The sequence below is a fragment of the Podarcis raffonei genome, chromosome 3, assembly GCF_027172205.1.
Source record: "Podarcis raffonei isolate rPodRaf1 chromosome 3, rPodRaf1.pri, whole genome shotgun sequence".
NCBI lineage: Eukaryota > Metazoa > Chordata > Lepidosauria > Squamata > Lacertidae > Podarcis > Podarcis raffonei.
The window spans coordinates 106,350,549-106,493,582 of record NC_070604.1 but is presented as its reverse complement, the minus strand read 5'-3'; the positions used below and the strand labels follow the sequence as shown (position 1 = coordinate 106,493,582).

At 45.2% G+C, this 143,034-nt stretch overlaps 3 protein-coding genes across 6 annotated transcripts; all 3 read left to right on the top strand.

Annotated features, from left to right (window-relative positions):
• Positions 1-3,179: 3,179 nt before the first annotated feature.
• KLHDC3 (kelch domain containing 3) lies at positions 3,180-57,896 on the top strand. 3 transcript variants are annotated; one of them, XM_053383440.1, is made up of 12 exons: positions 3,180-3,323; positions 4,896-4,997; positions 27,943-28,196; positions 31,181-31,357; positions 33,104-33,219; positions 35,715-35,786; positions 35,985-36,198; positions 36,773-36,859; positions 40,057-40,165; positions 55,659-55,732; positions 55,973-56,051; positions 56,908-57,896. In XM_053383440.1, exons 3-12 carry the CDS (start codon positions 28,043-28,045, stop codon positions 56,972-56,974), a joined length of 1,149 nt encoding a protein of 382 aa, XP_053239415.1. In that variant the 5' UTR covers positions 3,180-3,323; positions 4,896-4,997; positions 27,943-28,042; the 3' UTR covers positions 56,975-57,896. The 3 variants fall into 3 exon arrangements, with proteins under 3 accessions (XP_053239415.1, XP_053239414.1, XP_053239416.1); XM_053383439.1 differs by lacking the exon at positions 4,896-4,997; XM_053383441.1 differs by lacking the exons at positions 3,180-3,323; positions 4,896-4,997 and adding an exon at positions 21,145-21,237.
• Positions 57,897-70,173: 12,277 nt separating this feature from the next.
• Positions 70,174-110,987, top strand: LOC128411257 (neuronal PAS domain-containing protein 4-like). Its single transcript, XM_053383435.1, has 10 exons — positions 70,174-70,233; positions 73,552-73,668; positions 82,380-82,546; positions 99,188-99,351; positions 99,925-100,030; positions 101,465-101,717; positions 102,664-102,773; positions 103,961-104,108; positions 107,891-108,861; positions 110,549-110,987. Exons 1-10 carry the CDS (start codon positions 70,190-70,192, stop codon positions 110,578-110,580), a joined length of 2,112 nt encoding a protein of 703 aa, XP_053239410.1. The 5' UTR covers positions 70,174-70,189; the 3' UTR covers positions 110,581-110,987.
• A 206-nt stretch (positions 110,988-111,193) lies between these two features.
• On the top strand, positions 111,194-142,636 carry RRP36 (ribosomal RNA processing 36). 2 transcript variants are annotated; one of them, XM_053383444.1, is made up of 8 exons: positions 111,194-111,469; positions 115,400-115,881; positions 132,849-132,987; positions 139,179-139,245; positions 139,694-139,798; positions 139,954-140,028; positions 140,215-140,332; positions 141,259-142,636. In XM_053383444.1, exons 2-8 carry the CDS (start codon positions 115,443-115,445, stop codon positions 141,396-141,398), a joined length of 1,083 nt encoding a protein of 360 aa, XP_053239419.1. In that variant the 5' UTR covers positions 111,194-111,469; positions 115,400-115,442; the 3' UTR covers positions 141,399-142,636. The 2 variants fall into 2 exon arrangements, with proteins under 2 accessions (XP_053239419.1, XP_053239420.1); XM_053383445.1 differs by lacking the exon at positions 111,194-111,469 and adding an exon at positions 111,751-111,885.
• The last annotated feature ends 398 nt before the right edge of the window (positions 142,637-143,034 follow it).

Below are 143,034 nucleotides of genomic sequence, written 5' to 3'. Positions count from 1 at the left end.
CTGAGCTATGTAATGTGATGGGTTTCAGGGTGCCTTTCAGGGAACACCAGGATTCTATGGAAGCTTATCAGGAGCTTCCCAGAAATACAACTTTACCATCACTGCTTTAGTTTTTCCTGCAATACACAAGAAAGTGTTGAGTGGTTTTATGCGACTCAATTCTAGTTTGTCCAGTTACGGCAAAGCTCAATAGCCATGGCCAATGTCAAACCTGCATATGTCACTGTTTCCCTAAGCCAGAGATGGAAAACCTGCAGCCCTCCAGATGTTGGCACACCCACTCATATCAGCCCCAGCCAGCATGACCAATGGTCAGAGATTATGGAAGTTGGTAGTTCAACAACACTTGGGAGGGCTGTGGGTTCCCCATCCTTCCCCTAAACAAGGACACTTCTTCAGGGTAAATTAGCTTCCAAGTCCTATATCCCATTTGCCTCTCACCCACATCAGGTGAGGGCCAGGTTTCTTTAACTAGAGGTAGCTAGCTACTCAGTATCTCATATTGCCTTCTATGGGACAAATTAATAAGCTGTGATGTGGGTTAGGAAACAAAGAGTTAGGTTTAGGCCCGCTCCATTATCTTCTATATAACCCAGTGACTGCCACTCCCATAGAAGAGACTTTAAGAAAGCACTTTAAGACAATGCAGTTTAGACCAAACTCACCTAGAACCCGTAACAGCGATTCAGTTCTCCAAAGTATTTCTAAAATAATAATAATACAATAACTTACAATTACTGTATTAAAACAAGTGTTCTATTACGTCAAGCTTAGACACATGCAATATAAAAGCATGGTGATTAATCACAGAATCGGCAACAATCCTGGCTCCCCCTTCCCTTTGAGGTGGGGTCATGGCTCTGACTCGCACCTCCGTAAAGTTACTTGGATTCAAGATGCCTTTTCGCTTTTGCTGCTACAGAGTAACATGGCTACCCCTCTGGAAAATAAACAAACTAGCCTTAGGCAGCCGAGGTTCAGGCTCCCTCCTACCCACCCCACTGGGAGGATGGACGAAAACGTGTCTTTCTGGGTTTCAGAAGGGTTTCTATATGCGCCCGTCGTTATGGACCTTTCAATACGCCCTATAAATGCTGATCCTTGTTGTCCTCGCCCCCACCACAAAGACCTCCATTTCCAACACCGCCTGCTCTCGCCGTTTCGCCTATTGCCCTCCATCGCTGCCTGACGCCCAGCAAACCACAGCCGCGCCCGCCACCCAGAGCAACAAGAAGACCCCCTGCCTTCACCCAGAAGGGAGTTCCGCCTTCCCGATCGGAGGCCGATCCCAGCCAGCCGCTCAGCCTCCGGAAAGGACAAGGCGCGCAGGGCCACTGGGAATGACGTCATAGCCGTGCGCGGCGGGCGGAGCCGTAACTATGGCAACCTGCTCCCCATCTTGGGCGAGATACAATATACAGGTCTCCCCCACCAGCCCTCGCCTCTCAGTTGGCCCCTGGCAGTTCTAAAGTCGACAAGCGGCTGTGTTCATTGATACGGTCGCAAAGCACGTTGGAAGGACTGGCCAATAGCTGCCGCCTTGCGCTTCGTGAAAGCATAAGGCTCGTGCAACAAAAGACATTCGCCGGGAATCGGGATTGCGGGGCGGGGTCTCAAGTTACGGTGATGGGCACCCCAAATGCATATAGGTTAGCAGTTCGGTAAAACTGTATGTCCAAACCACTTCTTCGTCACCAGGACAGTTTTTATCCTTTTTAACACCACGCGGAGGCTTTTTGTTGTTGCTGCTGCTGCCGCTGGTGGCAAAAAAATAAAATAAACAATGTTTCTCTTTTGCACCGTGGAGAATTACGGAAATGCCTTTCCAACTGTGCATGCACGTGCACTAGAATTGCCCGACTTCCAGCAACCTCTGGGGCTCTAGAAGTCAAATCTCTTTTGAGGTTGGAGATTGTATCTTAAAGACGCTCCCACCCACATGGACACCCTGGGCAAGAAATTCGCTCACCGATTTTGTGACATGCCTTTTATTATTGCACTTCGTGCAAAGCAAGCTGGCTAGATTTTTGGGTTGGGTTGCAAGTCGCTCTGAGTTGCCTTGGGCAAGATAAAGAACCTAACAAATGCAATTAATAATAATACAGTAATAATAATAATAATAATAATAATAATAATGGAGTGAGGGACGGACCTGGCGGTCATCCTCTGTGAGAGAGGTACAGTAACATTGTTCCTGTTTTTATCTGCGGAAATCTGAAGGTCAGGGTATACAGGCTGTGTAGAAGATGTAAGGGGTATGTGTTAAATGGCACTGTATACCATATTGGCATAAAGTCACCAAGTAGGGTTGCCACCTGTCCTTTATCATAAGGAATTGTTCCTTTCTTCAAGGAAAAATATGGGACTTCTCCCATATTTTGCTTGACCTGTCCCATATTTTGCCCGACCAAAGGTGGCAACTCGACCACCAAGTGCCCTACTGTAGGAAGGATCCAGGTGAATTCCTACTACCTACTGGTGTTTATTGTGAGGTTTTTAAAATATATATATAATTCAATGTTGCCTGTAAGACACGTTGGAAGGGTTTGTATCCTGAAAGACGGGGATATAAATCCTTGAAATAAATAATTACAGTTGCCCCCCGCAGAGCTACAATTCCCAGCACCTTTAACTACAGTTCCCAGGGTTCTTCTGGGGGGCGGGGAGTGTGCTTTAAATGGTGCATACGCAGCCGTAGTTAAATCTTCTTTCTCTGCCAGTTCTCCCAGGTTCCTTTTCTCCCTCCGGGCTTATTTCTGGAGCCTGGCTTCTGGAGCACGCACCACCCACCTACCAACCTAGTCCAGAGTCCAAAATTACCTGCACCCGCCGCGTGTGCACAGAATCGCTTTACCAAATCCGTATCAAGTGATCTGGACCCGTTATGTAAATAAGGTAACCTTCATCCAGCGCGAAGCTGTGGTGGAAAGAGCTACAGCGCCCAGGGGCTTCTTAAAATCCCCTTGGCGAGCGTGGGTATGTGAAGACGCTGCCCGCCCCATTTCGTGGCCATTTTTTTTGAAACCGGCGTGCTGGGGTCCAGGGTGACGGGGTACAGAAGAACACTATATCTCGCTATAGCCGCGGGCCCTCCCAAGACTACATTTCCCAGACTCCCCTCGGTGGGCGTGGCGCGTCATCCTCAGCCGTTGTGCGCCGAAGCTGGGCCTGTGGGTGGGAGGGAGGGAAGGAGCGGCTGAGGCGCCTGAGGAGAAAGCTCGGGGCTTGACTGGGCCGTTAACGAGCGCCGGGAGAGCGGGTTCGCGCGACCCTTCGGGGCCGCGGGCCGGCCCCGCGTCCCTCTCCCCGCCCGTGGGGGGCAGGTAATGCAGCTGAGGCGCCGGGGCGTGGAGGGAGCCCCTGTGGAGGAGGGCCGGGGGGCGGTTCTGCCGCGGGCGCGCGGCGTTGGCGGCGCTGACCGTTGGGGCGGCCGGGATCCGAGAGCCGGGATGCGTCTGTCAAGGTTGGGGGTGGGGCACGGGGGTTGTTCTGAGGGACTCGTCGGTTATGGGGGCCGGGGAGAAGTCCCTGCAGGGAGAGAGAAAATATACATATATATAGAGAGAGAGAGACTCAGCTGAGGGGTGTGACAGGCTAGGCTCGCATTGTGAGCGCTGAGGAGCCCAGGGGCTTAAGAGGAGCTTGGTGCATTTGTTTCTTCTGTCGGGGGTCAATGTGTCTGCCAGGGCCGACCCGAGTCGTTTTGCTGCCTGAGGCGGAGCGGCAGATTTCATACCCCGCCGCCCTCACCACACGCACGCACGCACGCGCGCTTCTCCCCCCAGCCCCCCGGTGTCAAGAGTGCAAAGTCCTCAAGCCATGCCAAGTTCTTTTGGCGCATGAGGCAGAAGATCCTGCAAAGGCCTGTCCTCCTTCCTCTGCACCCCCTCCCTGGCAGTCAGAATACGACAATAGCTTTTAAACGGATTGCCGTTTGCTGCCCCGCCCCCTCCAAAAAAACCCCATTGATCTGCCCAAGGGTGACGTTTAACGCACCCTGCCCAAGGGTAGTGCCAGCGTTCCTAAATAAATACCTGTGGCAGTCTTAAAGCAGGGCAACCATCTCCTTCCCTGGGCAGTGTGTAAAGTTGCATTTTGTGGTATTTTCTAGGCATGTGGTTTTTCTGCACTGGGGTGCTAGTTCTGTTTTGGGGAGGTGGGGATTCTATGAGTGTTCATTAGGATGGTATATGAGAAAAATCATATAATAAACGCCTGTTATCCCTAAAGTTTTATGGAGTTTGGTTTTCTGCTTTTTCCTTTTCTCATTGGGATGTTGTTCTGTGTTATTATCATTGTATAATGCAGCACCATCTGTGTACATGGAACTGAGATGCATGGGCAAAATTGACAGTGTCCCCAATATAGAACAGTATAGAACAGATAATGGTTAAAACAAGAGAAAGTGGGGCATGGAAGGATGAATGTAGTAAAATGCTACAGAAAGGTAGCCGTGTTGGTCTGCCATAGTCAAAACAAAAATTTTTTTTCCCTTCCAGTAGCACCTTAAAGACCAACGAAGTTAGTTCTTGGTATGAGCTTTCGTGTGCATGGTATCTGAAGAAGTGTGCATGCACACGAAAGCTCGTACCAAGAACTAACTTAGTTGGTCTTTAAGGTGCTACTGGAAGGGGGAAAAAATTTTGTAGTAAAATGCTGTTGCTGTACTTAGTTGGAAATAAAGGCTTAAACCAAGGGCTTAATCTGGAATACTTCTGGCACCATGGGTCAGACTGGAACCTCCATTTCACCTACTGATATGTGCTGAAAATGTGGATTTTTTCCTCTTTCTGCTACATTTAACACAACTCTTGGTACTTTTATATATTTAAGAACCCCATTGTTTTCTTCTTTATTCCCAAGAAACGCTGGAATAACTCTTAATTCTAAGGTAGATTAGAACTACCATCAACATTCTCAGAAGAATGGAGAAAATATTCCACCTGTCATGTCCAAAGCATCCAGATACATTGTACATTGAGCAGGACAAAATTCAGGTCAGCAAATCCTGGGGATGGCAACTGAAATTCAAGGGCCAGCATGTTACAGGCTTTCTTATTGTCTGTATCCCTGGAAGCCACAGACTTGCTTAAGCATGCATGTTCATCATTTGGTGACTGCAGCTTCAAGTATACATTGGATGTTGTGAATTGACCACCACAGATACAGCCCCCCAAATAGGACTTTCATATCACATATCAAAACAACAGAATTGGTGCACACAGTGGCTTGTTATAAAGTTTAGAAAAACTAAGTGGTAAACAAGCATGTGTGAATCAATTCTGTTTGTTCCCAGTTGAGGCCAGATTACTTTTCAAATCTTCCAGATAAGCAAGATCCTGTTGTCTGGGTGTGATACTTTTTCTTATAATAGCTTATCCATAATAAACTCAAATTTTAGTCCTGCACGCAACTCAAAAACAATGGTTCCTGGGTCTTTTAAACCTGTTCATCCCTTTGTAAACAAGCCTCATGTGCCACATATGCACATAAAACTAGTCATCTACTGCTCACCTTAGCTTTTCCTAGTTGCTTCTACTCCCAGTGCGACTTAGCATGGTGTATGCTCATGGTAACATGGATAAGTTATACCAATGTGCTTATGCCCTTTTGGCTGATAGCTGAGAAGCACATATAGTGGTACCTCTGGTTGTGAATAGGATCCGTTCTGGAGGCCCATTCGTAACATGAAAAGCCTGCAACCCGAAGTGCCGTATCTGCGCAGGTGCGCGGCGCAATTTGGCACTTATGCGCATGCGCAAGAGGCAAAATCCGGAAGTAACCCTTTCCGGTACTTCCGGGTCACCGTGGGACACAGCCTGAAAATACGTAACATGAAGCAAACGTAACATGTGGTATGACTGTACTCAAAATCACTTAGGCTTTGGTCCTAACCACAATTTGAAACAAGTTACTCAGTAACTTAGGAGAAAAAAGATATGAGATCAGGATTTTAGCGTGTATTAGTTACACATCACATACTTTAACCACCCTGCCAAGCTCAATAATTTATTATTTGTACCCTGCCCATATGACTGAGTTGTCCCAGGTGGGTGACATAATAATGCCCCAGATGGGTGGCATGCTAAAGCATCAAACATTAAAAACTTCCTTATACAGGGCTGTCTTCAGATGTCTTCTAAAAGGTGTATAGTTATTTATCTCCTTGACATCTGATGGGAGGGTGTTCCACAGGGCAGGCACTCCATTGAGTGGCTAAAGGCAGAGTGGAGGGAGTACTTTTATTTATTTATTTTTTATGAAAAAGAGAATGTGCAACATTGAAGTAATAGTAGTAATTAAAGATTTTAATAACTAAACCCAATTTAGCTCCTGAGTTCAGTAGCACCATTAAGACTCTTTCTGCACTGCAACTTAGAATTCACTTTAATTTCATGCTGTGTCAGTTTGCTGTATTTAGTTTGTTTCTATTTAGCGTAGATGTTGATTAAAGCACATTAGTATCTGGTTCTTCATACTTTGCAGCGCTACAGTGAATTTATGTGATGGGTTTTTGATGGAAGGAAAAAAACCCACCTTTTGACATTAACCACCAGAGTGCTTTAAGGAATCACATTTGAGTGCTGTAATTATAGGCAAATGAAAATAATGTATCCTTAATGACAAACCAGACCCACATACTTTTGGAAAAGTTAGAAGTGTTCACATTTTCTTTTTTCCAAGTTAAAATTACCATACAAAGGATCCGTATCCGTGATTTCACATTTAGAGCTTTGTTCAGAGTTTCTGTATCCTGTAGAAGTTGCAGCTGCTTCAGTCCAAATATGTAATAATGTAACTTTGATGGTAACTAAATCATTGACAATATTAGTGCTGTTTTCATTGAAGTGGGCATGCAGCTAGGTTTAAAATATATTTGTCTTTATATTTTGACTGCAGAATCATTCTGCTTCACTAAGAACGGCATCACTTATTTGGATCTGTCATCATTTTGTCTATAGCTTGATTTTAAAATGGTTAGTTCTGGGTATTTAGGCTGACTTCACTTTTTGAGCAGTTGTCTAATCTCAGAAGGTGCAGCTGTGTGTCTTGTTTAAGCTAGAAGGCAAAGTGTTGGGTTGCTTGCCCTTTCCAAGACTGCAAATGAAGTAGCTTTACAAGGTGCATATTCCCTCATTTAGGTTGTTTGGTAAGCCCTTATTTATTTATCCTGAAGTTGTTATTGCTGTCAGAATGGATTCTAAGATGTCTTTCTCACTATTTTTCAAGCACTCTATAAAATCACATGTTCCTGTATCACATGTTTGTTTTGATATGTCAGCGGTTGAGCTTTCAGCCAAACAAGACTATTTTAATTTTCTACTTTTGTATAGATTATTATCTATTATCTGCATTAAAAGGTTTTGAGGATTCAGTATTGTACACTTGTTATGTGATAAATGCACACCTTTATTCTTCCCCTGGTAGACATGGTAGGCAGTCGCCCCTGCCAATCAGAATTTGTCACTTCTACATGTAACACAAATCAATGAACACACAGAGTTTCACACAGTACCTTAATAAAGCACAGTCATACATCGGGTTGCGAACGCTGTGGGTTGCGCGTTTTCGGTTTATGGACCGCGCCGAACCCTGAAGTACCGGAACAGGTTACTTCTAGGTTTCGGTGCTTGTGCATGCGCAGAAGCGCTAAATCACACTTTGTACATGTGCAGAAGCACCAAATTGCGTCGCACGTGCGCAGATGCGGTGCTGCAGATTGCAAATGTGCCTCCTGCATGAATCACGTTCGCAACCCGAGGTTCCACTGTATTTCTGATAATGTGCGGAGCATTAGATACTTTCCCTTGTGCTTATTATGATTGTACTTGGCATGTTTACTGACTGCATTCAGTCACTTAGCTTTCTTGCCCATAAAGAGACCTTGTACATACCGTAAATAGCATGTTAGACTCTTGGCAGGATTGAAGCATATTGTAAGAATATTGATTTTTTAAATAATTTCTATGCTGTTTTATCGTTTTTCATGTGTGCATATGCAGGAGTTAGCTGCAGTAAAATGGAAGGAGAAATTTTTGGAAAGATGCAGACAGGGAACTGAATTTGTAAAACAAGCTCCTGAAGGAAATTGTTGTAGTTCTCTTTTGCATAAAGTTAGGTGAGAGCTACTTCTGAAATGTGTATAGGCAAATTGTGTGGACTGAAACTTAGGGTTGTATTCAGCTTAACACTAAGGAGAACATTCTCCTCCTTTCCCTGCACACTCCCTAAGTCTGTTTTGGGGGTCCCCCCCCCAATCTTCCAGAGCAAATCTGGGGTCATCACAAATACCACCTACTAGCAGCGCCTGTTTTTTATCAGGATTCACCCTCAGTTAACTGGCAATCATCCAACTCATTATCACCTCAAGGCATATTGTTCTAAGCTAGTTAGCTAGATAAAAATAAATTCATTACATTGTGATATAAAGGTTTTTTAGTCTCTGTTATAGTTAATGTGTTTGAGTTTCTTCCAGGATAACTAGAACAGAATTTCCATAGATAATTTTCATGGAAAGTCTCTTTAGAGCAGGAGTGAAGAACCTCTGGCCTTCCAGATGTTGCTAGATTCCACCTCCCATAATCTATTACCATTGTCCATGGTGGCTGGGGCTGATTGTTGGAAGTCCAACAACAGCTGGAGAGCCACAGTTCATTCCCCCCGCCCCCCGCATTAGAGAAGTCCAAAATACTCAGGCTTTGTTTTTTTGTCCACACCCTTCTATGCCCGGAGTCTGAACCTTTCCTGTGGCTCCCCCTTACTCAAGTTATTGCTTGAAGTCTATGCAACCCTATAACCTGGTTGATTTTTTCTATGTTGCAAGATCATTGTGGTAGAGATGGGGTGGGATCAAGTTGAAAAGGTAAAGGGTGCATTGAGATTGAACAGGTGCTTCTGTCATTGGCGAACAAGAGCTGCCCTTCTGTTTGAATATAGCAGTTTCTTCTCTCTGCTGTTCAGATGACTAATGGTGTTTATGGAATTTCTGGCTTGCTTCATGACTTCTGTTTATAGCAAGTTTCTCCTGGAGACGTGCATCTAACGCACATCTAAGATTCCTGGGATCTTTCCTTGAGGAATCGAATGACTGTCAAATTGGGCCTCTTGGGGTTTTGGGGATGGAATCTTGACATTGTGGTCTTCTGATTAGTAATTTAATAGGAGGGATCTATAAATCAGCATAATGTCATGGAGTGGGAGGCTAATCTCTGTAGGCTATGGAGAAGGCATCATTTGTGTGTCTAAATGAGCTCTGTCACATCTCAGCTGAAGCATCTAATACAGTAATTTACAATATAATACAAAAAAATTAAAATCCAGCCGTTGACATCAGAAGCCAATTAAAACTCACACCAGTAGTAAAAATAATAGCTAAGACTGCAAGGAACAGCAAAACCAAAATGATCTCCAAAGTTCTGCAAGTATTGTTGCCTTCACCTGATGTCCAAATTTTGTATGTGCCAATAAAGTGGCACTGGAAGGAGAGCATTCCACACTTAGGGTACTACCAATGAAAACCCCTATCTCTAGTAGTTACCTACCTCACTTTTAAAGTTGACACACAGATTCTGTCACAGGTATTAATGAGTGAGCAGGTCTGTGTAGGAGTAGACAGCCCTTCAGATAACTTGATGCCAAGCTGAGTAGGTCATTATAGGTCAAAATCACTACAATACGTTGAATTGTACCTGGTGTTAACGGAACGCAGAATGTCCCCCTCCTCCCTTACTAGTGAATCACCTGTGGAAAACAAAGGGAAGGGGCGCCGCTTCCTGCCCCCTGGAGGGAATCCGGTCATAGTCCTTTTGTTTTGGCCGAAGCTGAATACACGATCGTATGCAGGCTATTGTGTCTTCAGCCGGTTAGTCGTCTAAGCCCATCAAGCCGGCTATCAGGGTGGTCAGGTCATCCGGGTGGAGCACTGTGTACGTGCCTGCTCGGTTGAGGGATTATGGCTGGTTGGTACCAAGTCACCCCCCTTTGATAGTCTTTGTGATTTGGAGCCGAATAAAAGTGGTCCGATGAAAATCCGAGGTACGGTTGATTTTTGGTGAATTTCCGAAGAAGAAGGTTGTTGAAGTTCAAAGTACTCTCAAGTTTAGATACAATGTAGCAACATTTGATTAGATCAGTCACGGTCAATTGAGTCCGGAAACATTGTATTAGTGAGCTGTCAAAGTGGGGAAGCGGTAGATGCCGGCTGCAGTACCAGCGTAGCCGCCACTAGGGGCGCTGTTCGCTAATGCTGATTGGTCGAGACGGCAGCCGGCTGACCCAGAGTTCGGCCGCCCGGTCTACTGAGGGGAATTACATGGAGGGAATAGGGATTCTATAGACCTTGTCAAAATAGCGCTTCCTTATTTACGGAAGGCTTTCTTTAAGGAAACAACCCTCTAAAGGGACGTCTCCCGGATGGGGATAGGTGTGTGTGTGTGTGTGTGTGTGTGTGTGTGTGTGGTGCTTGTGCATTACAAGTGAGTGTGTGGAAGAGACAGGGGGGGGTTCTCCGGCCACAGTTCCCCCCTTCGGAGATAAGATTGCGAAGGTGCAAGACCGCGCAATCCTTCTCTCCGCACAAATCAATAAAAGTCTGACAAGTCATACCTAGGACTCAGTCTCTGCGTGTTCTTCAGGGGTCCCATCTCGATGAGGGTTGATGAGGTCCTTGGGGCAGGCATGGATGTTCGCGGACGGAGAGTTGAAGCACAAGAGCCGCAGGTTTGACAGCACATCGGGAAGCAGTGGATGGCGCAGCAGAAAACAGCAATGCAGATGGTGACAGTGATCAAAATCAGGAGTCCGTTTCCCATGAGTTGTTTTATCCATCTGGACCCTGGTAGCCAATTCCAGAACTGAGCATCCGACAGTCCCTCATGCTGAATGTCCTTAAGTTCATCCGTCAGTTTGTGGATATTGTTGAGATGTCCAGTAATATTTAGGGTTTGATCGGAGACGTATGTGCAGCATTCGGTTCCCACAAGGGCACATACTCCTCCGGTCGAAGCGAGAACATAGTCCAAAGCCAGGCGGTTCTGAATCGCCGTTTGCCTGACCTCTGTTAATTCCGTTAGGATAGATTGGGTAGCAGCATTGGACTCTTCCATAAAATTTAGGAGAATGTCCGTTAGCTTGAGAATGTCAACATGGTTGGAACCCGCTCCGTAGGCGGGAAAAAGGGCCCGGCCATAAGTTTCTCCATTGGCTGTCACATCGGAGAGCTTTGACAAGTCCTTAGCCCTTTTATTTCGTCTTCTTCCGGGGGGGAGATCGCGGGTGACTCGGATCCCGGGCAAGATCAGTCCGAGGTAGCAGGTTCCTCGGGAATGGGGGCTGGCCCATACATAGCCACGGTGGCCACATACCCAGAACAACCCTTGCAGACACGAATCTATGCGACCGGTAAGGAAGGTGCGAAAGAAGCATTGGGAGACGGGGGAAGGGTCCCAGGAGTCAGGCAAACTCATAACGCGTCTCCACGCAGACAGCAGGCTGGGATGGGTGGAGGGGTTGCCCTGTTGCCATAGGGTAATTCTGCCAGTTAAAGTGATATCAATGGTGTACTTACAGGTGCTCTCGCCAATGACTTTGTCCTCGCCGCTGAACTTCCGGCAGAGGTCGCCTTTAGTGGGTCCGTTCAGGTAGATGTACTGGTGGGTCAGATTTACAGCGGTCAGGTTCCAAGACCGTACGTCCGCGGAGAGATGTTGTTGTAGAGTAAGGGGTACTCCGAGGAATGGTATGCCACTGTGGAGGTGTGCGGGGGCATTGGCACAGATCCAGCAATTGTCCGTGGTTGTTTGTTTGGCAATTTGGGAGATCAGTTTCACGTAGGTATTTGAGTGCCAGGTGGACAAAAGGTCATTATTGGTGGTGGGGTTTTCAGATATTGACAGTTCCCCCCTTTGTCGAGGTGCGGTCCCAGCGGGGTGAAGTGGATCTTGTCGGAGCAAGTAGGTGAGGTTCGTGGTCAAACCTCCGCATCTTTGTGGTCCGGTAGTGTCCCATTCAGCTGGTGGTACAGTGGAGTGATGCCAGCCTTCAAGGTATGCCTTGCCGTCCCAGGTGGTAGCGGCGCCAATATCCCAAATGCAACAATATCGTCGGAGACAGACTCCTTGTAGGGTGGTGTGGCGGGGGGCAGTGTCGACTCTTTGGCAATAAAACCCGTAGATTAGGTGGTCTGTGGGGTGATTTTGGTCAGTGTAGACCGACTCACCACCACCATTGTCTAGAAGTGTCCAGTTAATCATTTGTTGGGGTGTGCCGTCGGAAAAGGTTGTATAAGAGCCATTGATGCAGTGGGCGCGGTACCAAGGGCCATCTCGGGTGAGGATGAGTTTTCCAAGTGGCGTGTAGGAGGTAGAGCGAATAAAGAGTTCCCAGGATTGGTGTGTAGTAAGAGTCGGTAGTACGGAGTGTCGGAGAAGGATGCGGGTCTCGGGTAGACAGAAGTCGAAGTCCCCCAAGCGATCCAATGTTCCGGCTTTCACCATGTCAATAATCCCAAAATGTAGATATTTGTATTGAGTTTGTAATCCAGGGCATGATGCATGTGAGGTGGTGGTGGGGTGAGAAAGGGTGGTTGCGATGAGGATGGAGAAGAGGAGGAGTTTGGGTACGTTGGTGTCCATGGCGAGTAGTTGCGTTGTTTGTATCCGTAATGTGAACGGAGCTGTCAGATGAAGCTGTCAAACGGAGCTGTCAGATGAAGCTGTCAAACGGAGCTGTCAGATGAAGCTGTCAAACGGAGCTGTCAGATGAAGCTGTCAAACGGAGCTGTCAGATGAATCTTTGGGGATTTTACGGAGTCGGAGGCGGATTGGTGGTTGCTCTGCGTTTTCTGTAGTCGTGATGAGTTCGGAAGACCAATGGGCGGGTGAAGTTGGTGGTTCGGGTCCGGTCTGTTGGGCCCGATTCGTGCCCCGATCAGGTCCGGTCTGTTGGGCTCGATTCGTGCCCCGGTCAGGTCCGGTCTGTTGGGCTCGATTCGTGCCCCGATCAGGTCCGGTCTGTTGGGCTCGATTCGTGCCCCGATCAGGTCCGGTCTGTTGTTCCTCTGAGTCGGTATCGCCGTCTCTCGGTGTAGCTGGGGTACAGTAGGGTGAGTCGTCCGTGGGAGGCTCGGGTGGCGATGCGGGCTTGCAGCGGGTGTGGTGTAACCAAGCTGTCTTTTCCGCTACCTTAACAGAAGTTGGGGTGGTTAAAAGTACTTGGTAGGGGCCCTCCCAGGTGGGCTGTAGGGGTACCTTTTGATAGGTTTTGGCTAGTATCCAGTCACCTGGCTGGTATGGGTGAACGTTCTCATCTAGTGGGATGTTCTGGCTTGCTGCTGCATATTTGTGAAGAAGGGTTAGTTGCTTCTGGAGTTGCGTTACATATTTAGTCAGTTCAGATTCCCCGACCTCCAATTCTGAGGTAGGGAATTGAGTGTTGTATACGGGGGAGGGTCTGCCAAACAGTAATTCATATGGTGATAGTTTAAGGCTACCGCGGGGGCATGCCCTTAAATTATGTAGGACTAAGGGAAGAGCATTTAACCATTTAATCCCTGTGTCTCTACAGAGTTTTCCTAATTGGGACTTTAGTTGCTGGTTCATTCTCTCGACCTGGCCGGAAGAAGGAGGGTGGTATGGGGTATGTAGCTTCCACTTGACCCCTAGAGCGTTGGCTACATGTTGGATTATATCAGATGTGAAATGTGAACCCCTGTCGCTGTCTATATGTCTGGGGACACCGAACCTTGGTATTATTTCTTGTAATAGGATCTTTGCGACTATCTGGGCCGTTGTTCTGCGAGTAGGGAAGCACTCTACCCACCCGGTTAATTGATCAATGATGACCAGAGCATGTTTGTAGCCTTGGCAGGGGGGTAGGTCTATGAAATCTACTTGGAGACTTTCGAAAGGGATGAAAGCCCATGGCCTGGCTCCCGGAGGGCACCTAGCGGTGTGTTTTGGGTTAAAAGCCTGGCAAGTATGGCAATTTTTGACAGCAGCTTTAGCGGCCAGGGTGAGACCAGGGGCATACCAACAGCGCTGCATTGTATCAATAAGTTTGTCTCTTCCCCAATGTGTGCGTTGGTGTAATATTCTCAAATGCTTGGGTACCCATAATCTGGGCATTATGAGCCTCTTGTCTGGGAAATACCAAACGCTGTTTTGTAAGTGGGCTCCTTGCTCTTCCCAACCTTTAATCTCTTCTGGGGTTGCTGTTTCGTACATCTCAGTAAAGTCTATATCTGATGGGACCTGGGGTCCCTGGAATTCGTTGTCTGTAGTGAGGGGTAGGAGGGCTGCTTTCTGCGCCGCACGGTCGGCACATCGATTTCCTATGGAGACCTGGTCCCTCCCCTTAGTATGTGCTTTACAGTGGACCACTGCGATGGCTTCGGGTAGGTGTATAGAGTTCATAAGTCGCTGCACTAAGGCAGCGTGTGCAATTTGGGTACCAGCTGCCGTCAAGAAGCCTCTCTGTAGCCAGATTTGCCCGGTGGCGTGCACTAATCCAAAGCAGTACTTTGAGTCTGTGTAAATAGTGATTCGTTGCCCTGCACCTAATTCACAAGCTCTGATTAGAGCGATAAGTTCGGCGGCCTGTGCGCTGTACTTTGGGTGCACAGGTCGTGCCTCTAGGGTCTCACTCTCGGTCACTACAGCATATCCAGTTTTCCGCTCGCCCTCTACAATCTTGGAGCTTCCGTCAGTGTATAAAATGAGGTCGGGGTTCGTTAAGGGGAGGTAATCGAGGTCTTCTCGTGGTTTCTCCACATGGCGGACTATTTGTGAGCAGTCGTGATGCGGAGTGCCATCGTCGGGAAGGGGTAAGAGGGTTGCGGGGTTAAGCGTGTTCACTCTCCTTATGGTTACGTTAGACGGGCTGAGGAGGATGGCCTCGTACCTGTTTAAGCGTTGTATGGTGAAGCGCTGACACCCTTGTAAGCTGAGGAGGGTAGCGACAGCATGGGGGACGTTGACGGTTAAGTTGTGCCCCAGGACAGTCTCCTGTGCTTTCTCTAGGAGCAGTGCCGCTGCCGCCACCGCTCTAAGGCAGCCCACATGCCCTAGTACAGTGGTGTCTAGCTGAAGGCTGTAGTAAGCGACGGGTCTGTTTTTTCCTTGAAAGGGTTGGGTAAGGACCCCGGAGGCTACCCCTTTGTTTTCGTGTACATACAAGGAAAAGGGTAGTCTATAGTCTGGGAGTCCGAGGGCAGGCGAGGTCCTCAGTTCCCTTTTAATGGACTCAAAAGCTTCGAGTGCCTCTGCCGACCATTGTAGTTGGTCGGGGGAATCTTCGTGTGTCATTGCTGTAAGTGGCCGGGTGAATTCTCCATAGCGGGGAATCCATGCGCGGCAAAACCCACTCATTCCGATGAAGCCCCGAAGCTGTCTTTTAGTCTTTGGCAGGGGTAATTTGGTTATTGTCTCGATTCTGTCTGTGGTTAGAGCGCGAGTGCCCTCTCCCAGGATGTGGCCAAGATATCTGACTTCCTTCTTGCAAAACTGTATCTTTTTTGGGGATACTTTGTGTCCCTTCTGTGCCAGTATGTTTAGGAGAGTTATAGTGTCGGTTTTGCAGGATTCCAAGTCTTGTGCACAGAGTAAGATGTCGTCTACATAAAGCCTGAGAGCGGAGCCTCCTGGCAGTGTCACGTCAGCTAAATCTTGATGAAGTATAGATGAGAAAATTGCTGGGGACTCTACATATCCTTGGGGTAATCGGGTCCACGTTAGTTGTCCTGTCTGCCATGTAAAGGCAAATAGGAATTGGCTGTCTGGGTCTACGGGGATGCTGAAGAAAGCTGAACATAGATCTATGACGGAGTATACCACAGTTCTCTCCGGGATCGTGCTCAAGAGATGGTGTGGGTTAGCTACCACAGAGTGCCTGGGGATGACGAAGGCATTCACGAGCCTGAGGTCTTGTACTAAACGCCATTTGGTGGGATTGGTATTAGGTTTCTTGACGGGGAGAAGGGGAGTGTTGCAGGGGGAAGCGCATGGGACTAAAACCCCCATTTTGAGGAATTCGTCGATCATCGGGGTCAACCCATCTATGGCCTCTTGAGGAAGGGGATATTGCTTGGTGCACGGGAAGGGTAGATCTTTCCTGTAGTTTACTTTTACCGGGGTTGCAGATTTTAAAAGTCCTACGGAGGTTGACTCTGTTCCCCATAGAGAGGGAGAGACGCTATTTAAGAGTTCAGGCGGAAGGTCTATGGTAGTATTGTGGGCTTCTTGTAACATTCCTTGGAAGCTGAAGATGGATTCATTAGGCATGTGCAAATAGATTCCTTCTTGTCCGCATTGTATGGTAGCGTTTAATTTACAGAGCAGATCCCTCCCCAAAAGGTTGACGGGGCTAGATGTGAGCAAGAAAGTATGTTTGACAGATAGGGGACCGACGGAGACTTTTGCAGGTTTGGAAAGAGGGCAGTTCCTGGGAATTCCATCCAGTCCCATTACGGTTCTGGTTTGTTCCCCGGGGGTCAAATGACTATTTGTGAGGGTGGAATAGGTAGCTCCAGTGTCCAAGAGGCAATCATAGGGTTGCCCGTCTATTTGCATGGTGCAAATAGGATCGGAGGAGGATAGTTGTAAAACGGGACAAAGAAAGGGGAAAGAGGCGGGATCTGCTTTTAATTGTCAATGCTCCTGATATTCTTGTATTGCCATTTCGCGGGCTGGGCTGACGGGGTTGGCGGCCGGTTTGAAGGGGTTGAGAGGATCTTGAGCGTGATTCCTGGGCCTTGGTTGTGGGGGAGCGAAGTTAGTTCGATGTTGCGTTTGGACTGTTGGTGGTATATGCCCGTATGGGGGGTATGATTCCCTAGATTTAGGGTGTGAGGGTTCGCGGTAGTCTGGTCTGTATGGCCTCGGATCTGTGTACTCGGGTCTCGTAATTTCTGGCAGGAGGGGGCAAAATCTCCTGATGTGCCCTACTTCTTCGCAATTGTAGCAAATACGTTGGTCTCGGTATTCCGGTCCCTTTGATTTGTTTTTATCCTTGTATGGTGGGACCCCTCCCGCATAGGCTAGTACCCTCGGGGAGTCGGGTTTTAAATCCTTTCTCCTCCGCTCGTCCCTCGAATTAAAGACTGATTTGGCGATGGAAAGGATTTCGTTAATGGTCTTTCCATCGTACCCAAGGTGTGCGTTTAGGGCTTTTCTTATATCCGCCGTTGCTTGGTCTTTGAAGAAACCTTTAACTATAACTTCATTTTGGGGGCTTTCTGGGTCTATACCACCCCAGGTTTTAATTGCAGAGACCAAACGAGAATAATAGTCGGATGGATGTTCTTCTGGTCCTTGAAGGACGGCTTGGACTTTAGTCCAATTTACGGTTCGCTGGCCAGCAGCTTTAATTCCATCTAAGATGGCCTTTTTGAAAATTTTTAGGGCCCATATGCCATTGGTGGTGTTGTAGTCCCAGTCTGGGTCGTTAAGTAACGCCTGGGTGGTCAAGGGGGCCATGGAGGCAGGTCTATTTAATTGATAGTTTTCGCGGTTTAGAGCCTCCCCCGCCTTCGCTAATATTTCTCTCTTCTCGGCCTCGTTGAAGAGGGCTCCGAGTAACATATGGACGTCTGCCCATGTGGGGTTGTGTGTCGAGAAGATGGTGGCCACCTGGCGGTGGCACTTATCGGGGTCGTCTCTCAGGGAGGGCATTTTGTCGGACCAATTCATCAGATCCGACGTAAGGAAGGGTTGATGTGTGAAGACCATGCGAGGTGGGTCTCCCTCCTTCACCGGGGGTATGGGCAGTGCCCTTAAGGGAAATGCGCCCTCTACATCTCCGTTGAGTAATGTCTCCCTAGTCCGCGTTCGGCTGGAAACTGGTCCATCTGAACCCCCATTAGTGTGTTGTCCGTTTGGAAGGGCCAATACATCTAAAGTAGGGTGGTCCTCTCCTGTCCTAGAGGTGGCAGAGGAAGAGTCAGGCCGTGATACGGTCGCTTCCACTCTGGGAGTGGTAGTGGCTGGGGAAGTGGTCGTATCTTCTCCCGGTCTGGTGCTCCCTCCACCGGGTCTTGCCCTGGCCTCCGGTAACTGAGGAGCTCTAGGTTCAGGGTAGTAGAAGGGGACAAGAGTCCTATCCAGTTGTTCTTCTTGGGCCCTGATTTCATCATATGGGGGAGGTCGGGCTGTTTTTAAAACGGCCATTTGGCGGACGATATGCGTTTGCTGGTCCCGAAACAATTCGCGAGCCTCGACAAAGAGATTGAGGTAATAGATTTGGCGAGGCTTCTCGTCGGCCAGATAGGATTTAAGTGCTTGCATCTTCACAAGGTTGAAGGAACCATGGGGTGGCCATTGGGATGGCGGTTCCAAATGGTGGGTAAAAGCGACCCACGAGATGTTGCAGAGATCCCTCAGTTTGGATTTTGAGAGTCCCTTTCTCCCTCTCAATTCCTTCCAGTTCAAAAGAACGAAATTTAGAGGGGTATCGGGATCTTCTTCAGGGCGGAAAGGCTTCATGGAAGCCTTGTCGCCCGGAGAAGCCCAATCAGAGTGTTGGGAAGCGTGAGCTCCCATCTCTCTGATACACAAGGATGGGGTATTTCGCTAGCGGTGAGCACTATAACAAAACAAAGGACAGACAAGGGGGGACGAAGAAGGGAGGAAAGATAGGGAGGGATAGAAAAAAGAATAGTATTCGGTCAGGGAAATAGTTATCTCGTAGCATAAGGGATTTCTTTCGTCAAACGGCTCTATTTATTCCTACTTAAACTTGATCCTGTCTACCATTTATCTGTACTCAACTTATTACTCTTGAACCTCAAACATCTGCCTTAAAGTCACGGGTCTCTCTTTCTACCCGATACACAGTCACGATTCCTAAATTCTGCCTCAGTACCATGCGCGCAACTAGTCCTAGTGTGGGGCCCCAATTAGTGAACCACCCCTCTACCTCCACGACAGCCTCCTGCCTAGCCTTTTGGACTAAGTTCGGAATTCCCTACTGAACGCTTGCGCAATGCAATGCCAGATCGGGGTCCGAGAAACAGATCAAGTTCTGAAGAGAAGCAAATGACCTTGCGTTCTCACATGCCCGGGTCATCCTCAACAAGAGTCGCCAGGCAGGAGGGGCGGCTTCATTTGCATATTTAGGACAGGGAGAGTGAGAGAGTACTTTGAAGGACGCCTCCGGACGACTCCGAGGGAGGGACGTCAGGGAAGACAGTAAAGAGCCACGCTTTCCCGGACTCAATTCCAAGACGGAAAACGGGGGAGAAAAGGAGAGAGAGAGATCGGAAGGACGCCTCCGGACGACTCCGAGGGAGGGACGTCAGAGAAACAGTAAAGAGCCACGCTTTCCCGGACTCAATTCCAAGACGGAAAACGGGGGAGAACAGGAAAGAGTGAGAGAATTAGCGTTCCCGGGCGACTCCGAGGGGTAACGCTGGAAGCAAAGTTCCACAATTTCCCCGGCCACGTTCCGAAAAGGAAATTGGGGGAGAAAAAGGAAAAGTGATAGGCGCACCCGGACGACTCCGAGGGGTAACGCCGGAAAACAGTAAAGGGGTTACAATTTCCCCGGCCACACTCCGAAAGGGAAATTGGGAGAAAAGGGAAAGTTTTTAGACGCACCCGGACGACTCCGAGGGGTAATCGTCTGACAGTAAAGTTCCGCGATCTCCCTGGCCACACTCCGAGGGGGAGAATCGGGGGAGGAAAGGAGAGTATCTTAGGCGTTCCCGGCCGACTCCGAGGGGTAACGCTAGAAATGAAAGAAGGAAAGTCTGGCTGTCGTGGAGACGTTACTTTACCTCCCCCCTCCCAGTGTATTTACTTCAAACCATACTCAAGGGCTCTCTTGGACGAAATGAAGACACCAACCAGAGCAATTCAGAGCAAAACAGCAGCCAGTAGGCTTGGTCTTTATTCGCAAAGACTGTCGCGACAGGGCCCCCACCGCCCACAAGGTGAAGCAAGATGGAAGCCCCGAACAAAGGGAGACCCTCACTTTTATTACTTGCTAATCCCCTTGGTTACACCCTCAAATTACATCATATTTACATCATGATTACATTAAGAACAGGAGGAGTTAGGGGAGGAGTCGGGCAGGTAACTCGAGCATCTTCACACCTGGCGAATGTCCCCCTCCTCCCTTACTAGTGAATCACCTGTGGAAAACAAAGGGAAGGGGCGCCGCTTCCTGCCCCCTGGAGGGAATCCGGTCATAGTCCTTTTGTTTTGGCCGAAGCTGAATACACGATCGTATGCAGGCTATTGTGTCTTCAGCCGGTTAGTCGTCTAAGCCCATCAAGCCGGCTATCAGGGTGGTCAGGTCATCCGGGTGGAGCACTGTGTACGTGCCTGCTCGGTTGAGGGATTATGGCTGGTTGGTACCAAGTCACCCCCCTTTGATAGTCTTTGTGATTTGGAGCCGAATAAAAGTGGTCCGATGAAAATCCGAGGTACGGTTGATTTTTGGTGAATTTCCGAAGAAGAAGGTTGTTGAAGTTCAAAGTACTCTCAAGTTTAGATACAATGTAGCAACATTTGATTAGATCAGTCACGGTCAATTGAGTCCGGAAACATTGTATTAGTGAGCTGTCAAAGTGGGGAAGCGGTAGATGCCGGCTGCAGTACCAGCGTAGCCGCCACTAGGGGCGCTGTTCGCTAATGCTGATTGGTCGAGACGGCAGCCGGCTGACCCAGAGTTCGGCCGCCCGGTCTACTGAGGGGAATTACATGGAGGGAATAGGGATTCTATAGACCTTGTCAAAATAGCGCTTCCTTATTTACGGAAGGCTTTCTTTAAGGAAACAACCCTCTAAAGGGACGTCTCCCGGATGGGGATAGGTGTGTGTGTGTGTGTGTGTGTGTGTGTGTGGTGCTTGTGCATTACAAGTGAGTGTGTGGAAGAGACGGGGGGGGGGGTCTCCGGCCACACTGGAAACAAACTGGAAGCCGGTGAAGATATTTTTAAGCTGATGAGTTCTTCTGAATGGCCAATATTAGTAATCTGGCTGTTATATTCTGAAACAATTGAAATTTCAAAAAAATAATAATCAAGGACAACCACATGTACAACATACTGTATTGCAGCAATCAAGTCTGGATGTTAATCTGGAAATTTTTGAAATTCTATAGTGTTTGCTTATCTCTGATGTCAGAATGGCCATACAGCATAACGGAAGGAGGCCAAGGAAAAGAGAGAGAGAAAAAATCCAAGGTTCCAAGGCACCTGCGGGTGCTCAGCCGAGGAGGAGGATGAGCACTTGACTGGCAGGTGCTGCTTGAGATGGGAAGCTAGATTAAATTCATGAGGTGGAAAGAGGTTGGGACTGGGTAGACTTGGTGTGGGTGGTGTGTAAATGTAGCTTGCTGTAGAGGTTGGTTCCTTTTGATTTTAGCGTGGACTGTATCTTAAGTCAGCTTACATAAGTGATCAGATGTATGACCTTTTCTATGTCAGTCTTTTCACAGCTGGTATTCCTACTAATGGGTATGGACAGTTTCCCTTTCTTGTGGCATGTCACTTCACTCTTGCTAAAAAGGAGATACTGAATCAGAAAGGATTAAAACACCTGCAGTGTGTTGTCAGACATAAGGAAATCTGTTGCTCCTTGGCCAATAGCAAAGAGAAAATGAGGTTGAGGGGCTTACAAGGGTAGCAGGTTCAGTAGTTACAGCTGAGGCTACATGACAGCAGCTCAGCTGTCGCCCCGACCCCTATATGATATGCGTAAAGGTTTTGCTAGAAATAACTTGGGTTTTGCTCTGGCAGTTCAGTGGTTTAACAGTGCAATATTCTCTCTGCAAGGGACGCGGGTGGCGCTGTGGGTTAAACCACAGAGCCTAGGGCTTACCAATCAGAAGGTTGGCAGTTCGAATCCCCGCAACGGGGTGAGCTCCCGTTGCTCGGTCCCTGCTCCTGCCAACCTAGCAGTTCGAAAGCACGTCAAAGCACAAGTAGATAAATAGGTACAGATAAATAGGTACTGCTCTGGCGAGAAGGTAAATGTGTGCTGCTCTGGCCACATGACCTGGAAGATGTACGCCGGCTCCGTTGGCCAATAAAGTGAGATGAGCGCCGCAACCCCAGAGTCGGCCACGACTGGACCTAATGGTCAGGGGTCCCTTTATCCTCTCTGCAGTTATCACCCCCTCACTTTCACTCCAATTTCCATTTCCATTAAAAATGGGAAATGGTTCACTACTTGAGACATGGAATGAGCTTGATTAGTACATTCAGCCTTGGGAAAATCTGTTTTCAGCAAGCCCTTTTTAGGCTTGTGGTTGCTCTGCATTTTTCTGGCATACCATACCTTACCCTGTTATTATGCTATTGATAGGAAACTTCTATTGTGTTTTACTTTGAGAAACTAACCATGAAGTGGCTTCACATCTGTGGACACATTCTACTACTTTGTATGTCTCATTTGTCTTCTGGGTGCTATTCCATGGTGGTTCTTCTTGTCCCTTATGTACTATGCTGTCTCCCAAAAGCGAATAAGGGCAAACTAGATTCTAGAAGTTTGCTTTTGCAGCAATTAATTTGACTGTGTACAGTCCATATTGCCCTTGTTTAAACTTTAAGATGTTGGATCACTCTTTGAGAGGCTGACTGCTCTCAGATTTTTGCTGTACATGGACAAAATTATTGTTCTTTCACATTTGAGAACATGTGGCAGCATACCAGTGACTTTCAGAAGGCATCCTCAGTCCGAAAGCAGTGACATGAGAATGATCCCTGGGTTTCCGACTGTTTCTCAAGTTGTGTGTCTTGGAGATCTTAGAAGTTTGCAAGTTTCTTGTCTTATTTTAGCAGCAGCATGAGTAACTCAGTCTCCCTAGTAATTAGGCAAGTGTCAGCATTGGTGCTCCTCATTATGAAAGGCCACTAACCATGCCTGTGTTGACACTGGCTTTCATTTCCTGCTGTCTTGGAATGAATAGCCAATGGAGTGCATAAATGTCAGGAGTGAGAAAAGTTGCTGGATTGTTATTCTGCTGGATGTAACAGTGAGTTGGGATGTGCCTGAAATAGAACAGTCTATATGGCCGGCCTCAAGCTGACTGGATCTATTTTTAAGTGCTACTAAACCACGTAGCTGGAAACACAGCTTTTCAGGTTACATATTCTCAAGGACTGAGACAACAGCATGGTAAGGACACGTCCTTTGCGTGCACTTGAGAAATAGTGGGTGCAGGATTGCTTTGGTGTTTGGGGGAAGAGATGAATGAAGATTTTGTTTGCTTCTTGCTAGGCTCATTTGTTCTGGAACATAAGAGATTTTGACCCATATATTTCTTAAAATTTAAAACTGCTTTACTTATAGAGCTAACTTTTGTCTGCTTCTTTTAGGACTGGTGTTTCTGCTCTTTTTGGAGCTATACCTTAGTACATAATCTTCCTCTGTTTACCTTGCCTCAGTTGCCCTCTCCCTTTCTCAGTTGTCTCCCTCTTAGTAGATTTTTCATTGTAAGCTCCTTGGGGCAAGGATTTGTCTTCTTATACTTTCTAGTTTACCATATGTATGAGTTTGGGGCAGGGTTTGGTGGTGGTGTGTTCCTTTCCTGGTTGTAGATTTCTGGGACATCCACTCACTGGTCAAGACTGTTTTTAAAATATTGAAAACAGTGCTACCTTTATCATTATTTTATTTTATTTTTTTGCTGAAGGCACAAAAAGCAATAATTTATATTAACACTATTTGTTTTATTCTTAGTACAGTACAAACTGATATATTACATTTGGCCACAATTATTTATTGTTTCTATAGACAACAAACTATCTGACTGCTATCATATTTTTGTCTTTTGATGTAAATCTGAGATAATGGGTTAGTTTGCCCATAGCAGCAAATTCCCGAAGTTTCTCCACACATTCTTTACTGGATAGTGTGTTAACTGATCTCATGTCTTACCAAAAATATTATTGGTGTGGCTAACATGAAAGAAACAAATTTGTTAAATTCTGGTGCCCCCAGCTTTCTGCATAATTCAGTTTTTTAAAAAAACCTGGATGGAGAGGAATTTTATCATCTAAGATCTTTTAAATACAATTTTAAATTTTATTCTAGCAGTTTTTTTGACAAATCTCATTTCCACCACATATGGGGATGGGAATCACCTCTCTGTTTTTGGCATTTCTAACATATAATAGGATAATCTTTGTTAATATTTGTATCTGGGCTTTTCCCTTGAATATAAGCAGATTTTTAACCATTTAAAAATATTGAATACAATGAATACTAGGTTAGAGGTTGTGCCATCACTTGCATTCGGTTCCTTTGTCTTCTGGCTGAGATTCAAGATGCTGACTTCAGTTTAATCTAAATGGATAGGTTCCTACTTACCCTGGAGCGGGAGTGGGGAACCTATGACTCTCCAGATCTTGCTGGACTATTGGGAGGAATTCAGTGTCGTGGTAAAGTGATTGTTTTATAAGGGAAGCATTTGGGATTGACAGACAGAACAGTGCCCCCTCTCCTCTCCCCAGGCACTGTTCCAAGGGTTCTCCCTACCTCCTTGAGCCAATTTTTTTGGGGGGGCATGTTGGGGGGAAGTCCTGCTGCACAAGAGGAAGTTCTTTTGCAGGCCTTCTATTGATGGGATTCATTAGCTGAATCCCACCCATTATTATTTTTATTTATTACCTGTCCTATACCCTAAGGTCCCTGGGCAGACCTTAAAATGTAGTTTTAAACAGTTTACCGCAACTCTCTTAACCCCGACTAATGAGCATTCTGGCTGGTGCTGTTGAGAGTTGGAAAATATCTGGAGAGCCGCATAATACCTTCGCTGCCTTAGGTTTCCTTCTGTCCTACCTCTAGTTGCAGTCAGTCACAATCACTTAACCTATCAGAAAGTAACCTCTTAACAATAACAGCATTGCTCCAAATCACACTATCAAGTCTACAGGGAGCATTCCTAAGTACCAGTAAAAATATATAAGGTAGTCACACTCACTCATTTCACAGTAATTGTTTAGAAGGTACCTGAATGCTTTGCCCCATGACTTTCTAGGTGGGCTAGAGACTTACTTAAAAAAGAAAAAAGAAAACTCAGTCTTTGATCCCTGGCCACAGGCACATATACCTTAAAATTTGACATGTACCTAAAACTTTTGGGATAATTCTTTATCAGTACCTCTCCCTACCTGCAGAAATCCCAAATTGCATTTCTTAATTGCATTCATGTTAAAAGATGTTCATGTGATGTGCTCAGTGCTTGAAAGGCTTTTGAAATGGCTTTTGTATGCATTAGGATAAACTAGCTTTTCCTCTTAGGGTTCTGATTTTATATAGCCATTGTTGTGTTCCTAACTTTATACATTCAGCCAATATTTTTCTCTCTTGAAATAAAAATATATATTGTAGGCACCTTCATCCCTCATACTTTTTTCTTTCCTGTTACGTTTTGTCAGTGTTTTTAACATAAAAAGGTAAAGGTAAAGGACCCCTGACAGTTAAGTCCAGTCGCAAACGACTGGGGTTGCTGCGCTCATCTCGCTTTACTGGCCGAGTGAGCCGACATTTGTCCGCAGACAGTTTTCCTGGGTCATGTGGCCAGCATGACTAAGCCACTTCTGGCAAAACCAGAGCAGCACACGTAAACGCTGTTTACCTTCCTGCCGGAGCGGTACCTATCTATCTACTTGCACTTTGGCGTGCTTTTGAACTGCTAGGTTGGCAGGAGCTGGGACCGAGCAATGGGAGCTCATCCCGTCATGGGGATTCAAACCGCCGACCTTCTGTTCGGCAAGCCCTAGGCTCAGTGGTTTAGACCACAGCGCCACCCGTGTCCCATATAATATATATAACATAAAATCATAGAATCACATGTTGGATCTCTGCCTGTTTCTTAACCATGTTACCTTCTTTCATCGTGCATTTTATACTAGAATTTTCACCTCTTTTCTTTTATGAATTTATATATTTTAGTACACAAGACAAAGGGAAAATTTTCAAGTGTTAACATCTGGTCTGTTTGTTTGGGGTGGAATGCTACTCTAATCTAAACTATATTGGGCTAATGCTAATTGATTTCAGTTTTTTTGGAAAATTGATTTCAGTTGCTTTATTGGCCTTCATTGCAGGCCCTCTGCTTAAAGAAAACATTTTGTTTTCCTATGGATATTTCCAGTTGCCACAGACAGGAGATGAACAGTTAAACAAGTAGAGAATATTATGTTCCTTGGTTTTAAAACTCCTACATAGTTCAAACACCTGATGAGAAAAGCTCTCTCTAAGTACTCTAAGATTCCAACTTCACGAAGTCTTTTGACAAGGTTTCAAGAACTCCCACTACAGTCATCACACAGCAGAAGACAGGTCTTCATTTTCCTTCTATTTTGGACATGTAGCTGGAGAGACGTGTGTGGGTTTAAATCTCTAACCACTGATTTTCTCCAAGGGATTGACTTTTGAAAATGCTTCTTTAATAAGCAGCCTGCTTTTTTCTTGCTTGTGTGTGATGAAAAGCCAGACACAAAGCTCTAAAGCATTAAAGAGGATCTTTACCCTTCAAGTAAAACTATATATATATTGTCTCGACTCCTATTACATAAGAGCCTTGCTGGATCGGATCAAAGGCACATCAAGTCTACCATTCTTTTCTCACAGTGACCAACCCAGTACTTCTGGGGAGTCCTCAAGCAGGACATGTGTGCAACAGCAGTCTCCCCATTTGTGCTTACTGGTACAGTGGTACCCCGGGTTAAGTACTTAATTCATTCCGGAGGTCCGATCTTAGCCTGAAACTGTTCTTAACCTGAAGCACCACTTTAGCTAATGGGGCCTCCTGCTGCCGCTGTGCCACCAGAGCACGATTTCTGTTCTCATCCTGAAGCAAAGTTCTTAACCTGAAGCACTATTTCTGGGTTAGCGGAGTCTGTAACCTGAAGCGTATGTAACCTGAAGCGTATGTAACCTGAGGTACCACTGTATTCAAAGGCATACCGCCTCCAATACTGGAAGTAGCACACAACCATCATAACTTGTAGCTTTTGTTAACTATATCCTCCATGAATTTTTCTAATTCCATTTTAAAGCCGTCCAAGTGCTGGCCATCACTACATCTTGTGGTAGCCTATTTCATAGTTTAACTATGTGCTGTGTGAAACTGCACTTCCTTTTGTTTGTTTTGAATCTTTCAATTTCATTGGGTGATGCCAGGTTCTAGAACTCTCTTTAGTTAGGCATATTATAAGTGGGGTACCGCAGGGTTCTGTCCTGGGCCCAGTGTTTTTCAACATCTTTATAAATGACTTGTATGAAGAAATAGAGGGGGTGCTCATCAAACCTGTAGATGTTACCAAATTGGGAGGGGTATTAACTATCAGAGGATAGAATCAGTATTCAATATTACCTTTACAGATTGGAGAACTGGGCCAAAACTAGCAAAATGAATTTCAATATGGACATATGTAAGGTTCTATATTTGGGAATAATCAGATGCACAAATATAGGATAGGGCATTGTAGGGACTTGACTGGGAACTGCCCCACATAGAGAAAAAAGACTTGAATTGTTAATTCATTTAATGCGATTAATTAGCCATGAACATTCTCTTTGCCTTCTGTTAGAATTGCTGTACAACCTGATGGGAACATCTTTTCTCTTTACCATTACTTTGTTGAGTATGCATTCTGTGAAATGATGACTAGAGGGAAATGCTTATTCTTGCTGCCCTCCTGAATTGCTGAGACATAGTTAACACTCCTGTTTTGCCATTTTTTGAATGATTACATATTTCATCTTTTCTGATTCAATAAATACTATTCCCTATCTTAGATATGTAGCAGGCTAACAAGAAAAAACTAATTGCTTTCTCCCACCCAAGAGGAACAATGTAATGCAATATTCAAAGAGGCAGTTAAAACCGTGTCCAGTGGGAAAGCTGTTGCATAGAGGAAGACTCATATTCATTTTACAGTGGGCATAATCAGTTGCATTTTGAAGATTTGTAAATTTGTTGTCTTTTTCAGAGCTCTGTGGCTACATACCAACATGGTTGGTAGCCCTGTTGGTATGAAACTCTGATGCCCCAACCCCCTTCTTGGAGGGACTGAGCACTTGCAAAAGGGAATGTTACGGTGGACAGTGCATTTAGAAGGTGGGCCCCGGAGAGTAAACCACGCTGCTGTGGCTGTTGGACACAAAGTCTACTCTTTTGGTGGTTACTGTTCTGGGGAAGACTATGAGACACTGCGACAGATCGACGTTCATGTATTCAATGCAGGTAAAATGAGTGTGGCTGCAAAGGACCTGAACAAGTAGCACTTTCATACGATTGAATGTTGTGATTTTGAGATCTTTAAATCCAAGGTCCACGTGCTGTTGCAAACAAACCCAGCTGCCTTATTTATTCAGTAGTGTTCAGTTAGCTGTTAAACATAGATGAGGTCACTAAGAATTTAAAATTATCAAAAGCTGGAATTGTTCTTAAGGAGCATGGAAACCAGCCATTTCACACAACATGAACATTATATTTATTTGTTGTTTATCATTTATATATCAACATTCATTATAAAAAATATCAGAGCCATGAACAAGAGGTTAAAACTTAGAATTACAATACATTAAAGTATAAGATTGCAATAATAATATACAGCAGTAAACAAATCAATGCATATATTTTTATATTAAAAAAAATACATGTATGCATCTTGCTGAAATTTCACCTCTTTGGGAGCTACTTGCTGTCTAGGAAAAGTATTGTGTATGAAGTGACCTTTAGTATATCATCAGAACAAGTTTGGGGAACAAATGTTGGAGCAAAGCTTCATTGTAGGAAGTGCTGAGGGAGGAAAAACTCCCTGATTTATGATTTCCCTTTCCAAGATATTTTGATAACCTTTAGGTTGCCTTGGAGAAGGAATAATCCTTAAAAATGAGTCATTGGTTGGGAAATGATTTGCTGCTGTGGAAAGAAATGGAATATTATTTACTTGTTTAAGCCAGAAGTTATACTGTGTTAAGAACCAAACATATTTGCAGAAAATCAAAGGGGTTATAAAAACCATCAATTGTGTGTCCTAGGAAAAAAGAGTTTCACACATTTGCAGCCACAAAAGCAAAGGCAATTACTTTTTAAATTAGATTTATTTTTCTGATGGCTAACAGAACTTCATTTATTTTATTTTTTTCTTGCTAGATCAACATCCCTTTCCAAAAACAAGCTATCCAAGTATTCAGTGCTTTGTTTTCTTTATACAGTGAACACTGGAATAAGTGGTAGAGCTTCAATAACACTATAAATATGGCATCTTAAATTGTAAGGGCTTTCCCTATAACTACCATTCTGAACTGGAGTACATATCTGCTGAAACTACAAGATGGTCAAAGTTTCCCTTATTGATTATTTAGCAAGAAACTATAGATAGCTTTCAAAAACATTTTTGATCATATAATTCATGGAGCAACCATCACCATATTTTAGTTTTCAGTGCTGTGTGACATGAATACATCTTTCACTCTGTTATTAAATTGATTTTTTTTTTAACTTCTGTTACCATGTGAAAATAATACAGCAGTCTGACACTAGCCGGTTGATATATAATGTATGGTAAGCATCAAGTAGAAATGATCGAAATGCAACCTGTTCATAATTCAGGTTAAGAAAACAAGCTTGTGTTCTACTCTGTTGCAACAGGTTGGTTCACCCAGATGTCACATTTACAACTGACCAACCCCAAGCTCTTTGGGGAAGGTGCAAAAGCCTGTTAATGATCCACTTGATGATGCATGGACAAGCCTCATCAGTTAGTGGCAAACTTGGGTGCTTAAACAGGAATGGCACAGTATGACCTAGATGCTGCTGAGCTATATAAATACCTGGTTTTACTAACCTTAATTGGAAGGTGTTTTTTTTAAAAATACATCTTTTACAGTTTTATTTGTTTAAACTGGGGAATCTCTTGGCAGCAGTAGTACACTATGGCATGGAGTTTTATGGAGCTAATTACAGATTTTCATTGTCATATGTGTAATATGTAGATTCCAGTGGAGAGTCAGAAGAGGGGAAGCAAACAGGAGTCTGGTAGGGCAGAGTAAGTTTCAACAGGACAGAGTACTAGATTCAGTTATGAGAGACCCAAGCTCAAATACTCAGCAATGAAGCACATTAGCCTTCAGCAATTGTCTTAGCCCAATGTTCCGAAGAACATTGTTGTGAAAATAGACAATAGAATTGTACATTAGTTGATTACTGCTGTTTTTAAATGATTAATAAGAGTTGAATATTTTTACTTTTTCTAGTGTGCGCTGTCTTACATATTCTAATCTGCCATTCAGCTACCCATTTCCATATTTTAAGCTTTTACACTGTGTGCTTTTAACAATGTTTAACCATTACCCTAAATGGGCCTTCAAAGCACTTAATTTTCTCTGCTTTGTACTTGTGTGTGTTAATTCTTTTAGAACTCTAGAATATATGTCTTTTTCTAATGGAGCAATGGTTGAAAATACTATTTTCATCAGGTATGTTTTATCTGGCACCAGCATCTATATAGTGTAACACATTTGCAACAGATTGTTCAAAGTGTTGGTGCTGACCTTTAAAGCCCCAAAACAGCCTCAGTCCAGTACACTCCCATCGTTCTGCCCGGACACTGAGGTCTAGCGTCGAGGGCCTTCTGGCAGTTCCCTCGCTGTGAGAAGCGAAGTTACAGGGAACCAGGCAAAGGGCCTTCTCAGTAATGGCGCCCACCCTGTGGAATGCCCTCCCATCAAATGTCAAAGGAAAAAACAACTACCAGACTTTTAGAAGACATCTGAAGGCAGCCCTGTTTAGGGAAGCTTTTAATATCCAAGGACTATTGTATTTTAATATTTTGTTGGAAGCTGCCCAGAATGGCTTGGGAAACCCAGCCAGATGGGTGGGGTATAAATAATAAATTATTATTGTTATTATTATTACTAGGTGAACATCTTTCACATTCTCTTAGTGGTATAACCTTTTTAGCATCTTTTCATTGTTCTCTCTTTCTTTTTTATTTCCCCCGAGTAAAGTAATGTTTTGCAATCTTAACGCGCACACACGAGAAAGAGAGAGAGAGAGAGAGAGAGAGAGAGAGAGTACTGCATGACAGCATTGGATTTCCTCCAACAATTATGACCTGTTAATCCAAGCAATTGAATTGTTTGTCAGTTAGTATCTGTGCATAGCAGCCTGATGCATAAGAGCAAGCCAGTCAAGTAACACTGTGGGCTTTTTCCTTTTAGTCTCTCTGCGCTGGACCAAACTACCACCAGTGTGGACAAACAGCAGGGACCATGTGAGGGAAGTTCCATACATGAGATATGGACACTCTGCAGTGCTTATTGAGGACACCATCTACATTTGGGGAGGCCGCAATGACACTGAAGGAGCCTGCAATGTCCTATACGCCTTTGACGTCAGTAAGTGGTGTTCGCTGCTCCCCATATCCCTGGCTGTCACATGCTGCTGAAAGTGTATATTCTAAAAAGTTGCAGTTTGTCTCCAGGTTTAAACTGGGAACAGCAGGTTTGAAAGTACTTCATCTTGTTGATTATAACATTTATAGAAACGTGATTAATATTTTCAAAGAACGTGGGAATTGTTGGAGACCCACTGTACAGTTTTCACTCTTCATGACTGGTGCTTCATGGAAATTATGCTCTCACTACTGTGGGCACCACACAATGCAGGGAGACTGCGTACAGTAGCAGGAAAAGGGTATGCTGCCTCAAGGGAAGGTGTTGGCATATTTTTATTTCATTTATTAACCACTTCCTATGAAGCATACAATAGAAGCCATAGGCAAAACAATTGCATATATAAAACCAGCTAAAACAGTTGCATGTGTAAGTTGCAGATCAGTTCAGATACTGATCAGAACTCTTCACATAAAAGGTTTGTTGAAAGAGGAAGGTGTTCAACAGGAAAGAATGAAACTAAGCAGAAGGAAATAATGAGAGAACCAGTATCTTACAAACTCTCCATGCAATGAGAGATGGGCTATCGGTTATTGGGCTGTCTTTCCAGGTCTAGCTAATTCTCTTAACAAATTTGCTTTCTCGGTATCTTGGAGTTCCTTCTAGGGAGCAAAACTAGATATCCATAGACTTCCGTTGTACATAGGGGCATCACACAGCTGCTAAACTGATTTTTGTTTGAGGAGTGGTGGAAAAAGCTGCAAGGGACTGTTGCTGTCCAGAGTCCTAGGCAGCCTTGGATGCACTCGCTTGTGCAATTTCCTACCATCCCTGGAAAGCAAGTCTACTAATCCTTCCCCTCTCATGGGAAAAGGTGGAAACCCTCTTGCATGAGTCACTTCAGGCTAGACAAAGCCCTGAAGCTATTCTGCAAGGCATTGTCCTTTGTTGGCTTGCAAATGCTATCTGTATTAGATGTCACAGCCTGCTCCAGTCTCTAGTTTCATATGTAGCTCTTGGCCGAGGTCTCTAGGGGTAGCACATGACTGGATTTAGAAATCCAAGCATGGCACACATCCCACTAGGAGCAAGGCTCACTTTCCCTTTGTGCTAATAATCTCCACAGAGTTTACATTGACCTTGTGTTGGAATGGAATACTTATCCAGTTAATCTAGGTGGGTGGCTGTGGATGGAAGCCAGGTTGTGAGAGATTCTTGGGTGCTAGAGGATTGTGAACAGGCTGCTCTATTCTGCTTCCTGGAATAAGCACTGAAGCTGACTGCCAACTGTGGTTAGGCAATCTCTTGCTTCTCCGAGGATTATCTGTGCTTCTTTTTATGGACTTCTGAGACAGGTGCTTGCTTTAACTTTACAGATAACCAGGCAGCCTTGCATTAAAAATATTTTTCAGGTACTGAAAAATACTCTCCTACAGTTTAATTGCTTCCCAAAATATTGCAACTGTTTCTTACTTTGTAACACACAGTAGGATAATAGTGAAATCTCACAGAATGTGAGCGGTGGCTTTACATAGTTTTTCAGGAACTACAAGATAGCTTCTAGAGAGGCAGCTGCTGTTCCACTGTCCTGTGTGGAAGAGAAGTGGTTCCTTCCTTGAAAGGAGAGATATGTGTTTGTTTAGGATTTTCCCCCAAGGGCCATGCCCTTTTTCATTAATTCCTGAACGTGACATTCTGCGTCTGCTGGTAATGGCTCATCTCTCTGTTTTTTTGTTTTTAACGTATTAGGCACGCACAAATGGTTCACACCAAAAGTTTCTGGAATGGTTCCGGGAGCAAGAGATGGACATTCGGCTTGCGTCTTGGGAAAGAGCATGTATATCTTTGGGGGATATGAACAACTGGTAAGTTATCCTATGATCTCTGCTATTTGTGTTCAGGTCTGCATGAGAAATGGTGCTTCCAAATCAAGTTATTCAAAGAGAATAACTCTTTGAGGGTCCCTCTGCTCCCGCTTCACTTTCCCCCCTCTTTCTTTACTTTACCAACAATTATATTTAAAGACATTTGTGAATTAAGTTAAAGATCACTGAAATGTTCTCTATTGTAACCCCATACTGTCACATCCTGATAATAATGCCAAACTTTCATTGTAGCTGATGAACTCCAAGCATGAGGCCATGTCCTGTGAATATTTATTCAGTAGGATTTACTCCCAAAAGTATTAGACTGTAGCCTTAGTCTACACCTAGGTTTAAAGGGCTAGATGTATTTAGAGCCAAAGTCTGCTTGCTGTTATGCATCTCTGTACTCCTTGCCTCTTAGAAAGCAAGCTGCTGTACTGTTGATTGGTAAGCAAAAAGCAAAACTCAATTTAGTCTATTGACATTTCAGGTAAAATTGCCTTTGTTGTCAAGCCACTACATTTGTATTTTCCTCCTCTTTCTTTTTATGACAGGTTGCAGTTCTGAATGCTGTCTTGGGTTATTTATATGAAGGGCAGTAAACAAATAGATCAAATTGTCAAACCTCTTAAAAGTTGGATTGCATCAGAAGGATGAATAGTTGCTAATTTATGAATAGATATTAATTTGTTCTGTGAACTGCCCTGAGACCTCTAGGTATAGGGCGGTGTATAAACTCAATTAATAATAATAATATGCACAGAAACGCGCATATGCGCATTGACGCGGGTGGCGCTGTGGGTAAAACCTCAGTGCCTAGGACTTGCTGATTGTAAGGTCGGCGGTTCGAATCCCCGCGGCGGGGTGAGCTCCCATCGTTCGGTCCCAGCTCCTGCCCACCTAGCAGTTCGAAAGCACCCTTAAGTGCAAGTAGATAAATAGGTACCGCTTTATAGCGGGAAGGTAAACGGCATTTCCGTGTGCGGCACTGGTGCTGGCTCGCCAGTGCAGCTTCGTCACGCTGGCCACGTGACCCGGAAGTGTCTTCGGACGGCGCCAGCTCCCGGCCTCTTGAGCGAGATGAGCACGCAACCCTAGAGTCGGTCACGACTGGCCCGTACGGGCAGGGGTACCTTTATGCACAGAAACAGTCCAAAGGGAGTCTAGTTCAAGTCCCTGACCTATCAGATGACTAAAAATTTCAAACTTTCTAAGAGATGTGTTGCATCAGAAGTATGAGTAGATGTTAATTTATGCTTGGAAACAGACTTTCTAAGTGTTGTCTTTCTAGATGACTTTCTAGTGTTGTCTTCACCATCACTAGAGAGAGATTCCACAAGTTCCTAAGACAATCATAATTGTGCTTGTAAGATGTGCAGAGTTTTCCCTTCCTGCATATTCTTGCTATTACTCTAAAATAGATAATAGACCACCTCTGTTTTCTGGTGATGACTGAGTTATTTGGAACAGATGGTGTCCAAAAGCCATCTATTGATTTGTGGCTGAGCAGAAATTTAACCTGTTTGCAGTACACAAGCAGCTGGATCTAACTGGCATTTTCAGTGACTAGATCAGGCTTCCTCAACCTCAGCCCTCCAGATGTTTTTGGCATACAACTCCCATGATCCCTAGCTAGCAGGACCAGTGGTCAGGGATGATGAGAATTGTAGTCTCAAAACATCTGGAGGGCTGAGGTTGAGGAAGCTTGGACTAGATCTTATGGCAAATGAGTTTGTTTTCAGTGGATTTACAGCATTAATTAAAGTCTGTGTGGCAGGGTACTGAAACAAACGAAAATATGGTGATGGGATTTAAGGGACTCACTAGCAAATCCAAAGATTTTATCTCTCTCCATGGTAGGTCCAAGTGTTACAAAACTTTGGCAAACCCAGCAATCCTGGTATCTTTTACAGGTTGTTGGTAATTATGCATTCCTCTCAGAACATTTAGCTTAAGGCTTGTCTGGTCTGACTTAGTGACTCTTTAACAACTCCAGCTGAGGTTAATGAGAGCTACTGATGTTTAGCACTTACTTAAAAGAAGGGCAAAGGGCAGCCTTTGCCATCTCACACCAGACATTCAGAACCAGTGTACTGTAAATCATGGTTTTAATCTCTCACATTACTTCTTTTTTTCTAAACAAAAAATTTTTTTCCTTCCAGTAGCACCTTAAAGACCAACTAAGTTAGTTCTTGGTATGAGCTTTCGTGTGCATGCACACTTCTTCTTTTTTTCTGTATATAAACTGGAGTGGCATATGTATATTCAGTGTGTTGTTTGGATAGTGTGCACTGATGTGAGTCAGTCTGAACAGCTGCTTTGTTTTCTGAGCCACTTATTTCAGTTCCCTTAATATATTTCAGCTCCACAGGGAAATGCTGAAGAATTAAACTCTGTTTTTATCTCTAGAGAGCAAAATAACCAAGGGCCTTTAGAATGCCTGGCAGTGCTTGATCCAGCATCCCCACTAGTTTAACAATTTCTCTTTCTTTCAGGCTGATTGTTTTTCAAATGACATCCACAAATTGGATAGCAGCAACATGATTTGGAGTCTGATCTGTACAAAGGTCAGTATTGGTGTTAGTGTGTCTTTGGGTCCTGCATGTGATCCGGTTTGCTATTTAACTTTTGTCTGCTTTAGTTTGTAGTCAACAGAATTTTGAGCACCCAAAATCCCCTTTCACCTACATCCCCTTTCATATCTTTTACTCCTAAAGTAACTTCCATTTCCCTTTGACTTACTTAACAGGAGTCTCTTGTTTCAGGGCACACCAGCTCGATGGAGAGACTTTCACTCAGCCACAATAATTGGGACAAAGATGTATGTGTTTGGGGGAAGAGCAGACCGCTTTGGGCCATTCCACTCCAACAATGAGATCTACTGTAACCGAATCAAAGTATTTGACACAGACACAAACTCTTGGCTGGACTCGCCTCCCACTCCCCTTCTTCCTGAAGGCAGAAGGAGCCACTCAGCATGTAAGTCATCATTACACTCCATCGAGCGTGAGAAGTCTAATTAAGATTAAAGAGAAAGTTGTAGTCGGCCAATCAGGCACAAGTCTTCCAAAGATCAAGTAGGGGCCTTTGTTGTTTTTAGAAAGCAACAATGAACAGGGAATCAGCATCTAAATCAGTCTCGTGCATCTCCCATTGGGAGAGGTGCCCATTATCAATTTTGGACAAGATGGAAAAACAGAGGACAAGAATTTGGTGTCAGTTGCTTACCTCCCTCCTTCCTCCAATGTGAAATGGTTCTTAATCTAATGCAAATGGAGAACCTTAGCTCTGAATGTGGCATGCAATAACACACGAGTCCTGGTGGATCAGACCAAAGGCCCATCTTGTCCAGCATCCTGTTCCTATACTGACCACCCAGGTTGCTTATGGGAAAATCATAAACAGAACTTGAGTGCAACAGCATTCTCCCCACTTGTGATTCCTAACAACTGGTGTTCATAGGAGAATAGCACAAAAACTTTTCAGTTGTAACTGATATGAAACTGAGCTTCGTTTTAGGCATCCTGACATGTAATTTCTCTATTCCCTACAGTTGGCTACAATGGAGAGTTGTATATATTTGGTGGCTACAATGCACGTCTGAACAGACACTTTCACGATCTCTGGAAATTTGATCCAGGTATTTTTAATTGATATTCCTTCTTATTACTGGTATTACAGGAACCTCCAAGAATCTCTGCTGTGATCAGGGCTACAGCTATGCATTAATCACATTTCCTCCATGCCCCAGATGTTCCCATATGTTTTGTAGGATGTTTATGTTCAACAGATGCATGTAGCGTATGTTCCCAAACACATAGAGATTCCATCAGTAAGGAGTGGTGAGGTCTTGGACCCAGTTAACAATATTAGCTGAAGTGGCAATTGCTATATTGATTTGGAGCTCAATGCACTAATGGCAACATTGTACTCATGAGGAAGGCAAAGCTAAACACCCACACTACATAAAGCTCCAGGCATATCTCCGGAGTGCCACATGGGGCCCGGGTAATGCAACAAATACTGGTTCCTTAATCTGAGCCTGGAGTGAGTCTCCCTGACCCTGCAGCTTTTGTCTATGAACTGTTGCTGTCTCTGCCAACAGTAACAGCAATACCAGTACCTGTTTGGGATTGTGGAGGCCAGGGGTTGACTGTTCAGTACTGCACAGTAGACTTTTGGATCATGCCTTTGATGGATGAGTATATCCATTAGGAGCTTCAAACCCTCCACCCTTTTATTTGCATCTCTCCGTTGGTAATGTGGCTGTGTGGTACTGATATGGCTCACTGCTAATGAGTTCTCAAATAAGAGATTCAGAAGAGTGTAGCTTCTTCAAGAAGATGTTTTATGGCCAGCTGCTTTTCTCTAGCAGGCTGATGCTCCCTGGCCAGGTTTCTCAGGAAATGGACACACACATGCACATGTGCACACATCACTATGACCACCACCACTTTCCTGTGCATGGTCATGTTTGCTCTGCCACCTTTCAGTGTGAAAGGGCAGGATATAGCAGAGGCCTCCATAATGGTGCAGAAACCTCTTGGGCACCCTTTTCTTCAGCACTAGAGAGAATGGCCACCCTTCAGTGAGATTTTACAGACTAAAGTACTGGATAGTCCTAGCAGATCTAGCTTCAAATCCCTGCTTGGCCAGAGACTCGCTAAGCTCTGCTTTAGTTCATAAGATTGCTTTTCAACCTCAGGGGGCCGAGTTTAAAAATGAATGAGAAAAGAATTTTAAATTACCCTTGTATTCTGCACATACATCCAAAGAGCCCACAAATTCTCTTTTCTGAAAAGCAGCTGAGACCACTTCAGATTGTTCCCGCTAGCTGTTTCAGCCCCTGTCTGCCACCTTCACTTTGGCTTTCCCCATGCTGCAGCTGACCTGTAAGCTCCAAGCTAAGGCCACCGCCACTACCCCTGCTCAGCTTGGATGGATGGATTGAATATTATTGCTGTGGGCTCAGCCAGTAAGTAAGCAGCATGCCCAAGGAAACACAGGGTCTGTAGAGGTAGGGAGGAAATCGGCAGGCGGGGGGGGGGACTAAGAGGAGAAAAAACACCCACCAACTCAGTGAGGACTGAGCATGAAAAACTAGGGGCTGTAGGATGGGAGTACCCTGGAAGAAGGCATGGCTGGCTGGAACACATCCATTGTCTGATCACTGCAGCTTGTGGAAGTGAATTCCTTACATTAATTATATGTAGGTATGTCATTGGTTTAAAATATTTATTTACTGTGTCTCATTACACTAATAACACGGCAGCATACAATTAAATAATTCAATATACAGTAAAAATGATCCAGTAAAAAAAAATGGCAATTACAGTACCTAGGAATTGTTCAGCTGATGGCAGAGGCTGGAGAAAGCTTGAGCAAGTGGATGTGTTTTAACAGCGGGTGGAAGTTCACCGTAGTAGGTGTATACTACATGAGTAGGGAGCTCATTCTACAGAGCAAGGGCCCTCCTCAAAGCTGCCATGAAATGAATATGCCCACCTCTGAATATTTTCATGAATGGGCAGTCCTGTGTGAGAGAAGGCATTCTTTCAGAAAACCTGATCCAAAATTGTTTAGGCAAGGTTATCCTAGTCCAGGAACAGTCAAGGCACTCCTAGCCACTGAGGCAATTTTTACCTCCAGTGACAAAGATGGATCAAGGAGAACTCCCAGAATATGTACCTGTTCCCTCAGAAGGAGTGCAACCCCATCCAAAACAGGTATGCGCTCTAGTTCCTGGGAATCAGTTGTGCACAGGAGTATTAGTATTTAGCTTCAGTTTATTGGCTCTCAACCTGCCCACTCATGCATCCAGACACCAGCCTGGGGATTGCAAGGCCCCACCTTAAATGATGTGAAGTGATGCTTATGTATGTCCTCACTTTACTGCCACACAGTTCCAGTTATCTCACCACACCTTAGTATGATGCTCATGGGGGAGGTTTGTCAGTGTATGCTCCAGAGAGTAACTACGTCCTGCCTTTATTCTATTCATACAACTAACTTGCCAATCTCCACTCTATAGAGGAGAGAGGGTAGCAGGCATCTCTGTGGGGATGTCTCAGTGGCTTCTGTACTTCACACAGTTACCAATAGATGGCAGTGCACCCACATGTACTCTTCAAAAAGAAAGTTAATGCATAGTTCAATCTGCAGAATGTTTTCAGAAGATGCTGTGTGGTTTCTTAATTCTGAGTTCTACGGTTGTCACCTTCTTCTCATTTGCCCTCTAAAGCAATTGCTTTTTCAAGGGTCCTTATGCAATAAATATCCGGGGGTTTTTTAAGTGAAGTGCAAACCGGAACAGCTGAATGCTTTGAACTATAATATCCTTCGTCTTCCAAGAGAATTTGGAAGAGTTCCCTTTATTTGAGGAGTTGTGGTGTAATGTAGCATTTTCTTGCTTCACACAGTCCTGTGTGACTTGAAGGTGTGAAATCTGTATCCTCCTCGTTAACTGCTGGAAATGTTCAGCTTGTACACTGAAACATACAGCTTTGCATACATTTCATGTTTAGGATTATTGGTGAAAAGGAATGTATAGCTGTCCCAGGGTTTTTCTGTTTAACCAGAAGATCCCTGCTCCATTGGGAATAAAATATCAAGAGTGCAAACAAACATTTTTCATGAAGAAAAGACTGTGATATTTGAAACCTGAACATCTTTTTCACTTGCAAGCGAAAAACCTCAAGTGTTTGTACTGAAAAGCAAAAGGTTTGTTTCTATGTGTTAAATTTGTAAACTTCTTAGAACTAGAGCTTGTTCATGTGGCTTGTCTTTACCAGGATTGCTTGAAATATTCAGCTTTCATGGTGTATGTGTTTTCTCCAGTTTCTTTTACCTGGAAGAAAATTGATCCCAAAGGGAAAGGGCCATGTCCTCGCCGCAGGCAGTGCTGTTGTAGAGTAGGGGACAAGATCATCCTCTTTGGAGGCACAAGGTGAGTGGTATATCAGATTGGCTTTCTTGGTGTCTTGACTTTGGATTTGAAAATTCACTGTTCAGTTCTTAAGCAATGACAAAGAACCAAAAGCAAGCCTTACCACAAACACACCATTGATCATTCCACAGGCTCTGTTCAGTCTATTTCTAGTGTACGAGATTGCTTCTGAGCCCTCGAGTCTCTCCTGTAGGCCAATTTCTTAAGCCAACTTACATCGTCCCTGACCATTGGTCATAAAGACTGGGAGTTGTAGTCCAAAATCCAATGCTGTAAGATTGGAGATAAGAGAAATGCTCCCTGCTATTTAAAAAAACAATTTTTAAAATATTTGGTAATAGTGCTAAGCACCACAGTGCCAAAATTGGAGATAAGCTTATTTCCAGTTTTAGCGCTTTGGTGCTTAGCACTAACACTGAATATGAGAGATCACTTGTCTCCAGTCTTAACACTTAATGTTTTGATCAGAGATAGCAGATCTATGTGCCCGATGTCATATGTCAGGTGACTGACAAGGGGGTGTGGTTTGCCCAGAATGGCTTTGCAGGCCAAAATCAGAGGCCTAGTAGGCCTGAGTTTCCTTCTGCTATTCCAAAGCTGCCTACTGCCATCTTGTGATTTTTTTATATATATTTTTTTGCTTCTCAGTTCCTCCTTTCCCAGTTGGAGAGTACAGTAGTTATGAACTCTTGTAGAATTTTCACCCAATTTGTAGGTTGCATGATGTGGTATAAAATTTTAGATTGTATCTAGCATTGTGAACCATTGAGTTCAGTGCAGAGAGTAATGGACTTGGTAAATAAAAGTTCAAATTACACCTTAGCAGTCTGAGTAGTCAGCCTTAGCAGTCTAAGTAATCTCATACAAGTCACGCTGTCTTATATTTGGTTCCCCATCTGCAACATAGAATTATTTAATGCCCTACTTTGTAACAAAAATTCATGAGACAAGGAAGGTTTTTAAAAAACTGTACATTAAACATACTGTAAAATATGAAAATTATGCTGTTATTGTTTCATGTTCAGTTTCACAAAAGCAAGGAGGGGGGGAATCATAATGTCATAAAGAACCAAAAAGGATATCTCCTCCCATTTCCTGGAGTTCCATGTTAGTCCTTTCTTCAGAAAAATGCAGCAACATTTAGCAAGAATAGTGACTGTTAGCAGACTTTGCAGCTTGGGTGAATTAGATTGCAATAATGACTTTTCAGTTTCTGGAGTTCAAAGGCTTTATGCATGCAAGAGCTCTTTACAGGCTGAATAGTGATGAAAGAGAAAAACCACAGACATATTGTCTGGAGAGAACAGCAAACAAAATGGCTTAAGCTTTGTGGCGGAGTTAACTTAGACATAGAAGCTTGCAAATAAGTGCTGGCTAGATTGCTTGACAAAACAGTGGCTTTGTGTGGTTTAAAGTAACACATGCATTAACTACAGATTCAAGAGAACAAAATGTATTTGCTTTCCCCTGACAGTGACAACCAGTTCCTTAAAATGTCATTTTTATTGTTGTAATCTCTTAATTAACTGCTCCTGTGAGTCTATTGGTGCTTTGTGATGATGCCAAAAGGTTTTGTGTGCCCCTTCCCTATTTTTCCCATTCAACTTTTACCGTATTTTTCACTCTATAACATGCACCCAACCATAATACGCACGTAGTTTTTAGAGGAGGAAAACAAGAAAAAAAAAATCTAAACAAAACAGTGGATGTATGATTTTTGTGGTTCATGCTGTGGCCACAGACATGTGATCTGACGGTGAGTTTGGGGTAGCCCAATGCAAAAATCCTGAGGATCCATGTGGATCCATGTTTGTAACCACGTTTTTGCACCACTGCAGCCCCAGGCAACAGTGGGTGCGAGATTTTTTTGGTGCAAACTGTAGCCATGAACATGCTATATGATCTGATGGTGAATTTGGGGTGACCCAGTGCAAAAATCCTGAGGATCCATATGGATCTGTGCTTTGTAACCACGTTTTAAGTGGGGAGGGAAGGAAAAGCACTCAAGGGACAAGGAACACGTGTGGGGTGTGTGGAGAAAGATGCTGCTAATAATGCAGAATAGGGGTATAAGAGGAGAAGGCTCCTCTCCTCTCCCGCTTTGCTCCTTTAAAGAAGCAGGCTCTCTGTCCCTCTCTCCTCCCCACTCAGCGGCTCTTCTCCCGCTTTGCTGTTTCAAAGCGAGCCACGGAGGAGGGAAGCATTCGCTCCGTAACACGCACAGACATTTCCCCTTACTTTCTAGGAGGAAAAAAATATGTGTTATGGAGCGAAAACTACGGTACTTCCTTGCCCTAATGCCTATCAATTGAACCTAATCAGAGAGATCTCAGTGGGTTATGCTGCAGATGTCTGCTGATTTTTTGGGGGAGGGGGTTTGATCCCACTTTGGGTTTCATGCAGGGTAATTTTGGACTCTGGACTTAAGGGCCATGAAGTCGGGGCCCTAATAAGCTGGAATGGTGTAGTACACTTCAAAATGTCATAACCCCCCCCCCCGTGTGTTTGGGAGCCCACCTGCCAGTTTGGTCTGGTGCCCTGGACTTTTGTTCAATGGTTGTTCCCTGATGGAATCATTGTACAGGGGAGGAAAGACAGGGAGGAAAATCTCATGCATCGTAGCAGCAGTTTCCTTGTACAGCACCACTCATTGCTCTTCACATCACCAAAAACAGCCAGTTGCTGACATTCACACAACTGCCTGATAATGTGTTCATTTCTCTACAGGAAAATTACATTTTTCTCAGTAACAAAATACTACTGCTTGGAAAGAAAAGGTGTGGGCAGTGCTTTGCAGATGAGGAAACAAATGTACATTTGGGGCACCATAAACAACCCAGAAAGACATGTAAAACCAGGAAGCAACTTGGGACTTGTCTGTGACAGTGAAAGCTAAATGAGTGATAGAATTAACTCTGTCTTCAAAGCTGAATTTAGCTAAAGGGTCTACTAACTAGGAAAGGTGCTGGAGTTGGGGGTTGAGTTGTCAAACATTGGCAGTGACCTCAGCAAGATACAAGTTGGCTAGAAGTGATCTAGATACTTACCAGCTGCTATGAGCCAGGAAGTACACGAGTGCAGCAGAACTTTTGGCATCTGAGCTTTTTCTTGATGGTAACCATATGTTAAGTATATAAATCTATAAATATAGACAAAGTAACTGTTTATTAGAAATTAATTTATTTTCTCACCTGTTTTACTTGGAAAGTTTCAAAGTAAGTTTTAAGCACAACTTACTAAGCTCTTTCCACTGTGACTCCTTCTATACTAATAAACTTGCAATGTTTAAAGACAGGCAAGATGAGATTAGGGTGCTCCTAAAACTAAAATGAGTGTTCTCAGGAAACCCCTAAACAGATTTAACCACCAACAGACATAACTTCTGGACAAAATACTGTCTCGCCTATTGGTCTGTCTTAAAGAAAAAGAAGAGCAGAGCAAGAGGCTCAGACAAGTGTTTGATGAATGGTTTGGGAGTATCTGAAGCTGCAATACTTCTACCACTACAGAAGTGTTGATATGATCAGATTTTTGCATGTGAAGACTCTGCCAGCCCCCTGTGTAAGTGGCTGTAAATAATTTAAACTTCCTTTGCAGTGAGTGTCAATAATAACATAACCTATTTTTTTCATAAGCATCTCATTAATGTTGTTATGACAGGGCTCAGTAGCCTGACTGGATTCGTAAGGGTAAAAGCTTCAGAGGCCAGGAATATCCACTTTGTTAGGCATCACCAGGTTGAAGACGTACATCAAAGTTGAGAATATCAGAAACTTGAGACCAACAATGACAAACCAATTTTCCATATCATTGCCTTGGGCTGGCGGTTTCCTTCCCGTATAGCAAACTATACTTTCCATTCTTGAAGGCAGGGTATCTCAGATGATGGACTGAGCTATTGATCTGATCCAGTAAGACTTATCTGATATGTTATTTAGACAGCCCCATTAACTCATGAGATTGGGAAGAACCAGAAGGTCATAAAGTCAAACACCTCCCCCTGAAGCACAATCTTCCAGCTATTGCACCATATCTTTATCTTTCTCGCTCGCTCTCCCTCTGTCACACAGAGATGCACACTTCCGATCAAAGTGTCATCTGTGTCACAAACCATCCAGTCAAGTTGTGTCAGTCTCTGATAACATCCATAAATTGTCTTGCCCTGCAGCAGAGGTGGATAACTTGTGGAATGTCAGATGTTGTTGGGACTCCCAGCTCCCACCTGCCAGAGCCAGCATGTCCAATAGTGAGAGATAATGGGAGTTGTAGTTCAGCAACATTTTGAGGGCCATATGTTAGCCGTGCCTGATATAGTCGGTCACTCACTGAGAGTGAACTTTAGTGTAGCACAATATTAATCAGATGTCTGGAGTAGCCCCTCCATGTGGGGCTGCCTTTAATGATTTGGAAACTTCATCTAGTACAGAACGGAGCCAGTTGGATGTTGAGGCTAGGCAATCGGATCCTGTACTGGTGCAGTGGTTGCCAATGCCGTTTCAAGCCCAATTTAAAGTCTGAGGGCTGCATCTCCTCATAGGCAACATTTGGTGGGCATATGCCAGTAGTGGACATGGCCAAAGGCAAAATTGGATGTGGCAATGAATATGACACTTAGCTTTGCACAGTAGGCTACACTCCAGCCCCACAAAAGTTAATTTCTGCACCCACATACACCTCTCCCCATCCAGGCAAGCAAGTGGTATTTTCAGAACCAAAGCACACATTCCAGCAAGGCACAAAGTACTTGAGGAGGAAGCTGAGCAGGGCTGGGGAGGAGGCATGGCCCAAGAAAGTCCCAAGGATCAGACACGGAGGCCTGGTGGGGCTGTATTTCACCTCTGGGATTCAGATTCCTCAGTCTAGTTCCTCGTAAATGGTTTGGAATGAAGTTACTTGCAGGACTACCTTCACATATCTCAGCCTACACACTGATCATCATCCGAAGCCCTGCTCGCACACCTATTTCCCTTATGGATACTAGAACACGGCCACACAGTGAAGCTGAATGTTGGAAAACTCAGGACAGACAAAGTACTTCTTCACACAGCACATAATTGAACTCTGGAATTTGCTTCCAGTAGATAGTGATGAACACCAGGTTAGATGGCTTTAAAAAAGAATTAGACAGAGTCATGGAAAATAGGGCTCTCAATGCGACTAACCGTGATAATTAAGTTCTACCTGCGTGGATGGAAGGAGCATGCTTTTGTACATTGGTTGCTGGCAAACAGAAGTGGGGAGTGTGCTGTTGCATTCAGGTCCTGCTTGCAGGCTTCCCATAGGTATCTCACTGACCACTGTGAGTACAAGATGCCTAAACAGGCCTTTGGCTTGATCCAGTATTCTGAGTTTGGTAGACTCAGGGAAGCTTGGTTTTAAGTTGCTTTGGGTTGCCCTGGGCAAAATAAAGCATCTAACAAATAAAAGAAGGAAGGAAAGATAACCTTTTTTTGGCAGTGGTCTCACTTGCGGAAAGCTTGCCAGTGGGGCTGCATTATGCCCCCCCTTCATACCTTGACTATTTCTTGGATTCTAAAATTTGTTAAAGTTATCGTTATTTATTTACCGGGGGGATATGTTTTTAATGTTATTGCTGGTCCTTGTCTGTTCCTAGCTTTGTGTATTACAGTTTTATTATTCTTGAATCTTACTGCTAATTATATTGTTTGTTGATTGTTGCAACCTACCTTGGGAGGGTTTCTAACCCTACAAGACTGCATGTAAATACGTTTAATAATGATAATTAATTAGGTCAATTGATCTAAAAACGTTTTACTTGTCTTCACATGCTTCTTCCTTACACCCTGCTGGTGAGCTGTACTAAGGATAGTACAGAAGTCACTTTTGATATAGGAAAGATGTGGGGAACTTCCAGCATTGCTTTTACACTACTGAACAAAATAATGACAGCGCTACTTTTTATTATTATAAATATAGGTCTACAGAAAAGAGAAGGATATGCGTATCCTACATATACAAATTTTATATTAAGTATAATACCTTTAGATCTAAATAGAATGGTCAAATTATTGTAAACAATGAGTGTGATTGTCTATCAAAATAGTATGTACCATTTCAAAACGTTAGAAAAGTTACTTTTTCTCAAAATTATGTTGCTACATTTTTATCACCTTAAGTGAAAAGGTAACATGTTACTATGAGCATATTAAAGCAATGAAATAACAGTTCCAATAGCTTCTTCAGTGTGGTTTTCCCATCTCCATTCTTCACTGTTGGAGTGTCACAATAAAAGTGCATTTGAAGTGCCTATTTTGTGTCCGAATTTGGGGGGACGGGGGATGGACAACTTTTATTGCACGTTACAGTTTCCCACATCTTTTGCTGGTTTGATAAGACACTGTTTATAGTGTCGGGAGAGGATAAGAAGGCCAGAAAGGGGGGTTGGGGTGGAGAGGGAGCTTGGTTCACTTCCTCTGAGTAGCTATCAGGTATGCTCTGGAGCTGGCTGGCTTGATAAGACGTTTTTCCAGGAAGTTGTTGTAAATGAAGAGGTTCCTGCATCTTGTATTGTCCTGAAGGTGACAGGTCACCAGGAAGTGGGGGTGGGGGGAGGGAAGAGATAAAATTTCAGCACAGGGCAAGGATTAGAGAGAACATAAGTGGAAAAATAACAGCCAGCAAATCTCTGGATCCATTGGAAAAATGGAACAGGAGGCATCAAATAGGGAGAGCTAAATCTTATCTGTCTGTTATTCAGACCCACAGGAGCCCTTGCCTCCCTGCTTTTTGCATAGCCTGTATTTCACATTTAGTTTGCAGTCTTCCGCTGAAGATAGACATAAGCTTTTAAAAGAGGTGAGAGTGATAAGTTTGCCACACTGTACCCACACATTTCTTCTGTTCTGCTGTTCTTTCTGGTCAGAAGTGTTTTGCATAAGCAGCACAAAAGCCACTTACTGGAGATAATAGTGGGATAAATGTACACAGTTGGAAATTGTTCTGCTCTCATCTCATCTTCAGTTCTGTGGTGAGAAATTACTTTTCCATTTTCAGATGTTTCTGTGGTGTTTTCTGTTGGTATAGCATATAGTGAGGAGATCTCAACAGTTTATCTGCAGACCACAAATCAGTGTCCTCAGATCTGCTGCAGGCTCTGTTAAATAAATATCTATCCCATTTCCTGAGGGGCAGTTACTTTAGTCTGTTCAGCAAAAACAACAGAGAGTCTTGTGGCATCTTAAAGACTAGCAAATTTATTAGGGCATAAGCTTTTGTGGACCAGAGTCCACTTTGTCTGGTGTATGGAATGCTGTCTTGAGTTGGCAGGGATATATAGCCATACACATGGGTGGAAAGAGAGAGAGAGAAAAATATGTTAGCAGTAAGATAAGAGGGAAATGGAAAGGCAGGAAACACAGCTTAAGTGTAAAAATAATTACAGTGACCAAACACAAACATGTTAGCAGATGTGTACTTTGATTCAGACATATATACAAACTTCATAGCTGGATGTTGAATGTTTAGCTAATCAACTCTTAAAATAGATCCTATCCTGGAGGAGCTGGCCCTCTGCAGCTCCTCTTGCCCAAAGAAGAAGAGAGTGCACAGCTTGACACTAACAAAATAGAATAGGGTCAGGGTAATTTTGATAAAATTAACCAAACATGAGCTAACAACATAAGCAAAAAAAACCCACCACATTTGTTTGTTTGTTTTTTAAAAATACGTGGGTCTAATCTACTGAGCTTCTTGGGCTTGCCAGTCAGAAAGTTGGCGGTTCAAATCCCTGCAATGGAGTGAGCTCCCGTTGCTCTGTCCCAGCTTCCCCCAACCTAGCAGTTTGAAAGCATGTCAGTGCAAGTAGATAAATAGGTACCGCATCATACACATTTACTTCCTAAACAGTGAGATTACTATGTGCGATATCTTGGGACTGAAGTTCCCCATTTCATTTGTTCTGTACCATATGTAATACTAAACAGCGCTTGGTAGGATTTCAGCAAAAGGCACTTGTATTGCACATGTACAGCATAGTGTTGATGGATGGAGGTTGCTAGAAGAACTGTATTACTGCTTATTTGATCCTTCCCGAAGGAATTCTGAATGTGATTGGATCCTCTTAAGCTCTCCGTTTCCAAATTTCTAGAGGCCTAAGAGAGTTGCATGTACTTTTTGTGTGTGGGATATGCAGTGGTGGCTGACAATTTGATTTGAATTCAGATTAATTTATTGGCCTTGCATTTACTGTCTAGGGAGTTCCGTTAAGAGATGTTATTGCCGGTTCTTGCTGATACTCCTCCTGTCTAAGTTCAGCTGAGTAAAGCGTATAGAAAGTTGTTAAGGGAGCACAAACCGATGCTCAAATCATCCAGTGTGAAACAGTCAAGCTGGCCCACCAGCTTGACTGGCCCCAGAGCCTGGCTGATAACAGAGTAGTAGGTGCCCCAGGTTATCCCTTCATGGGAGCCATTCACCCCCATGTCTGGCCTTATTCTTCTATAATCATTTTGGCCTTGAACTCTGACGTCTTTTAGCCCTTAAGACTTGTCTGTAATGCAGTAGACACTGCTTTTTTCTCCCTCACAAAGATAAGGAGTGCATTAGGGTTTCCTGACGTGGATGTGAACTAAGGTTAGATTATCCTGGCTGGGAAACTGCAGAGCTGTGGTGCTTGAAAGAGCTTTATCGTGAGCTCAGATAGACAGTGCTGCTCTACAACAGGTGCTGTCCCTGCTAAGGTTGAAGCTATTGGAAGAATATCTTTGCCCTTATGTGCGCTTTTGTCAGGGCAAAAATTAATAATGCCAACTGTTCTTCCATTTTCTGGCAGAAAAGTGAGAATATCCCATTGACACATGTCTCTAATCTGAGACCTAAAATTGTTAGCTTGTGGATGTAATTGTAGCTTAATTAGATTTGATATTAAAGGATAACATGTTGTCAAGCATCTGTCTTAACCCTCCTGTGGTAATGGAACGGCTGTGTGGACCCTAGGTGGTGTTTGAAACATTTGTGCAAACCTGAACCAACTTAATACTGCATCCTCAAGAATTATGTTGTCCTGTGGTGTTTCATCTCTCTCCAGTGTCTTTTCATTTATTTAATTTTGTTTTGCATGCTACCATGAACCTATTGGTATTGAAGTGAAGGGGGGTGGGAAACAGTCTAGTAGGACCGTAAAGATTTCCTTTGAGTTCACCCATCCTTGTTTGTTAATAACATTGTTGGAAAGGTACAATTTGAAGAAAAGAAGTGGTGTGCTGGAAGAGGCTGCTTAATCCTTCTACTTACTACTTGTTTTCAACTGCAGCACCATGCCACCCAGCCTGTTTTATCCCCGCCTAGCATCTCAGGTTCCAAAGCAGTCACAGATGTCTTGTGGCAAGCCTGCTGGAGAAGATCTCAAAAAGGTTTTGAATGAGTATTTTTATCTCTGTCATCACATTGCAGTTCCAAATCCAGAATAAGGTATTTGAACTCCCAGGTCATTCAGTCTTGCTATTCTGCCGCACAAAGACCTCCTTTGGGGTTAGCCAGCATAAGGATGATGAAGGGCACTAGAAGAGGGCTCCATGTCCTCCTCATGCAGTTAAACAACAGGCATGGAGCAACTCAGAGGAGGATTATTCTAGAAATACAATAAGGTTCAGACACTTCATAAAGCAATACAGGACCAGGACAATATGGAGCATCTTTGCTGGTCCCAGATACTTCATTTCCCCCACCTGGATTTGGACCTGAAACACTAGGACCAAGTGTGGGTACATGGAGGGCAAGTTATAGGGAAGCACAGTTTGAGACATTGCGCAACATCATTACTGATGACAGAGCATGTCTGTTACGGCATCAGCATTATCTTCTCATTTCCTGGCTTTGCGTATCTTAAGCCAACATGAGACCCTTACTCTGGCATTGAACTGGTAGGTTTCTTGATCATATTTCTGTGACTTTGATTTGCATTCCTTAGATAGACAGACAGACAGACAGACAGACAGACAGACAGACAGACACACACACACACACACACACACACACACACACACACTCTGCTCCTTCATTGTACTGTTCCTTGATTTAGCTAATAGTTTTTTGATGGACAGGTAACAGGACCTTGTTCTTTTAAGAATGATTCCTGTGGGTCCCAAAGAACATAAAACATGAATCCTCTGTCCTAGCTTTATTGAATTTACTTGAATATATCTATTAAGCACTATATAAATAGGAACTAAAATATCTGCTGGTTGCTGAAGAAGCCAAGGTAGTAATGGATTGGACACCAGAGTGTTGTTTTATATTTAAAAGCTGTCAGGAAGAAAGGGAACTAAAGAGTAAAAATGAATAGCATGCTGTTTATCTTGTTAAAACCCACCAGTGACATACTCAAGGCTCTGTACTAGACCCAGTGTTGAATTGAATGATTCTATACAAACAGTAGGTCAAGGATAACCATATTTTCTGTTCTTATTCACTACTGGTGGAAAATAACCAGCGTTGCTCAGGAATTCTAAGGAACCAATATATAAATTGATAATAGAATATAATGTGGTAGTTTCTAGGGCTGTGCACAGGTCCCTGATCTCCCACCCACCCGCCCCAATACCAGCCAAACTGGCCAGAGGGTTCAGTCCTGTTGAGTACTGTTTCACTAGTGTGTTCCTCATGGGGAACAAGTTGGTGGCACAGACCCCTTCAGCCAACAGGATTTCACCCTTGACATGGTCGCACCTGCACTGCTGCTGCACATGCTCAGCCACCATGCCAGGCCTGCTTGCCCACTCCTCTGTGTCATTGCCGCTCAGTGTAGTTCATGCCCTAGCCATTCTTCCTGCCACTGACAACAACGCCACCTCCTACCACTCAATGGCTGGCACTTATCCAGCTGCTATCGCTGCTGCTTCCACCAGCACTGCATTATGAGAAGCAGTTGTCTGAGCTGGACCCGCCTCACTCACCGCCACCCCCTACAAACTGATTCCTGCATCAACCAACTCCCATCTTCATGGGTGCAATAACCAATGGTGAACTACCAACTGACCCCTGGTCTTGGCCCAACACATTGTTGGTTGCTTGTTCTTCTCCCCCCAACTCGTCCTGGGGTTAGGTCTCCTCTTCTGTCCTTGGGACCTCTGCAGTCTCACACCTGCCCCTGATGTTTGCTTCCTCAACATGTTCCCTTTGAGTAGTATGCTGGCAAAAGGTCCCCCTGCAGCAGTTTGGAACAGGTTGATTCAGCATCTTAATTCAAAATGGTATTTGACAGTTTCCAAACATAGACCAAAACGTGCTCCTCAGTCTTGGAAACTTTCATGCCAAATTGGGTGACAGTATCTTCAGAAGTGTCCAAACCAGTGAAGTGTGGAATGGTTTGGTCCGCCATCTTGGTTCAAAGTGGTGTCTGATGGTATCTATCCAAATGTAGACAAAAATTGGTTCCTCCCTCTTAGAAACTGTTTGGCAATGATATTTTCAGAGGTGTCCAAATCCATAGAAAACGGACGGACAGATGAACCACTTTCCAAAATATATAGTAGACATAGAGGTACAAAGGTTAGAAGTATATTTTACTGCACGATGTTGATTGTACTAATGTTGTTTTTAATCATTCTGAGCACAAAGGAGATGTAAATATATAAAATAAAAAGGAATTGGAAGTAAGTGCTCTATGAGTTGGGGCACATGCATGCTCAGGCATATCCCTTTCTAAAAATCCAAAGAGAGATGTGGCACTGAAGTGTGAAGACACTTGCTTCCTCTCACCCACATATGCACAAGTGGAAAATACTTATTTTCTTTGTGAATGAAAATGCAGAATGCTGCTTCTTTTCACCACAACTTGATTTGAATTTGATAAAATTGCTTCAGGAGACCAACCACTGCTAGTTGGCCATCCTGGCTGTAGATAGTAAGACAACGGGCATCTGCAAGCCATAACGAAAAGGAAATATTGGCGCTAACATGATGAATGAAAAATTCAAAAGTAGATGAAATTTAATGTAGTTGCATAGTCAGTAAAATGTAGTACCAAGGAACTTTAGAATTACATCCTTTACAGGACTCTAATCTAGCAATTAAGGGTTAAACTACAGAGCCTAGGACTTGCTGATCAGAAGGTCGGTGGTTCAAATCCCCGCAACAGGGTGAGTGCCCGTTTCTCGGTCCCTGCTCCTGCCAACTTAGCAGTTCGAAAGCACGTCAAGGTGCAAGTAGATAAATAGGTACCGCTCCAGCGGGAAGGTAAACGGCGTTTCTGTGCACTGCTCTGGTTCGCCAGAAGCAGCTTAGTCGTGCTGGCCACATGACCCGGAAGCTGTACGCTGGCTTCCTCGGCCAATAAAGCGAGATGAGCGCCGCAACCCCAGAGTCGTCCACGACTGAACCTAATGGTCAGGGGTCCCTTTACCTTTTAATCCAGCAATTACTTGAGAAGGCTGTTACGTTATCTGGGAAAAGCCGAGTTTATGCCGCTGTTCTCAGTGTGCTGTCATTTTGCCAAAGCAAACCCTTCAAGACCAAATGTGAAAAACCATGGCAGAGGGTCAGATATTCTGATGATTAAGAATGGTTTCATATTTTGTTTCCATACCTTAAGTCATTTTATTTTAGTTGACAGGCTGAGGGGAAGCAGAGAAGCCAAGTGATTAAGCATGTAGAAACTCTATAAAGAGATAGGGATTTGTGTTATTTCACTGGGGCCAGGCAGAAAAAGTATTTTAATCAATAAATGCCAGGCCATTAGATTGGAAGCAGAGATTCAAGAGAAGATTGTGAATAGATGGCAGGAACACTCAGAGCTACAAGTGGGACCTTCAACAAAATGTTCCTGTGAGTAATTCTTCTGTGCAGGATTCTAGCGAGCTGTGCCAGCTTATAGGATATTCCATTCTCTTTCCCACCACCACCACCGATTTTTTAAATATATATATATTTTTTCCACCCAACAGTCAGTGTCCTGTGGTCACTGAAAATGCTCAGTTCTTATTAGCTGATTTGGGGGAGGAGCTCCCTCTTAGAGGTTTTTCTTTCTCTCAAAAGTAGTAGTAGTAATTTTATTATTTATACCCCGCATACCTGGCTTGGTTTCCCCAGCCACCCTTGGTGGCTTCCAATGCACACAAAAACATAGTAAAACACCAGACATTAAAAACCTTCTTAAACAAGGCTGCCTTCTAAAAGTTGTATAGTTATTTATTTCGCGGGAATAACAACATTTAGGTATTTCTGCACTTCCTGATACCACCCGTTAGTTTGTAGATGGTGCCAGATGAGCTACATAAGAATCTGCTTTTGGAGAATGAGTTGGCCATTAATGCATAAAATGGTATGAGGCAGAAAGATGAAACCTCTTATTTATCTCCAAATATTCGTGATTTGAGTGCGGTCTTCACAAAGCAGTCATTTACACAGTTAGGTAATATCAATGATGTACCTATAGGCAGATGACGCATAGTTATAATCCACTCTGACTGTTTCCGTCCTCTGATTTTATGGCTGTTCCATTCCACCAATTTATTAACCTTATTGATTTATTTATTTATTTATTTTTCAAGTAACATTTATACACTGCTTGATTGTAAAAAAACAACAACCTCAAAGTGGTTTACAAAAGATTTCCTTGCATAAGGTTTACATGGACACTAGATTATGTTCAGTCTTCATTGAGAATTTAGATTTAGTTTACGTGTTAGATATACAACAGTGAGCATTCATCCTGATTTGCTTGTGGGGCATTCACGCATCTCCCCTTTAATCACTCATTCTTTCCACACTTTTCAATGCACTTCCTTGTCACTGTCGAAATTATTTCTATTTAAAAATGAATTTGCTGTGCTAAGACAGCAGAGTGCTTTAATCCGCTTTAATTGTCCAAACCTAACTTTCCAAGGATGCACTTGAATCCCTTCCACAAAATTATGACAGTCTGGAGCCTCCCTTAGTGTAAGGCAGCAAGGGGAGAGACTGGCTTATGTTTGTTTATTTTTTTGCACGGAAACTGCTTCTCTCCCAGTCGCTTGCCTGTTACTCTGTTTAAGAGTCTGCCAACCCCTGTATCTGTTACTCGAGTTGATTTGGTGGGTTAAAAAACCCACACCTCTAGCAAGAAAGAATCCTTTCAACTTTAGAGAAGAACTCAGACGTCACTGGTGTTGTGGAGTGATCAAATACACAACCTCAATCTGATTCCTCCCCCACTGCTCCCAAGCTGGCTGCCTGCTAGGGGTCTCTGTGACCTTCTGCGATAATGAAATTTCCAGATGGTGCAGGAACATCCTGCCCTGGCTGCTGCGAGGGCAGAGCAAGGAGCCTTGTTTGTTTGCTAGGGAAGAAGAGAGGCTGGAGCAAATGAAGCAACTAGGCAGAAGCTTGTACAAACAGGTCAAGCCCATGCCCCAAAGTATCCCCTTTCTAACATGCTCAGGTTTCTCCTTTCTTAAACCACGGCTGACAGATCTGCTACGTTTCCATGCTCATCTGGGGTATTTCTTTGTGTCCACACAGAGGTTTAGCGCGCAGTATGCAGAGATTTGCTGCCACGATTGTTCCTGGTACTAAGCAAAGTGATTAAGGCAAACCTGTTGCCTTGATGATGGGATTTGGAATGGCAATGCTGAGAGGAGAACCGAGGGAGTCTAGTGTGTCTTTGAATGGAGTTCATATAAGATGGGAGGGAATTGCAAAGCTAATGTAGAGTTGGGATTCCCAAGCTATGGTCTGCAGACAATGAGCAGTTCGTGAGCTTCATTAAGGTAGCCTGCAATGTGTCTGTAAAAATACTATTAAAAATCATACAGCATCTGGCGCAGCGCATTACAATGGCTACAAAAGGCAGAAAAGTCATTAAGAGGTCCTCCAAGACTCTCAGCAATTTGTGCAGGGGACATTTAAGGAACCACTGATGCAGAGTGGGGAGTTTGTATCTATTGGGCAGAGGCATGGGGCGCGCGCGGGGGGGGGGGAGGGAGGGAGAGAGAGAGAGAGAGAGAGAGAGAGAGAGAGAGAGAGGAAACTATTGCAAGGAAGTTGTATGGATAGAATCCAGTGTTGTTTTTCATTTTTGTAACCTGCCAGGGTACGTAGAAGTGCAAGGTATATGTGTTTCAAATAAATTTCATAGACTGAAATAAATACATATCACAGTCTCATTGCTAATGCAGGAATAGCAAAGTGGGGAAGGGAAGACTTCGTTGCAAAGAGACAGTTTCCATCCTGACACATCTACTATAAAATCCTTTTGAATTGCAGAGGATAGGGCAGAGGTAAAGGAAATAATCTTGAAGGTTAAAGGAATAGATGGCAGCATTAGACATAAGGCAGTAAAGGGAGTAGAAACTGAAAACAAACAGCGTTGGCTTGGCCAGCAGTAAACACAGAGGTTATTAAAGAGAGCCTTTGCTATCAGCAGCTGCACTTTGTTAGGTAACACTGAAGTCAGGGAGGCCCTGTGGAATAGTTCAGAACTCTGGAAGAATCTGAAACACAGCCTTAATTTGAAGTGAATTGCAGTGATTGATGGGGTTCTCTTTGTTTTCCACAGCCCATCCCCAGAGGAAGGCATGGGAGATGAATTTGACCTGATGGATCACTCGGACCTGTACATCTTAGACTTCAGTATGTGAACATTTCCTCCTTATGTTGCCTTTAGTAACTGCTTCCCCTAGGTTGAATCTCCTGGTGTGTTTTCTTTACATTAAAAAGCCTGGTCAAAGTAGCTGTAATAGCTGTACTGTCTCCTTGTCCCATTGAGGGAGCTGCCTAGTGCAGCTAATTTGGCTTACTTTTTATGCTTCTCATGGGCTGCTTCCAAGAAGGGCAGTTTTATCATCATACTGTATGCTTCTTTTTCTTCAGGTCCCAGCTTAAAAACACTCTGTAAACTGGCAGTGATACAGTATAACCTCGACCAGTCCTGTCTCCCTCATGACATCAGGTAAGTTACTTATCCCCATTCAGGGATGTTCAATATATCTAAACCACTTGTTCTATACTACACAAGACACAGCCTTTTACCAGGGCAGACTATTTCCCCCTCTACCCAATATTGTCTGACTGGTACTAGGTCTCCATTAGAAGTATTTCCCATCACCTGCTACCTGATCTTTTTAATTGCAGGGTTCAAACCTAGGACTTTCAGCACATAAAGCACACACTGTGCCATTGATTTCTCTTCCCCCAGTCTTCCCATTTCATGTTTGTCATTGTTGATGGCATCTGTCTGTCTCGAAAGACAATGGAGTGGTGAAGTCAAACCTCTGCATTAGCAGCACCAAAGTGACCTCCCTGGGGCGCAAGCCTGGGCAGTGTGTATGGAGGTCCTGGGCTCCCCAGACAACAAGACCCCCTCTCCCAGCCTCACTGATGTGGTCCAAAGGAAAGCAGAGCAATACATTTGGCACCAGCTTGGCTGCAGGAGTTGCCAGAAGGAGGCATACACGGCACCATCCAACCGCCATGTTTAGTAGCTGAAACATCTTGATTGTTTTGTTGTTGTTGTTTAGTCATTTAGTCATGTCCGACTCTTTGTCACCCCATGGACCAGAGCATGCCAGGCACTCCTGTCTTCCACTGCCTCCCGCAGTTTGGTCAGACTCATGCTGGTAGCCTTGAGAACACTGTCCAACCATCTTGTCCTCTGTCGTCCCCTTCTCCTTGTGCCCTCAATCTTTCCCAGCATCAGGGTCTTTTCCAGGGAGTCTTCTCATGAGGTGGCCAAAGTATTGGAGCCTCAACTTCAGGATCTGTGTTCGATTGTGCCTGTGTTTAATTCTAGCCCATTGTCTCTGCAGGTGGGAGCTTGCAGCAATGACGACAAACAGCAACATCAGTCGACCCATCTTCTCCTCTCATGGATAATCCAGTCTCCTGCTCCCCCCTCCCAGCTGCCCTCGGCCCCCCGCCTTGCAGACATCATCTACCGTCTCCTTCACTGTGCATGAATGTTTAGCCTATTCAGAAAAGGGGCACTGCTTCACCTCCACATAAGAGATTTCTTTGTAGCCCAGCACTAGGAGGGCTCTACTTGCCCATCCTGCTGCCACACCTCTCCAGCTGCAACTTTGCCGAGACCTCGCCTTAAAGGCAGCATGCATGCAGAATTGGACAGTGCGCTCTACAGAGAAGCAGTGCTGGTGCGCTCCTGCTCCTGCTGCTGGACACTACAGCTTACATTTCTCTATGGCGGTAGTACAACTTGAATAATAGGAACAAAAGAAACTCAATCTCAGGACTAACTGGTGTAAGGCCAGCATGTGCTTTGCATAAGTCTAGGATCAAAGGCAAACCAAGCAAGGACTTACCAAGACCCAACTTCTCTACGTCCCTAGCCATTTTGAGTGCCTGGCCCTCATCATTAACCCAAGGGCTGAACCAGGTGCCCTGTCTTAAGCCATTTTCTCTGCTCTGCTGTGAGCTCAGAAAAGCATGCCTGGTCTTACATATTTTGAAATTGGACTGGGTTTGCCCTTCTCCATTGGGCATCCAGGGGAACTCCATATATATATATATATACAAGATAATCAAGCACTCGCTGCCTTTACAGTAGTGTGGACTTCTGTGAGGTCAGACTCTTTGCTTGGAAGAGGAGGGGGAAATGATGACAGCTCTGCCCGCCTAGGCAAGGAGTGGCCATCCAACATCTCATAGGACTGAGTAGAACAGAGACTTTTCTGTGCCTGTTGCAGGAGGGGTCACTGCAAGATCTGAAACGCTGCTGCCCAGTTTCATGTGTACAAGCAGCACCTCTGAATTTATAAATACAGGGGGCGGGGAAGCTAAACTTTGGTAGCCTTGTGTGTCAGTGCTTTTTGTATAGCTGGAGGGTGAGTGATGGACCCATGCAAAGAGCTGGGGGCACAGGGCCCGGAGATCGCAAACTGAGCCTGAAATCAGAGAACTGGTCTCACTTTGTGGCTAATGGCATGCACTGGGAAGCCGTCTGTTCAAATCTTCCTTTGACCAGGACTTGACCTTAAGCAAACTTCAGCCCCCACCTGAAATTCAGGAGTATTACTTGCCTGCCTTACGGAGATGTCGTAAGGAGAAGTGAAGTGTTTCATATATTCTAAAGTGCTATATAAATGCTCCACATTATTTAAGATAAAATTGGGCTTCGTCATCACCCTTCTTAAACGAGGCTTTCAGCCAGCCAAGACCATTCTGGTGCCTCAAAGCTGCCTGTCTCAAATGTTCCATTGACCTATTTAACCCAGTATCAAAATTACACAATTTTGGGTAGGGAGATCAGAAGCTCATCCCTTTTGCTTTCTTATTACTTTTATTACCCAAACATATGACCTGCTATGTTTTCTTCTGCGTCCGTGAAGAGGTTGACACCCCAAAATGCTAGCAGGACCCCATGGAATGGAAAAAGCATGGGGGCAAGGAAGAAGAGAGGGTACATGCAGTAGCTTTGACCCTGCTTAATTTGTGCATTGCATTCCCATCCAAGCATTGTACTCTGTGGGTTTATCTGTGATGCAAGGCAGCAGCTGGCCTCTTAACCCACAGTGCCTCTAGAAAACCCTGGGGTAATGGACAATGCCTTAATGTTAGGTGGGTGTATATGGATATTCTCAACTATGATGAAAATATTGTGTGTGTTTGTGTGTGTGTGTGTGTACACACGTGTGATGAGCACATTAACCACATTGCAAGAACACTGGATGGAACAAATGGGACCAAAACAAAAACAGTAGCCAAGGGGTTCAGGTGCACACATATCTTTGTTCCTCCATGTTTTTCATCATGACATGTAGGGCTGGTTCACATAAGGTATGTTCATCACTTGATGTGTGAATAAGCCATCACAGAACCAGGCATTCTATAGAGCACTCTTATAGCACCTTCCCATGCTCAAAAATAATGCAGTTCCTTTGTTCAGCCGCCACTGACCAAGTGTGAAAAGTGCTTGTCGGATTTTCAGTTTATCACACCCCAGATAACAAAAACCGGGACCCTTCCAAGTTCCAGCTTGCTCTTTTTTGCTTGCTTTCTCTTGTTTTCTCTGCCACATGGATTTTATTCTTTGACGGACTTTGATCAAATAACTGCAGAATGCTTGCCGCCCAACATTTACTTATTTGTAATTGTTTTCTGAATCAGTCCTTGTCTACCTCACCCAAATTGTGAAGAGCGTTTGCAGTCCTTCCTAGGAGGAAGAGTGATCTACAGTTTGCAGTTAATTGTATTGGCTTACTAGGCACACTTACACGTTTAACTATCTCTTCTGAGATATTCCTTCTGAGATGATAGATCAGACCTTGCTACTCCTGTGGCAAACTCATCTACAAATCCCAAAATCATAGCCTTGACTTAAAATAGCACAAATTAGTCACTGGCAAATAGTTTTATAGAGAACAAACAGATTGTCTCTAGTTCAATTACAGCACCACAGAACCCTTATCTGTGATTTCCTCCCTAGTAACTGTGATGAACTGTCTGTGGTTGTGATATATACCCTGCTTCTAAATGCAGTTGCTAAAAAATGGTCAGGCTTCATCCTAGTCTCAAAACTTCAGTTACTTATTTGGGTTAAAAATGGAAGCTAGTGTTTAAACACTGGCTACCTTTTTACAATTTGATTAATTTTGTACTTCTCTGTGTCAATTATGATTTAAATAATTCTTAAACTGAGAAAATCGGATTTCCACCATGATTCCCAGTTGCGTGAGAAATTTATGCTACTTGGTAATGAAGGTGGTGCTTGTGAACAGTCTGTTTCTCCAAGACAAGAAAGGCTTTATATATGGTAGTTGAATTTCCCTAAAGGTTTTGATAGCATGACCCTGAGTCTTATTTTCTGATTTGTGGCTTTTAATCTCATGGTCTGTTGTTACAGCTGTATCTATACTTTATGTTTCAATTGTTTGTGGTCATTCCCTCTCTGCAAAGACCACTGGCAACTCTAGTTTGGGGAGGGATGAACAGAGATATAACAGAATTCTAAGTAGCCTCCTCAAACTACACTTCTGAGAATTCTTCGGGGAAAGCCATGGCAAGTAATCTAGTATAAAGCAAACATTTGTGCTGTAGGTACATAGACCAAATCTGTGACAAGGCTCTCTTGATATCTCCCCAGGAGGAAGGCACAAGTGCCAGAAATTTCACACTTTTTCATTTGGGTGATCAAGGCATGTAAGGAGGGATGTCATAGAGCTGTTTAAAATCATGCTCAGAATCAAAAACATGGATATGGAGAGGTTTTTAATCTTCTCGTAATACTAGGAATGCTGGGCCATCCAAGAAAGCTCTGAATGGTGGGAGATTCCGGGCGTACAAAAGGAAATACTTCACATTGCTCAGAGAATTTGTTGTCACAAACTCTGGTGATGGCCAGCAGCGTAGAAAAGCCCTTAGACAAATTTATGAAGGATATAAGACTATCAGAATAGCTGCATACAACCTCCAGCATCAGAGGCAGCATGGCTCTGGATTCCAGTCACTGGGAAGCAAGAGCAGGAAAGGGCTGATAGATTTATGCTTTGGGAAACGCGATACTGAGCTAAATAGGCCTTGGGCCTGATCCTGCAGGGCTGTTCTTCTGTTCCTAATCTGTTCTTCTCTGTTGCATATCTTGATTGCTGGCAAAGGCACATGGTTTCTTCCACTGTACAAGGGAAGGGGTGTTGGCAGCAACACTTGGATACTCCCAAGAAAAGGCGACCAGAGTTCATATTGGCCCCAGACTCTCTCACCTGTCTTGGCTATTGATGCCTTTTTCAGTGGTCAGTGCAAGCAGTGGCAGCTGGACTGGTTGCACCTAGTCCTTCATTAGGGGAACAATATGAATCAGGCTTTAGCTTTCTGAAGTTAGATGACTTGAGTCATCTGGGGGGCGTGTCCCTCTGTTACAGGAATTATTTCTGCTGCAGAATCTACCTCTTGCCTTTTGCAATCTGTGGTGTGTTTTTTTTACGGAGATCAGCTACCTTCCCCCTGCCCCCCAAAAAACAAACCAAACATTGTCCATGACAAGATAAAAGCAAATGCGACCATTGCACAATCCAATGCTGCAAAACACATCTTCATGGTTAGTGTCAGAGTTTTAAATGTAGCATACCAGCTCACAGCCAAGAATCTGCTACAAAACTTTTAAATGTCTTCTAGGCTGGAAAAGCAGCAGTTTTGGAGGCACATGGAGAGAGCCCTACTGAAACAGATCAAAGGCCCCTCTGATACTCTGCTCTGCTCCCACAATAGCCAACCAGGTACCGTATTTTTTGCTCTATAAGATGCACTTTTTCTCTCCTAAAAAGTAAGGGGAAATGTGTGTGCGTCTTATGGAGTGAATGCAGGCTGTGCAGCTATCCCAGAAGCCAGAACAGCAAGAGGGATTGTTGCTTTCACTGCGCAGCAATCCCTCTTGCTGTTCTGGCTTCTGGGATTCAGAATATTTTTTCCTTCTCCAAAAACTAGGTGCGTCTTATAGAGCAAAAAATACGATACTTCTGCGAATCCCCCAAGCAAGACCTGACTGCAACAGTGCGCTCTTGCTTGTTTCCCAAGCAAGCCTGGAAGCGCTATATTGCCATCATGGCTAGCAGCCATTTTAACCTCAATGAGGTATGAGGTGGCCACTTCTTCCTATAGTGTTCAGACACATTTTGTGTGCTATTTATGGTTTTGCATATTTTTGAAAGAATACAAAAACCCCCAGCAAAATCCACTTACCAGAAGCAAAAATAGGATGGGCATACATACCATTAGCATCCTTTCATCTTCTCAAATCCACTACCCTCCTGTCTCCAGCCTCAGAGGTAGGCAGAGACTTACAGAACAATCCTGAGGAAAACCAGTTTAAGTTAAGTTGGTGTAAATTCCTCCTGTTCCATACTCCATTCAGGAGCCAGACTGAGCCTGGCAAAGAGAAAACAAGCCATCAAAGTAGACTTTGACTTAGCAGCAGCAACCAGTGTGGTGTAGTGGTTAAGAGGGATAGACTCGTAATCTGGTGAACCCGGTTCGCGTCTCCGCTCCTCCACATGCAGCTGCTGGGTGACCTTGGGCCAGTCACACTTCTCTGAAGTCTCAGCCCCACTCACCTCACAGAGTGTTTGTTGTGGGGGAGGAAGGGAAAGGAGATTGTTAGCCGCTTTGAGAGTCCTTTAGGTAGTGATAAAGCAGGATATCAAATCCAAACCCTGGTGTAACTTTTGCCAGGTCATGTGGCTGAGCCAAATGGTTTGTAACGGATGTCTTTCTTTGCCCCATCCCTAACCCTTTTTTTTTACACCAGGCTAAGTTCTACCAGTTTAAATCCTGCTGGCTGACTGCTGGCGTAGGTCCTGTTCAGTCAGGTTGCGAGCGTTCTTGGGAAAGATTTGGCACTACAACGGGGATAGCTTCAACCTGTATCCTTTTCAGCCGGACCTGATTGACAGATGTGCTGCAGAGCTACACCTCCCTACCGGCTCCTAACAAGCAGGGAACTTTGTGCCCATTTTTATTGGATTATCCTTAGCAGCCTCCCCACCCCCACCCCCCCACCAGTCTGTGCGATTTAAAAATCTCTTTGCTGAAAATTAATTAGGTTCTCAACACGTGTTCTTCACAGCTCTCCTGTGTGCATCTGAGCCTTGTCATTACATTTCCCCAACTTGCACAGAGTCTCACATCTCTCCTAGGTGGATAATTGATTCAGGACTAGAGTTCGACAAGAAGTATTGTTCTATTAAGATGCAAAACCACAGTACTCTGGGCTGGGCTCCAGACTGAGTGGGACAGAAAGAAATTGCATTTTTAAAAAGGGAAAGGAGGAGAGAATCCGCTTTGCTGGTGCAATCTGGTGCAACACTCAGCCCAGGTTGAAATGTCAGGGTCTAGCCGCAGGGTATCCATGTTTGTGTGTATTAATTATAAAAAAGAGAATACATCCAATTACATTTCCCTTATTGGTGTGCAACCACAGCCAGTCGCCATCCATAGCAGAAGACATACAGTGGTACCTCGGGTTACATACGCTTCAGGTTGCATACGCTTCAGGTTACAGACTCCACTAACCCAGAAATAGTACCTCAGGTTAAGAACTTTGCTTCAGGATGAGAACAGAAATCGTGCTCCGGTGGCACGGCGGCAGCAGAACGCCCCATTAGCTAAAGTGGTGCTTCAGGTTAAGAACAGTTTCAGGTTAAATACGGACCTCCGGAACGAATTAAGTACTTAACCCGAGGTACCACTGTACTTTGCTCAATAAGACCACCAGCTTCTGATATACTAATAGTGAACTTGTTCTTTCTCCAGGTGCAGATTCTTGTGTAAATCATGAGGTTGAGTTTTTGTTTTCTGTTTCTGTACAAACAGCCCAATGAGAAATGAATGTGTACAGTTGCCACAGAACACTTAATACTAATGAATGGGAGAAGGGAATTGGCTGGAATGGATTTTCCCAGAAGAGGACATGGCTGGCTATAACTTTGATCAGGAGCACTCCACCCACTTGCAAGAAATAGTTCCAAGTCTCATTTGTTCCATTTCTAACAATGCACAGGCAGATAGATGCCTCTAGGAAGCTTACATGCCAGACACGAGCATTAGCCATCCCATTGTTTTCCCTCCAGCATCTTTGTTGGAAAGAGATGCTTTCTGAACACAGAGATTTCATTCTTAGACATGAATGTCTGATTGCCAGTTTCCACAAATTTGTCTAACCCTCTTTTAAACAGCCACCTAAGTGCACAAGAAGGGACACGGGTGGCGCTGTGGGTTAAACCACAGATCCTAGGACTTGCTGATCAGAAGGTCGGCGGTTCGAATCCCCGTGACGGGGTGAGCTCCCTTTGTTCGGTCCCTGCTCCTGCCAACCTAGCAGTTCGAAAGCACGTCAAAGTGCAAGTAGATAAATAGGTACCGCTCCGGCGGGAAGGTAAACGGCGTTTCCGTGCGCTGCTCTGGTTCGCCAGAAGCGGCTTTGTCATGCTGGCCACATGATCCGGAAGCTGTACGCCGGCTCCCTCGGCCAGTAAAGCGAGATGAGCGCCGCAACCCCAGAGTCGGCCACGACTGGACCGAACGGTCAGGGGTCCCTTTACCTTTACCCAAGTGCACAAGAGGCTGTCCTTAATTCTGCATTTGGTGTAGAGGTGCTTTGCTCTGAACCTACGGCAGTGCCAACTAAATTTCACAGGCCACTAGTTTTCCAGCTAACATGAAAAAAGAGACCAGTCTCTCTCTACACTATAATTTTCCTGCTGGGGAAGATGCTATAGAGGCCCAGCAGTGTGTCAAAATGGGGGAACTTGGGCAATTTCCCTAGTTATGAAAATATGGGTGTTACAAGCATTTTGGGCTATGTGCTGTTGGGGGGTAGGCAGGTATGCAAGCTCCCCACCCCAACCTCAGCCCTGTACTGAACATCTCTTAAAGATATGTGCTAAACTATCTTCAAATGAGCATGACAGCAATTCATTTTCTTTGCTCATGTGATAAGAAAGCTGTTTATGTGATGCTATTTGTAGAAGTGGATCTTTTTGTTGATCAGGGACTGCAGGAGAAATGTGACGATGTGCCTTGGTAAATTTTTTGCCTTCTGTTTTAATGAGAGCTGCTAGACTACCACGCAGGTTCAAGGTAACCCCTATTATATGTCTGGCAATTGCTTTTTTTCCCCTTTTCCTTTTTTGCTTCTGCCTTGGCTGCTATGCTGTTAGTTATGCTATTTCAACGCCGTTCCAGCCTTTTCCAACCCGCTACGCCAAAGGGATGCAGCCATTTGTCAGATATTTTCTCTCTCACCTTCCAGAAGCATTAACCTTCATTTCCCTGCAAATTAACCTCTTGCAATCTTCTTGATTCATTTCTCTCCAGTCTCCTCATTTTCCTAGTCTTCTGCCGAGTTTGCTTAGAGGGGGAAACGAGAGTTTGTACTAAGGAGCAATCAGCAGCATCCAATACACAAACACCCCTGCTCCCCAGTCCAGTGCAAAAGCGGGAGAGATCCATATACACTCCATAATGTCCAAGTGCAGAGTTGGCTCCAGGTGTCCGAAGACACTGTCCCTGGTGTCCCCTCCCTGCCATTGTTGCCAACTGCCGTTGCTGCTCCTTTTCCTCAATCTTTACTGCCAGGCAGGGTGCCTCCAAGGTTGAAGAAGACTACATGTACCATCACACCCATCTCCCAACACTGAGCAGCCCAACACAACTTTCAGATCCTCCAAGTGTCCCTTTTTTCCAGGGATGTCTCTGATTTAGAGAAGCTGTCCCAGTTTCTGATTTGATCCCAGAATGTCCTGCTTTCCCTTAGGACATCCCTATTTTCATTGGAGAAATGTTGGAGGGTATTGTTACCTTTTTATATGTCTTGGAAGTCACCTAGAGTGGCAACCCAGTCAAATGGGTGGGGTATAAATAATAAAATTCTTCTTAATATTATTATGGAAAAGGACATTCCTATTGGAGGGACTGGTGTTATCATCTCCCGCCATTGAGGCAGAGCAGAGCCATTGTGCCTAGTGGCCATGGATAGTCTTCTCCGCCACCAATTTGTCTAATCCTCTTTTAAAACCATCCAAGCAGGTGGCCACACTGCCTCCTGTGTAGGTGAGTTCCATAGTTTAACTCTGTCCTGCATGAAGAAGTATTTTGTCTGCCCTGGCTCTCCCAACATCCATTGGATGTCCACGACTTCTGCTTTAACGAAAGAAGTAAAACTTGTGTTTATTCACTTCCTTCCTGCAAGGCATAATTTTTATAAACCTCTGGCATGGTACCTCTTACGTGCCTTTCCCCCTTGAACCATTAAGTCCCAAACTGCAAGGTTCCTTCAAAGGGGAGCCTCTCCATCCCCTTCATCCTTTGGGCAGCCCTCTTCTGACCTTTTTCTAGCTCTACAACTGTAGAATTGGAGACAGACAGATTTGGCTCGGGGGTTCCTAGTTGCTGATCTCCAATTTAAATTTGTGGGACTCTGGGCACGGGGTTTGATTAAATGCCCCGTGCAGTCCCCCTGCAGCTTCATGTCAGTAATGGCAATAATGGGAAGGGAAGCATACAAAATCCTTTAAGCTCTCTCTGGAGCACACCCGTGAGATGGATCACGATGGAGGAGACGAGGTCATTTTTGTTACAGCAGACAGCCTGCACAAGCAACATTTCAAGCACCTTCTGTTTGTAACCCTAATTTTTGTATTAAAGAGACTCCCGTCACTGCTTCTTGCCTTATGTAATCTAATGGCTGAATACACTGCCTGCTTTTTTCTTTTTTTTAATGTTCTGGCAGAAAAGGGATCTAAATCTTCACAGTCTCAATGATGCAGACGCATATTGGAACCCAGGGAATCGAATATGGAATCGGGGAATTAACTTACACTTCTAACTATGCACAGTCTCCTTCAGGACAACCCAGGTGTTACATCTCTTTCTCTTCCCTTAGAATAAAAGAAACCCTGAGTTAGGAGCCTTGTCAAGGAGAAATAACAGAAAACCTTGCAAAATAAATAAATGTCTGTCACCAACACCTATATGAAGCCTGAATTCACCTGCCAAAAGGTTCATAGATACCTGAAATTTATTTCTTGCATTTATATCCCGCTTTTTATAGCCCACATGGTTCTTCACCTCCTTGTTTCTCACAACAAGCCTATGAGGTAGGTTAGGCTGAGAGACACTGACTGGCCCAAAATCATCCAGTGAGTTTCAAAGTTGAGTGGGGATTCGAATCCTGGTCTCCCAAGCCCTAGTCCGACACTCTAACCCAGGGGCAGGCAACCTAAGGCCCATGGGCCAGAAGTCGCCCACAGGCAGGGCCTTGCAGAACCAGGCAGAGGCCCGGGCCAGGTAGATAATGTGCCCCCCTTTTTTTACCCTGGGGATAACTGAAGTCTTATAAATAAGTATATAAATAATGCTGACTGAGGCCACCTTTGGAATCGGAGGCCCGGGCCAAGTGGCCCATATGGCCCCCCCTCTGTCTGGGCCTGCCCACAGGGGTCGTTTAACCGGCCCACGAGACACTCCCGAACTGAGCCGCCCGCTCGGCGAGTCCCCGCGTGCTGCGCTAAACTGGCGCAGCACAACGTGAGGACTCGCTTCCACGGCGCCGGAAATTGTGTCTACGCAGACACCGGAAATCACATCTGTGCAGACGCAGACACCGACACCAGAAGTCGCGGGCGCGCGTGCACATTAGCAACCCGGCCCACAGAGGACTCTCCATTGGAGTGAACCGGCCCAGGCGAGGTAAACCTTGCCGACCTCTGCTCTAACCTCTACACCATTGATAGAACCGGCGTGGCGCATGCAACATGCACAAGCTTCTTTGCATAATTTGCATAGCTTTGTTTCTTGGTTGTAGAAATTGGGGTTCTCTTTGCCCAGATGTTTTGTTAAGTGCAGCCCCAAGCATAACTAGTGGGTGGATGCTGCTGCGCTACAGATCATCACGGCCCTGTGTGATGCCAGAAGCAAAGTGAGATCTTTCTCAGTCTGCAGAACATGCTGTTACTCAGGCTTTGTTCCAGGGTCTTGTAATCATAGGCTTCAGCAAGGTTTCCTGCAGAACTTACAATTCCAGCACAGAATGCTGCAGTCAGTATTGCTGATCACTCTTAAATAAACCATGCCAGACTGCAAATCCCAATAGGAACATTTGGAATAAAGGGATGAAGTGCGCGCACACTTGCTCCAAGTTTTTTGTTTTTATCGAAAGAGACAGGGATTTCCCCTCGCTGATTTCTACTCTAAACACAACAAGCTGGACCTGAGCCAGTTGTGAACATCTCTTTGAGACGGAAAACCAGCAACATCCCTGATGAAAGGCATGGCAAACGAAATCTCAACCTTAGGCTAAAAAGCAAAGGGAAACAAAGTGGGGGAATGTAATCTGTGCTCTGAATTGTGTAAGATACAGTTCCCCCACAACAGACTTTCCCAAACTGATGTTCACTGGCCACAGCCAGCATGGCCAATGGTCAGGAATGATGGGGACTGGAGTGCAAAATATCTAGAAAGCACTAGGTAGGGAAAGGCTTCCTCAAAATAATCATGCCAACAGAAACTGCTCTTTATTACTCCTTCCCGTGTGATTCAGGGAAACCCAGCCAGTTAAGTATACGCACATCATTCACAATTGCCAGGGACGTTGCAGGGCCAGCCTTAACATTAGGTAAGGTGAGGCAGCCTCCCTCAGATGGCCAGCCTTGAGACCCTATGGTGGTGCTGTGGGTTAAACCACAGAGCCTAGGACTTGCTGATCAGAAGGTCGGCGGTTTGAATCCCCACAATAGGGTGAGCTCCCGTTGCTCGGTCGCTGCTCCTGCCAACATAGCAGTTCGAAAGCACGTCAAAGTGCAAGTAGATAAATAGGTACCGCTCTGGCGGGAAGGTAAACGGCGTTTCCATGCGCTGCTCTAGTTCGCCAGAAGCGGCTTAATCATGCTGGCCACATGACCCGGAAGCTGTATGCCGGCTCCCTCGGCCAGTAAAGCGAGATGAGCGCCGCAGCCCCAGAGTCAGCCACGACTGGACCTTATGGTCAGGGGTCCCTTTACTTTTTTAACTACATGGTTATTCTTAATTTGTACCTGCCGTGGGCGGTTCCATTGGGATGTTCTGTTTTGTGCATAAAATGGACTGAATCTAGACATATAAAAAAAACCGCTGTGAAAACGCTGTTTTAAAAACCGTTTTAAAATATATATTGAATTTCCCATTAGCTCAGCATCACCATCTAGTGTCACATTTGTAAAAGGCACTTAAAACACATTTAAAACCTTCTATTTGCAGCTGTATAGCTGACTCCATAGTTTTGGGAAATTGCTCTGGCTTTCCGTGTATATTTTTTTGCTATGAGTCCTGAAAAGCATGGACTGGCCCTCAGGTGCTTGCTTAAGTGTCATCCAAACAGTAATGAAGAACATGAGCTCTGCTGGATTGGACCCAAGGCCCATCCGCCCACCACCCCATATCTTTGTGAAACATAGAATCATAGAATTGTAGAGCTGGAAGGGACCACACGGGGTCATCTATTCCAACCCCCTGCAATGCAGGAATCTCTTGCTCAAGGTGGCCATAACCCTGAGATTAAGAGTCTCATGCTCTACCAACTAAGCTATCCCAGACCTAAACACCAACTCCTTTGCATCCCAATTAATATGAGGGCACTTGTCTAGACGGTCAGATGATCAAATCAAGTCTTTGGAGAGGAGACAATACGCTCCGTTGTAGTCAGCAGAGCATTTGTTTAATTCAGGATTCAGCTGATGATGCAGAGGGGTCGCACCCTAAAAAGTAAGCTGCACTTCGACACTTAAGTGCAACTTAAGTGCAGCTTAAGTGCAATTTCAACAAATAAATTCGCCTTTGGATTTAACAAACCTGCACCACTAGCTGACCGTGGAAGTCACAGCATTTTGCTGTGATCTTCGGATGGAGATCTTGCCTCTGCCACAAACTCACTCAGAGGCCTTGGGCAACTCATTGATCTCTCTCGCCCTCAGGGCCACTAGCAGGATTTTTTGAGACTGGTAGTCTAGCTAGGCGAAGCCATGGGTCCATCACAGTACATTTGCTTATATGTGCTCAGCTTCAGTTCCCTACAATCTACGAGGACAGTAATATTCGCCTACCTTGCAGGATTGCTTGCAAGGAGGACAGAGATAACATACGTGAAACGCTTTTTCTAACATGCTGCAATTGCTAAGCTTTGTTATTGCGCTTGCTCCTTAATCCTTTAGTTTTCTGCTTGGAGAATCCCATATAGCTAGCAGCACTTAAGGGCATCACCGCATCTCCTTCATCAGCGACATCACTGTGACTCAAAGTGAGGATAATCCTCCTCCACTAGGAGTGAACCCCCCCACCCCCACCCCCACCCCTAACCCCAATTCCCTGCTGAGATGACAAGCCGGCTTTAAAGAGCCAGAGCCTCGCTTTATTGCTTCCCCTATCAGATTACAACAAGCAGGCTGTGGGGTGGTGGTCAGGCTATTTTTAGAAGCCTGCTTTCTAAAAATAGCACAGAGATGTTTAGAATTGCGTCACAAGAGGTAATTTTATCCCCGTTTGGCCTGACGGCCCCTCTCCCCCCCCAGCTCCCCAGGAGGGGGTGACTACAAAAGGAAGGAGTTCTTGAGAATGAGGGGTCAGCAAGTTCAGACCCAGACAGAGAGAGGAAAGAGGTAAGAAGTCCTTTTAGGGGATGGTTGGGCCAGATCTGACCAGATCTTGTATGTCATTATTATTATTATTATTATTATTATTATTAGTTTGCTACCCTAAGGAGGTGGTGAATCCAACTGTCTTGCAGCCACCTGGCGCTTAGCACTTGGATTCAGCTGAGTCGCCCTAATTTTAGCCCAATCACTGCCAAGCAATAAGCCTGGCTTGTGACCCTGAACAGCTCTCTATCAATTCATTACCCGCAGTACCACCCAGTGGACAGCAGAGACATTGAAGCGCAGGACGCATTGATGCAGCTAACTTCGGATCCAGTTGCCCCCTGGCTCTTGTGATCCAGATGCATGGAAGGGTCAGGTTGCGCTGGCTTAGTTTTTTCCCATCTGCACCAGGAAAGAGGCTGGGACCATTGCAGGATCAGTTTTGGCTCTCCAGATAATGATAATAATAATAATAACAACAGATGTTGTTGGACTCCAACTCCCATCAGGCATGACCGTCGGGGCCAATGCTGGCTGGAGCTGATGGGAGTTGTAGTCCGCCCACAACATCTAGAAGGCCTCTGGTTCCTCATCCTTGCTCTAGTTCCGTGTGATTTGTTCACATGTAAGCTGCGTGCCTTCCTGTACCTTTGAAGCACATTTGAAGCGCATTCCCACCCACCCCTCCAAGGTACTCTGCAAGCTGTAGTTTGTTAAGGGTTGTGGGGAGTTGTGAGGTCTAAACAAGTGTCCAGAATCATTTGAGGGGGAAACAGGAATTCAAATGTGCTTCAAAGTTATAGTACACAGCCCCAGGCTGCGTACGTGCTGTACATTTAAAGCACATGACCCCCCCCAATAAAAAATAATTCTGCGATCTGTAGTTTGTTAAGGGTGCTTGTAATCATAGGTCTGTGGTGGGTCAACTATAGTTCCTGGGGCTTGGAGGAGCTATATGCTTTAAATGCATGGTGTGTACACAGCCTTCATTTTTTAATTCAAAGATGCAGAGACTGAAGTCTGTCTGCATGTTAATCTCTTTGCCCTCAGAAGCCCTTGCCTCTAATCCCAGATACTTAAGGGCTGGCTGTGGTTGTTCGGCAGCGTAGGAAAGGCACTCGGTGCATGCTCAAGGGTCTCTTTATATTCTGTTTACATGTTGACCTCTGGCACTGAATTCTGCAGCGGAGCCCTTTTTACAAATTAGCTTCTTGGATGTGTCGGAGCGTTCTAGGAATAGATTTCCGGATGTATTCCTCATTTTAAAGAACCCTCTTCCCCCGACCTCCTGAATGTACTGCTCAACTTCCATTGTTTCAGTCTCCAAAGTGTCCCTTTGTCTTTGAAGTAGGGCAGTTTTTCTCCTGATGCAAGACTTTGGGCAGCAAGCATGATCGGGGTGGGAAAATTATATGCATCAAAAACTTTTGAAGCTGGTTCCTATAGAGTTTTGGCAGTCCTATTCCCATCCCTATACAGTGCCGGCCTCTAAAAGATTGATGCTGGCTACTGAAAATTTGATGCTGGGTAGTGAAATTTTAATGCTGGTGTCATGCTCCAACACAGATAGAGGTCAGGGAAGAAATTTCGTTTCCAATTCATAAAAGAGGCAGAAAAACCACAGCATACATTTAAAGAACATGGCTTCCCTCCAAGGATTCTGGGAACTGTAGTTTATTAGGAGTGCTGGGAACTGTATCCCTTAAGGGTAAACTTCTGTTCCCAGAATTCTTTGGGGAAAGCCATGTGCTTTAAGTGTAATTTAAATGATTTGTGTGGATGTGACCAAAGTCACTGCTGAGTCGTCATGGAAGAATTAAGCAATGTACAGATGTAGTCTTAGTAAGCCATTGTTCTCATAACATATTAATGGTAAATATATTAAATCCCAATATAATAAATAACTAAGAGCCAAAGTAGAACACAATGCTAAACACATCATCTGAAGATACATCTCTGGTTTGTGTTTTGCTTTTTATAGTTAGCAACATATATAAAGCCAATAAATAAAACAAATAGTTCCTTTTTAACCAGGCCTTTGGTTGATCTGATTGACATCCTATGCCCTTTTTAAAATGTGGCTCTTTTTTGAGGGGTGTGTGTTATTGGGTTGCTGTTTTTATTTTTAGTATATATATATTGTGGTTTTTATGTTGGTCTTTTCTGTGAACCGCCCTGAGACCTCCAGGTATAGGGCAGTATATAAATTCAAAAAATAAAAAAATAAACTTGGCCTGGTGCCAAACTTTGCAGTGTGAACTGTCCTGGGCTCCAGCCAGTCAGCCATGCCCTTTCCCAGGATACTCCATTACTCCTCCCGCCACAATTTTCCATTCCTGTCCCGCAACAAAGAGTGTTCCATTGGCACTAAGCATGCTCAGTCCTCATTGGGCTGTTGGAGGTTCTCTGCCTCTTGCTGTTTGCTTAAAAGTCTTTCCCCTCCCTTTAAGGTTCTCTTTGTACTTCTGCAAAGCCTTGAAACCTTTCTCTCTTGTGCCCAAACAGCGCCCTTTAGGCAACATGAGGAACGATCTTCAGAAGGAGTCTGCGCTTTTACGGACATCCATTTAAATTTGCTATCTGTATGTCCATATATTTTGATGGGGTTGTTTTATTGCATATTTTAAACTGGTTTTTAAATATTTTGTAAACCATTTGCTGCTCTGGCATTGATCAGGTTGTTGTTATTACCAAAACAGCGGTGGATTTTTATCAGGGCTGCTGCACGTAGCTCAATGCTTTCCTCCCCTTCACAGCCCCCAATGACAATTCTCAATGGCATAACGAAAGCTTCACTTTTGTTTACACAGGCTTTACCAATATCAAAATCTAACAATATCCATAGTTGTCAGTTTTGTTTTAGTGTTCACATGAGCTCAGCACCAAACTAGATGTTATACGAGAACCCTATTACAGTGGTACCTTGGGTTACATATGCTTCAGGTTACATACGCTTCAGGTTACAGACTCCGCTAACCCAGAAATAGTGCTTCAGGTTAAGAACTTTGCTTCAGGATGAGAACAGAAATTGTCCTCTGGCGGCACGGCGGCAGCAGGAGGCCCCATTAGCTAAAGTGGTGCTTCAGGTTAAGAACAGTTTCAGGTTAAGAACAGACCTCCGGAACGAATTAAGTACTTAACCCAAGGTACCACTGTATTGCACTTCCCACTTAAAAAAAAAAAAGGAGCTAGGATGTGACCAGTCTGGGACTGGACTGTGGCCAGGTGAAAGTACTGCACTAGTGATAATCCTTTACCTGACAGAACTATGACTTAGCATGGCCTTGAACACAACCCCAGGACTCCCTCCCTCCTCTCAGTATTTCCATCGCTTTCCAGAACCATGACCATCTTGTGTGAAAACTGCCGCAAGCCAATCAGGACAGAGAGCTGCATCTCGAGATGTCCAGCTGCATCAGTCTCCAGGCGGGAGATCAGGACCACAAAGCCATTCAGGTTAGAGACTATCCTGCTCTCTTTCCCTACCTAAGTCTACATTGCGGGCAGGGCAGGGGAAGAACCAACTGCCTCCAGTCAACTTTCTTGGTGCAAAAATCCTCCTATACATGGGTACACCATCTAACAATAATGTTGCTGTCCCCCTTTAGAACTACCGGTGTTCCTGCTTTGTGTCCAAATTTAATAAATTAAACTACTTAAACTAATCAGCTGAGGCACACAGCTACAATCCTAAGCAGACTTACCATGGGATGTGGAGCAACTTCCAAGTAAATACCTCATGTTACGTTTGCTTCATGCTACATTTTTTCAGGTTGCGTCCCGCGGCGACCCAGAAGTACCGGAAAGGGTTACTTCCGGGTTTCGCTGCTCGCGCATGCGCAGAAGCGCTAAATCGCGCTTCACGCATGCGCACAACCACCAGATCCTACGGCGCTTCAGGTTGCTGGCTTTTCATGTTGCGAACGGGCCTCCAGAACGGATCCCGTTCGCAACCAGTGGTACCATTGTATACATAGGATTGCACTGTAAGAGTCTCTTCATTTCAAACCAGCATCCCATCTGCCTACTGCTCAACTGTTCCCAGTTTAAGTGGGGATTACAGAAACCATTCCCGGCTTCTGATTGGATCCCGGAATGTCCCATTAGTCAGCTGCCTTGTGCTGAGCACTGGACCAAAAGCTGCTTTTTTTTTTTTTTTTTGGTCTTGCACAAGTCAGCTGGCTCCTGCAGGAGCATCAAAAACAAGCCTCCCAGTTGGGACCACTCGGATGCTGGAGGTTATGCATCTGTTATGGCAGGGATATGGAACCTCTGCAACCTTCCAGTTGTTGCCGGACTCTAACTCCCATTGTCCTGACAATTGGCCATGCTGGCTGGGGCTGATGGGAGTTGGAGTCCAACAAGACCCGGAGAGCCACAGGTTCCCCGTCCCTGCGCTAAGGCTTTCTGTGGCTGGAGTGTTGCTGGTGTTCTTTCTGTAGCCAGCAGCTGACGCTCAGGGAGTAAACACCATTAGTTCCTCACAATATTTTAGGGTTAGCAGCACAGCTGTTCCGAAGCATCTGCAAAGCACTTGCTTCCTCTGCTGGGACAGGAGATGTGCTCAACGCTAGATGCCAGCAGCAGAGCAGAGAGCAAAACGGAGTGGTTCAGCCAATGCCAAACCAGACCTGTCACCTGTGGCAACACCGTCAACTGGCAGAGCCTGTCCTGGTCCCACTAACCGATGAATCATTGAGGCTGCAAATGTTTACATGGCCAGACTCCAGACGGAAGCTGCGGGTCTATCTATCTCCAGGTTGCACATGAAAGCATTTCCAGCAGAATTGTAAAATGGGAGGCATGAAATCCTCTTCCTTGAAGGACTGGCTGGATGAACATCTGTTGGAGAGTCTTCTAGGGGAGAAGCTCAAGTATGACGTGGACCTTGTTCTGCTATATTCATGCCATACATTTAAAGCACTATGGTCCCTGCTTTAAACAGCTATGGCTTCCCTCAAAGGATTCTGGGAGCTGCAGTTTGTTTAGGGTGCTAAGTGTTGTTAAGAGCAGTGCTTTCCCCCTAAAAAATAATGTTTCGGGGTACTCTCATTTTCCTACTCATATTGAAATACTGTCCCTCAATGAGGCCAAACTTAGAATCACAAAAGGTTTAGGGGTATGCGTCCCCCCCAGAAAAAAAAGCACTGGTTAAGAGAACCCTATTCCCTTCACAGAACTACAGTTCTTAGAGTGGGTTAACAATCTATTTCTTTTCACAGAGAACTCTAGAAATTGTAGCTCTGTGAGGGAAATAGGGAGTCTCCTATTACCCTCAGCAGCCTTAAAGAAACTACAGCTCCCAGAATTCTTTGGGGGACGCCATGACTGTTTAAAGCAGTATCGTAGTGTTTTAATGTATAGTGTGAATGTAGCCTAGAGAGATCCATGTCACACTTGAGCCTCTTATAACCTGCTTATTTACCTGTTATTCAGTTCTCAAATCTTTAAAGTTCCTCCCCCACCAACATTCAAGTAAAAATGTGTCTGTATGTGTGTGAACAATAATTCACAGATACGGATGCACGATCAAATACATGCATGTTATATACACATTCTCCCAAGGCTATTTAAGTTGTGTGTGAGTGTATGTTATATTATTGTGCTATACAGCATATGTAATACAATCATTATTAGCCACTGAGAGCCTTTTCTTCCACAAAATCTGAAGATCCAAGAACAATTTTTGGGCGTTACCAGCAAAAGCTCCTCTCTCCTTTCCTCAGTGCTCAATATTAATTGAAATCTGCAATCCTAAATGTTGCAACTGGGGAGTAAGGCCCACTGAATTCAGTGGGATTTACTTCTATATCAACACGCTTAGGATTGTGCTATAAGTGTTGCCCCATAGGACACATTTCTACATCAGATAGATGACGCTGCATAGTCCCCTAGTGACCACCAGGACAAATACCCTTAGGAGAAGGAAGTTGATTGGCTGGGCAGAATAAGGGGAGTTCATGGTTATTCTTCTACTGATTATTTGTAAAACAAAAAACAAAAAAAGTCAAATGTGCTTGGGCTACATGTACACCAAAGTGCACATGTCCCTGCCCTCAAGTTTACAATCAAAACAAACTTTTTAAAGCCAGGAAAGTGCTTGGATTAACTTCGGTGGAGCAAAACCAGTACAGTGGTACCTCTGGTTACGAATGCTTCAGGTTATGAGCTCCGCTAGCCCGGAAGTAGCTGCTCCTGGTTCTGAACTTTGCCCCAGGATGCAAACAGAAATTGCACGCCTCGTGCAGCGGGAGGCCCCATTAGCGAAAGCGTGCCTCAGGATAGGAACGGTTTCAGCTTAAGAAAGGACCTCCGGAACAAATTAAGTTCGCAACCAGAGGTACCACTGTACTTTGGTTTAAACACAGTGGTGAGGGAAGGGCCATAGCTCAGGGGCTCTATAGGTCACAGTACCTGTCCAGGTCCAATCCCTGGCATCTGCAGGTAAGACACCTTTCTGAAACTCTGGAGAGCCACTCTGTCTGTCTGCATAGACTAGCCTCCCACCAACCTCGTGCCCTCCAGGTGTTTTGGACTACAGCTACCATCCTCCTTGACCACTGGCCATGCTGGCTGAGGCTGATGGGAGTTGTAGTCCAGCAGCATCTGAGGGGCACCTGGTTGGGGGAAAGACAGTACTGAGCTAGGTGGGCCTATAGTCCAACTTGAGATAAGGCAGCTTATCCCTTTTTTTTAGCACTGGCCTCTGGGGAGATGAGTCTACTCTGCACCACCAGTTCTTTAAAGTTCCCAGCTCCAAGAGATGGGAGTGCTGACGCCTGTCTGCCAGCTTCCAGCCCCTTTGCACAGCTGAATGCCTCGCATGGCTGCGTGGCGGTTGTCATGGGAACCATCACATACAATAACTGAAGTGCATATTGAATTTCTATGCTGAATGGTCCACTTTCAGCAGCACAGAATTCCCCCCGAATCCATCTGCTCTTTTCTCCCTCCTGATCTCTAATGCTGCTGTTTCTTTATTGATTACCCTTTTTCTAAGCTCTCCCTGGGGCTCCTTTGCAAAAAGAAAAGAAAAGAAGAGAGAGAGAGAGAGAGAGAGAGAGAGAGAGAGAGAGAGAGAGAAGTAATGCAAAACAAACAAAAGAAAACAGGGTTTAGCCAGCTAAAAGGTAAATGCTTTCTTTAAAAAAGCAAAAGCAAAACTGAAGCATGGTCCTAGTCAAAATATGCTTTCTGTCTCTGGATGAATTGTGGATGGTCAGATACAAAGGAGGGCAGAATCTTTGTTTCTGGGATACGGAAGCACCTGCGACCCTCCAGATGTGCCCATTGGCCAACCTGCCTGGGGGAATCAGCGGTCAACATCTGGAGGACCACAGATCCCTGATTTCATAGTCACAGACTACTCCTTTACTCCTCCCTCCATGAAAACTGCACATGCTCAAATCCCTTCTTTTGCACAACTATGAAAAAACAAGAGTCCTTCTGCCTCCATCTGCATCTGTTCCCCTGCTTAATATGGTTGCTGTTCTGCACCAACTTCAGGTTGATCAGGAATCCAGGCTGCTACATTCCATTCCTTAGCCAGGCATGGGGAACTGCAGGCCCAGGGGCCAAATGTGGCCCTGCAAAGCTCTCCTTCTGGCACTTGGGTCTTTCCATCTTCAGCCACACACCCTCTCCATAGGCCAAACCCTGCACCAGCCCTGCTTTGCACCCTGCTGGGGTGTTTTTGCCTGGCTGGAATGTGTCCTTGAACTCTGATAATGCCTCTTGCTTGCTGTCAGAAGCGAGCCAGCAGTAAATCACACCCAGCAAGTTGGAGTTAACTCTTTGTTAGCAAAAAAACCAACAATAAGTGGCACAAACATGGGGGGGTGTCAGGCCTAATGAGCACAGCAACTCATCTCCGTCTTGCCCTCCATGAAGCAGTTGCTGAGACTTCCCTACCAACAGCCATCTAAGTTTCCTCTTCTCTGATGTTTTTCCCAAGCAATCAGAGACTGCGCCTGCTTGCAGTCTTCCGCTGCTCTGCCTGTTTCATGCCCCTTCTGGTTCTGGGAGATCGGGGGGGAGGGGATCTCATTGCAGCAGGAGGGGGAGACACCCATGCTTCTTCACTATCCCGACTCATCTCTGCCTCTTTGTCAGTGTTTTGAAAAGGAAAAGGTTCTGACCTCGTTTTTACTCCTTTGCCTAGTCCTCAGACCTTAGCTGGCACAAAAGAGTCTTTGAGAAAGAGTATTCTTGCAGAGTATTGCTGCTTTTATTCTTAAAAAGTCTTCTTCTCCAACCACAAGCGACAGCTGTTACACACACCAAATGCAACCAGCTTTCTACCATCCATCCAACCAACCCACACCACACACTAACACTGACCACTCCATATATACAGGTACCATTTGGTGAAAGGTTGCATGCGTCATTGTAGGCCGCTGACTCATGCTGACTTAGTTCTTTTAGCATTAAAGAAACAGCGGCCAATTTTTAGCCGTGACACTCTTGGCCTCCCACATCCAGTTCTTCAGCTTCTGCCTCTGATTCTGAACTTCTCTCTGCCACAGAGTCTCCCAGCTCACCGAGTCCTGTTACCTCTTCAGCTTCCAACTCCTCCTCCTCCCAGTCTTCTCCCTCTGACCTCTCAACGTTGTCCCACCACCAATCTCTGGGCTCTGAGCCTCCTTCCCTTGGGGGTTCCCCAGATGGTGCCTTCCACCATTCCTTTGCCTAGTTGGAGGACACAGAAAGGTGTGCAGGTCTAATCTACTCTACAAAGGTAAAAATTGCATCCATTGCTCCACCTAAGTCAACTGATGGAGGAGGAGTCAAGGGAACTCAGCCTCCATCCTGCCATCAGGAACTCAGTACCACCTCTTCTGTTGGGAGCAGACTGTGCCCCTTGGAGAAGCATATTCCTTCAAGCACACCAGGCTCACAGAGGGAGTATCGCTGGCAGGAGAAGCATGACCATTTGTTGAGACATCTCCACAGATATTATCTGGCCTCAGACTCCTGATGCTGTTCTCGGACTCTGTTTGTAGCAATCTGTACCTGTAGCCTGACCTGTATTGCTGTAAGCCTTGAACAAAGCTTTCTCTCTTTCCTGCACGTAAAAACCTCTGTCATAGCATTTGGGATGGCAGCCGCAACAACATGGGATCGACACCACTGAAGGCACTGGGACTTGCCTTTGAGTAAACCTGCAGTGGGTTGTGCTGTTAAGCCAGAACTGTGACTAATGCAATTTTTCTCTGCCACTATTAAGTGTGCAGAGCATTAAGAAAAACACCCTATAATTCATACCTTACAGCACAGAATGATCATTAATATTCCTGTTTTATACTCAGAAGGCACTGAAGCTGACAGAAAATGGCTTGCTCAAGGCCATCCAAAGAATTCATCATTGATGAGCAGAATTCTAGATGCCCAACCTAAGGAGTGATCTAAAAGTTAGCACCCTCCTCACCTTCCTGATATGAAATGGGTGCCAAAAAACCCCTTTGTGTGGTGGTAGCTCCACAGAGGGGCTTAACATTTGAAAGTGATTCCCCACATGGATGGATAAGGCCCAGCCATGTGATAAGGTGTCATACTAGTTGCCAGGCGCTGAGGGGAATATGAGGCACTGCTGTGGACACTTGACACCCTCCAATATTTTTTATCCAGTATGCACCTTTGTCTTTTGCTAGGGCCGGCCCTGCCTTTAGGCAGAGTGAGGCCGTTGCCTCAGGTGGCAGATACTGAGGGGTGAGAAGTGGCAGTGAAATACAGCAGAGTGGTGTTTGCCCCATACCTGCCCTGCTCCCCCTAAGCTAGCTTGTTGCCCTCAGGCTGTGTAGGAAGATGCTGTCCCATCGCCATTGTTGAAATAAGATTCAACAGCCAGTCTAGTGAGTTTCCGTACATGGAATGTGAGGGGCTGCCATCTTGTTCTTCGCCTCAGGAAGCAAAAGGTCTCAGGCTGTCCCTGTCTTTTGGAAAGTCCTCTGTAACCCTATGCAAACCAACTGCTTGGCAAACTATGAGTGATTTTCCCTCAGTCCAACAGTTGCCTCTGAGGCCTGGTTTCTACCAAACTGTTAAACTTGGGGTAACCTGTATCTCTTCACACTTGATCTTAGTCAAAAGGCTGGAGCTGTATCACTTCAGATTGGAATAATAATAATAATAATAATAATAATAATAATAATATAAAAAAAATGCCACCCATCTGACTTGGTTGCCCCAGCCCCTCTGGGTGGCTTCCGACAACTTGAAACACAGTAAGACATTAAAAAAAATTAAAAACTTCCCTTCAGATGTCTTCTAAAAGTCAGATAGTTGTTTATTTCCTTGACATCTGATGGGAGGGTTTCCACAGGGCAGGTGCCGCTACAGAGAAGGCCCTCTGCCTGTTTCCCTGTAACCTCACTTTTTGTACTGAGGGAACCGCCAGAAGCCCTTTAGCGCTGGATCTCAGTGAAATCTCACACAATTGAACACATCTCCATTCAGAAAAATGCCCTGCACATAGAAAAGTAACATGTCAAGAAAGAAGCTGGGATAGAATCCTTCTCTCTGGCAGCTGGCTTCCTTTAAGGATTTTGGGTTGTTGTGGTTTTTTTTTTGATAGAGGAGCATTCAGTGCACCTGAAGTATGAAGTGGAACATCCAAGACTGAGATTTACCATGTCAGGGAGAATTAAGCCTGAATCACACAGGCCTGAAATGGTCTCTCTTGAACAGTTGAGCACAGTCGCTTTGGGCCCATTATGTGTCTGAATGCTGGTGAAATTGTCTCTTCAGTGAGAAATCATATACATTGGGGAGAGTTTTCATTTTCAGAAAAAGTCTCCTACTGTGCCGTTCACTGAGCCTTAAGTTATAAACCCATCTGGAATAGTTGCTGTTCGCACCACTGTGAAATGGTCCTGTGCGAGGAATGATTCTCTTTGTCCCCTTAAGTGAGGTAAAACATTCTTCTGACAACTTTGCCTTCTAAATTTTAAAAGGCAAAGTTGTCATAATAATATTTTACCTCATTGTTGTTTCCAGTGGGGAACGATTCATGGCATCATATAGTGAAACACTGGTCGCATGAGAGGGAACTTGCTTAGTTCTGAAGCTTTTCTCCTAAAATGGATTATTCCCGCTTGCACCACATGGGATGCACTTACAAGGAGAGATCTACGATGAATTCGATTCCATTCACTTTTAAATGAACGAGAAGCTACTTAATTTGTTCTCAAACCAGTGCTCAGATGGAAACACAGCTCTTCTTCAAATTTCACACTTCTCTGAAAGTTGCAGGGCAGCTCTTCAACCAATGTGTATGAAAATGCCTAGACTGTGTGTATGTGTAAAAATGCATTGCCTTGGGGAAAATAATGCGTTGCACTGGGGCAAACTGCCAAATATACAAAAATGCTGGTGAATTCTTATGAGGGGGGGAGGGAAATCATACATTGCTGCAGAAATGTGAAGAACTGAATTTGAGATTGGAAAAATGGGAAAGTGAGGAGAACCCAAGTTGTCAGGTGTCTACCCCTTTGCATAAAGTATATCACCCATGTAAAACTGAGGTGAATTTTTTACTTAACTCAGTCAAAATGGCAGTGGAGATTAGGATCCCATCTGCACTATACACTTAAAGCAGCCTGGGAACTGTAGTTTGGTTAAGCGTGCTAGGAGACCCCTATGAGCCAGTGTGGTATAGTGGTTAAGAGCGATAGACTCGTAATCTGGTGAACTGGGTTCACGTCTCTGCTCCTCCACATGCAGCTGCTGGGTGACCCTGGGCTAGTCACACTTCTGTGAAGTCTCTCAGCCCCACTCACCTCACACAGTGTTTGTTGTGGGGGAGGAAGGGAAAGGAGATTGTTGGCCGCTTTGAGACTCCTTCAGGTAGTGATAAAGCGGGATATCAAATCCAAACTCTTCTTCTTCTTCTATTCCCCTCACAGAACTACAATTCTCAGAGTGGTTTAACAGTCAACCCCTCTTCCTCATGAACTGTGGGGAATTCATGTTTCAGGGTGGGGGGGGCGGAATCAACTTGCAGTCTTATATTAGAGCTACAGTTTCACAAGACCTCTTTATTGTATGAAAATTGGGGGTGGTCATGTGAATCAAACTGTCTCCTATGTTGGGAGTGTTGAAGGAACTTTGTGGGGCCGTGCTGAGTAAACTGCCAAGTTGTCTCATATCCTGCAACTCTTGGTCATCAGGTCAACTAAAGGTGCTTCCAAGGCTCGCCGGGATCAGATCAACGCTGAGCTGCAGAACCTGCGCTCCCTTCTGCCCATCTTGGAGCAAGAGAAGGAGCGCCTCTCATACCTTCATACCATGGCTCTGGTCTGCTTCTACATACGAGAGACACAGCTTTTCCCCTCAGGTGAATATTAAGCCTCTCTTGCAATGACTGTTTCGATTAACGCTGGCTTTATATGTCCTCAGAATGCGGTGAAGTTTCTCTTTTTCTAAAATGCTTTTTATTGGTGTTTCATTTAATACAAACAAACAAAATACAGTAAAATTCAACAATTATTAACCCACATTCTTTCCCCACATTCTGCTGCACATTGACTTCCTTCCCTCCCTTCAACAGGTTTCTTATGTCAGTTACTTTTCCACAGTTTCTTACTGTATCCAATCCTACCTACATCGTAAGATTTATTTCAGTCCTGCCAGAGTCTTCAGGTTTCTACAGTTATTATTTATGTACTCCATAAATTTACTCCAATCTTTTTGGAATGTTGCTTCCTCCTCATTTCGGATTCTACAGGTCAGTTTTGCTAGTTCCGCATCTGCCACTCCTCTATTGTTGGTAATTCTGGTACTTTCCATTTTGGGGCTAACAAAGTTCTGGCAGCAGTCGTAGCATACATAAATAACCTTTTTCTATTTCCTCTCCCATCAAGCCTAGCAAGAAAGCTTCTGGCTTCTTCGGGAAAGTGTATTTAAATATCTTTTTCAATTCATTATAAATCTGTTCCCAAAACTGTTTCATTTTCTCACATGTCCACCTTGCGAGACCTTTAAAAACCCCCACGCTGCTCAGAATTCCTCTAAGGGTTATTCCACACTTCTTTTCCGATGGCCGCGGCAAACAGGAAGTCTAATGTGGACAAGTTTCTCCAGTGTGATGTAGGCCTCCCTAAGGAAGCTTGGACAGTTGCTAGAGGGGGGCACACATTCTCTTTTTGCAACAAGGGTTGGGAAATTGTAGCTGCCCAAATGTTGTTGGGACTCCCATCATCCCCAGTCAGCACCGCCAGTGGTAAGGGATGGTGGGAGAGGTGGTTCAGTGACACCTGGAGCACAACAAGTTGGTGGCCCATTCCTGCTGTAAAATGTTTGCACATGTGGCGAGCGGTCACAGTGCTGACCTCCCTCTCACCAACCTTACTTTATCAAGATGTATTCAGAAAAACAGCAACGAAGGTGGTGAGGACATGATACCTTGATTTAGGGTGGGGTGAGGAAAAGTGGCTATTGGATTGAATAATCTTAGGAAATCACAGGCCTGTAAGTAATGAGTCGGCAGCCAGCCTCCAAGCTTGCTCCCATTCAAAAGCTATTCCAGAAGATGAGTAGACTGAGTTATATATGACACAATTTAAAGCACATTCAGCACCTATTTCAAACACACGAATCCTCCCTAGCGGCCTAGAACTGTCACTTTCCCCTCACAGAGCTACAATTCCCAGAACCCGTTACAAACTACAGTTCCCAGGATTATTTGAGGGAAGCCACGTGCATTAAATGTGTGTTGAATGTGCTTTGAATGGATGGTACCAATCTTCCTCGTGTGTCTTTTCCAATGTTCACTATGCCAAAGATAACTCCCTGTGGCGTTTTCACATCTATTTGCTTGCATCTGCTCACAGGGGTGGCTTATAACTTCCTTTTATGAAAATATTTATAACTCTCTTCTTCTTTGGCGATCACTCGTAACCAAGCAATATTGTCTTCCATGAACATGGTCTTAACATTGAGTCCATAAGTGACTGTGGAGGCCAATTCTGGATCCACACGTCCTTCCACAGTAGGGACATAGATTTGCAGGTGAAAGTAGATCACGGTGAGGGTTTTCCAAACGTGCCTTCCTCTTAGCTCGTTTCTCCTTTTCGCCCTGAGTTCGTGCTTCCATGACGCCTTGGGTAAAGGTTGGTCTCCAGCTGGAGCACTCGCAGGCCAGCGTTTCCCAGTGATCAGTGCTTATACTACATTTTTAAAGATTTGCCTTGAGAGCATCTTTAAACCTCTTTTGTTGTCCACCGGTATTTTGCTTTCCATTCTTAAGCTGCGAAGAGAGTAGTTGCTTTGGAAGATGATAATCAGGCATCCGAACAACATGACCAGTCCAACGAAGTTGATGTTGAAGAATGCTCAATCATATTGGGATCTGAGCAGAGAACGAGAAGACATTTGAAACAGTCGCTCCATTAATACAGGAGGGTCTGGGGTGGGCATGGGCATGGGAATTGCTCACACTTATCAAGATGGGGCAGGACAGGGTGGTAGTGAGGTCAGGACTCCCTAAGCTCATTGGTGGATGCACCTGATTGGCTCTGTCAGTGCATCTATGGAGCGCCACCTGCCTTTACCCCTTCACCATTCATGGAAGCGGCAAGGACTGTAACAGGACACCAGACCCCTTCATACCAGCTGCTCCTGTATTAATAAAACTAAAGGGTATAAAGCAATAAATGGCAACAATAATCTTAAAGCACAGAAAAGCTGGTTTCCCCTATTATCAGTTAACAATAAACACCACCACCGTGAATTCAGACTGGAAATGTTCACACATGCATTCTGCAATGGTACATTTTCTCTTGCTTCCCCCTCGCAGGGGAAACTGCAGTTTTCATCAGGAAAACGGTATAAGGGGAAAGGGTTAAGCACCCTCCCCTGCAAACGCCATGGCCCCAACCTGACCCTCCACCACTACCAGTGGGGTGGTGGCTGAACTCTAGGAAATTCTGGTTGTGGATCTTCCTTGTCATGTCTAATTGCACCCTTATTTCTATTTAAAGGAGATATAGGACCAGTAGCAAAGAGTAAGCATACAGTGAGCAAGCAGCTGGCTTTATGAATGGGAACACTTTATCCATCATGGTCTCCTCTAAGGTGTATTTTACCTGAAGACATTTTCCTGTCTTCCCTTTTTCTTTTTGAATTGTCCCTGAGAGGATCAGTGCAAGAGCTAACATGCCCTTTAGCTGCATTTTTTACAAAAAATAAACACCCAAAAACTTTTTTTGGTTTATTTTTTGCAGTGCCATTAGATCACACGATAAAGTGAAAGAAGCTGCAATGACCTTGATATTGTTCTTCCGTAATTATGTTCCAAGACGGGCATGTTCTGTTCTGCACAATGTATTGCCTGAAAGATGTTGTTCTCTTCTAATCTATAACATAGAAGGAGGAGCTCACTTGGCAGAAAACAGCAAAGACCTAAATCAACCTCACGGGGACGGATTTCTGCGGAGAGAGGAATTTGCTGTGATAGCCTTGATTAGTGAAACTGACTAAGTAGCGAGCTGGAAAGCAAGTGCTGAGGGAATGTAATCTGAGTTATTCAGACTAAAATCCTACATTTACCTACTTGGGAGTAAGTCTCTTGGAACTCAGTGGGGCTTACTCCTGAGTAGGCAAGTAGAAAATTCCATTGTTATATGTTGGTGTGTACACACCAAACATTTGAAGTGTGTTTCTCAGCCCAGAACCCTGGGAGTTGTGATTTAACCATCACAGAGCTATAATTCTCACACCCTAAACATACTACAGGTCCTAGGATTATTTGGCGGGGAATGTTTTTAATGAAAAGCATATACACAGCCTTCAGCTGCAATCTTGTATGCTCTTAAGGTAAAGGTAAAGGGACCACTGACCATTAGGTCCAGTCGTAGCCGACTCTGGGGTTGCAGCACTCATCTCGTTTTATTGGCCAAGGGAGTTGGCGTACAGCTTCCGGGTCATGTGGCCAGCATGACTAAGCCGCTTCTGGCGAACCAGAGCAGTGCATGGAAATGCCATTTAACTTCCTGCCAGAGCGGTACCTATTTATCTACTTGCATTTTGACGTGCTTTCGAACTGCTAGGTTGGCAGGAGCAGGGACTGAGCAACGGGAGCTCACCCCGTCGCGGGGATTCAAACCACCAACCTTCTGATTGGCAAGTCCTAGGCTCTGTGGTTTAACCTACAACGCCGTCCCTCCACTGAATATAGTAGGATTTTCTCCTGAGTAAACATGTGTAGGCTTGCTCTGTTAAAATGGTAGCCTGTCTTGTGCTACCATTCAGGGTGAGCAACGGGAGTGTACAGAAATGCCTTCCTTTTCAGAAGGCTCACAATTTAAATTTCCACACCGGTTAGAGTGTAGAAAGGGGACTGATTGAGGAGGGGGGAGCACTGAATTCCTTGTTTCTTGCTCCAGGAAAACCTAAGAGCCAGGCTGCAGATATTTAAACACTGAACCTTTCTTAACACTTCCCCACCTCCTTTCTAACCCCGCCCCACCCCCATCTTATTAAACCATCAATAAAAAAATCTGCAGCCAAATCCCCTCCTGTTGCCTCTTTTGTTTCCAAGGGCTGTTTACGGTGACTTCTTTTCTCAGCCTTCATTCTGATTCGCTTGCACAAAGCTTATGCGGAGGTTAGACTACATCCAGTGTTTTCTGAGTGTTCATTCTGATTTGTATGCAGGGGGGTTATATGGCACTGGACATTCATCCTGCATTAATTCTAGTGTGCTTACTAGGTGTTTTTATGTCTTCCCATTAATCTTATGTTCATTCCCTATTTTTCAGCGCATTTCCCCATCACTTTCCTAATCACAAAAAACTATTAATTTTCTGAAAAGGTGACAGAGCACTTTAATCTAAATTAATTACACAAAAGTAAATTTTGCAGCATGCACATGCATCTCTCCTGCAAAATACTGACAGCCTGAAGCCTAACACAAAGGAATGCTTTGAGCCAGATTTCTTCCTCTGCATTGGCCCAAACCACTTTCCCTCCCTAAGCAGTAAGCTCCTGTGTCAATATTGCTCATCAAACTGCATGTGACACTAACGAGGGATGGATAGATCAGTCTGTTTCAGGTCCATGGCAGCTTTGCATGCATTCACACTTAATGTGTTCTGCATGAGTCACTTCCACCTTATTTCTGCATTACTCTACAAAATTTCTTTTTAATAATCCATACAAAAATTCCTGTTTAAATACATATGTGTATTTTATCTCAATGCACACATGCCTAAATATGGCTTGATCATAAAATATGCATTTAAAACACATTTTAGTAAGTTTGTTTGAGCTGAGACCTATCACAAATTTCAGAGCGTTGTGAAATCGAAAGGATAATTGCTCTCACATCTGAGGGCAGGTCATTTTCCTTCAGGATTCACAGAAACTGAATTCCTCAAGCATCTCTGTGTAAAATACATAGTTACAGGTTAGTGTATCTCCCTGCCCCCACCAGAAAACTCAGTGTGCTGCGCATCCTGATTAGGATTGGGACCATAACAGATTTAACTCTTTGCTCTCACACCATGATCTAAGTGAAAACCCCCTTCCTCAAAATTGCTATTTGGCACAGGAGAGAAATTTCCATCGGTGCAAAAGTGAGCATCTTTCCTGTGCTGGATAGCAATTTTGGAAGGTCTGGGACGATTCTCATCCTGGCCTGATACCAGAATCCATGGAGAAGGAGGCAAGACTGGTCAGAAATCTCAGGACCACGGAGAGCTCCAAGTGAACAGCTTGCTCCAAAAATAGTTGAGAGCACATGGAACCTTTTAATGCCTTTGCTTTCAGGCTCCACCCCATTGTGACTAACTAATCTGACATTCCTAAAGGGCCAACACTCTGCCCTGGAGATTTGCACTTCTCCATTCCATAACCTCACACCTGGTGTGCTCCCTGTGCTGCTGGGCTGCTGAGATCTTAGAGCAGGCATTTGATGCCTAAAGCCCTGGGGTAGGTGCCTGTGAGGTTCTACACTCTGGCCCCACAGATACAGGAGGTTCTTCTGGGGGTGCTTTTGTTCCTCAGCCTGTCATTTCATGCTCTCAATCAGCTGGACAATCAGAGCGCCCTACACTTGATCTGGCTTCTTGGCTACAAAGCCTGCAGTCTCTGATGTGGAGACTTGGCTGCTGCTGGACTCTGGGATCACAACAGGGGGAAAGGGGGAATCAACTGCAACAAAAAAACAACAACATTTGGCCTATGCATGTAAGTCAAGGCAGTCTGCATTCAGCACCATTTAGCAACAGTGGCACAACCTCCACAGGTATAGCTGACCTAAGAGGTGTGGTTTTGATATGGGCAATGGCATACTGTACGGAGTGAGCAAGTGAGCTCATTGCGATGCCTCAATGCTTCAGCATACTTTCGCTCGTACTTTTCCACTCTTGCGCCATTTGTGCCTTTTACCTAATTTGCACATTCCCACCTTTTTAATTATTAAAGTAGTCATGCCGTAGCACTTACATTAAAAAGCCTTTTAGCGTAAATTTCAACATTGATTTTGAAAAACGCTGCCTTTCCACTTGGTGCCATTTTATCACCGTAGGGGTTTTCCCCTCCTTCCTCCGCTTTTCACATGTATTTATTTTCCTTCTACTTTTTAGCCTTATTTGAGAAATTGCATAATAGTCTGAAATTTTAAAAAAAGTCTGGGAGCACACATTTTTAAATGCAAAAAAAGAGAGAGAGATACTCAGGTGAATTGCCCCCTTTCTGCCCATAAGTGTGGATTAAACACCAGGGGAGATATACGCACACAGTAAGCTCTATACTCCTCCTCTTCAGCTTAAACATTTTAAAGTAATTTCCAGGACCGGCTGTGTGCTAAGTATTGCAATCAGTATGTACTTGAGAAATTTGATACAGTCAGAACCTTGTTTGATTAGATCCCTCTTCCTCCAACGCCCCCGCCAGCCACCTCCTGGAGATGCAACATTAAAAAATAGCATGGTTTTGGAAGTAGCTCTGGGTCTACAATGACCCACAGAAACTCTGTGACACCCTGACTCTAGACATCCTTTTTATTGTGCATTTGTTATTATCTGTGCTCAAGATAGTATTGGGCTTGTTATATGCAATCCCATTTTAAGTACTGTTCATGCCTGCAAACGTTTTTGGGGTGGACATACTGCTTTGTTTCAAACTGGTATATGTCCCACTACTTCCTGTGTGAGAGCCAGTGTGGTGTAGTGGTTAAGAGCGGTGGACTCGTAATCTGGTGAACTGGGTTCGCTTCCCCGCTCCTCCACATGCAGCTGCTGGGTGACCCTGGGCCAGTCACACTTCTCTGAAGTCTCTCAGCCCCACTCACCTCACAGAGTGTTTGTTGTGGGGGAGGAAGGGAAAGGAGAATGTTAGCCACTTTGAGACTCCTTAGGGTAGTGATAAAGCGGGATATCAAATCCAAACTCTTCTTCCTGCTGAAACCCTGTAACTTTTTATACTGGGTGTTTGTGGGGTGGGGAAGGGGGAGGTGTCCTGCCTTTGTTCCACTATAGTGCAAAAGTGCTGCTTCGGATTACTATAGAGTGATAACACTGGCAAAATTCTTTTTTAAATTGTTGGCTTTAAATGTGTTTTGATGTACTTTAATTACTGTTTTTAGTTTGTTTTTATTCCTTTGTATTTTATAGTTTTTTTTAAGTTTGTAAACTGCCTTGAACCCCAGCTTGGGGGAAAGCGGGATATAAGTACTTTAAATAAATAAATACACACTGGGGAAGCATCACAGAACAACTAACAAAACGGAATGGTGTGTAGACAGTCCATTATAAATCTGCTACCAATGCACTGTTATTGCATCAATGGCACGTCCAGAATATACCTGCAAGAAAAATGTGGTTGGGGCTCTGTCCTGGCCTACAAATGAAACCTAGGCTTAGCTCATAATCATAGAACTGTAGAGTTGGAAGGGACTACAAGGATATTCTAGTCCAGACTTCCTCAACCTCAGCCCTCCAGATGTTTTGAGACTACAATTCTCAGCATCCCTGACCACTGGTCCTGCTAGCTAGGGGTCATGGGAGTTGTAGGCCAAAAACATCTGGAGGGCCGGTTTGAGGAAGCCTGTTCTAGTCCAAACTCTCTGCAATGCAGAAATCTTTTGCCCAACGTCAGGCTGAAACCCACGACTCTGCGAGTGTCATGCTCTTACCGATGGAGCTATATACTGATGCTCTTCTATGCAACTTAAATATTAAACCAGTCTAAGTTTAGTTAGAAAATACCCTGTTCTTTTAATTTTAATGCAATGCCCCATTACATCCGTCACTTTACTCCTGAATCTTTAATAGTACTTTAATTAAAAATCTGGAGTTGAACCACAATGCTTTACTTTAGGGGAATCTTACCCACACGACAGTCCTGCCTAATGCTACTGAGCTGATGGAAGAACGGACTAAATCCCTATCCGTATGTTCAACAGAATGCACACATGAGGGCTTAAACTGGGGAGGGGGAACAGGCACACACATGCAACCCCCTCCCTAGCATCTCTGTCTGCCTGGGTTACGCCTGTCCCCAAACTCCCCACATTCAACAGGAACGTCTGGCGGGGGGCTTGTAAGCGCGTTCCTACATTGTGCAAAATGGACCTCCTGATAAGACGGCATCGGCAGTAAGCCCTCACCTGCAGAGTTGCTCACCTGTATAGCTCAGTCGGGTATATAAGGGGTGAGATGATATTTCACAATAGTGAAAATAACATACAAAGATGCATTGTATAGGGTAAGCCCTTGCGTGTTCTTTTGAACACGTTAACAGGGCTGTAAGTCTGTCTCTTCCATAAGGCTAACTCAAAATATTTTGCTGCCTGATGCAAAGGACATGAGGACAGGTAAAGGTAAAAAGGTAAAGGACCCCTGGATGGTTAAGTCCAGTCCAAGGTGACTATGGGGTTGTGGCGCTCATCTCGCTTTCAGGCCGAGGGAGCTGGCATTTGTCCACAGACAGCTTTCCGGGTCATGTGGCCAGCATGACTAAACTGCTTCTGAGGGCATCCCACATACAAAAACCAATTTGGTCAGGCAGTTGAATAATTTTGATGCTGGTGGTAGGATATAGTCCTCCACAACTCCTGAGGCAACAGGCTGTTTTTTTGTGGGGTGGGAAGAATGCATGTTGTCCAGCATATACAGCTCCCGTTGTCCAACAGAGCAAAATGGCCAGGGGGCTATAAGACGAACAACCAGGGGGTTGCTGCTGCCTGAGGCAGTCACCTCATACTGCCTAATGGTAGGGCTAAGTCTGCCCTTTCCTCTTTGTGGCATCACAAATTTGAATCTTCCATGTACAGTGGTACCTCGGGTTACAAACACCTCGGGTTACAAACAATTCGGGTTACAGACTCTGCTAACCCAGAAGTAGTACCTCAGGTTAAGAACTTTACCTCAGGATGAGAACAGAAATCGCACCAGCGGGAGGCCCCATTAGCTAAAGTGGTACCTCAGGTTAAGAACAGTTTCAGGTTAAGAACAGACCTCTGGAGTGAAGTAAGTTCATAACCAAAGGTACCACTGTATTCAGAAGTGGGCTGCCTACACACCATGCATTTAGAACGCATCTAAAGCACGCAGCTTCCCCCAAAGAATTATGGGAAGCGTAGTTCATCCCTCATTGGAGCTACAATTCCCAGCACCCTTAACAAACTACAAGTCCCAGGGTACTTTGGGGGAAGTAATGTGCTTTAATTTTGTATGTGGCCTAAAGTATTAAAAGGTGGGTGGTGGCACCACTACCCATGCGTCAAAACAAGTCTCTGGGTCGTTCTGCCTCACAAGGGAGGCAGAAGCTAGAGAGCCTGTGCATAACACACTGCAAACAGATTGTGACCTCTTTATGCACAAATCAGGGCTCTCTCGCTCTCTCGTCTGACACAGGGGCTGAAAAGTTGGAATCATAGGACCGTGGAGCTGGAAGGTGATGTGCAGCAAGCCTTTAGCCAATGAATGGGAAGCCTCGTTCTGTGGATCCAGAGAACCAATTACCGTAATTTTCGCTCCATAACACGCAGTTTTTTCCTCCTAGAAAGTAAGGGGAAATGTTTGTGCGTGTTATGGAGTGAATGCCTACGGATTGAAGCCTTAGATTAGCAGTACCCGGAGGTCCAGCGGTCCGCCAACCCCGTGGCCAGAGGGGAAAAACAATTCCAGAGACTTCTTGGTCAGAGAAAAGAGATTTATTGAGATCTGCGCAGAGGCAGCCAGTGGAGTCCTCTCCAAAGACTGGCTACGCCCAATTTCACATTTGCAAACTTTCTTATACCTTGAAAACACCCTTCCCTCCCCCAAGCTTCCCCAAAACCTTCTCCAATCAGCTGGCAAATTTTAGCTTACTCCCTAATATGGCATATGGCTAGCTAAGCCCCCTCCCTCCCTTGTTTGTGTGCTCCTTGTCTCTTGCGTTTCTGCAGCTTCCTGCTAGCCGGCAGAAAGAGGAAGTAGCTCCCAGCTTGCAATTGCGGTTTTTTGCTAGCTGCTTAACCACAACTGCAGAAGTTAGCTTAGGTGCAGATAGTATTGAGATTAACCCTTTCAATTCCCTCCTCTTCTTTTGGACAACCTATCTCCTAGGTTCGTCCTGGTCTCTTGGGTTTATAATCCTGGGGGAGAACAATAAGGGCCATGATATTTTTATTTTTTTGCATCACACCTTGTAAGCATTGCACCAAGCAGGGTATACAGAGGCAAAGAAGCAGAAGGATTAACAGCGGCCCTGCTAATAATACCACAATATGCCTGAGCCAACTGCCATGAGGCAGCCAGGAATATAACCAACCCCATAGATCACCTCCTGTAGTTTTCAGCGGGTTCCTGGCTATCATTGTTTCCATGTGATCAATGGTGGCTGAAATGCTGACATTATTATCTGGGACATATCTATTTTATTGCTGAAGGGCCCACTGATACTCGTGCTCTATCAGCTGCCTTGCTTCTTGGGAGGTTGTGTCCCACCTCTCTGAGGAGGAGCCTATTATCTTAACCAATTTTCCCACCTGTCCTTGTGGATGCTTAATACTCTCATGATTTCTTCCCAACATACTGTATCCGAAAGGGGCTTCTCCCTCTACATATATTAACATATACCCACAGGAATATATATATCCACCCTTGCAGAGGCCTGACATACGGAGTGACTATATTAAAGAGTTCTGGCCCCAATATCAAAAGTCCTGGCGGTGCCTCAGACTTTGCTGGGGAAAAAAAGTCTCTACGTTGGGGACGCTGCCCGCGGGCGTCCCTCCCATCCACTTGTCCAGCAGGGCGGTTGTCTGGCGCTCTTCTGGAGATGGTTAGCTTCAGAGGATCATCAGGATTTGGTGTAACTGTCCAATCTAAAATAGCCTTCTTCACTTAAGTGTGGTGGACCCAAGGGGTGAGGTCAGCAACTTTAACAGCAGTGGGCCTGGGTCCACCTGTTAAAAAAAGAGAGAAAATCTCGGGAGAATAACTGCACATAATTATCAAACTGCACATTTTGACTAGCATGGGGGGTTATTGCAAAACTGAGTGGACAAAGGCTGGTCCATTGTCAGATCCTATTGACCTAGGTAGTCCATAGCGGGGAATGATCTCCCGTAACAGGCACCTGGTTACCTCGGACGCCCCCTCAGTTCTGGTAGGCCAAGCTTCAACCCATCCTGTATACGTGCAGACCACCACAAGCAAGTAGCGGTATAGTCCACAGCGGGGCAATTCAGTGAAATCCACAACAAGGTCTTCCATGGGTGCAGTTCCACTATGCTGAATCCCCGGGGGAGCCAAGGGTCCGGTTCTGGGATTATTCTTTTGACATAGCGGGCACTTCCTGGAAATCTGGGCTGCCAGTTGATAAAGGTGGGCTATGTAGAAGCACTGCTTCAGCTGTCTGGTTGTGGCATCTGGTCCCATGTGGGTGGACTCATGGTATCTCTGAGTAATCTGCCGAGAAAGGGACTCTGGAATCCATATTCTGTCATCATGAATAAGGTACCATCCTTCTTTGGACATGGTCAGCCCCTGGGCATCTGCAGTGTCCCTCTCCTTTTTAGTGTATATTGGCTTATCAGCGGTGTTCAAGATCCTTCCAGGGACCAGTGCTCCAATAACTGACGCGGGAGCTGGTTCCCGGGCTGCTTCCTTGGCCACCCTGTCTGCTAGTCGGTTTCCTCTGGCCACTTTTCCTAGTCCAGTTTTGTGTCCATAACAATGGATAACTGCCACTGCCTCGGGCTCCCATACAGCATCCAGAAGGTTCAATAAGGCTTGTGGGTGGGCCACCTGGTTTCCTCTGGAGGTAAGCAAACCTCTTTCCTTCCATAAGGCTCCATGGGCATGTAAAGTCAGAAAGGCATACTTAGAGTATAAATGTTTATCTTCTGTCCCTTTGCTAGGGTCAGGGCTCTGGTGAGCGCTGTTATTTATGCCAGCCGGGCCGACGTTCCAGGCGGGAGTGGCTGCACTTCGATCACTTGGTCTTCCAAGGCTACCACTGCATAGCCTGCTTTTCGCTGTCCAGCCTTAACAAAGCTGCTTCCATCCACAAACCATGAAGGCCAATGGGGGTTTGCCTCATCTTTGAGGTCAGGCCTGCTAAAATATTCTTCATCCATTACTTCAATGCAATCGTGCATCTGCTCCTCACCTTCTCCTACTGTCAACAGGGTAGCTGGGTTGAGGGCGGTGGTGACCTGAAACTTCAAACGCGGATGCAGCAGTAACATCTGGCACTTTCTCATCTTCGCTTAGGAGAGAAAATAGGTACCCTTCATGTCAAGCAGAGCTGGGGCTGCATGCGGGGTCACACAAATGGTGTCTTGGCCAAAAGTAAATTTGTCTGCTTTGTTCAGTAGGGTGGCTACTGCCACAACTGCTCTCATGCACGGCGGTAAGCCTTGTTCTGTAGGCGTCAGGCGCTCAGATAGGTATGCCACTGGCTGTTGCCAGCTTCCCAATTTTTGGCACAAAACCCCTTTCGCTGTCCCTTGGTCCTCATCCACGAATAGAGTAAAGGGTTTCTCAGGGTTTGGGATGCCAAGCGCTGGGGCTTGCTGTAGTGCCCTCTTCAAATCCACGAAGGCTTGCTGTTGTTCTGTGCCTCAAACAAAGGGGTCTCTCTCAGTTCCTCTGGTTGACTCATGTAGAGGCTTGGCAATGATGCTGTAATTAAATATCCATATCCTACAAAATCCTGCAGACCCCAGAAAGCCACGGAGTTCTCTGCAGTTCTTTGGCTCTGGTATCAGGATTAATAGCCTGCTTCCTTTCTTCACTGGTAACAAAAGGGTGTTCCACTGTGATTGGCATTGCCTCAAGATTCTATGTTGGAGCAGTCGCTCTAGATGCACCCACACTCCTTCAGCCGCCCTTCGTGGGATGGGATACTTATTTACTGCAACAGGATTGACAAATGGCTTGGGCTTCACAATTATTGGTGGGATATTCTTTGCCATTCCTGGGGGGTTCACTTGTTCCAGAATACTGGCGGGGATGGGTCCCTCCTCTTCTTTTACCATCATGAGGCGCCAGTACTCCCTCAGGGGTGCCTCCACAACCAGTTCCCCAAGTGACATAGTGGACAATGTGGCTTCTCCCGATGGCTTAAAAATAATTTGGGCTTGCAACTTTACCAACAAATCTCTTCCTAATAATAGAATAGGGCATTCTCTCTCTTCCAGTGCCCTTCCTGTCGGCAGATGGCGCACTGATTCCTCCCCAGGCGGCTTCGCCCTCCTCCCCGGGCACTTCCTCTTTCCTGAGGGGTGGCTGTGGTAGCCTGTAATGCCATCAACTTCCTTGTTTGATACTTCTCCTTTTTTCTCTGGGCCTCCTCATCTCTCTGATTGTAAGTGGTTTGAGCTATTTCCAACATCTATTCCAGCCCATGGCCGATGAACCCCTTATGCTTCTGGATTTTTTTTTTCTTTTGGCGAATATCGGACGCTGCCTGAGCTACAAAGGCAGCCTTTATAATGGGGCGTTGGCAATATCATCTGGGTTCTCCTCAAAGGTAGGGTTCTAATTTCTCCAATTGCACACATCAGCACTTGAAAAAGGCACATGTTGGACTGTATAAGTGCATGGTGGTGCTTCCCCACCCTGTCCTGGGGGGCTGGTGGGTCATACACTCTGCGTAGAGGCATCATTGCAGTCCCACCCTTTTTCTGTGCCTTATGGGACTTATGGAGGGACGCCCTGGTTGCTGCTTCTATTCATTCCTTCTGCCATTTCTTCCCTTGTGTTGGGGAACATCCTGCTGCTGCCAACAAATGGGAACTAACATCCACTTCTTTCGCATAGGGTTGTACATACTGTTGCAATCTCAATGTCCACCTTTTTTCCTTTCTTTGCTAACTCAATTAGTCCCTTCATAAACTCCTCATCATCCTCTTCCTCTTTGCTCTCTAATTCATCAACCTTGGAGGGTTCAGGCTGAGGGCCGGCTCCTCCCTGGTCCTGGGGCCCTGGGCCTCGGGGATTCGCTAGAGGGGCAGTTGGTGGAGCATAGGGTGGCGGCGGTTTAATGACTTCCCCCTCTTCTCCTTCCTCTCCTTCCGGCTCTGATATCACCGGAGGCTTTTCTGACTTCCCTGCCGGTCAGACTGCACAAATTGTATTTTGTGGGGCGTCGCCTCGGCAGGCTTTCAGCCACGGTGGATTCTTTTCTACATTGATTTTCCAGGTAGAAATATAAGGGATCTGGTCTGGGTGGACGTTCAAGATATTTTGATATAGTGGGTTGATTAGTTGCAAATTAAATCTGCCCTCCAAGGGCCAATTAGTTCCTTGGGTGGGCCAATCAACCTCACATCCTCTCTCTTCTCAATTTGAACCCAATCATCATGCTTCGTAGCTGCTTTCCAGTTGGTTAAAAAACATTTCAGAGGACTACGTTAGCTTGCCCCAGACCCCCTTTTTTTTTTCAGATACTCCGCTCCTAACCGGGCTTAAGATCCTTTCACACACCAACCACTACAGACTGTGACTTGGCGAACTCGCGTTGCTAAGAAATGCACAGCCCTGCAATCGCTCGGCCAAGGGGACGCTAAGCCCCGGCCCACACTTGACAATTCAGCCACTGGAGTATCTGACATGCAACATACAAAACACACCCCAATATAATTCCAACATGCAACACACAAAACACACCAAAATAATTTTCCCTCTGTTTCCCCTTTCCCCAACCTTACTGGCGGCACTCTACTGCCACCTCTGTTTCCCCTTTTCCCTTTTCCCGTCTGGCGGGGCGGCACCTTATTGCCACGGCCAGTTCCTTTGTTCCTTTTCTGGCGGCACTCTACTGCTCACAGCCAGACCCTTTATCCCTTTTCTGGCGGCACTCTACTGCTCACAGCCAGACCCTTTATCCCTTTTCTGGCGGCACTCTACTGCTCACGGCCAGGGGAAGCTGATCAGGCTTCCTACCACGCCCTTTCCCTTGGGCTTACCTGTTCCGCTGCGGACCCCTCCTTCGGCCGTCCTCTTTTCTCTCCCGACTGGGTGTCTCGGCTCAGGCACAGCGTGGCGATCTCCCCCTACGAACTGGCAGGGTGCGCGCTGGAGATTGCGAGCGCTGGTCCTGGTTGCTCACCCGGTCGAGTCTGGCCCCTCGGTCCACCTTTCGTGGGGTGGGGACCCATCCCGGACACGAGCCCCCAAAATGAAGCCTTAGATTAGCAGTACCCGGAGGTCCAGCGGTCCGCCAACCCCGTGGCCAGAGGGGAAAAACAATTCCAGAGACTTCTTGGTCAGAGAAAAGAGATTTATTGAGATCTGCGCAGAGGCAGCCAGTGGAGTCCTCTCCAAAGACTGGCTACGCCCAATTTCACATTTGCAAACTTTCTTATACCTTGAAAACACCCTTCCCTCCCCCAAGCTTCCCCAAAACCTTCTCCAATCAGCTGGCAAATTTTAGCTTACTCCCTAATATGGCATATGGCTAGCTAAGCCCCCTCCCTCCCTTGTTTGTGTGCTCCTTGTCTCTTGCGTTTCTGCAGCTTCCTGCTAGCCGGCAGAAAGAGGAAGTAGCTCCCAGCTTGCAATTGCGGTTTTTTGCTAGCTGCTTAACCACAACTGCAGAAGTTAGCTTAGGTGCAGATAGTATTGAGATTAACCCTTTCAGGATGGCGGGGGAATCTGCTGCAGTCGTGAGCAGTCCGTGACTTCCTTTGAAACAGCAAAGCAGGTGTAAGCGGCTCCTGTCAGCGAGCCGAGCCGGGGAGGAGGGATAGAAGCAGAGCGGCACGAGTGTAAGTGGCTCCTGTCTGGTTGGCTGCTTTAAAACAACCCCGTGCTCTCTGTCCCTACCTGCAGTTTTTTGCTGTCCGATTTTGGATTAGCCACTGTAGGGGCTGTGTGTGTGTGTGCTTGAGCTATCATTCTCCTCCTCCTGGTCCCGTTCATTCTCCCAGCGCCCCTGCGCTCTCCTGCGACTTTAGGATTGATACTCTGTGTGTGTGTGTGTGTCTGTGTGTCTGTGTGTGTGTGGCATCGTTCTCCTTCTCTTGCTTCCCGTTCACTCTCCCAGCACCCCTGCGCTCTCCTGCGACTTTAGGATTGATACTCTGTGTGTGTGTGTCTGTGTGTCTGTGTGTGAGTGTGTGTGTGTGAGTGATCGTTCTCCTTCTCTTGCTTCCCGTTCACTCTACCAGCGCCCCTGCGCTCTCCTGCGACTTTAGGATTGATACCCTGTGTGTCTGTGTGTGTGTGAGGGATCGTTCTCCTTCTCTTGCTTCCCGTTCACTCCCCCAGCGCCCCTGCGACTTCCAGTGCCCCTGCGACTTTAGGGCGACTTTAGCATGGATCCACATGGATCCTCAGGATTTTTGCATTGGGCTATCCCAAACTCACCGTCAGATCACATGTCTGTGGCCACAGCATGAACCACAAAAATCATACATCCACTGTTTCGTTTAGAATATATTTTTCTAGTTTTCCTCCTCTAAAAACTACGTGCGTGTTATGGTGTGGTGCGTGTTATAGAGTGAAAAATACGGTAATCTATCTTTTTATTTTCTCAGATTTACATGAAGGGATGGGACTGTCCTCTAATCTCGCAACTTCTGCTGCACTGAAAGACCCAGAACTGCTGCTTTCCCTCCCGGGGTTCATCCTGGCTTTCAATGCAAATGGCAAACTGGCTCATGTCTCTGAAAATGTGTCCCACTTCCTTGGATTTTCTGTGGTAAGTCCAGGCTATTGCAGGTGGGAGGAAGCCAAGTTTGCCTTGCTCGGTCTAATCCAGGCATAGGCAAACTTGGCCCGCCAGATGTTTTGGGACTACAACTCCCATCATCCATGACCACTGGTCCTGTTAGCTAGGGATGATGGGAGTTGTAGTCCCAAAACATCTGGAGGGCCGAGTTTGCCTATGCCTGGTCTCATCTAATGCAGTACTGTTGTCGAATTCAGCTAGCTATCTCTCTCCAAGTTTTTTCCAAACCTTTTTCACTACGATCCTTTCAACTGGAGGCAAGAAGGATTGGGGCTGAAATTTGCCAACCTGCAAAACATGCTAACGTTTGCAATGGGAAATGTCTGTGGCATGATATGCTATGGTGTGCATGTAGGTCAAAAAAGGCAATTTCGCTTACAAATCCTAAAGCTTTTGTTATAATATTTAAGGTCACACTTCTCCTTCAAAAGTTTCTAGTTCTCAAGGTTTCACTTTAAAAATATCGTGGCACACAGCTACATGCTAAACAAGTTGCCTGTCATCATTCATTGGCTGCTATGATTTCTCATGCTCTTCTTGCAGGTAGAACTCTTAGCCCACACTGACTCCATCTTTGACCTATTGAACAGCCCAGCGAGTGGGATTGTCCAGGAAAAGCTCTGTTTTGCCCAGCAGAATCCAGGCACTGGTAAGGACAGATCTTTGCAGCTGGGGGATAATTAATATTTATGTTACACGGCATCATCTCAGCTGGTTAGCATGGTATGCTGAAGAAATAAACATCAGCGTCCGATTTCATATATTCCTTTAATGTGAAAAGCAAAGTTTCCTTTCTTTTTTTGTTCTTTGTTTCTTGTCTAGAAAAAGAAATATATTCCACCTTTTATCAATTGATTTCAGGGTAGTTTAGAGTCGCACACAAATACAATAAAAACAAACATCCATTAAAGCCACAATAGAACAACAGAATACTGAGATCAATTCAAATCAGCCAGCGCATCTAAAAACCCTGGGTGAACAACACCAAAGCTTAACCTGGAATCTGAAAAATAACAAAGAAGGTTCCAGTGAAGCCTTGTTGAGGAGGAAGTTCTATAAACAGTCAGTCACAGCTGGTCTCCACGACCCACCTCACTTCTGGGGCACTCAAAGGAAGGCATCAGCAAATTACTTGCATATTTGGAAAGTTAAAACAAGAAAAGTTATTCCTTTAGGACAGGAGTTGGGGAAACACTGCAGATGTTCCTGGACTCCAGTTCCCATCAGCCCCAGCCAGTATGTCAGAGACTATGGGAATTGTAGTCCATCAATATCTGCTGTGCCACTGGTTGTCTACTCTTGCTTTAAAGGTAAAGGGACCCCTGACCATTAAGTCCAGTCGCGGACGACTCTGGGGTTGCGGCGCTCATCTCGCTTTACTGGCCGAGGGAGCCGGCGTACAGCTTCTGGGTCATGTGGCCAGCATGACTAAACCGCTTCTGGTGAACCAGAGCAGCACACGGAAACGTCGTTTACCTTCCCGCCGGAGCGGTACCTATTTATCTACTTGGACTTTGACGTGCTTTCGAACTGCTAGGTGGGCAGGAGCAGGGACCGAGCAACGGGAGCTCACCCCGTCGCAGGAATTCGAACCTCCGACCTTCCAATCGGCAAGCCCTAGGCTCAGTGGTTTAGACTACAGCGCCACCCGTCTTCCTCTTGCTTTAGATGGTCTTAACTCTAACTGCAACCTGGGTGTAAAATGCATCTTCTCAAACAACACGGAATTGGGTGACAAGTCATTTTCTTTCATCTTGTCAGACTAGGGAGAGTGAATGTGAGACCTTCCAGATGTTGATGGACTAGAGTTCCCATCACCCCTAACTAGCAAGACCAATAGCAAGGGATGATGGGAGTTGTAGTCCAGGAGCATCTATAGCCACAGATCACCCATCCCTGTATTAGACCACAGAACTGGATTTAAAATCGGGTTACACAGAGAATGAGTTTTGTGTTGGTGTACTTATTGCAAAAAGGAATCGGAGGAGCGCCTCCAAGTTCCTGCCTAGTATCAGCCCTCACAAACCTCAATCTGCCTCTGAGCTTTAAGCATCCTGATTTATTTATATTTTAATTGCTGCAGAAATTGAGTTCATCACTGAAATGCGCACTCTGAGAGCCTTTCGGGTGAGGTATGGAAGGAACCGTTTGATGGCTGTGCGTGGCAGATTCCTCATGCTCAACCCGCAGTCGACCTCCTCCTCTCCTGCCTTGACCTTTGTTGCCTTCTGTACTCCTGTCACACACCTGTCAGAAGATGTAGATGTGGCTTCCAAGGACTCCTCATTCCAGAGCCAGCACACACTGGATATGAAGATCGTGGAGATGACTGACAAGTAAGAAAAATCCACTATTTGAGCAGTTTAGTAGGGCCAGTATGGATATTATTTATGATATAATTTATTCAATTTATATCCTGCCCTTCCTCCCGAAGCCAAAGGAACCCAGGGTGACAAGCACATCAATTTTAAAAACAAACAAAACATTTTTTGAAGCATTATAAGACCAGTTAAAAACATTCTATCAGCCATTGATTTCAGGGTTGCCAGGAGCAGCAGTTTCCAGGCATCAAACACCGGGGTAAAAGAAATGTTTTTCAATTGTTCCTGAAAGTCAGTAGTGATGGAGAGAGATGCATCACACAGCGACAGCATTCTACAAATGGAATGAGTTGCCAAATGACCAGAAAAGAAAACCTGCCCTCTGTTCCTGTGTTTTGATCTGCAATCATTAGCAGGTGAAAATTTTCATGGAAATCAACTGCTGCCAGAGCTTTTGGTGGCTGGGCATGGGCAGAATCACACTTATAAGCACAGGAGCAGAGGCCAGTAAACAAATAAGTTGGCAATCCTATTCTAGGCAGTGGTGTTTGCTTGGCACAAAAGTTCTGTTGTTGCCTATTGTGCTTTCTTTCCCACTTAATGATGGAGATACCATAGTGTTGTGTTATGTACTGAGTTGAATAGGATCCAAAATGCAGCAGTCTGATTGGTCCTAGAACAATGCAGCAGTCTGATTGGTCCTAGAACAATGCAGCAGTATGATTGGTCCGCAGAAGCCACCCAATCCAGCTCCAGGTGGAAGTGAATCTGCAACCTGATTGGCCTATAGGAATTAGCCAATCACGTGCGGCCCATTGTGTAAATAATGTATATAAAGCAGATATTTGGGGGGAACATTCATTCCTCGCTACTATGAGCTGAATAAAGAGCATGAAATCCACACTCAACTCCGAGTATATTTCATATTGATTAAACTCTTCCCTGTTTTCTCCCCCTCAAGCGTTATTTACCATCTTGGTTATCAAAAGGAAGAGCTGGTTGGACAGTCTTGGTACCGTCTCCTGCATCCTGAAGATACTGGAAGAGCTGTAGAGATTCACAGGACTCTGAGTGAGTGTTGTGCCTGAGACAAGAATGACTAGGAAGATGGAAGCAACATCCACACCTCTTTAACAGTCATGGCATCACTCAGAGAATCATGGGAGCATTCCTACGCACATCCCTACGGAAGTAAACCCTACTGAAAACATTGGGGTCTACTTCTAAGTAAACATCCATAGGCTTGCACCATTGGAGTGCTCTCACCGCATAGTATTAAACAAGCTGGCCACTATTTTTTAGATTCAGCTCTCATCTATGATTTGGTGAAACAGCTGGCCTAACTTGCAGGGTGTTGTATAGACATATACAGTCATACCTCGGGTTACAGATACTTCAGGTTGCATTTTTTCGGGTTGCAGACTGCCGAAACCCGGAGCTACCAGAACGGGTTACTTCCGGGTTTTGGTGGTTGTGCATGTGCAGAAGTGCTAAATTGTGCTTTGCGCATGCACAGATGTGCCAAATCTCAACCTGCATGTGCGCAGATGCGCCGCTGCGGGTTGCAAACGTGCGTCCACTGTACTAATGGAATTTGGAGTAGGGTGGTTAGAGAAGAGGTGGGGAAAGAGTACAGGGTGCCTGCATGTTCAATACTTTTGTAGAAGAGGGTTATTATGCAGCTAGCCACCTTAATTTTAAGAGACTGCAAGGGTCAGGTAGCCTCGATACTGGCAGCAAATCTCAGGTGACAATGTACCTGTGATAGGTAGCCATCCAGCCTCTGCCAGATTTGAATGGCTTTAAAAGAGGATTAAATAAAGTCATGGAAAATAAGGCTATCAATTGTTTGCTAATCCTGATGGCTATATGATTCTATCTCCACTGTTGGACACAGAATGCTTCTGAATACTGATTACTGGGAAATGCAGGGGAGGGTGCTGTTGTCCTACTTGCAGTTTTCCTAGTCATATGGTTGACCACTATGAGAACAGGATGTTGGACTTGATGGGCCATTGCCCCGATCCAGCAGAGCTCTTCTTATAATCTAATTGGGTCCGTGGACCAGAGCCACAGCTGGCTTACTTGTTTCAGCTGGCCTTTGGGACTCAGGATTATGTTGGCATAACTGCTTTGCAAACTTGTCAATATAGAACAGTGGCAATACGTAATTTCAGCTCAGTTGACTGCTGTTCTTCCAGTTACCAGGCGTTCTATGCGCCTATGTTTAAACAAATAACCCTTTCTTATTTTTGCAGTTTCAGTGCACGATTCTGGGAGACACATTTGGCACACGGTAGTCCGTCTACTCTGCAAGGACCTGAGTTGGGCTTGGGTGCGAGTTCTTGCGATAAGGGAGAATGGAAAGGGAGGAGAGCTGATCACTTGCACCAACCACATTCTCAGGTAAAGACATTCCCTGCATAGGTAATAGTAAAGGTAAAGGGACCCCTGACCATTGGGTCCAGTTGTGGCCGACTCTGGGGTTGCGGCGCTCATCTCGCTTTATTGGCCGAGGGAGCCGGCGTACAGCTTCCGGGTCATGTGGCCAGCATGACTAAGCCGCTTCTGGCGAACCAGAACAGTGCACGGAAATGCCGTTTACCTTCCCGCTGGAGCGGTACCTATTTATCTACTTGCACTTGATGTGCTTTCGAACTGCTAGGTTGGCAGGAGCTGGGACAGAGCAATGGGAGCTCACCCCGTCAAGGGGATTCGAACTGCTGACCTTCTGATCGCCAAGTCCTAGGCTCTGTGGTTTAGACCACAGCATCACCTGTGTCCCGGTAATATTCGAGGGCAATTCCCAACTAAGGTGCTTCCTTCATTTTAAATTATGTTGCAGTGGAACTGACTCCCTTGGGAGTCACGGACTCTCCTTCCTTGGAGGTTTATAAGCAGAGGTTGGGTAGCCATCTTTCATGGATGCTTTAGCTGAGATTCTTGCATTGCAGGGGGTTGGACTAGATGACCCTTGGGGTCCCTTTCAACTCTACAATTCTATGGTTCTGTGAATTATTATTATTTGCATTCTACATCATTGTCTCAATGTGATGTATAATAAACACATTTAAAACTGCAGATATATTTAAAACTAAACTAAAACAAAATAGACCCGGCCAACACCCATTCATCCGGCTGGGAAAACCGCTTGGAACAAAAATGTCTTCCTTCATTTCCAGAAAGCACAGATGGTGGCTGGCTGCCAGATTTCAACAGGAATGCTATTCCACAGAACTGGGGTAGTCACACTAAAAGCCCTGCTCCAAGTTACTTTGGAGAGGGCTTCTGAGATCTTTGGAACTTGCAGGAAAAGCTCTCCCACAGATTGTAGTGACCTACTGGGTATATAAGAGATTAGGAAGTTTCTCTAGTAATCCGGTCCTGTATAGACCTTATGTGTTAGTACCAACACCTTGAATTTCACTGAGTAGCAGCTTGGAAGCCAGTGCAAATCCCACAAAGAAAGTGATATATATGCTGGCAGTAGTTTGTCTACACAAGCAGCCTCGCTGCTGTCCTGTGCACCAGTTGCAGCCTCCAGAGCATCCTCAAGCATAGCTCCACATAAAATGCATTGCATGACCATGAGATGGGGACCCAGTCATTGCCGTCCTCTTCTCCCCACGGCTCTTCCGACTTTTCTCATAATCTAAGTTTGAAAAAAGAACTCAGAACAGTAGCACGGTTTATGTCTTCTTTGCCGTAACACAGGGTTGTACTCAACTGACTCACAACAGGTTAGACCCCTTGTAATTAATGGGTGTGACTAAAGTAAAATCCATGGATTTGAATGGATTCGTTCTGATAGTAGCTGGAGACATGCCCTAGTTTTAAAGAGGTTTTCTTGAAAATAATTGGGCAATAGCGCTTTAGAACATCTTACATCATTCGACTTTTAAAAAGATTGCTGAAATAATGTCTTTGGGGTGTTTTTTTTAATTGCTGTTAAGGCAACTTGTGCTTTCCCTTCCCTGCGCTTATGGAATGCAATGGACAGAATATAGTTGGATGTACAGTGGTACCTCAGGTTACATACGCTTCAGGTTACAGACTCCGCTAACCCAGAAATGGTACCTTGGGTTAAGAACTTTGCTTCAGGATGAGAACAGAAATCGTGCTCCTGCGACGTGGCGGCAGCAGGAGGCCCCATTAGCTAAAGTGGTGCTTCAGGTTAAGAACAGTTTCAGGTTAAGAACGGACCTCCGGAATGAATTAAGTTCTTAACCCGAGGTACCACTGTACACAGAAAGGAAAAGCAGTTGCAGCAGCAAGGATAGCAGTTTGAAAAGTCAACTGCATTTCCACTTGTAGCATACAACAAAAGATGAAAAAAGTGCTCCTCCAGACAACCTGCTTATTGAGCATTTATCCTGATTTTCTTGCACAAAGCTTATGCAGAGGTTTGGTTAGATCTAGGCTTTATTGAGCATTCATCCTAGTTTGCTTGCGGGGTGTTTATATATCTTCCTGTGAATCATTCATTCATCTTCCACTTTTCAGTGCATTTCCATGTCACTTTCCTAACTACAAAAAATCCTCTTTTTTTTCCTTTTTCAAAGTGAATTCGCTGTGCTAGGGCAGCAGAGCATTTTAATTGTACAAACCTAAATTTTCTGTATGCACTTAAATCACCGCCCGCCCCAAAGGTCTGGAGGCAGCCTTGATGAAAAGCGCTAGGACAGGGGTCTGCAACCTTTAAGACAAAAAGAGCCACTTGGACCCGTTTCCAAAGAAAAAAAACTGGGAGCCGCAAAACTCGTCATTATAAAAATAACTTTTTTGTCACTTTTTTATTATTTCTTTGTTTGACCCCTCAGAATTACTCCTCCTCATAGAAATAAACATTAAATTAACAAGTTACCTTTTTGTGTGTGTGTGTTCTTCACTCCCCTTCAAAACAGTAACCAGCGTACATGCCCCCTTTCAATGCAGTGACCAGCGTACATGCCCCTTACAATGTAGCAGGCAGGCGGGCGGGAAGGTGACGTCGGGACGGTGCGTGACTAACGTACGCACCGCCCCCATGCGACATCACAGCCAGTACAGCACCCGCCACAGTGAGGAGTGTCAGGGCGCACAATGCGCCTCCTCCCCTCGCTAGTATCCGCCCCGGAGCCGCGGCAAAGGTGTAAAAGAGCCACATGCGGCTCTGGAGCCGCGAGTTGCAGACCCCTGCGCTAGGAAAAAGGAACATCTCTGGTTCTTGTTTAACTCTTCATCTCCCCCTTTCCCAATTTCCTATGTCTGCAAATCTGAATTGGCTCCAACGTACGTTGGTGTTGCAAACGACGCCTTCTGCTTTCTGTACTGTTAGCAATACAGTGGTACCTCGGGTTACAGACGCTTCAGGTTACAGACTCTGCTAACCCGGAAATAGTACCTCAGGTTAAGAACTTTGCTTCAGGATTGTTAGAATTCCTGATCCATGCTTGCAGTCATGGTGTTGTCTTTCACATGACGGTATATGTTTTGACTCCATAGAGTGGGAAGTGACGGAGACAGGATGTTTGTGTTACTGTGTTCCATGACGTGGGACTATTGTCCTTTGTCCCCCCCCCTTTTGCTGTCTGATGCTAGAGAAAGAGGGAGCCATGTTGCAGTGCTCCATGTGTGTTTATATGTAAATAAAGTAGATTAGCCAAAATGCTGAGTTGCTGAGGCTTGTCACACGCATGATACACAAACTCTGCGGATCCCTAAGTGTGCCGGTGTCGGTAGGCATCGGTCGCTGTGATGTTCGGGCAGAAGAAAGCTTATGAAGCTCCCGAACGATCGACCACGAGGGAGGGAACATGCCAGTCGGGCATGTGTCTCTGCCAAGCTCCTACTCGAGTGTAGGCTGAACTCCTGACAAGGATGAGAACAGAAATCACGCGGCAGCAGCGGGAGGCCCCATTAGCTAAAGTGGTACCTCAGGTTAAGAACAGTTTCACGTTAAGAACGGACCTCCAGAACGAATTAAGTTCTTAACCCGAGGTACCTCTGTATTTGCAAATTCTAGCAAATGCCCTCTATGCAAATGCCCTCATGCTTGTCATTCGCTTGTGCTCTCACAATACTTTGATTATGCTACACAGTGGCATGGAGGACCAAATCTGGTTTGAGTGCCTGTGTCAGTAACCTTCCTGTTGGTATGATGGCATCCAGCGCTTGTTTCAATGCACACTTTTTGTATCCTTGCATAGGGAGGAAGAAGCCCTCTATCTCCGGAACCAAGACACACAGCGTGGAGCTGTTTCCCCAGCTATCCCAAATCTTCAATGCAATTCTGGAGAAATACAGCCGCAGACGACAGTGCTGAACGAAGCCAGTTTCTTCCCTCAAGAACCAGTGGCAGCCATGGATGGGGCACATGAGTACAACCCCTCTCAGCTGCTTGAGGCATGCGAAGAAAAGATGCTTCCTTCTGCCCTCCAGTCTCTGTTTCCAACCAACATCCCTCTCCCTAACATGCGGGCTGAGGCAGGCACCCTGCAGCCGCCTCAAGAAACGGGACTTCCATTCTTTCCAGCAGGTGGGCCCCAAAGTCTCTCCAGCCTAGACAATGCCAACAGGCTGCCCTCCATGAACCCTTATGTCCTCTGCTCCCCTGGAAATGCACTTCCCCCTGACAGCAGCCCTCCTGTAGACATTTCTCCGTTATTTGAAGGAGGGCCATCCATAGGCATGTTCCCAACAACAGGTACAAGCCCTGACCCTGACAGATGGGCCATCAGCATGCTGGCTGGACAAATCCACTCCCTGGCTGAAATCTTCTCTCAATACGCAAAGCAAGCACCTCAGAAGTCTCCCGGCATTTCCTTGTGGCCCAGACAGTCTGCTGAGGACACTCACATGATACCAAGGCAGGGTTTGGGGACTAATAGAGCTCTAGATTTCCCTGAGGATCTCTCTGTGGATGAAGATGTCATCGCCAGCATCTTAAACAGCTTCCTAGACCCTAACCACTTAAACCCGCTCACTTCTGAGCTTGGATCAGAAAGCAGTTTTCACGCATTAAACGCTGAGCCACAGGCTTCCTTAACCCAGGCTCCTCAAACAGACGCAACTCCTTGCCTTGACCAGTGCCTCTTCTTGCATTCTTCCTCTGCATCAGCCAGTACCCATGTGCCTGACTCCCAGTGGGATGGGAGATTCCATACTGTATTTCAGCAAGGTACTGCTTGCCCTTCTTCAACATAATTTTACAGTTTATAAAGAACCAATAAAGCAGGGGTGCAGAACCCATGCCCCTCCAGACGTTCCTGGACTACAGCTCCCATCATCCCTGACCATTCACCAAGCTGGCTGGGGCTCATGGGAGCTAGAGTCCAGGGACATCTTGAGAAAGACCAATTATTGGGTTAAATAGTGCACCCCAAGAATTTGTCTTTATCAGTTTGAAGGACCGTATGTTCTGCATCTCTGAAATAAAGTAACTGTGGCCAGTACAATCCTGAATTCACCTCAACTCAGGTTTGATGCAGGGCGGAATAATAAACTACACGGCTGCTGCTTTAAAAGTTTTCGTCGTGGTGGCATTCAACATGCGAAGTTTTCAGTGTCCAGTCATATGGCAAGACCAAAATTACAATACCCCAAACCACTGAGAAGCACTGCCTGCCTGAAGTTTACAACCATCTCTCCATAAACTTTATAGAAGCTACTGCATGCTTGGCCCGTATGAATCCATACTGAGATGAAGGGTTTATGGAGAGCTTTCCTGCTGGAATAAAAATGGGCAGTACTGTCTTCATGCTAGAAGCAGGACCTCCATAATGCCTGGAGTGGCCTTAAAACAGGGTATATATCTAAAGATATTTATACAACCCTGGGATGATGACCTGCAACCCATGACTGACTGGCTTTAAAAGAGGATTTGCCACTTTCAAGGAGGATAAGCTACTAGCCACAATGGCTATGTTCTACCTCGAGTGAACAGCACGCCTTTGAATAAGTAATAAATTGAAATAAATAGATAATACCTGCAAAAGGCAGGTAGCAAGAGTATTGTTACAGCCAGGCCTTGCTTTCACAACCCCGTGTTGCCATACAGAATAATCTGCTCAAATACAGCCGCAACAAGTGGCTAAAATGTAGTAAATGTATTATTATTGGTGGTTAGAATGTCATTCAAAATTTACAAATAATCAGCTTGAAAATAATATATATGTATCAGTCGATAACCAAGAAGTAGTCAGTGTGATGAATTGCTGGGAGGGAACACCACAACGCAGGCCACTCTGAGAACAGGATTCTGGGCCAGATGCCGGGCCTTTGGTCAGATCCAGCAACCAGGCTCTTCTATTCTTACTTATTTACAAGCCACAGCCCTTGACTCCCCTTCCCCCAATTTATAGCCAAATCATGCCTGCTACAGCTTCCTAAACACAGTAGCTGAAGCAGGGTTGGCTCCATCGCTCCTAGCTAGCACAGCCAACAAGTGGGAATTGCAGCAGGCCAGAGTTCCCATATATGAAAATAAAGGGCAAACGAGCTTCCACCCCATCTAATTTGAACAATGTCCCTCCTTGTTGTCGTTGCCTTCTCTCTAGGGACACAATGGAGGGGCACATGCACCTTTGGGGGTGAAGTCAACATGTTGGAAAGCTGTAATGAGTATGATGTGAAAAAGCATCAGCCTTGCTGTTGTTGGCACCCGTCTGTCTCAGGGGACTATGAAGGAGTGTGTGTTTGGGGGTCACACCGTTGGAGAGTTACAGTGCCTGCTGTGGCTGTAGAGACCGATACGGGAGAGACATGTTTTGTTGCAGCTGGGGCAGATGAAGGTGTCCGGTTGTGCTGCTGCAGGTACAACCACAGCGTTTCTTCTCTCTTAACTCCTGCATCCTTCCTTCCTCCAGGTGTCTTTCCAGAAGAGGCTATGTTCTGCTGAATGTGCCCTGGTTGCCTCCGAGACTGACTTTAGAAATGAGAGCCCGTGTTGGCAGATAACCTGGCGGTGGAGACCTATCCTTCAACATTTCTCCAGTGAAATGGGGATGCCCTACCATATCCTCCCAATATTTCTGCAATATTTCCTAAGGAGAAGCTGGACATTCCTGGATCAAATCAGAAACCTAGGACGGCTCCTGAAAATCCTGGAAAACAGGAAAAATTGGAGGGTCTGTGGAGAATGGGATTGGCCTGAGGCATGAGACCACATAAGAAAGTGACCAGGCACACTGCCAGTGGGTCTCAACCACCTTCTGATGTGGACAGTGGAGGACAAGCTATGGCGACGCAAGGAACGCGATTGCCCTTTAGGGGGCGCTGCGGCGCGCTCATCAACAATAAAAGGAAAAAAAACCTCTACTGGGCCTTTTGTTCTCTCGTTGGTTTATTCGTGACGCCACAGGGGAGGCGGGCCCTGGCCCGAGCCTTCCCGCGCGCATGCGCGTCCCGCCCTTTGTGACGCTATCCTCTCCCGTTGCCAGGATACGGGAAAGCGTTGCGGGGCCGCGGCCTGCAAGCGGGCCTCTAGTGGCGCTGGGAGCAGCCGAGCGAGGCCTGGCGGGGGCGGGGGGCGTGGAGCGGAGGCGGCGCGTCAGCGGCAGGTGGAGCTCCGGCCCGGCGGCTGCTGCTCGCGCGACCTTCCTCTTCCGGGTTTGCGGCCCGTCCTCCCCTTCCAGCCTCCTCGAGTCCTGACCCCCGAGGCAGTGTGCGAGGCGGGAAGGACCGGTGACCAGAGAGCGGGGTTTGTTTGGGGCCTTGTAAGCTCAAGGAGGAGGGGGGAAGCAGTGGAGGAAAGCCCCTTGCCTGCCACGTGCCCCACAGGACTGCAGGTCGGTTCATTCATATATATCTATATATTTCCCCCCGTTTCATAGAATCGTAGAGTTGGGAAGGGGTCGCACGAGGGTCATCAAGTTCAGCCCCTTGCCATTGCAGGAATTTATTTATTTATTTTGCCCCACGTGGGACTCGAACCCACAGCCCCGGGATTAAGAGTCTGTTCTACCGATTTAGAGATTGTTATAGGTTGCCTTTTTCAGAGCTGAAAACCCTCGCGATGAAATACAGTGCCCCAGTTGCAAGGAGTTTATTGCGAATTTTAAACACCCCCCAGCTGTAACAAAACATAAACACCCGGCCCGAAAACAACGAGCAACAGAGTGTAACGATAAACAGCAACCCACCAACGGTGAGAGAACACGGTAGCAGAATGGAAACGCCGTGGTAGGAAAGGCCGACGGGGCAGGTGGGTTTCCAAAGTTTTCCCAAGGGGCCTGTTGGTCCCAAGTTAACCAGGTCACCAGTTGGCAATGGGTTCTGGAGCTGTGGGGCGGCCCCAGAAAATGCCTTTGCGCCGGGTGACTTAACTGCTTTTTTGTGGCAGGCAGGTGAGAAGGGCTATCAAAGCTAAATGGAACCTCCAGGGGCAGAGGCAGTCTATCTCTGGCATAGTAGGTGTTGGGGCCGGGGAGTGGACAACGGGAGGCTTACTCCTCCTGGCCTACCTGAGGGCAGTTGATGTAATTAGATTTCAAGTGGGAGGGCTTTATCCTTGGGATCCACTTTCTTTTTTCCAGAACCCTGAGGTCTGTCTGCTGGAGCCACGTGCAGAACATGTGCCTAGAAAGTGTGGTGTTTGTACACTTAGAAGTAATGATCAGGACATCTCTTGGTGCTTCTCAACCCTGGAATTTGTTTTGAGTGCCAGAAATAAGCTGATATTCCTTCCACGCAAAATCCAGCATTCGTTCTCTTCCCCCAGCCTCCTGTCAGCACTTAATTTGTTTCACTGGGGTGGGGGAAGGAAGGTATTGTTAGGATCTGCTTCATCAAGTACAAGTAGATCCTTTGTGATCTACTGCAAGTCACCCAGAGATCTATTAGTAGTTATTTATTTATTCATTGTTTGTTTGATTTATATACTGCCCTTCATCAAAAGATCTCAGGATGGTTCACAATATAAAAATACAAGATAAAAGCACAAATAATAGTTTAAAAAAGGAGCAATAAAACAATAACCACACCACACACCCTTGCATTAGACCGTCCAATCCAGCTGTGGTTTTCTTACCATGCGCTTCACAGAATAGATTCCCTTACATGGATCTATAACTTACTGCAGAGGGAACATTAATGGCATATATCTCACTTCACCCTTAAACTGTTTTTCAAGCTACATTAAACCACTAAGTGGGAGGTCATCTAGAGTTCTGAGGTTTGCTGTCATTGATGTGCTCATGGCACCCAGCTCTGTCTCCCCATTAGATTTATTTCAGTTATTGGTCCCCTTAAGTCATTTGCACCACATGAGGAAGGGGGCTGCATTTTCACACCACCCCAAATGTCACCTCTAGCCCTGACCTCTGCATTTTGATTGAGTGGAAGATCTGAAATGGTACGCTTGCTAAAAATCCAAAGACAACACCATGTACATTAGATTTGGCACTTTCTTACAGGTACTAGCTCTGTTCCTTTATTAGCCTCATAACAGGTTAGCAATACAGTTTAACTGTTAATTGCTATTGGCTATAAAGCTTACCTTTTGATTTCTGTCTGGTAGTAAAGTTACAAAACCCATTTTCTGAAAGCGGTGACCCTAGGGCATCTCTCTATCTTGCACCCTCAAAACATTGTATATTTGATCCAGTGTCTTTGTGACTTGAAGAAGGGACATCCTTTATTGCCCTCCTCGGAGTTCTACTCCAACCCACACTTTCATAAGCAATTTAAAAGGTTCTCTTGCTTCTGTGTGCCACATTTCTGTCTCATAAAACACCCCACATCTTAGCTGCGTGGAATGTGATGATTGAACAACAAAGAATATGAGAGTTGCCTTTTTGGATCAGACCAAAATCCATCAGGTCCAGGGTCTGGTCCAGGATGGAGATGACACCCTTGCTCCATTGCTTTGCTCCCTGCTTCTGATAAATAGTACTGAATGCCATTTCCGAATATGGAATACATAGTCATGTAACTGTCTACTGTGAATTTGTCTACTAGAATTTAATTGCTGTGGGACCACCCCGTGATACGCTTTTAAGGACTTCTGAATATGGGCATGGTGGGAAACAGGTGCAGAGCAAGTGCTCTTCCTCAGCTTCCCTAAGATCTCTACCAAACACAAGACCTCTGGAAAATAGACTAACAGGAAAAGGCTAACTGGTCCTGCATGCAGTTAGTTATGAGTCAAGTTTTGGAGGTATGGTGTAAAGACACATAAGGCCATCACCTTGCTAAAGCTAAGTTCTGGGCCTGGTCAGTGCCTAGAGGGGAGACCATATTAAAATCATATGTAGGTTCCAGGACAGAGGAGTGGCAGGAGATAACTGAGAAAAAAATACTGCTTAACTAAATATGTAAATGGATCATGGGATTAGGCTGGATTTGTTTCCTTCCCCAGCACCAGCCATTTGGGAAGCAAGCACATAGACCAGGGGTAGGCAACCTAAGGCCCATGGGCCAGATGCGGCCCAGTCGCCTTCTAAATTCGGCCCGTGGACGGTCCGGGAATCCAGAGTGTTTTTACATGAGTAGAATGTGTCCTTTTATTTAAAATGCATCTCTGGGTTATATGTGGGGTATAGGAATTTGTTCATTCCCCCCCCCCAAATATAGTCTGGCCCACCACATGGTCTGAGGGACGGTGGAACGACCCACGGCTGAAAAAGGTTGCTGACCCCTGACAGACTGAGTTTCCCCTCCCCACTTGGGTCAGGTAGAGCTGAGATGAAAGATATAAAACAGGCATGGGGAACCTATGGCACTCCAGATGATGTTGGATTGCAACCAGAATGACCAGAGAGCAAGGATGATGGGAGCTGTGGTCCAAGAACATCTGGAGGGTCAAAGGTTCTCCATCTCTGCTGCAAAGGAACCAACTGAGTAACTCTGCTAGTTGCTGCAAAACGTTATGAGGTCCAGGTCTCAAAAAATTGTGCCAAAAATGTTAATCTTTAAGGTGCCAGATGTTTTTCTGTTGCTTTTTGCTATATGCTGTCAATGAAATGCCAAAGAACGACTAGAACACTCTTTTTCCATGGCCGTATATTGTACTGAAATTCTAAACCCAATCACCCATTGAAGTTAGTCAGAATAATGTCCAAATAAACATGTATAAGACTGCATTGTACGTCCTGGGTCAGACCCAGCAGAACGTTTTAGGATTAAACCTAGTATGTTGCATTATCAAAGGCTTTTCCTGTGCAGAATTTTAAGAACATCAGGGGCCCTGGACAAAACGGAGTAGGAATTTTCCTCAAAGCCTCTACTGGTAGTTTCTATTCCATTGCATTTCTTTCCAAGGAATATAATCATTTTAGTGGGTCATCTCTTTAGAGCAGATATAGGCACCCAACTTTGTAAAGCACCAGACAGAAAGCAGCATCCATTTAAAGGCCTAATGAGTAGCTAGATGCTTTTACTGCCAGTTCATTAGAGCATCCCAATATAAACAGGAAAACACACCTCTGTATTTCTTTTCTGTAAGAATCTAGGCACTACAATTCTGTTGTGGGGTTGTAGCAATATATATATATATATCAACCTCATGAGCCTGCCCCATATACACACAGTGTCATAGTCTGTCCCCCATCTCAGAGAATAAGACAAGCCTCCAGCTTTGTAAATTAGCTTTTGGTGCAGCTGTTTCTTGCCCTGAACTGTGCAGGAATTGGCCTGCTTGCCAACAAATGGTTAGTTACAGTTTCTGTGGCAACTTAAACTGTGATAAGGTGGAGAGCTAACAGTAGTTTCTCTTTCAGCTTGAGTCTAGTGTCCTGAAAGCATCCCAAAACCAAGAGCCTTATGAAGCAGCTGCGTGGGAATAAAGGTGGGGGCAATGCCAGAAAGAAGAGTTCCCCCTCTGGTAAGGACAGCAGGAATCCAGCATTACAGACGTCGGAGGACAGCAGGCCGATCAACATCCTAAATCCAAAACTGTTGGCTCAGAAGCGACCTCTGCAAGGTTTGAGCAGTATGGCAGGCAGCACCGCGGGGAGTCCCGAAGATGCCAAAAGACCAAAGCTCTTGCCTGAAGCGAATTCTCCTGGCCAGGAATCTGAAGACGAGGAGTCGGATGACAGTGAATATGAGAGAGCAGAGAGTGAGAGTGAGGACAGCGATTATACAGACAGTGAAGACGACGACGATGACGACGAAACTGGCAGCGATGCCTCAGAAAGCAGTAACAAAGGCCCTGAAGAAACAACAAGCCAGCCTTCTTCAAAGACTGATTTAACAAAAGGTAAACGTTGATGCTTGGAAAAATTCAATAAATAGTGCATCTTTGTGTCACCTATCAGCCGTTTTGAGCTTTTCTTTCTCCGGTGGCTTCTGCTTCTAATTAACCGCCTTAGATGTGGGCGTGTAACCATTAATATGCATTATAGCCACCATTCAGATGCGCTCCTTGACACTGCTCTCTTTATCACCTAACCGTCCTACATAATTGCCTTATCGTCAGGTGTGTCTCATGCTTCGTGCTGCCTCTGAAAGCAGGAAAATAATAGTGTGCCTTTCTGTGTCATACTCTGCATGAATGTATATTCTGTTGCTCAGATACCAAAGAAGTTGGGGCTGTCGGTTGAATAATCTCTTGCATCCTATTTAGTGGAAGCATGTTATTGCAATCCAAAAAGTTGTGTTGAAATATGGAATTGCCTGTTGTTTTTAAGGGCTGCATAAATGCCACATGGTAGTCAAACCACTAAAAACAATGATAGCTATTCCTCACAACAGCTGATCGGGCAAAGTAGGGCTGGGTGATATATCAATATATTGTCCAAAACCGGTTTGAAGTTCACATCATGATATCTGTTTCATAATATTTGACCTGGCAATATATCGTGAATCACAATGTGTGTGAGGGCTAGTCAGTATCTGGTTTTCAACATCGCGATATATCGCCAGCTAAACATCACCGATAAGGATGGAACTATGCAGAGACAAACAGGCTACTTATTTGGCAACTGCTACTACTAAGGGCTCTAAAACGGATAGATGTCATTATTATCAATCACCGCACAGTCAGTTTCATCAGCAGGCAAGCCAAAATGCATCCAAACTTGGGGTTATGGGCTTGGCTTCCAAATTGTGGTATTCAGGACAATCCAAAGTACAGTGATGAGTCATGGGAATAGAAATAATCTGGGACTGCCAGCAGGCTTGCTAGGCGACAGAAGCGGTGGTTGCAGAAACAGCAGGGACCTCACAGGCAGTAGTGGCAACGGCCTTTAAGTCCCAGTGGTGGCGGCAGAATCACTGGCGGCCTGCGAGGCCTGGCGGCAGCAGGAGTTACTATCAGATATCTTGATATGTTGAGATGTTTAGCTGATGGTATATTGCGATATTGAAAACCAGATATCGCCCAGCCCTAAAACAAAGCTGTGTTATCCCCCTGTTGAAGTCTGAGGATGGGGGAACGCAGGCTGGAGAAACAGCGGCTTGTCTACATTCACCAAGGTAAGAATTGCTCGCTGGAAACGACACACTTGTCTGCTGCCCTATAGCAGCTCACTGTTTGCACCCCGTCAACGGTGCCATTGCCTCAGTTGTCTAATGAGAACACTTTGTAATGCAGGTTAGTCTTCTGGTTGGATGTTTTGCATTTTCTCATGGAGGAAGGGGAGTAGTCCCCTAAAAAGGTACTTTGTTGGTCTCAGGTTTGGGTGATCTGTTTTCCTTTACGCTGTCCTGACAGCAGATTAAAGAAGCTCAAAGAAGGTTGTGGATTTTTTGAAAGTTCAAAATATTACGTTATGACAGTGCTAATTTGTTCCTTGTTTGATCTCTGCAATGGTTCTAAAATTGTTTGCCACTAGTTTCAAACCTGAAATATGTAATGTGCATTAGTGCCCTACCCAAGAGTTGATGCAAGTGTAGCAAATTCAAAAAGAGAGAGCTCGAGTAGTAAAAGAGGATTAGGAAACAAACGTTGATACTGAAAATGAGCATTTTTTGTGAGTCATGTTGACTGCTGCAGTAAGCAACTGATCTTTGTAATAAATCAGTTTAGTTACTACTTGAAAGCCAAGTTTGCCTCGTGGTAATTCTGTAGATTTCCGCTCTTTGTCATATCTGTTGAGAATTGACTGTACTCTAGAGTTCTAAATGTATGCTCAAGCCTTCAGCCAAAATTACGGTTTGGTCTACTCCACAGAAAGAGCTTATAAGGGCATTGTGGAACTGTCAGCAAGAAGCAGCCGGAAGCACTAATAAAGAACAAATGAGCCACTCAAAACATGTTTTTCTGTTTTGAAAATATGCTTCCTAAATGCAATAAGCAATGTGATATGATATTTATAAAATCATTGAGTGAGATTTCCTAAGGCAGCCTTTTAAGTTAGCTTTGGAATTCTTGTTTCAATGCAGAAAAACAAGATTTGCTCTTAAGAATTGAGACTGATTATATCTTCCAAAGCCACAGAAAGTTGTGAAATCCAAGCTATCAGAATCTTGTCTTCCTTCCTTCCTAAATCATGGAACCGACTGAGAATTGTGCACCTTAAACATATTTAAATTATATTTGGTAGTGGTAGGTGTTGTCTTACCTTCTCTTCTAAAGTCAGACAACCATTGTTATATTAATCTTCTGAAGGCTAGAAATTTATTCAAATTAAGACAGATTGTTTTTATACTGATGTGCTTCCAAGAACCATATCTCTGACAGTGCAGTCCGGTACACGTCTACTCAGAAGTAAATGGGTACAGAGTTGCTGCCTGGGAGAAAATGCAGTTATCTCAAGAATTTTAATTTGAAAAATGTTGAGAATTGGCAACAGTGAGAGTGATGCTTTTACATGAATTAAAAAATGGCTGATGTACCACAAACAAAGCACAATTATAAATAGCAGCGTGGTTAATTGGGAAAGTGTCTAATGAGTTCACCAGGGACGCGGATTAGGTCTCATTTAGCATAATAAATGAATCTAGAAGAGGGAGCAAAGAGCACTAATGAAATTCAAATATGAAAACAGAAGGTGGTGAGAACATAATCAATTGGCATACAAATAATAGGTAGCTAGGTGGTGGCACAAAACACAGCCACATACAGCTATTCTTTTGCAGGGAATAAATCATTGGGAACAAATTAATTTTAAATGCATATAATTTAATATCAAATGCAGGTCAGGAAAAACGTGGGAAGATGGATGAAGAAAGGTTTATGTGCAAAGCCAGTGCTGCTTCTCTAATCTTTTATGAACAGGCAGCCAGAAACAGATGTAGTTTGTTGGCCATATAGCAGAGACAGGCTAATTCTTGGGCATTCTGGTGTGGTTAGTTTATTTACATAGCACCATCAGTGGGTGTGTGGTAGCTTGCGCGTGCACACAAGTCCTCTTAAAATCTAAATTTTATGTTGAGGGGCAACCGGTGTTAGAAATTAGCCAGGCGCCAGGCGCATTTTGCTACTGGCATAGGTCCAGTTGTGACTATGAGGAGATTTCTGGGTGCCAGTTTGGCAACCACAGTTTAAAAACAGCCTTAGTCCACAACTAATCCCATTTCCCTTGTGTGTGTTTCTCCTTGCATACTGGGACAAATGAATTGTTGTAACAGCAACCTGCACTCAAACAATGCAGTTGAGATCATAGAATTCTAGAATTGAAGAATTGCAGTGTTGGAAGGGACCCCGAGGGTCATCTAGTCCAATCCCCTTGGCGAACAGACATTCTCTTGTGGCAACCGCAACCCAGGTTTAAGGGGCCATTTGGGGCCTAGCCTTTGTATTTTGAGTTTCTAAAACTGGGGGCATCACATGTGTGTGTTGGGGGGAGATAATGGGTCAAGGGGAACGTGGAAGAATGTGCATTTAGCTTGATTGTTTTGGCTTTGTTTCAGGAGGAACTATTTATTTATTTATTTATTTATTTATTTATTTATTTATTTATTTAAATAATGAGGGCTAGGGGTTTTCCTGAGGAAAGACACCCCGAGGCGTTCAGGGCATACAGAAAGGAGAAATGGTGCGGTTGTGTATGTCAGGAGAACTTTGGACCATTGATGGTAATGGAGCTGAAGAAGTGAAGCAGTGAAATTTCACGTAGTTCCAGAAGTCTTGATCATGAGTAACGCTGGCTATCGCCCTGTGTCGGCAGAGATGGGAGAACCTGGCTGTGGTCCTCTTTGTGAGAGCAGTCTCCTTGGCATTTTGACTGGTTTGGTGGCCCATAAAAAGCATGGACTGGCAGCCGAGGTGTCCGGCCCGCTGTTTCCTTGTCTTTCTTGTAGCATCCTAGTCGCACACAGTTGGTTTGTATGACAACGGGTTGCTATTTGGATGAAGGATAGTTGTGGAAGGAGAGAACTAAGAATCATAAATATGTTGAAAGCATTGCAAAAAGACAGCGGAATTATGACATATGCAGTAGTGTTTTGAATTTGGGTTGCCTGCATTTTTTAACACACACACACACACACACACACACACACACACACACATTCCCAGAATTCAAAGCCCAAGGAAAGGCCTCCATTATCACGAGGGCTATAAAGAGAATCTGGAGGTTTTTATCACAATTTTATTTTATGGTGGTTATGTAGTGCTTTAATACTGCCTTGTACTTCCGAGAGATTTCAGTCTATATTAGGCAAATGCCGGTGATGAGAGGAAGAGAGGGAAAGGCGTGGGATGAGACTTAATAATACAAATAAAAATGAATTATAGGGAGTGAATTCAGCTCAGTGATTTGCAAAAAAGAGACTTCAGTGAGGAGGAATAGAAGGAGCCGCCAAGTGAGACAAGCTTCGGAAAGCTACTCAACCATGGTTTGAGCTGAATCTGAATGGGACGTGGTTCCCCGCCCGCATCCCAGCTTCTATGGGGAAACTTTTGCAAATGTGAATGAAATGGAATTGACACAGTGCATTCTTCCGAACTCGGCAGACAGTATCTAGTGTTTTCTGCTCAGAACTTTGCAGGCAATAAATGGGGTGGATGGTTTAAATTAACTTAAAAATATATGCTAATGAGATAAAAGCCCTGGTTTGAATAATCAAATTTTAATTGGCTTTTCTGGAGAAAAGTAGATTTCCATTGGCGAATGTTGCCATTAGACAAATTGACTTCCTCCAAATTACGCAACGGTTGGTACATCTTTTTTGCTATTTAGCAAAGTGCCTTGCGTGTTTATCCATGTAGTTAACGCAATTAAATACCTTAATATCCTTGGGTTTTATTAGCTATGCAGTCGTACAGTGGGAGTGTGTAAGCAGGCCTATTGACTTGAATAGGACTTAGTCACTAATAATAACATATCCTTGGGGTTCCAGCCTTCATATGTTAAGCAATACAGTGGTACCTCGGGTTACAGATGCTTCAGGTTACAGACGCTTCAGGTTACAGACTCCGCTAACCCAGAAATAGTACCTCGGGTTCAGAACTTTGCTTCAGGATGAGAACAGAAATCGTGCGGCGGCGGCAGCAGGAGGTCCCATTAGCTAAAGTGGTACCTCAGGTTAAGAACAGTTTCAGGTTAAGAACGGTCCTCCGGAACGAATTAAGTTCTTAACCCGAGGTACCACTGTATTACATTGCTAGACAGTTTGGCACTTCAGATTTCAGTACCGGTATTTCAGGCAGTCCCAGCTGGTGAGCCTGACTTTCGCTCTGGCTGAACATGTATGGCATCCAATCTGCTTTGTGCTGGGCTTTCCCATTACCCTTGGGTAGAACCTGGTTTTGATATTTGTGGTCTTGGCCTTCCTTGCATCAAAGAGCAGGCTGACCTTCTACCCTCAAACTATGGAATTTACAATATGCTGTGATGGCCTCCAGCTTGGATCACTTTAAAATGGAATACTGTTGCCCGTGGTTACCAGAGTTGTATTAAATTTCTGTTTTGAAATTATGAGCTTTTGTTTCTACAGTAGTTTTAATTTTATTGTGCTTTTATTTATTGTAAGCGGTCATTGGACCTTGTGGTAAAGGGCAGGTAAGAAACATAATAAATAATAGTCATGATGGCTATATAACTTGCAGTGTTATACATTTTTAATTTTTGATTAAAAATGAAGAAACTTTTACCTAAATTTTGATAAAAATTCGGTCAACTTATTTTTAACACATGATTTTACTGGTGTTTTTAATTTATATTTTATGTAAGCTGCTTGGAAGTGTTGATGTTTAAGTGGTATATCAAGCCTTTAAATAAAGGACATGAGTCAACAGTGTGTGATACAGCAGCAGCAAAAAAGTGAATGCTATTCTAGGCTGCATTAACAGAAGTATAGTGTCCAGATCAAGGGACATAATAGTACTGCTCTATTCTGCCCTGGTCAGATCCCACCTGGAGTACTATGTTCAGTTCTGGACGCCACAGTTTAAGAAGGCGATTGACAAGCTGGAATGTGAGCAGATCAGAGTGACTGAGATGCTAAAAGGGCCTGGAAACCAAGCCTTATGAGGAACGGTGGAGAGAGCTTGGTATGTTTAGCCTGGAGGAAAGGAGACTGAAAGTTGCTTTGATAGCCATCTTCAAAGATCTAAAGGGCTATCACAAGGAAGATGGAACACGCTCATTTTCTGCTGCTCCAGAGGGTAGCACCTGAACCAATGGACTCAAACGACAAGAAATGAGATTCTGACTAAACAATAGGAAGAACATTCTGACAGTAGTAAGAGCTGTTTGACAGTGGAACAGATTTCCTCAGGAAAGGGTAGATTCTCCTTCATGGAGGTTTTTGAGCAGAGGTTAAATGGTCATCAGTCATGGATGCTTTCGTTGATATTCCTGCATTGCAAGGAGTTGGGCTGCAATGACCCTTGGGTTCCCTTTCAACTCTACAATTCTCTGATTCTAATAACATAACATATTAAATGATAACATAGAAGCAAATCAGCACACCACTGAATGCCGGTTGCTGGAGACTACCAATGGAAAACTCCTGTTTCCCCCTCATCCTGCTTCTGGGCTTCTCATTCAGTGTTAACTGAATGCTGTTCTGGATAGACCTTTGGTTTGATCCAGGAAGACCCTCCTTATATTCACTGCATCAACCTCTTCTTTTACTGATGGGCGGTTGCATTTATCAAATCTGTATTATATGTCAAACAACCTTTAGCGAAGGTCAGAATTTGAAGTGATTAAGCAAGATACTCCAATTGCTTCCTTTTTTGCTGTTGCTTCAAATAATCATCTTGTCCTTTTCCCTTTTTACTAGTGAGCAGGGAGGAAGCTGAGCCTTCAACTTGTAATGTTCTGATCATATTGGGTGGGGGGGAATAGCATGTGTCAAGAAAACCGCCACTTCCCGACAGCGCCTAACTAGGCATCTTGTCTTGCCCTTCAAAGGCTCTGGACAGTTGTGATTCACTCATGGGCACTGTGTGTGTCATCTCAAAAGCCGGCCGCTGTGTTCAATGCTAGGAGAAGGTCTTGAACCATGAAAGGAAACAGATCAATGACTGATGAGTGAGAAGAGCTTTGAGGGTGTATGGCCGCTGACCCTAACCTGGTATCCTCCAGCTGTTTTGGATTATACCTCCCATAAGCCCTAGCCAGCTGGGGCTGATCGGGGCTGTAGAGCAGTCCAAACCCACTGCAAGATACCAACCTGAGGAAAGCCGGTATTGGCAACTTGCGGGATCAAAGGCGGACACATGAAGCAAGAGAGCAAAGAAAAGATCAGAAAGGAGGAGGAGCGGGTGAAGCAGAGGAGGACGAAGATGTACCGCAAATAGAATGGGAGAAAGCCTCTGATAAAGAGGAAATGAAAAAAGGCAGAATAAAAGCTTGAAGCAGACGAGGTGGTTTACATTCTTTTGATATACAATGCATTAAATAGAAAATAAGTCACAGCTGACTGCAACCTAATAGCTTCCACAAAACTGTGCTATGCATTAGAAATTGCTGGAGCAGGTCAGCCCGAGAATACACGGAGACTAGTGCCCTTTCCTTTGAGCCCGGGGGCTGCTTCAAACATGGTTTCTGTCTGAGAAAAAGTGGTGCCTATAGACTTCCCGATTCGTGGATAAGTGAAAACGCTTGCACTGCATATCTTATGTGGTGGACTTCATGCTTTTTTAAAAAGCAGGAAACTGCATGGAGAAAACATCACATTGTTGTGCAGTTGTTTCTCCCAAGTTCCTTCCGAACCTTGCCAGTCAGATGAACGTCTTCTTTCCGGAAGCATGACACGTGGCTTTCCTGACAACATTTAAAAATGGGTTTTATTTATTTTATTTCTTAACATTTCTATACACTGGTACCTCAGGTTACATACGCTTCAGGTTGCATACGCTTCAGGTTACAGACTCCACTAACCCAGAAATAGTGCTTTAGGTTAAGAACTTTGCTTCAGGATGAGAACAGAAATCGTGCTCCGGCGGCGCGACAGCAGCAGGAGGCCCCATTAGCTAAAGTGGTGCTTCAGGTTAAGAACAGTTTCAGGTTAAGAACGGACCTCCGGAACGAATTAAGTACTTAACCCGAGGTACCACTGTACTGCCTTTCCTCCAAAGACCTCAAGGTTCTACCATTTCATCCACACAGCAACCCTGTGAGGTACCGTATTTTTCGCACCATAGGGCGCACTGGACCATAGGGCGCACCCAGTTTTTAGGGGGGGGAAATCAAGAAAAAAAATATTTTCTCCCCCCAGCCCCAAAGAGCAGCGTACAGGCTGCACACAACCTCTCCCTGCCAGAGGGGTTGCGCGCAGCTATGGAAGAAGGCAAGGCAGCGAGCGGGATGGATCCCGCTCGCTGTTTTGGCTTCCCCTTTAGCCCCGTGCAGCCTCTCCTTGCTGGGAGACGCTGCACAGGGCTAAAGAAGCCATAGCCTCGTGCAGCCTCTCCCTGCCGGAGGGGTTGCGCGCGGCTATGGCACAAGCCTGCATTCGCTCCATAGGACGCACACACATTTCCCCTCAATTTTTGGAGGGGGAAAACTGCGTCCAATAGAGCGAAAAATACGGTACATTAGGCTGAGAGACAGTGACTACCCCAAGGTCATTCAGTGAGCTTCATGGCCAAGTGGGGATTTGAACCCTTGTCTCCCAGGCCCTAGTCCCAACAGTCTTAACTGTTGCACCACACAGGCTCTCAATTTCTTAATATATCTATCAGATTCTGACCTCTCTTGAATGCAGGGTGTCTCGAGCCTTGTGATTGGTTTTAGACTTCAGAAGTATTTCTAAGATGTGCATGTTGCACAACTTCCGCAATGGCACCAGCTGAGCCAAAAATATTTCAGGTACAATTAAGAGTGCCAGTACTAATCCCTTAAAAAGGCTTGGGACCTGGGTGTTTCCCATATCGATCTGCCTGTTTGCAAAGACCTGCAGCAAAGGTGCCTCTCTGGGTGCCCCTACCTTCAAAAGTAAGGCAGCAGGTGGTGGCAATGAAGAGGGGCTGTTCATTTGGTAGTGCTTGCCTCATATTGTGGGTAGCTGACTTGGGGTGTGTGTGACCGTGATCAGGGCTACCGCAGGGGCAAAAGAACAGCTTTTCTGGGGAATATTTTATGGTACGCTGTGTAACATGTAGGGGTGTGGTTTCAAGTTTTAATTTTCCATTCTGTTTTCTCTGAACATTTCTTAATATTTTGATGTTAGATCAGAGTGCTTGACTTGCCCTCTTGAAAAGCTAAGCTAAACACCTCTAATCTCTTCCCACATGCCTGTTGTCATTTGTCTTTTTCCCTTTAATTAGTTTTAAACAGAGAGAATTGAACCGGAGATCAGCCTGAGGAATGTGCCATTTATTTGTATAATGGCATAGGTTTTCCATTTTTATTTTTCATTCCCTGTCTTGTGCATTCGTACAATTCTTTGTCTTCTTGTGACTTCTATCAAAGAGAGTTTTATTGACCAGACCGCTGTAGATCTCTAATTCCCCGCCCCCCCAAGAACTGCCACAGATAATTTAGCATCTGTTAACTTTCAAGCTCTTTAGATTCTTCTTACCATTGTGTGTGGTTCTGGATCTGCCAACATTATCATTTACTGTACTGCTCACCTAGTTTGCTTAGTTGCTATGAGCAAAGATGTCTCCAAACGAGACACGAAGGCTTGCAGCATCAACCCTGCTGTGTGGAAATCCCTTGCAGGCAACCGTAGTGCCTGGAGACAGACAGATGGACAGGTCATGCATCCACAGTAGTGAGCAGAGGAGAAAGGACTGCTGGGAGGAATGAGAGAAAAGATGCTGTGGTGCATTTGCAGCCGCAGAAGCGGATGCCTTCATCTGCCCCAGCTTCAACAAAACATGTCTCTCCCATATCAAGTCTTTGCTATCAGGCGCTGTAACTCTCCAACAGTTTGACCCCCAAACATGCACACCTCCATAGTCTCCTGAGACAGACAGGTGCCAACAATAGCAAGGCTGACGCTTATTTCACACCGCAGTCATTACATGGCTGTTAAGTCACCCCACACATATTTTGAGTGAATTAGCTGGAGTGTTAACGGCAAATCCATAATCCCTTCAGAAATGTTCTATAATAAATCAAGTCAGTCCATTTCCTCTCTTTTCAGGGAAGTGGCAAGGAATGGCTACCACATCAAGGTAGGCACAAACATTAAAGGAAGCTACTTCAAAGCATGCATATAAGCGTTCTACCATTTGAAGCATTTTCAGATAAGGAGATGGAAAATGATGGTGACGTTGTGCACAACAGGTATGATGGGATGGTGAGCTGCTTGTGCGTAAAATCCTAGTCCCTCAGAGTTTGGCTAAGTCCACAAACCTCTGTCTGTGACGGAGTTCCTTAAGCATGGCTCCATCAGTCGCTCGTTGAATCGGACAGTGGGCGTTTACGGAACTTCTTCCAGCATAAAAGCTCCTTAACGGAAACGCGTCTTCTGGACTCTCGGCGTGACAGTTTCCGGCGAGGAGTGGGTGTCCCTATAGGAGGTCCTGAAACCTCCCCACTGTTCTCGCTTGAAGTGTCTCTGAGCCCTCCCTCCGACTCACTTTCCCTTGGAACTCCACTTCTCCCCCTGCTGGTTCCCTCCTCAGCTGAATGGTCTCTCTCACCCTCCGTGAGCCCTTTCACCTCCTGCGTCTCAGATGGCAGTTCCCTGACAACAGGGTACCTTTTTCAGCGTTTCATAAGCATGCCCAGTTATCCAAACATTTTGAAGCAAAGTTCTCATTTTTACCACTGTCGTCATTCATGTTAAAACTTCCTGCTCGTTTCGTGTACAACTTCTCAATCTTTGCGCAGTGGCCAAAAGTCTGCATAGTGCTATGGAAAACCGCGTCGACTCACTTTATCAAAACATGTCTTAACAAAGCATGGACAATATTCTGTTGAAAAAATAGGTGCGCCAACTTGCTAAGGATCAAGTTATCCCCCCCCCAAACCTCCATGTGTATCTATTACATTTCTCTCTCATTCTTCCTTAAAGGAGGCAAGTCTGTGGGGTAAGCAGCCTAGTGTCTACCCTTGAAATAATCTCATTGGTTAAGGTGGGATGAAGAAGGTTGACTGGTCCAGCTTCCAATCAAAGATACTTACATGATGGAGCAGAAGTTTGGAACTACAGTGGTACCTTGGTTGTCGAACGGCTTGGCTCCCGAACAAATCAGCTCCTGAACGCTGCAAACCCAGAAATGAGTGTTGCGGTTTGCAAATGTTTTTTGCTAGCTGAACGTCCCCTGCACCATTGAGTGCAGGAAGCCTCTGCAGCCAATTGGAAGCCACACCTTGGTTTTTGAATGGTTCCGGGAGTCAAACAGACTCCCAGAACAGATTAAGTTTTGCAACCAAGGTACGACTGTATGCTACTCCAGTTCAAGCCTCAATCTACCCACCACCCTAGCTGTTCTTGGCTATATTTTATCTAGAGTCATCGTGAGAATAAAAATATGTATCCTTTCCTCATCTCTTTTGGGGGGAAATGAGCTACAAATAAGAATATAAAAAATGCATGTGTCGGGGAACTGCCATCGAAGCCAGAGGCGGAGGGAAGGCTCCAGAGGGATGCCGGAGAGGGTCCCAGTAGGGAGAGAGGCAGCCCATCCGCTGGGGAAGGAAATCAGCGTAGCACCAGTGGAGAAGGGGGGCAGATGGGGGAATCGGCGAGGGGGCTCCAGGACTCCTCGCCGGAGACCAGCGGGGAGAGCACGGGTCCTCCGCTGCCCACACCCTCCCTGCGCAGAAGACTTCCGCGCAGGGAGAGTAGGAGGAGACTAGGCGTCAAAGAACTTTGCTGGAAGAAGTTCAAGAAACGCCCACTGACGGATTCTGCCAGCGATTGAGACAGCCACGGATGGGTGGCTGTCCGGACAGAAAGGGTTCAACCAGGTAACCCAGCCAGGAGTGGCGACAACTTACGCACGAGCAACCCCTAGAACCATTACAGCATGCATTTTTATTCCTTGTTGTGAGTTGCCCTGCAACTATAAGTAAGTAAATGCAATTAGAAAGATTTTGCAATGGGGTCCGACACATAATGTAGGAGGGTGGCTTTTTTTCATGTTGACTTCTCTGTTTCCGTATATGCACAAGGAGCTGTATCCTCGTACAGCTAGGGTTCTTCCGTCTTTCTCCCGCAAAAGAATTTTTTTAAAAAAATGAAGAGCACCTGGAACACCTCTTTTCATTCATTTTAACTCTTACTGCTAAACAAAGTGAGCTTCGTACAGTTCATAATTGTTGCTCCTTTTGCGGTCGTCATACTTTGCCTTTGGCTGTCTAGGTATGAAAGGACCCAAACCAATTTGTAGGCCTTTATGTATCTGAAACAACCTTGTTAAAGTGATTGCGTTTTAAACAGCAGGCTCTTTTATTTTGTCACTGGCTTCCGCAGTACTTTCTGTAATTGGTGTTTGCGAAAACTCCAGGTGAATAACTGGGAAAGTTTTTTGGAGAGGGGGAGAGCAGAACCCAAGGGAGCATTTCATTGAGGTTGACTGATAAATTTAGAACAAGGTATGAAAAGTGGCGTTTTTTTGGACGAAATAAGCAGTTGACCTGTGGAATTTATTGTAGCTCTAGTCACGTTAAAAAAATACAGGTTTAAAATTTTGTTTGGCCATGGAGCTTAGATCATGTTAGTTGAGTCCTGCTTTTCTGTCAGTTAACAGTGTGTCAAGAAGGGATATGTATACATTGAGTGGCCCATATTGTTAAAGGTTTTCCCCCTCTCCTCTCCTTTCCTTCCCTCCCTCCCTGACCCCTTATATTTTGAAGTAGAAGGTGCTGGTTCTTGCCCAGGGCAGGGTAGCTGATTTGATGGGCCAGTGGTTTGATCCAATATGACAAATCGTGTGTTGATGTCTGAGGTGGAGCGCATCATTTGGCCTGCATTTGCGGAGGCTTTTGAGGTTGCAGTCTCTTTGCGGGTCTGTCCAGAGCTCATCAGGGGGGGAAAACTATTACAGTTCTAGACTTTTGCCATAAGGAATGACTAATTGAGTTATTACATGTTTGGCATGCCAGAACAGAGAGAGAGAGAGAGAGAGAGGTGATGTCAGTAAAGCGTTGTGACGGGAAAATGCCTGAATGTTAGAATGTAGACAAAGTGAGAAAAGATTGTATGGGCCCTGATTTAAAATGTAGCCATCAGTCAAATTCTTTTCTCCTTAAAATCCCTCCTCAAATTTTACCATTTCCATTGAACCTTCCACGTAATCACAAAGTATACACAACTTTACCTGTGCAAAATGGTGCTGTCAGGACCAGAGCTGTCAACTTTCGGATTTGAAAATAAGGGATCAGCAGCCTCACCTGTCCCGGGGACAGTCTACGGGATATCTAACAATCCAGGATAGCAGCGGGATACGGCGCCGAAATAAGGGAATTTCCCACAAAAAAAGGGAAGGTTGACAGCTATGGTCAGGACGGTTGGGTTGTCTATAGCTCTGCAATAAGGTTACAGTCTCTGCCTGGAGGTGTGGGTTTGAATCCCAATCTGCCCTTTGGCAGGATGCATGCGTGGTCCAAGGTGCTGCATTTGTGCCTGGAGGTGGCCGAACCAGCTTTAAAGTGATAGGAACCTCCTGTTCTTTCAGAAGATCTCAGGTTCAATCCCAGACACTTCCACTTAATAGCAGAGGTTGAAGACTTCTTTCTCAGATCCCAGAGAGCTGCTGTCAACCAGAGTAAATCATATTGAGCTAGACAGACACCTGGTTTTAAGGCAGACTATGTTCCTACAAGGGACGCGGGTGGCGCTGTGGTCTAAACCACTGAGCCTAGGGCTTGCCGATCAGAAGGTCGGCGGTTCGAATCCCCGCGACGGGGTGAGCTCCCGTTGCTCGGTCCCTGCTCCTGCAAAGTGCAAGTAGATAAATAGGAACCACTATGGCGGGAAGGTAAATGGCGTTTCCGTGCGCTGCTCTGGTTTGCCAGAAGCGGCTTAGTCATGCCGGCCACATGACCCGGAAGCTGTACGCCGGCTCCCTGGCCAATAAAGCGAGATGAGCGCCTCAACCCCAGTCGGCCACGACTGGACCTAATGGTCAGGGGTCCCTTTACCTTTACCTTTTTATGTTCCTACTAGGGCATGTGCCCCTGTTTGCTCCACCTCCCCTGCCATTCCTCCCCCATTAACCTCCTGGAGCTTCCCGGTCACACCCCATGCAAGGACTAAGCTTGCTTTTCACCTTCCCAGCCCCATTTCTCATTCCATTTCTCTCTTCTGTTTGTTAGTCCAGCTTTACATCCCAGTTTTCACCCGCCCCCATGTCCATTCCTCCTTCCCCTTCTTTTGTGCAACCTCCTTTGCACACAGAACTCCTCCATGGTAACCACCTGCATCTTCTTCCTCCCACACATTGCAACTGCTAAGCATCCTTTTCACTTTATGCCGAATTATGAAGCCAACATCACCTCCTATTCGTCAAACCCTTTCATGCCCCTGCCTTCAGTTTCAACCTCGTTCCCATGCCTTCTGCTCTCTCCTTTCTCTGCATCACCATATTCACCTTTACTCCTTTCCCCCCCCTCTACCCGTCTGCTTACATTCCTCAACTCTCCCTTGCACGCCACCCCATTTCTACGCCTCCCCCTCTCGCTTGCACACAAACCCCTATGTGGATCCATTCTGCTGTCTCTTTAAAATAAACAGAATTTAAAGAGCAAGGCTGTTGGTTAGCTTGTTCAGTTAGAGCACGGTAGAGTTCTGTTGATGGTTGTTGCTTCTTAATAAAGACTCTGTTCCGAATTACTACAATGACTCTGGAACTTCATGTAGAAGACAACGCATGGCACCAGGAGTGGAGGTACCAGGATTGTGGGGAAATACTATGGAGTCATAGGTTGCACATCCTTTATCTCACATAAGCTATCCGAGGAATGGAAGTTTAAATCAACCAAATGTTCCTTTTCAGTATTCCTCCTTTCCTGATGTACTCAAATGACCGTAAAAGTTTCCTCAAACCTCCGCCATTTTTAAAAAGCTGCCATTTTCTTCTCTGTTCCCACCATTTCTTCTTTACTCAAGCTTCTGGTGTTGTTTTAGAACCACTCCTCCCCTCTCAGTGATTCTCCTTTCTTGTCCCCATGCTATTGTACAACCTGCCTTCTCTTTTGCTTCTCATCGTTATTACATTTGTATACTGCCCTTCATCCATAGATCTCAGGGTGGTTCACAACATAAAAATACGAGATAAAAAACACAAAATACATAATAAAAACAAGAACAAACCAATAACGCCCCCTTCCTACCACCCCCAAGAGGACTCCATGCAAATCCAAATTGTTATGAGGCACTACAAATCCTGCAATGAGGGCTGCCCAATGACAGCCTTACATTTTTATGTATTTAGGAAGATAAAATCACTCCCTGCTATGCTTTCATCTCCTATTTTCCCCCCTTCCTCTGATGTCATCTCAACCGTCAAAATTTAAATTGCAAGCACTTTGTGCTAGAAATTGGGTTTTACTTATTTATATTTAATCTGCATTGTGTATGATATATCAATCAACATCATGTCTTTTGGAACCTTTGTAAAACGTGACCGCCTGCCGCAACATGTTGATGAAATGTGCCATGCGCAAACAGTTGTGTTCTGTCTCCAGGTCATAAAAGAGATGGGAGCTGGAAGGGCTTTCCCTTAATCCTTAGGGCAGTGTGTGTAATGCAAAAAGCTCTTTAGCAGTGTCAGCAACCAGGACTGAGAAGCCCCTTGGGAGAGAGAAAGCCTAAGGAAAGATTTGTGCTATAGGAATGGCTTGACTTCAGAAGTCTTCCTTTCTAAGACAAGTGGAGAGTCAAGTACTTGTCGTATAATGGACATGCAAGGAGCTCTGAATGTATTCTGAATTCCTTATTTTTGGGCAGTGGGGGGAGAGAGTGGACATTTCTAGTCTATTTCCTAATCAATGCTAAGCATCTCTCATTCTGTGTATTACATGTGAATGCAGGGTGGAAGAGTTCAATTTTGAAGCTGCACTTCAGCTCCGAGAACAGCTGCTTTAAAAAAAATTACATTAAAAGGCCGAAGATACAAGCCGAGACTGAGTTACACCTCTGATGCGAAAGTGCTCTTAATTCTAAGTCGTGAATCTAGAATTACTACTCTGGTCATTTTTCAGAAATGCTAAAGGAAGTTAGAATGCAGACAAACTTTCAACCTTCTGCCCTCTTTAAGATGTGAATGGAAGATGTTAAAAATCAGCTAATTTGTATATTAGTTGGCAGTTTTGGCTCGTGTTCACCAAACTCTGAAACCATTAGTTGAGTGACCATTTTGTTTTTGTTTGTTTGGATCCTAATTTCACAGATAGAGCTGTGACCCGGTCTGTGTCATAATTCTGCAGGACTAGCACAGTGTGTGGCTACTTAATGTAGGATGCCAAGTTTGTAGTCCTTCCACACAACTCCAGTACACATGCGATTCCTTCAGACACTCCCAGGGAGAAGCTTCCAGTGGTGCTGTCCCATACTGCTGTTGAGGCCTCTTCCCATTGATCTGTGTCCCTGGCGGGATGCTGTTTGGGTTGAAAAGCTCTCCATGATAGTCCCTGAATACTTGACTCAACCACATGGGGATAGCACCATTGGCAGGGCAGTTTAGTGTGTCTTTGAAGGGGCTGTGAGATTGAACACTGGGTGGGTGTGCAGGGTTTTTGTGGTGGCAGTGGTGGCACTTGCATGAATCGCAAGGTGATTACCTGCAGCTGCCCTTGCAATCTGAGTGCCAAAAAAGACAGTAGCATTCAACATGTCATGAAGCGGGTTGGGCAGCGGGTGGTAGAGTTTGAATAATCCAAAGACTGACATTTGTTTGCGGGTGTCTCGTTTTTATCTTTCCCCCAGAATGGTCTTCGATGTCTTTCGAGGAGCTGCTGCAGTTGAGAAATCGAGTTGGGACCAAGGCCTATCAGCAGATGACTACTGGGAAAAGGGCAGTAAATGTCACAAAACCAGAGAAGAGGCAGCGTCCAAACAAGCACGGGTAAATGTGTTTCCCTGTTGTGCATTCCCCAAAAGAGAACTGCATTCCCCTGGGCTCAGGTGAAGTCTGCAAACCTGCGCTTGCTTACTTGAAAGTGAGCTCAGCATCGAACTTGTGCATGGGCTCATGCAGTAAGCCCTTTTCTGCTTGGTGAAGGGCGTAGAGATTTCTTAGCTGCCTCTGGAGAGCTATTGGAGCAGAATGCATTCATCCTGGAAAGAAGGAATTGGAGTTTAACCAGAGGGCTCCCTCTGGGAGGGTGGGTGGTAGCATGGACTTACCTGAAGAACTAACAGCCTTAAGTGTCTGCTTTACGGTCTTCACCACTGGAGCTGCTACCTTGCTCTCAATGCATTTTTATAACCTTGCTGTGATTAATTTACTTCCTTCTTCCTAAGCCTCTCTGGGAGCCATTTATGTGACTCTTTGGCCCCGTTTGTGTTCCCAGTCTCTCACACTTTGGTGTACAGTGGTACCTCGGGTAACATACGCTTCAGGTTACATATGCGTCAGGTTACGGACTCCACTAACCCAGAAATAGTACCTCGGGTTAAGAACTTTACCTCAGGATGAGTACAGAAATCGTGTAGCAGCGGCGCGGCGGCAGCGGAAGGCCCCATTAACTAAAGTGGTGCTTCAGGTTAAGAACAGTTTCAGGTTAAGAACGGACCTCCGGAACAAATTAAGTACTTAACCCGAGGTACCACTGTATTCTGTAAAATGCCATCAATGTGATGAGTAATTTAAACATTAAAATAGACACTGATGCAAATCGTCACTGTAGTCCCTCCTCAGACACCTCCCCGCAGTTCTCTCCATTTTGCTGTGTGTCATTACCCTTTGTCCAGGTTTCAGTCGCCCAAGTGTCACATCCAAAAGACACCTGTTCTTTCCTTCATCAGTTCTCTCTCATCTCTTCCAACTTTCTCTGCTTCTCTTCTCTCTCCCCTCCCCATCCTCTGTTAATATCTTGTGCTGTTACTTCACCTTTTACCTGAAGCTCTCACTGGCTTTCCAGACAATGCTATATAAGCCTTTCAAAATGCCTCTTCTATTATGGGTTGCTTATTTCTATTTTTATCTCTCCAAAGCCTTTGGAGAGAGAGCCTTTCTACAAAAGCCCCAGTGCAGCTGGAATCAAATCAGCTAGGTGTTTGTGTGTGTGTTTGTTTGAAAGGAACCCTCTCGACTTTAAGGGAATGCTCCCCAAATTCTATCCTGTTCAGTGGTGCATTCTTGAATGAAATTGGATTCAGAAGCAAGCAACATAACACCGCAATATTTTTTAAAAAGTGAGCAAGCTTTATAAAATCTTCTGCATGCTTATTGGAAACCAGTATGTTATGGAAGCGAAAAGCAAGAGGTGTCTGAAGGAGCCTGGCTGGTTTGTGAATTCTCACATGGTGTCTGGAATGACAGCTCCTGCCCTGCTGCTGCGGTCCATTCTCTGGCTTGTATCTGACAAAGTCATCCTATTCATGCAAGGACTGCTGCCTGCACAATGGGATTCCTCTGCCCGCCCCCAAATCTGCTCTCTAGGGTTGGGGGGAACCCTAGAACAGATTTGGGGTGTGTACATAGGGAGATGAGAAGAAGCACAGGTTGAACTCCTTGTGCTTACAGGACAACTTGGTTGGGTATGAGCCTAAATGTTGCTCATCTGCCTGCTGCAGAAAGCAGAATCCCATTGCTACTTCAAACCTGGAGGAGAAATGTTGCAGTGGGGCAGCTGGGACACCACACTCAAATAATGTTTTGCTGCCCCGGGGCTGTTAAAGCAATAGGTGCCGCATCCGGATCAAGAACTGGCAGCTCTGCCTGCGAAACTCCACAATACTGTCACAATTCTGGTAAGGGTGCTGTCTTTTCAGCTAGCTAATAAAAATATACCGTATTTTTCGCCCTATAGGACGCACTTTTCCCCCTCCAAAAATGAAGGGGAAATGTGTGTGCGTCCTATGGGGCGAATGCAGGCTTTCGCTGAAGCCTGGAGAGCGAGAGGGGTTGGTGTGCACCGACCCGTCTCGCTCTCCAGGCTTCAGGAGAGCCGCAGTGCCAGCCCCACAAGGTCGGGGGACAGCGGGGAGGCGGAACGCCGCCATCCCGCTGTCTCCCGATATGGTTTGGAGGCTGACGGCGGGGAGACGCGTGCTTCTCCCCGCCGCTAGCCCCGCAAGCTCCGGGGACAGCTGGGAGGCGCAGCGCGTCTTCCCGCTGTCCCCGGACCTGGTCTGCAGGCGGGCGGCGGGGAGAAGAGCGCTTCTCCCCGCTGCCTGCCCCGCAAGCTCCGGGGACAGCTGGGAGGCACAGCGCGTCTCCCCGCTGCCGGCCCCACAAGCGCCTGGGGGGCGAAATAATTTTTTTTTCTTTATTTCCCCCCCAAAAAAACTTGGTGCGTCCTATGGGCCGGTGCGTCCTATGGGGCGAAAAATACGGTAATTAACTTCATCGAGCCGTTCATGGGCTGTTGGTGCAGAAGATTAGCTTACTTGTTTTCTCCACTCCCCATAATTTTATCAGTTTGCACTTAACCTGAGGGAGTTTGGTGTATCCCTCTGAAAAAGGCTGTTTCATAGAGAGCTGTCTGTTTCCCGTGATGCGCTGCTTTTTCTGCCGCGTCTGAAGGCTGGCGGTTGCGAAGCACAACAGGAGTGTGACTTGGTTAATGTCACTGCCGAGGAGGGTCTGGGTGTCATATTTTCAAAGGATTTCTACGGCGGCTCATTAAAATTTATGTTGGCATAGCGATGGCGCCACGTCAGTCCAGGGAGTAAAAGGCACCAAATAAGTGATATGTTGACTTTACTGGACCAATCCATTTTGAAGAGAATATTCCAGGTTCATCACCTGCTTTTGTCTTCTGAATAATTGGGCGGTGTGGGTTGAAAATGCTTTGAAGGTGGTAATCCAGCAGGTTGGAGAGAGGTAGGGAACGGGATGCTGGAACCATTTATTGCTAAAGTGGAGACCTTTTCCGAACTCCTGCTTTGCATAAGTTTATTCCAGTATTTACTGCTTTTTATAGCCTGCCTTTCCACTGAAGTGCTCAGGTGCAGCTGGAGCCAAAACAGTTCTAACGTACAGTAAGCCCGCAACTGACGCTGGGGTTACGTTCTCGGGATCGCGCCCAAAGCCCAAATTGCATGTCATCAAAACACCTTTGGTTCAACGGCAGGTTGGGGGGGCATCATTTTTCCTGGAATCCTGCCCCCTTTATTTTACTTTTTGTCTCACACATAAAGCTGAATGCGTACAAGTTAAATGTATGTAAGTTGTAGGCTTAGTAAATACAAGACATGAGTGGTGCTTAGTTCTTTCTTCTTACCACTTGAACAATAGCTGTGGTTATTCATGGATATAAAGTTTAAGAACACAACAATATTAAAACTTATTTTACATCAAGCTACAGGTGAAATGTTGGGCCAAAGAGGATTTAAAAAACCAAAACTTTGCAAATTGTAATAAATCTGGGCACCTTTCGGTCATTGTATCCCATAAAACAGAAGCAACGACTGAGAAAGCCCTGATCCTTGACCTTTTCTAAGTGGGGTTGTTGTCAGAAGAGGGTCTCCTTTGCTGATTTTTACTGAGAGACAAGCTCTCGTGCTTTCCCTGAGCCCAAGTTGTTTAGGACTTGAAAGGGTAGTGTCAGCAGTTTTGGAAAGGGCATGGAAGCCAATTGGTGGTTGAAGCAGATACAGCGTTGCATAATCCCGAGTGTTCCTTGACGTTAATTAATGGGCTGCTGGGTTTTGCATGAAGAACAGCTTTTGAATACTCTAGCAGAAGCCCCAGATATAGCATATTGCAGTAGCTCAGCCTAGAGATTACAAATTGAACGATGGTTTCCAGAGCCAGGGATGAGAAATTGGTGGCATTCCAGGCGTTATTGAACCACAGCTCCCATCATTCCAGTCTATTGTCCACACAGGATGGGGCTGATGGGAGTTGGAATCCAATGATATGGGGTGGGGGCAAAGCCTTCCCACCCCTGGTTTTAAGCCAGAGCCATTGATCAGGAATAAATAATATGCCGAAGCTGATGATAAAAAGCAGTTCTGGATACTAGAGAAATTATGAACATCCAAAAGTAGCTAGGGGTGGGTCCACTTCCAGAGAGATGTCAGTGTCATTCCATCAATCAAAAAATATTTCCATCCAAATTTATCTGACTTTGGGTCTTGGGATGAAAACTTGCATCTTATACAGCTGGTAGCAGAACCCTGTGATATACCGATAAAGGCTAGGGACCAGCATTTCAAGCCAAAATCTTGACTTTGAACATCAGAAAAGCAAAATCTCATTAGAGATTATATTATTTTGTCTGAAACTTTGCTCCCTGACCTTTATTCAGAGTAGCGTACACATAATGACTTGCGGTTTGTGCCCTGCAATTCTGAAGAAAAAGACGGCCTCTTAAAAGGCAATGAATGCAGGTGAAAGGGGACGGAATGATAAGAGCACTTAATTAGATGCACACAGCCCGGGAAGCTGCTTTTGGTTTTTTTGTTTTTTAATTAGCGCTTTTCCCCCTTTTACCCACTGATTATATAATTAATTTGCCATACAGATTGCAATCACCGCAATACAATCAGTCGCATTGGAATCCACCCATGCCAGCGGAATCGAAATGTTTTCTTCGCTTTCCGTCTTTACATCCTCCCATTCTGCATAGGAGTGCGGACCCAGCGGGTGTGTGGATGCACCCGTGCTTAATTTGGTGGATACAATAAAATATTGGTACAATACGGTTTTCAAAACAGTCTACTCTTTCTTTAACATATACTTCAAGGCTTCAAATCACATACAGTTCAGTAATCCTTGACTGACAGCCAGGCGCAAAAAATGGCACCCAGACTTTTTGAGGTGCTGGGAAATGGAGAATCTTTAGGCGCAAAATGTGCTTGGCACCCTGCTAATTTCGAACCCTGTTTAATTCCATTTCCCCTGTGTTTGTTTCTCCTTTCAAGTGAATTGTTGTAAGAGCAAGCTACAGTCAAGCGATGTAGTTGAGATCAGAGAATCATGGAATTGTAGTGTTGGAAGGGACCCGAGGGTCATCTAGTCCAATAGACATTCTGTTGTGACGTCTGTAAAGTACAGTGGTACCTCGGGTTACATACCCTTCAGGTTACATACGCTTCAGGTTACAGACTCCGCTAACCCAGAAAAAATGCTTCAGGTTAAGAGCTTTGCTTCAGGATGAGAACAGAAATCGTGCTCCGGCGGCGCAGCGGCAGCGGGAGGCCCCATTAGCTAAAGTGGTCTTCAGGTTAAGAACAGTTTCAGGTTAAGAACGGACCTCTGGAATGAATTAAATACTCAACCCGAGGTACCACTGTACTTCGAAGGTGCTATTTGGCGCCCAGTAAGTTTTGTTGGTAGAGTAGTTAACTAAAGCTCTACACTTCAATCCTTAGCAAATATACTTGGAAGTAAGGTCCATTGTACACAGTAGGATATAGGCTTACGCTGTTGTGTTTCAGAGTACTCTCTTTATTTAAATAAAGGGGGCTGTTAAATTATTGGGGATGAAAATTCAGGACACTCTTGTTCTTTGAAGTTACATTTTCCCTCTTGGAATGGAGGGAAGGCAATGTTAAAGAGCCCTTTTCTTTCTAACAGTGAGTGGTAACTTACAATTCAGTAAACAGATACCTTGCATTTCCTTCAATATCTCAAAAAGGCATCTATACTAAGGCTCTAGTATATAAATGTAATGATTAATCAATAATTGGTTAAAGGCCAGACTATTTATCAACTAAACTTTTATAATCTGTTGACAGCCCTTAATATATACATAGCAATAAATATAAGGAAACACATACATCATGTAGTTAGCCTTAATATCTATTATAAACTCTTCTAGTAGTAATACATCTTGTTCCAAAATTCAGAAGATTGAATCCAGTCCTGCGTTAATGTACTTTTCCCTTTAATCTCTTCTCTTGTCATATTACATAACACACTTTGCTTTCCAAGTGGCTTTCAATTCCTTGCACATAGCAGTCTCTTAGTTTCCAAAAGTTTCTAGTGGTCAACAGTGCAGAGGGAAAACAAGCAAAACACTGGCGCAGCATTTGAGTTTCGCATCTTGAGAGATGGTTCTGAGAATCAACCCACCCAAGGATAGGATATAAACCCAGGCTTCTCTTTCCTAAGTATGTACTCTCTATCTCTCTCTCCCACAGACCTCTGGAAATTTCAGCCAAGAAGCCCGTCCCCTATCTAAGACGAGTTGTGCCTGTTAAAAAGAAGGTGAGTTGTTGTTTTTTCTCTCTTCAACATTATTTCATTCCTCCCCTTTTTCTGGTTTTTATTTTTTCATTTTCTTTGTTAAATTTGCAAATTAATAAAAAAGGGAAGAAAATAGCCTTGTGTCCGTGGACAAAAAACATGGGTAGAAGAGAAAAGAAAAGGAAAATATTTGAGTAACACAACTGAAAATTACTTGGAGGGGATGAATGAAAATTACTTGGGAGGAGATGAATATAATGGAGTTCGCATGACGACTGAGGAGACTGTTGACTTAGTAAGCAGTGCTCAGTGCAGCGCTGCATGAGGCAAGGGCCACTGAGTGTGACAGGAATGATACAGATTCGGCTTGCTCCTGAAAGACAAGAGTAATGATGGGTGCCCAAGAAGAAAGACACCACTTTTTGGCAGTTTCAAATTTTAGTGCTCGCTTCTCTTTCCTCCTCCCCAGGTACCTCGAGATCCTCGCTTTGATGACCTCTCTGGGGAGTATAAGCCAGAAATCTTTGAAAAGACGTACAGCTTCTTGAACGACATCAGGAAGAAGGAGAAAGAGGTAGTGGCTGCAGCTACTCACGTTGAGTGCAACCTGCCTAGAAGGAGGAAAAGCCTGTTTTTTTACCTCAGTTTTTTACCCCCCTTTTTACCTCAAGAGTCCTGGGTTGAAAGGCGACTTCCCTTTCAGCGCCTTCCCCTCTTTCCCCCCTGCAGGTAGTTCAGAAGCACCTGAAGAAAAGCCGAAATGTGGAGCGGCAAACCAAGTTGCAGCAGCTCCTCAAGCAAATGGTGAGTTGGGGCCGCAGGGAATTAGGAGCAGCTCGGGTTTCCTTTGGAGACGCTGCAGGCAGGCCCAAAGCCTGGAGCCGCCGTTCAGCGGAAAGCTCCAGTGAGGCCCGTGAGATTGGGGAGAGGAGAAACGTTGACGCTGGCCGGCCGTGGCATGTTTGCAACTTGCCCATCTTTGCTTCTTAGACTCAGCAGGAGGAGACACAGAGGAAACAACAGAAGGAGAGAGAAAAGGAGCTGGCCTTGAAGAGGCAGCAGAGGGAGCTGGCCCAGCAAGGAAAGAAGCCCTTCTATCTAAAGAAGTGTAAGTGTTGGCCTGTCGACAGAAGGTGCACGGTTCGAGCCTTGACTTTCCATCAGGCTGTCAAATAGGGGACCTGTTGCTGATGCAGTGGCGTAGCTGGCGGGGGGCACAGGGGCGATTGGCTCGGGAACAAAATGTCAACACCCAGTGCTGCCTCAACACAGCTGCGTGCTTCTGTCGCTAGGCTCTGTTGAAAACGGTTTCTCCCTGCGAACCAGGAAGTGACCTCTCCATGCAATGGAGCAACTCTTATCTCTGTGGCTGCGATCTCCTGGGTGACAGGGGCACTGCTAGGCAGTTGAATGAGCATGCGTACTCTGTCTGTTTCCCAGCCTTCCATCCATCCCCTCCACACGGCCCTGGGCCCTGGCAACCCACGCTACACCACTGTCTATACATTGGTTCACAGCGGTGTCTGCAGTGGTGTGACTCTTGAACAGAAGGAAGAAATCCTTTTAAGACAGGGCTCGATGGGAGTCAGTTAAACAAACTGTCGTAGCGGCGCTTCTTGGTTTATCCTGGTTTGACCCAAATTCTGTGTGACCTTGAGCACCTGATAGTCTTGCCCTGACCCTGTTTACCTTCTATGAAAAAAGTCTGTCATGTTCCTCTCCTCTACTTGGTTTGCATATTGGAGATGGTCAGCACTGCCACTTTGAATGGTGTTCTCACCTGCTGTGTTCATTGGATCTGGTTACCAGTTGCACTGGGGAATGATGCAAAGCAAAGGGAGTGGATGGTGACTTTTACTGAGAGGGTGTGCAGTCATCAATGTGGATTCTTTTTTTTTAATCACGGGACTCTATTGAAAGATGGGAGAGGACTGGGAGTGGAAGAGGGAGCTTGAGTTAGGGATGGGAATTGCTAGTGACATTCTGAACATGGCTGGCTTGAATTAAGGCCACTTTCCCCTTTGTGCTTTGCAGCTGATAAGCGGAAATTGGAACTGGCTGAGAAGTACAAAGAGCTGAAGAGGAGTGGGAAGCTGGAGGGCTTCCTGAGCAAGAAGAGGAAAAGGAATGCCGCCAAGGACAAAAGGAGGCTGCCTTTTAGGAAGGATGTGTAATATCTGGCTATATTTGTGACACACCATTTTACAGGTGCAAATCTCCTGCTGCAAATCAACTATCGACTCTGGCCAGCGAGGTCAACAATCCCAAGTTTTCTCTGCCCCTAATGCTAGGGGCATTCCAGTGCTCTGAACAAGCAAGGGTTTGAGCAAAATTAATTGGTGACATTCCCAGCCTGAGAAGCGTTTGCCGCCTTCAATGGGAAATAGATTGCAAATTATTGCAAATTATTTGCAAAATTATTGCAAAAAATTGTCTCCCTCCTTCCAGGGGCAAGCCTCAAGCTTGGCAAAGAGTCAAGGAGCACCTCCCCCCCAAAAAAAACATATTTCCCAGGACTCCCCACTCCTTGTTTCTTCCACTACGCAGCCTGTGCAGACTTGGAGGCTCCCCATTTTCCGTCCACCTGCTTCTCTTGCTACTTATTAGTGCTGCTTGGTTGTATTCCCAGCTGTTTTCTTTGCAGATTGCTGTGGAAGCTTAAGAGAGTTTCCCAGAAAGCACCGTGCTTTAGCTTCATGCGCTGGTATTACGCAGGCCAGAATCTTCCATAATATTTTCCGTATCTGGTAAATTAAAACCATCTTCAAATACTGACAGTTGAAGTCTCTTTAAGTAAAAAATGTGGTGGAGAATTATCCCAAATAAATTCCCAATTAGCCCAATAAATTTCCGAAGATATTCTTTGGGAAATATATAGTGAAATACCACAAAGTACATATATTACCTGTGGCAATATCTTTCATTTATTAACCTTACCCCCAAATGCTAAATTTTAAGTAATGGCCACCTCTCCATATTACTAGAAACCTCTTTCGTCAACTTACTCAGATAAAATTTAATCATTTTAATAATTGGAATCAGAATGCCAAGTGTGTTAAGATGTCTGGGCACTAACAAAATCACCAATTTGTGTATGATCTGCACTAGCCCACCTGCAATTTCAGTCATTTAATTGTATACTCTCAAATTCTACCAAAACAACCAGAATTGGGTTGTTGTTTGTTTTGCTGCAAATGTGCATGCTTCTAACATTGAACTGAAATCTGGGCAGTTTCTAGAGATTCTGTACAAAGAAACTAATTGCCGTCTCATTACTGGTGGCAATGAGTGTGTATGTCATTTTGACAGACCTGCTTTGGATTACTAACTGGTAAGGTGTTTTATAGCAACATTTCACTGAACAAATTTTTGAAGTAAAGTTACTAATTTTATAAAATCAAACTTCTTCCTCTTTGAGCATCAAGTGAGATTTTATTTGCAGGACTTCTTATTTTGCTAGGGCAAAGACATTTTCTCACCATTTCCGCCTAATTTGCTCTCGCCCCCCACCCCCGCCCCTTTTCTCTGTTTCTCTCAGTGTGGCCTGATATTTTCAGCTAGTAATAATTGCCATCGTGGCTTCATTCCAGATAAGCAGATCACTTTCCGGTTTTTATCTTGCGTTCCAAATCTTGTCAGACCTTTAGTTCTTGCCCTTCTCTCTCTCTCTCTCTCTCTCTCTCTCTCTCTCTCTCTCTCTCTGCTTCTGAGCCAACTACAACTGCTCTGTATTCTTGGAAGTGGGGAGGAAAAGTCACTTTTTATGGATGGACAGTAGAATTTTGCAGGGGCTGTGCTATGACATGAGGA

Bases quoted from the DNA above. Each gene is read 5' to 3' on its own strand.
- KLHDC3 (XM_053383439.1), top strand. From the start codon at position 28,043: ATGTTACGGTGGACAGTGCATTTAGAAGGTGGGCCCCGGAGAGTAAAC. The intron at 33,220-35,714 runs GTAAGTTATCCT...TCTTTCTTTCAG, and splicing joins TTGGGGGATATGAACAACTG to GCTGATTGTTTTTCAAATGA. The intron at 36,199-36,772 runs GTAAGTCATCAT...TATTCCCTACAG, and splicing joins CAGAAGGAGCCACTCAGCAT to TTGGCTACAATGGAGAGTTG.
- LOC128411257 (XM_053383435.1), top strand. From the start codon at position 70,190: ATGAGGGGTCAGCAAGTTCAGACCCAGACAGAGAGAGGAAAGAG. The intron at 99,352-99,924 runs GTAAGTCCAGGC...CTCTTCTTGCAG, and splicing joins ACTTCCTTGGATTTTCTGTG to GTAGAACTCTTAGCCCACAC. The intron at 100,031-101,464 runs GTAAGGACAGAT...TAATTGCTGCAG, and splicing joins CCAGCAGAATCCAGGCACTG to AAATTGAGTTCATCACTGAA.
- RRP36 (XM_053383444.1), top strand. From the start codon at position 115,443: ATGAAGCAGCTGCGTGGGAATAAAGGTGGGGGCAATGCCAGAAAGAAG. The intron at 115,882-132,848 runs GTAAACGTTGAT...TCTTTCCCCCAG, and splicing joins AAAGACTGATTTAACAAAAG to AATGGTCTTCGATGTCTTTC. The intron at 139,799-139,953 runs GTAGTGGCTGCA...TCCCCCCTGCAG, and splicing joins TCAGGAAGAAGGAGAAAGAG to GTAGTTCAGAAGCACCTGAA.